This window comes from Erigeron canadensis, chromosome 4, assembly GCF_010389155.1.
Source record: "Erigeron canadensis isolate Cc75 chromosome 4, C_canadensis_v1, whole genome shotgun sequence".
In the NCBI taxonomy this organism is placed as follows: Eukaryota; Viridiplantae; Streptophyta; class Magnoliopsida; order Asterales; family Asteraceae; genus Erigeron; species Erigeron canadensis.
This window is the reverse complement of record NC_057764.1, coordinates 33259357-33402908: the sequence shown is the minus strand read 5'-3', so window position 1 is coordinate 33402908 and position 143552 is coordinate 33259357. Positions and strand designations below refer to the sequence as shown.

The following is a 143552-nucleotide window of genomic DNA, read 5'->3' as shown; positions in this document are numbered from 1 at the left end:
TCTTAATTTCTAAATATATATATATATATATATATACACTATATATATATATATATATATATACGAGAGTAAGTACCCGCACGTTGCGGCGGTGAGATGGTGGGGTGATAGCTAGGTCAGAGAGTGTGATAGTCAAATGCCTACAGCCTCCGCCCTCGAATTTAAAAATTCGTCGAAAGTATATCGAATGACATCTCTAATGAAAGAGCATGAAATTTTAAGAACACCCATACAATTTTTATAATTTATCGACGTATGATTTTTGAGATAAAAGATTTTGAATGAATTGGAGGAATAAATGATTTATGGAGGAGGGAGAAAAAAGATGATTGGTTGAGATTTGATGAGAGAGAAAGGTATTATGGTTATTTTAAATAAATATAAAATAGATGAGAGAGGTATTTTGGGGATGTACTTAAAATCAATATTGAAAATTTCAACTCAATGTTGAAAATCTGGAAGGAATATGCTTTATAATATAGTATAGATATATATATATATATATATTTATATTAAAAAAAATAAGAAGTTTAGCTTAAATTAACTTTTTTTCTGAACGACAACTTCTTATTATTAAGTTCTATAGTAAGGTAATAGAGCTAATGGTAACTAACTACATTATTAAGAAAGCCAAGACAATCAATTATTGATCCAAGGCCTAAATTACGTACATAAGAAGTTTTTTAACCTAAGGATGTTAGAAACATGTTCTACATAATCTTTGTACTATAAAGATGAACTTTATTGACCTTTTTCTCTTTATCCACATTAATAAAATATACTTATTATTTCCATTATACAACTATACAAGGGTCAGCGTGTGATAGATAACTTGCACCTAAAGATAATTGATGTGCCACTTGCTAGCTAGCTAGAAATTATGGACCAAATCTGTTAATTAGGTCGAATTTTTTATTTTGAAAATTTCTGTTCCACAAAAAGTTAATAAACAAGTATCTCTATATGAACCATTCCTCGAACATTATTGGACATTTTACAATAACAAATTCAGTAAGTCAACTTCACTCGATAATATTTACTATTTTAATATTCACGTTACGTATGATTTGTTGGGATAGTCGTTGTTGATACTTTTGCCCATGAATTGATCTTCTCTTCATTTTGACAATTATTATTCAATGTTTTGTATATATATTATGTTGTTTCTGACCTTTTCAATGAAACATGTCGTTTATTTGACAGACGATCGACTTCGATCTTTTGAAGTATATATTATGGGAAATGCTAAATATAATCGCTATTGCTTTTTAACGTACAGAAACATATTGTATATTTCTATATAACAAGTCCACCTCAGAATTCTATTGTAAGAGTATAAACATTTACATTAAGATCATATTTTAGGAAATAAATACTTGGAATGAAATGAAGTTTATATTCCCACAAATATAAGAAAACTTGCCAAGTTGGTTGAGTGCAAGTACTCCCAAAATCCAGAACTTAAACAGACGAATGATGTGAATATCATATCTTGAATAATAAGAGGTTAAGACCTGAATTAATCTTGCTGTTGAATCCTTTATCGATTGTTTGAACTATATTTAAATTTTCAATAAATCAGCCAAAAAACACAGCATCAATAATTAATATATCTATACTTTAATTTCTTTTCTATATCTATAATCTATAAACCCTTATAAAGAGAATAAGGTTTAAAGCTTTAAGCATTTTTTACAATATCCTTAAACTACCCCTAACCCTATAATAAGTAACATATGTTCACTTCACACCACTTCTTTGTCTCTCTTTCTTTCATACTATCACCTTTCAGTGTGACAGTGTCCATCATCACCGACACCCCGACCATCGCCTTCCGTATTCATCATCACCACACTTAACTATCGTTTTTTAAATGGTACCGCTGCAACGCGCGTGCACCCATCTAGTTACTCCGTAATACTTATTTCTCTTGATATACAATGAATTGAACCAAATCTATATTGTTTGCAGCTTAAGACAACAAATTCGTTTTATACATTCTGCAGCATATATTATATATTACTAATATACATATACTTATGTCAATTAATTATTTATTATAATATTTCAATCGGGATCCATGCATGCATGCAGTTTTTCAAAAACACGGTTTGCTGAACTTTATAATATATAATAGATTTAAGTATGAGAAATTATGAGTTGGCTACCACTTATTAACTAGAACTTTGAAAGTTTCCTTGATTTGCTTCCTTGTAGCTTCATATATTTTTGGTATTTTTATATTTTGACTTTTTTGCATGGTGGACTTTCATTCTTCACTCATCGGCTATAAATAGTACTATTCCACTATGTAATTTCTCTCATCAACTCATTCACCAAAATACACTACTACTTAACTTAATTCATACATCAGACTTTCAACCATCCAGCACTCTTTTTGGTTATTTAGAAATGGAGGCTTTTTCACTTAACAAAAAGCTTATTTTGTTTGTTGTCCTATTAGCCACCTTCACTACCTTGGCACTAAGCCAAGGCAATCGTGTTGCAGGCGGTCCCCAAGGCACTCGTGTTGGCTTCTACAGGTCCACTTGCCCAAGTGCCGAATCCGTTGTCCAGTCAGCGGTCCGGTCTGCAGTTCAAGCTAACCCTACCATTGCACCTGGTTTACTAAGGATGTTCTTCCATGACTGCTTTGTCAATGGTTGTGATGCATCTATACTAATTAACGGTGCATCAACCGAAAAGACTGCGCCACCCAATTCTCTCTTGAGAGGCTTTGAAGTTATTGATGCTGCAAAGACACAACTCGAAACCACCTGCCCTGGAGTCGTTTCTTGTGCTGATATTCTAGCCATTGCTGCCCGCGATTCCGTTGTCCTGGTACTTAAGCACTATAAAAAGTCCTTTTTGCATTACATGTGGGTTAACTGCATAACTAAATGTGGTATTTATCGCTATTTTGCAGACGGGTGGACGTAGTTGGCAGGTGCCCCTGGGACGTAGAGACGGATTGGTTTCACAAGCATCTGATACGGCAAACTTGCCCGCTTTCAATGACCCAATGACTGTCCAAATCCAAAAGTTTGCCGACAAAGGTCTTAACATCCAAGATCTTGTTACCCTTGTTGGTAAGCATGCAGAACAAAATTAATTAATTAAAGATAACTTACAATACAATAAGTATATACATTATACGTATAATTAACTATATATATGCATGCCCTCATGATAAAATTAAGCTTATATATATGTCATTTTTCGTTGAATAGGTGGACACACAATAGGAACAGCAGCTTGTGCTTTATTCAGCTACAGACTATACAACTTCAACAACACCAATGGACCCGACCCGGATATTAACCCAGCCTTCTTGCCACAGCTCCGAGCACTCTGCCCAAATGGTGGTGATGGGTCGAGGCGTGTGGCCCTTGATACAGACAGCGTGAACAGCTTTGGCAGTTCGTATTATGAGAACCTGAGGAACGGACGGGGAGTAATTGAATCGGATGCCAAGCTATGGAGCGACAGAAGGACCCAACGGTTTGTCCAAGGATTTTTGGGAGGAAACGGGCAAAGATTCAACGCTGAGTTCGGAAGGGCGATGATAAAGATGGGCGATGTTGGGGTCAAAGCAGGAACTCAAGGCGAAATTCGTAGAGTTTGTACTGCAACCAATTAATTAATCAACTGATGAAAGTTAATTGCACAATTAATTCATACTTCAATTGTCAATATATATATGTTACACGCTTGAATTAAATTGATTGATAAATATGTTAATCAGTTTTTTTAATATATACGCAATAAAATCATCAAAGGATTCCGAGAAAGATATGTCGATCGAGAAGTACGTGCTATATTTGCATATATATGGCTAATTCATCATATATTTCTGCATGCGCATGACATGCATGCATATGATAATTCGAACGTACAAATAACTAATTAAGCGTTGCACGATTTAATTAATTGCTAAATCATCATGACGACGATTTTCCTTGTGTATCTCCTTGGCTTAATTTGATGTTCGATCTTGTCTTACAAGAATAGATCGATCGAGTATTCAATTCAGTTAAATTATACAAGATCAAGATCATGATCAGTAGCAACCTCGCGTGCAGCTAATGATAATTATTGATGTACGGGCTAAATCCTTTAATTAGTCAATATATATATTTTGAACTTTCTAATCTTTGACTACGCAAATCAGAAAAGAAAATTCCAAAGAGCGCCTTCAGGATCAATTAATTTGGTCAACACGTACGTACATATAATGTCAGTTAAGCAAAAGCTAGCTTGACATCATTACCTGAGGTTGCTATGTCTTCTTGGATATGTACGTAACTTAATACTCGTAATAAATAAACTAGACGCATGTCAACGAGATGCGGTGGTATGACGGTTGTGGCGGGGTTGCTTTCTTCTGTCTACATCTACAATTTTGATCTCCTTTTCTCTGGATATAAATGAACTAAAAACTGTTTGCATGATGTTTATGAAAACGTTTTATTTGAATAAATTAAATCAATTTGATTTAAACATTATGTAATCTACCAATAAATTACTACTCATTAAAGTTCTTTTTATCGACACATGACAGTAATATTTAAGCAATACAACTAATTTTTACATATCTTTTTTAATAACTAAAACTATTATTTAATATTAATTTAATATATTTGCTACCTAACATGATTCTAATTTGTAACTATAAAATGGTATGCTTTCGTCCATTTTTTAGTTATCAAATTATATCTCTACGACTCTACCTATGGTTATATACTTATACTAGATTAAATCCGCACAACGTGCGAGATTAACTGATAACATAAGTAAAAAATAAAATAACAGATAGTTACATTATTATTTATAATATTAAAATATGTCTGATTACGACTGATTCAAATAATAAAATTATAGTTTATGAATATATGATATACGTCAAATATGTTTATTTTTTTTAACGACAAATATAATATGCTGCTAAATTACACAACTGTCAAGGATTGAACCTTGATCTATACTCTAAGAGGCAAGAGTCTCTACCACCCCAACTAATTAATGGTAATAACTACGTCAAATACGTAGTATAACTACATCAACAAACAAATTACAAACAAAACTATACAAACTTAGGTGTCACCAATAGAACATGGTGAGAGAAACATAAAAAAAAAAAATTTAATTTAATTGGTGCATCTCATATAACAAGTGAGTTATTATAAATTTGTTTGTAATTTATTTTTGAAAAAGAAATCTATTCATTAAGTTTTAAGAGATATATATTAAATAGAATTAAGATTGAAATTAAATTAGGTAACAATGTTTTGCTATACTTTGACGTGCATATATTTTTTTTATTACTTAAATGATTAATGATGATGATTAGGCTAAGGTATAATTTTTAAAGTATGTTTTAATGATGATTAGGCTAAAGTGTATTTTTTTAATGTATGCTTAAAATTAGGAATTTAATTTCACTATGACACCTAGAAAAAAATCTTACATGACATAACTTCATAATTGTCACATAAGCAAAAACATATCCTCTCTTAGTTATATAGAAATATATATGTTTGATATTAATTTCTAAAATGTAAAACAATTTTGATATATGATACTTTATGTATGATACAAATACTATAACATAGGAGTAAAACAAATAATACTAGGTATTGAGTAAAAATGATTTAGTTGGGAGTTTCTTCTCATACTAGGTATTGAGGGTGAGAAGGTTTTCTACCGTGGACCCGTCCGGCAAAACTGGCCCTGCATATGGGTAGGTAGGGCGACGACACGGAGCATCAATTTAACGGGGGCATACAATTTGTATTACATGTTACACTAGAGTAGGTTCGTTTAAAGACATTCAAAACCAAACAATGTCGTTTAACATGGCTGCAAACGGTAGGATATATAAATAGAAAAAGAAGAAAGAAGAAAATAGTTTTAGTTTTATGTTCCAACGGAAAACAAGGTGGGACGAATAAGTTAGCCACAGTTAATGGAAAATGAAGATAACCGGCCAAATAACTTTACAACCTTATTTAATTATTTTTGTTATGGGGCCCTAGTTTATATATGGCTTTTAAAATAGATAAAAGTAAGTTGGGGCTGTTACGCATCCAACTTAGGTGAAAAATATATCCCTCATATATTAATATTTTAAATAAATGTTTGACTCCCATAATTTTTGTGGTTTAAAGAAATGTATGTAAGGAGTTTTTTACCCAACTCAGATGCCTAAGAACCTCATATTCCTTTTCCTTTTTAAAATAATTCCCAGCTTATTCTGAGTCTACCGAATTGTCCTTGTAGTTTATTTGTGATTGACTTTATTGTAATATTGGGAATAGCACCTACGTACCTAATATGAACTTTTGATAAATTATTATGGTAACTTTTCTCATCGAGAGTATGTGGACACAGTCAATCCAAGACATTTTCTTCTTTTTTTTTCATTGTCATGTTAACTTTTCTCTCTCCTAAATCACCTATTCCCCACTCATTACCAACCCTACTTCTTCCTCATTTGCTTCTTCAACTTTTATTAATTTATATTTTATATATATCTTAAAATAAATAAAAATCTAAAACTAAATACCCAATTTTATCTAATTTTTATCCATATACTTTTATATATTAAAGTAAATGGTAAAAAGAAAAAAAAATATTTTGTATACTAAAATGAAAGTTGTAATTCTACAGGAAAAAGAAAACAAAAATTAAAAAAGTGGGCGGCTGGGCTTTTTCTTCTCCAATACATATCTATACATATGGGCGGTACTAAGGGGGGGCAAGGGGGTCCAATGCCCCCCTCCAAATTTAAATTTTGTCATGTATTTTTAAATTTTTCATAAAATTTTGAAAATTTTCTATAGGTTTTTAACAATTTGCCCCCTTTTAGATTTATTTTTCATAAATTTTCTAAGTTTGCCCCCTTTAGAATTTTTTCCTGGTACCGCCTATGTCTATACATACATATACATATACATATATATATATAAATAAACCTGCATATATAAATGTAACATCTCAAACTTTTCGTATTTGACTAATTGATTTTTCGTTAGTCAACGTTAGGTCGTTAAGTTTATGTGCCTTATATGTGATAATGTGATTTGATGTTATATGCTAAATGTGATATGACTAACGTGATGTTTAATGAAAGTAATTAAAGTGTCATGATGTAATTAAGTGCTTGTTAATGTGTTAAGTCTCTCGTTATGTGAGTTTAAGCTTAGAACGATAAGATTAGAAGTTAAAGGGTCCCAAGTGCAAAATTAGGAGTTGTTAGCCAGGGTTCCAGGTGTAATTAGGTATCCCTAATTGTCACCAAAAACTGATTGAACGTGTGTGAAAACCTCCAGCCGCTCCTAACTCCCTCCCAAAGCAAACCCATCATCAAAAGTCTTCGATTCTAGGTGTTTCGTCCAAGTTTTGCTTAGATCTTGAATCCTCTAAGTCATTTACAGGTATTGTAGGTATTTTCCTCTCTGAGATCTGATTATTTAAGTCTTGGATTGTATTCAACTCAGGCCATGGGGTGTAGGTTGGTTTATTTGATCAAACGTTTTACCGATTTTGTGTTATTCGGGTGATTCAATGATTGATTTATGTTGTAAAGGATTAAAGGATTGATTGATGGATTTAAGTTGCTAAAAGTGCTGTCAAAAGGGTTAATTTTATGTCTCCAGATCGAATTGATGATTGGTATTCGTATGAGATTCGATTAAAGGGTTAAAAGTTGGGTTTTTTGTCGAACTGGGTTTTGTGCGGTGCACAAAATCAATTTTTGAAAAATGGATTTCTGAAGGGTGCCCGATATGCGGCGCACAAGGATTTTGTGCGGTGCACAGATGATATGCTCAAATTTTCTGTGACGAAATTCGTTATTTTGTGTAGTGCACAGACTTTCTGTGCGGTGCACAAATGACTTTTTCTTGTTTTGTGCGGCGCACAGGATTCCTGTGCGGTGCACAAATGGGTCCAGTTAGTACTTAAGTTTTGTTTAGCTTATAGATCGATCTTATACTCATTCTAGGTTGTCGGGAGCACTTAGCAAGCACAATTAGACACTCTTAACTTGATGGTAAGCTGTATCAAGGTAAGATACACTATTTTGACACGCTGAGGGTTCAACAAAAGCATGGTTTTCTTATTATAACTTCCTTAACGGTATTTTGTTACTTATAAGCATTCGGGAGTACACGGGAGGTTATATGGGCTATACAAATGACCAATGAGGCCTGAAATGCTGTCCCAACGATATGTGATGTTGTCTTATGAAATGAAATGCAATGTCGTATGATGAATTGATTTATGACACTTGTTGATGAGTATTGAAATGTGCATGTTTGTATGGCTTGTTCATCTAGTTCACTAGACTTATTAAGTTGCCATGACACGTGCACGTTTAAGGGCCCAAACGTAAAAGATGTATATGTGATGATTGTTTAGGTTGTGTAAACACCTAAACTATATGTGATGTGAAATCGAGCTCGTAAATTTGATGTGAAAGTGTTAAGCTTAACCCGTACTTGCCTTAGCCCGGTTAAGTGCGTTGATGTGGTTGCTCGGGTGGCTCCTTGCAACGAGGTATAACGTGAAGAGTAATACGGGAGGTCTTACCAACCCCATTGTCATTGAACATACGGATTACTCCTGGAATTGGCTTGCCCATTCCTTAACGACATTGATGGACAGCCATAAGGTGTGTTCATCTAGTCGGGTGTGACTTCAGTTACACTTAAATGATGTTATGATGTGTTATGTGATGATGTTAAAGATGTTTAGGCACAATTAGGGAGACCTATTTTGTATGAAAGATGATGAATGAGATGATATGTGATGATATGTATTCTAATGTTGCAAAACGATCTTTATAACGTTTTAATTGGACAAATGCTTTCTAAACCTTGTGTATTCTTACTTAGCTGATTCGTTAGCTAACACTTGTTTCTTGAAATGTGTTGTCCCCTCAGGTTTAGCAAGCTAAAGGTCGTTGATGAAATAAAGAGAGGCATGGGTAGATAGCAAGTGATGAGGACATTAGTTTACCTATAGTTGCTACTCCATCTAGACTTTGATTTATGTTTTTGCAATTTTCAGATTTGGAATGTTTGATGATTGGTTGCTTTATGTTGGGCAATCAATGGGTTTCCATTAGACTTATTCAATGATGTGATGAGTAACACCTTTTGAAAGAATAAACCAAACTAAATTTTCTGGTTTGGACTTTTAAACATTTTTCTGCTTTCTTTAACGCCGTTAGGCGAAATTTTTTTGGAAATCCATATTTTTAAATGTTGGGTGTTACAATAAATATATATATATATATATATCACAAACCTATATATAATATTGCAAGAAAAAAAAGATACATGTGGCCCCGCTCTCTTTCCCTCTCTCCTCGTCCTCCCCTTCCATCCAACGAACACCCGTCATCGACAAAGCCCACATATAAGGCTGACAATTTTGACATGAAACCTGTTAATACGACAAGACACGATCTGTTCTTAACAGATTTCGTGTTTTAATAGGCCCAGACCTGTTAAGGTCTGAACCTGTTAGACCTGTTAAAGACCTATTAACATACACTATATCATATACTATTATTATTATTATTAATTACTAATAAATAAAATACAAATGCATAATACGGAGTATATACTAGTAAAAATGCATCTGACTTCTCGTTCCCTTGTCCCACCCTCTTTTTATTTCTCATTATTTTCTTTGACCAAAATCTTATCTTCCTTACACAACAACAATAACAACAAATCTTCCATCAAATCTCAAAATCCATGCATGCTAATTTATATCTATATATCTAAGATAAAATCAGAAGATATTCTTTGCGTAAATATCTCCACTAATGAAACCAGATTCTGGTGGATCCGCTAGTCGACGGAGATATCGCCACCTTATCAGCGTCGTGGTTTCGATTGGAAACAACAACGACAATCACCGTCTTCTACACCACCAGATCAATCTTCTTTCTTCTTTTTTTTTCTTTATAGATCTTGTACTTATTTCTTCTTCATGTTTATATTTCTAAGATCTAGGGTTTATTACTTTAAACTTATATAAATCTGGAAATGTTTTGAACAGATGCGTTTTAGCGTTTGTATATATGTGTTTGTATATGGATATATGTGTTTATGTTTACATTTCTAGATATAACAATTTAATATAGATATAGAGACGTTATATGAATATGAATATGAGTATACATCCCAAAGAAAGAAAAAAGTTTAACAGGTTCTTTAACATGTCTTTAACAGGTACATCTGTTGATTTTCGTGTCGTGTTCGTGTTTGATAAAAATGACACGATTAGTTAACAGGTCGTGTTCGTGTTTGACTTTAACAGGTTCGTGTCTTAACCAGTCGTGTCGGACCTGTTATGTCAGTCTTGCCCACGAACAAGTTGCTGCCATTGGTGTCCTTGTCGACACATTTGAGGAAGGGGCTGTGGACAAGCCGTTGGCTTAGGCCTTAGTCTTATTAATTTTTCTTTTGAACAGTAAATTACGTATTACATACACTAAAATAAGTTTTACTTATAAAATTACTCTAAAACCTATGCTAAGATTTGAACCTTATTAGCAAATATGGATTTAATTTTAAACTATAATCACAATAAAATATAGATATTTGTTTTGAAAGCATGACATTTAAGATAATAAAAAACAACTAAACTTTTTAGTTAAAAGTTGCAACTGATGAATTATGACAATATAACATGTTTTACCTTAAAAGACTAATGAAGACATCATTGCATGTATATGTGATTTATGTTGATCTTAATTATGATTTGAAGTGATTTGCTAAAGCTGTAAAAAAGTATTTATATAATTAGAAATCGACGGGAGAATGACCGGTCTTGTTTGATATGGTTCCAACTCTCTAAAAATAAACGTGCATTTTGTTCGTTTACAAAATTTAGTAAGGGCATTTTAAAATGTCAAGAATCGAGCATCAAAAATCTCAGGACCGGCCTTGCAACCCAGTAAAGACAACATAAGCAAAATTCCTTGTTGTGAGCAAATGATCCACACCTTAAAAAATAATAATAATAATAATGTCAGCATACAAGGACGAGCTATTATGCACTTTAGACAATTACATTTACAAAAGGATCAACCCATTTTTCTTAGTTACATTTCATTTTCATTGCTAGTTACCATGAAATTCTTTTATGACTTTGAAAGCCAATATTTTTTTATAATAATGATGGTCATAACAAACACATTAATCTACTTATTTTCTATCTTAATCTCAAATCTGAATAAAACCTTATTAGATTTAACTTTACCAAATGTCATATGGTTAGAAGGATTTATTACTTTTTTTACCCTTTATAACCGACTACTTCCTTTGCTTCATTTTATAATATGTAAATTAAGTAATACTTATTTCAGTTATTTCAAAATTAAAAACATCTTAAATTGAATTATCTTTGTTTGTTTGTATTCAAAACTCAATATATAGTAATTCAATATGTATATAATTAGTAATCGAAAATACATATACAATTGAACTGTATCGTACGGATATTTGAGACTAGTTTATATATAAATAAGGGAAAGCAATTAGCATATAACTTTTTGTTTTTTTCTCCACAATCAATTAATCATATTCTTTCATGTGATTAAATAGCAAAACAATTTAAACTTAATTTTTAAAAAAATTCTCGTTTAAAAGCAGGCAATTGTCTGTTGATTGACCAATTAAATATGATATATTCTACTGTATATAATATGAGTTATACGCCCGCACAATGCGGCGACGATGATGTTAGCGGCGCGGGGAGATGGTGGTGGTGGCGGCAATGACAACGGGTGGTGAGAGCGGCAATGATGGTGAATGTAAAAGTAAGTGATGTTAAAAGAGGTAGTGTAGTTATGTTAAAGATTGAGAAATTTATGTTATAAATTATTTCATTAAAAGAGTATTGTGGGTATATTAGGTGGAAAAACCTAAATTAATGAATAAAGCAAAAGAATATTTTAGATAGTTCAATTTTTTATTTGAGATTTTTGGAGGGTGTGTTTCTCTTTTATAAGGTACTAGTCACACGTTCACGCGATGCGACGGTATGGTGGCGGTGGCGGGTTATGGTGGCGGCGACGACAGTGGCTGTGGTGTGGTCATTAATATAGAAATAATTGATGTAAAAGAAGGTAGTGTAATTATCGTAAAGGTTGAGAGATGTAATTTTAAAGAATTTCATTAACAGTATTAGATATTCAAATTAGTGGATACAGGGAAAAGGTAGTTTGGGCAGATTAAATTTTGTTTTGAAAAATAAAAAGAATCAAATGTTTTATAAGATAGATATAGATATAGATTATTGATATATCGCTCATGTATTTAGATTCCCATCGACATTCATTCATTTATGCGGTTAAAAAAAAAGATTTCTATTTAGATTCCCATTGCATTCATTCATTTATGTCATTCATTTATGCAGTTTAAAAAAATTCTTCTATACAGATTCCCATCGACATTTATTCAATTATTCAAATATTCATTTATGCAACTTAAAAAAAAAATTCTCGAAGTTTATGACAATATATAGTTTTAACTTTTAAGTATGAGAAATATATATTGATCTGAGTTAGCTACCATTTACAATATCAATCAACCAAAATTTTGAAAATTTCATTTGCTTCGTCCATGTCGCTTCAATTTGTATTTTTATAATGTTGACTTTTTACATGATTGACTTTCATTTGAAACTACTCTCTTAACAAAAAGCTTGTTTTTGTTTGTTCTCTTGAAGCCGCCAACTACAACAAAAAATTCATTTATTCACACTTACTTTAAAAAAGTGTGAAATTTTTTTTTGATATATTCACACTTAAAAAAAGTTTAAAAAATATACGCATGTAAAAGTGAGAAAAAATTGAAAAGTTATAATTTTTTCAAACTTATGTGTTGAAAGAAAAAAATTCACACCTAAAAATGTGAGCAAATGTAAAACATATTCACACTTAAAAGTGTGAAAGTCAAATTATAATACCTAATTTTTTCACACCTTTCTTGTGTGAAGAAATTTGGTGTTACAAATTATCCTTATACCTTCAAGTGTAAATAATTGATATAGTTTACACACTTGGAAGTGTGAACTTTTTCTCCACATATATAAGTGTGAAAAAGTTATGATTTTTTAAATTTTTTCACACTTTCAAATATGAATACTTTTTAAACATTTTCAAGTGCGAATAAATGACATTTTTGATGTAGTGACCTCAACCCTCTAACTGGCCGGATTTACAAATGTACGTATTTGTTGACTACTGGCCATTACAAAGAGTTTTGGTATATAAAAGAAAACCACTCTTACAAAAAATGACATCGAGTGTTGTAGATAATTAATGTAAAAGTAGTTAATGTAAAGAATTAGTAAAGACATTTTAAAAGATAAAAGACTGTTAATGTAATTTAATAATTAAAAATATTTTGAATAATTCCCCATGTAACTTTTATAGAGAGTGTTGTTTTCTTTATTAGATAGTAAAAAATTAAATTAGGTGTATAGAGGGATTATGATTAAGAAATATGGACATTTTGGGAATAAAAAAAATGTTGATTATTCTAAAATAAAAAATGTCAATCTGCTTTATAAAGAGTTATAGATATGTAAATTAAGTAATACTTCATTTAGTTATTTCAAAATTAAGAAATATCTTAAATTGAAGTATCTTTGTTTGTTTGTATTCAAAACTCAATAGTAACTAGATCAATACCCGGTTATTGACCGGGTCAACACACTAACCCATATGACCTGAAGCCAACCCGCTAATCTACCAATTCATCAACTCATATGACTTGAAATCAATTAACCTATTCATTTAACCTGTGAACCCAATTTTTTTAGGTTGGCGGTTGGGTTGGGTTTGGGTTTACGGATTGACAGATTTAAATTGAGATTTCAAACTCGATATTGATATGAGGTCGGGTTCGTGTTGGATTTTATCAATTCGTTAACCGAACTCGTTAATCCCAATTAATTATTTTATAATTATACTTATACTTGTCTTAGTTACTATTTTATATAAAGTTATTTACTCGTGCATTAAAATTTTAAATTGACGATTGATAAAGTTAACCATCATCACTCTCATCCGTTTTCCCAAGTAAAAACTTATGAGCATCATTTTTAAATCTAAATTTACATTTTTTCGGTATTTATCATTTTACGCATTGCACGGATACTATTCTAGTTTTTGAATAAAATCTTATAAATAACCCATTAAACACTTATTTTAAATTTCTAATTTTGATTGGAAATGTTCTATTATGTTTTATTAATGCAATAAGTATTTATATATAAATATTATATTAGTCAGTTTAATATCTTCAAACCAAGTTATAATGTATTAAATAACAAAAATTACATATATTTTTCTTTACATTTTATTTTTATTTAAAATATTATTTAAAATGTCCGGGTTAAACCCGGGTTGATTAGCTAGTATATTATTATATTAATATTTATATTATTTTGTAGAAAAAGTCTCATAATGTACACTTTTTTGTTTTTCATCAATAATTTATATTTTTAACCCTAAATACTTTATTTATATTAATTTTTAACCATCAACTTGAGATTTTTTTTTAAATTTATAATCATTTAATTAGTTAAAAAAAATTCAACATATTAAATATTGTCTATAAAAAATTATTTCAAAACCTAATGACTTAGTAACAAATATTAAATTAGATTTTTATAAAAATTAAATATTCATATTTAGTTTAATATTTAATATAAACACAATTTGAACTCTAAATACATATCACAAACATAATAGCAGATAACGATATACAACATCCTTATCCTAAACACAATAGGAATCACTGAACATGAGACGATCACAGAACAAAGCACGATTTATGACAGAGGATTACTTGAATATTAAATCCAAATCAATATAAACCCATTCAAGATTTATTATATATCTTAATCAAAAAGGTACATCACTTTCTCCTTTTTTATATATTAGGTTTTAATTAGAATCAAATTTTCAATATGTTTTAATTGGATCTTATACAAACTCTTTTTTTTCTTTTGGATACTTGAATATTAAATCTAAATCAATATAAACCTATTCAAGATTTATTATATATCTTAATCAAAAAGGTACATCACTTTCTCCTTTTTTATATATTAGGTTTTAATTAGAATCAAATTTTCAATATGTTTTAATTGGATCCTATACAAACTTTTTTTTTTCTTTTGGATAACATAAATCTATCATGGAGATGCAATTTTTTTTGAACGCCAACTTGATGCACCTTTATTATCTATATTATATTTATTTATTTATAGCTAATAATTGGTTTTTTAATTATGGATTAATGCATTATTGTCATAATTAACCATCAAAGTTGACTTTTAGTTTTAATGGTAGAGATTAACTTATTGGTTTATTTTCAATGGTCTAGATTAAAACATTGTTTATTTTTTTCTCTTTGTAGTGTTAGCCATATATATATATAATTCAATATGTATATAAATAATTGAAAGTATATATAAAATAAAAACATACATCGTACGAGCATTAAGACTTGTTTATATATAAATAGGGGAAAACATTAAGCATATAATTTTTTTTGTTTTTCTTTTCACAATCAATTAATCATATTCTTTTATGTGATTAAATAACAAGTTTAAACTTTTTTTAAAATTTCCCGTTTGAAAACAGGCAATTATTATATGTTGATTGACCAATTAAATATGATATCTTCTACTATCTACTATATATAAAATAATATATGCATATATCGCTCATCTATTTTGATTCCCATCAACATTCATTCATTTATGAAGTAAAAGAAAATATCTTGAAGTTCATGACAATAGTTTAAGTATGAGAAATATTGATCGAGTTAGTTACCATTTATATCAACCAAAATTTTGAAAATTTCATTTGCTTCATCCATGTAGTTTCAATTTGTATTTTTATAATGTTGACTTTTTATATGGTTGACTTTCATTCTAAACTACTCCCTTAACAAAAAGCTTGTTTTTGTTTGTTATCTTGAAGCCACCTCACCCCTCTAAGGCCGGTGCCAACCCCGACTTTGTATCTCGTCTTTGCACCTCTTCCCCTCTTCCTGCATTGGCACGAGCTCGACATTGGCTCTTGCGAGTTTGCCTCTTCCCCATCGGCGGGTGAGGAAGAGGTAGTGGTGGTCCCGACCTTGATGTAAACTAAAAAAAACCTTTTTTGATTAAATTTTTGTTTTTCGAGGAAGATGTGAGGAAGAGGTTGGGTTGGTAATGAGTAGAAAGAGGTGATTTAAGGAGAGAAAAACTGATGTGACAGTGAGAAAAAGTCAGGAAAAGCTGCAGAGTTGACTGAGGCCTACAGGATTCGCAAATGTACGTATTTGTTGACGACTATTGGGTTTTACAAAGAGTTTTGGTATAAAAGAAAACCACTCCTCTTACAAAAAATGAGTATAAAATTTGAAATGTATTGGTTCTTTAATTAAGAGTATATATTTGGACCGCGTCTTATCTTATGAAAGCTACTCAAATGATGGATCTATTTGTTTTTGGAGCAGTTAAAGAATTGTGTTATAAAATGGGTTTTACTCTAGCAAATTGTCAATCTCTTATAGAGTCGTTCTGCTTAAAAATGACATATGCCAAATATTATACTAATTATTGTAAACGAGTCGATCATATGATCGCACAATGCGGCGGTGATGGTGGTGTTAATGGTTGCGACAGGTAGCGGCGGCGGTGGGGGCAATGGTGGCGGTGACGGGTGGTGGGGGCAACAATGGTGGTGAATGTAAAAGTAATTGATATTAAAAGAGATAATGTAGTTATTTTTAATAATTGAGGGATTTATGCTATAAATTATTTCATTAGGTATATTATATATATAGGGTTGGATATTGTAAAACAAATATTAAAGTAAAACAAATAAGACAAGATCTTGACCCTTAAATCATGATTAAATTGATGCACGAAGATTCACGTAACAATTGATGCACGATGATTTTCATGATGCACGATGATTTTCAATGAAGCAAGACCTATTGTTTTATTTGTTTTACTTTAATAGTTGTTTTATTTTTCCTAAAACCTATATATATATATAGGTTTTAGGAAAAATAAAACAACTATTAAAGTAAAACAAATAAAACAATAGATTTCCCTATACTAAAAATTACCGTGAATCATGAAAATCATCGTGTATCAATTGATTCGAGCATCAATTTAACCATGATTTAAAGGTTAAGATCTTTTCTTATTTGTTTTACGTTAATACTTGTTTTACAATACCCAATAATCTTTATAAATATATTAGATAGGATTGTTTAAATTAATAAATAAAAGATACGGATTATTTCAGATATATAAATTCATTTCCGGGGGTTTCTTTTATAAAGTATTGTAAACATGGAACCTATATATGAAAAAAAAAATAGAGGTTTCTTTCAATTCATTGATGATAGAGAATGATTGTCAATTTGTCATGATGTTGATTCTCCTGTTAGCCACCTTTAACAGCTCGGGATTAGACCATTGCAGTGCGTCCGTACGTAGCTTTTTAGTCCTAATTAACGTTGAATCTATATTCCAATCACCGGTTCGTCTGCTTTGAAGGTCACTCGATCTATGCACGATAGCAGCCGGTAATACATTTTAGGCCCGCACGTTTTGAATATACAGCCCCTGTGATATTTGTGTATATATATATATATATATCAGATCAGAATTGATTTATATTTATATAATATACACTTTACAATAATATTGCACAGAATAATTAATACTCGTAGTTGATCATGTCTTCCATTACATTAGCTGAATGTTCTGTCTTTTGACCTAGCCTCCTCTGATCTAACAAATGTCAACTTATAAACTCACCTTATTTTGCTTAATTTAACACCACTTGATACAACATGATCTCCTTCATGTTTTAATAGAATGTTATCATAACTAAATTAATTAAACCACTACTACTAGAATAATTCTTTTAACATTTTCATAAACTATATGGAATAAATAAATTTATGTCCATGGTCTGCATTCGGCATCATCCCATTTGTTTGTATAAGTAATTATTATGCTGATGTGTACATAATATACCTCTATATTTTCATTACCAAAGTGCTATAAATACCCTCAGCTCCCTACAATTATTTGAAACTTGTATAAAATTAAAATGGAGTTTTCTTCTCTAAACAAAATGTTTGCCTTGTTGGTTCTCCTTTTGGTGACACTTACCACCTTGGTATTAGGCCATGGCACGTCGGTTGGCTTTTACGGGAAAACTTGTCCTAACGTTGAATCCATAGTAAGGTCGACGGTTCAATCCGCTGTAAAGGTGAACCCCACAATGGCGCCAGGTATACTAAGGATGTTTTTCCATGACTGTTATATTCGAGGTTGTGATGCATCTTTACTAATTAACGGTTCATCAACCGAAAAGTCTGCACCACCCAACGCCTTCTTGAGAGGCTTTGAAGTTATTGATGCTGCAAAAACCAAGCTAGAAACCGCATGCCCTGGAGTGGTCTCTTGTGCCGATATTCTTGCGCTTGCTGCTCGTGACTCTGTTGTCCTGGTAAGAACTAGCTAACTTTTATTACATCTACCTAATTTGAATGTTAGACAAATAATTCTACGTTGTACATCGTTAATTAATTAATCATATTTTAAATTTCTTACAGACGGGTGGATGTAGTTGGAAGGTTCCGTTAGGGCGTAGAGATGGATTGGTTTCATTGGCAAATGATACTGCAGATTTGCCTGCATTCAATGACCCTATTGCGATCCAAATCAAAAAGTTCGCCGGTATAGGTCTAAGCACGAAAGATATGGTTACCCTTGTTGGTAAGTAGTGAAGCACATACATATAAAATTATAACTTGTACAGGCCCGGATATATGTATGTATATCTTAACCTTTTCACACTATATATATATATATACATATATATATGGTTCAGGTGAGAACTATTCACATATGAACATATCTATACTATAGAACATATCTATACTATATTATAAAGCAGATTCCTTCCAGATTTTCAATATTGAATTGAAATTTTCAATATTGATTTTAAGTACATCCCCAAAATACCCCTCTCATCTCTTCTATATTTATCTAAAATAACCATAATACCTTTTCTCTCTCCTCAAATCTCAACCAATCATCTTTTTTCTCTCTCCTCCATAAATCATTTATTCATCCGATTCATTCAAAATCTTTTATCTCAAAAATCATACGTCGATAAATTATAAAAATTGTATGAGTGTTCTTAAAATTTCATGCTCTTTCATTAGAGATGTCATTCGATATACTTTCGACGAATTTTTAAATCCGAGAGCGAAGGCCGTAGGCATTTGACTATCACACTCTCTGACCTAGCTATCACCCCCACCATCTCACCGCCGCAACGCGCGGGTACTTACTCTCGTATTATAAAGCAAATAGATTTTCAACTTTCAACTTTCAATTCAACATTTACTTTTCCAAAATGCCCCTTCTATCAATTATATATTACCAAACACCATTTCTTTCTCATCAAATCTCAACCAATCATCTTTTTTCTCTCTCATCCATAAATCATTTATCCCTCCAATTCGTTCAAAATCTTTTATCTCATAAACCGTACATCGATAAATTATAAATATTATATGGGTGTTTTTAAAATTTCTTGCTCTTTCATTAGAGATGTTATTCAACATAGTTTCGACGAATTTTTAAATTCGAGGGCGGAGCCTGTACGGCTAAGACATTTGGCTATCACACTCTATGACCTATCACCCCATCATCTCACCGCCGCAACGCACGGGTACTTCCTCTCGTGTAATATTAAGTACAACTTGATCTATTTATATATGAATGAATTTGTTCACATATAACATTTACGTATGAATATGATCAAGTTATAATTTAAAGGTTCTCATGGTTCTCACATGAACCTTTCTCCAAGCTAAAAAACATGAAGTAAGCAGTGTAACTAATTAATTAACTTGTTCATTTACAGGATCACACACAATCGGGACAGCTGCTTGTGCAGTATTTAGCTACAGGCTATACAATTTCAACAACACCAATAGACCCGACCCAGATATAAACAAAGCATTCCTACCTCAGCTACGAGCACTTTGCCCTAATGGTGGTAACCCTTTGAACCGTGTGGGTCTTGATACTGGCAGTGTTAATAGCTTTGGAAATTCCTTCTATAATAACCTGAGGTACGGGCGGGGAGTTATTGAATCTGATGCCAAGTTGTGGAGTGATCGTAGGACCAGGATATTTGTAAAAAGGTTTTTGGGAACTATGCCGCAAACTGGATCAAGATTTAACGAAGAGTTTGGAAGAGCCATGGTGAAGATGGGTAATAATAATGTGAAAACAGGGAAACAAGGTGAAATTCGTAAAGTTTGTTCCGCAATTAATCGATACTAATTAAAATTGTGATATATGCATGGTCATACGTTTGTTTTAAATTTCCGAAGGAATGTAAATTACCTTCCAAGTACATTTATTTCACATTTTCATGTTTGTTTTTGGAGTGAATTATATCAAGTTTGTTTGATCAAAAATTTGAATAATACTCGTCATATATTGTAATCCACTATAAGGAGGCCGGGTTACGCTGTTCTTTTATTACGAGTAATTGCATAGTGTGATTCATGTATCCATCCCTCATGCATTCATGCATGCATTAATAATATCGCATTGATTTTCATATGACTCGATCTCTATTAACCAGTACGTAGAGATGTTGTTTGTTGGATTAATCAATCGGGTAGTGTTCACGGGTCATGCGTTTGCGGGTCAGACAGGTCAAAGTTCTCGGGTTGACATGGAACTCCAGAATATTAATTAATTTAATTAGAGTCTTGGTAACTTGGAGTATTAATTACTCGTATAAACTATATATATAAAGTAACATGAAGTGATGACCATGCATACTGTTTGATGGAAATATAGAGATACTGTATGTTTATAAAAGAGCCAAAAATCTTACAATTAGAAAGAGTGATTTTTCTTATTTTATTTATTTAGTTATTTTTTAACAATCAATCGATATTCGATATATACATGTAACCTCGCGAAATCATGCACGTATCTTAAATTACACTGCCAGCTTTGAGGGTAGGCAAAGAGGGCTTGAGCCCAGGGCCCTAAAAAATGAGGAGCCCAGGACCATGAAACTAGTAGGCTTCAGATATTACGTTATGCTATTTTGCATAGCTGATGTAACAAAAACTTAATAAAAAATAATAACGTAGCAAAAGTTTCCTATTAATATCACTGCCAACAAAGTTTTTTCAAATCATTGACGAATAATTAATATCACTAATTACCAACATTTTTTTATACATTATGTCTTTGAGTTATATTATTCCACGTATTTTTTTTTTTTTAATATTGTAACGATTCAAAAATTATTTACTTTTGGTTATATTTTTCACAAAAAGTATTGTTATATTTTTCACAAAAAGTATTATGAAATCGTAAGGATTTGACAAGTTTATGATCGGGATTTTAAGAGTCCAATTTTTCTTCTTCTCTTAGGCCTCAAACATTTTTGGCATTTTCGGAAACGGCCCTGTTAGATTACAAGATGTAGATCACGAACTGTTAATGTTGATTCATGAAAAATACCTACAAGTAAATAGTCGAATTCACAAGACTAGTGAAAAATCCAAAGATGCATCTATTAATTGTGTTAATTCTATTTGCTTAGAAAGAGTGACAATGTAGAGGTTCGCTTTCTATCTAAGAGACTAAAAATAACTACAAATTAACCAACATAAAGTACTACAGTTATTGAATTGGTGCTTATTTGACCACGGGTTGTACTAAATGGCATGTGAGCTGTAAACTAATTTAACGCTTGGCTTAAACCTCATACAACGTTCATTCATTACTTGTGTTTGTTTGTTTAGTGGAGTGGTTAATCTTAAAATCATATCAAAAACTATTTAATTTTCAAAAGATAAATGATTTGAGATGTTTGAATATGAATCTAAATGTTTAATTATATGTTTGTTTATTTGTATACATTTTGTTGTGTTTGTTCATTAACAAAAAATAATAATGAAGATTAATATAACTTCAGGTTTACTTATTTATTTATAAACCATTCATTAAATCAAATAATTAAAATTGAGAAAATTGATGCGTACAACTAAATATCAATATAAATTCGAATTAACCAACTCATTTAAACGGGTTTACCGTTAGCTTGTCTTAGGATAGGTGTAGAAGTGTTTATTCTTGAAAGTCTTAAATTCAAGCTTTAATTAACAAGGTAGGATTTTTTTTAATTTTTTTTCTCTAAGAGTTTAAATGGAGATACGTTCATCAAATAGGCTCTTTTAACACGAACCTAATTAAAACAAGATAAAGATAATTTGTTGAAATTCACAAGTAATTCACGACTTTACAAATATGTATATGAATTCGAACTCTTTCTATTGATCTATTCATGCCATTTTCACTTGCAAAGTTCCAAGCTGAATACCCTGCCCAACTAATCAGTAATCACCATCTTCCCTTTAAACACAAAAACACATTCCTCTTACCATAATAAATCCTATCGCATCTCCAATGGCTTCCATACCTCTCTTCCAAATCAACTCTCTTTCCCCTCTCTCTAACCGGAGCCCCAAACCCGTATCCACCATCTCTTTCAATCCATTCTCACTTCAAACATCCCAATTAAATATTACTAACAAACATAATTCCATTATTACAAAATCTTCTTCTTCTTCTCCAAGTGATAGCTCAAATAATGAAACCCCAATTGAACTAAGTACACCATTTTCCATTTCTCATTAAAAAGTTTCAAACTTTATTTCAATCAATTTATTCTTTTTAATCAAATGTTTCTTTCAGGGTTTCCTGCCTTTCCAACTGTTATTGATATCAATCAAATTCGCAGTTTTTTGCCTCACAGGTTTGTAACTATCTAATTCTTAATCTGTTTTTTATTTTTTATTTTTTTTATTTAACGTTATTTATTAAAAAGTAATTATCTTTGTTGTACCATTGTGTAAATATTGGTCACTTGTATGTATGACATGACATAATGACATAATGTAGTTTGTGAATCTGTGATAGTGATGTGAGGATTCCCTTAACCTTAGTAATGCTTGAAAAATCGAAGCTTGCGTTTTTAGTGAGCCCGTATTGTGTCAAATCACCCTCGTAAGCTAAATATATCTTGGTCAAGAAGACTATGGCATCCTTTTTGGATTTTGAGTTAGACGATGGTTAAAAAACAAGTTTTAAAAGTACTTAAGCTGTCAAGTAATGGACGGAAATGAAAAGCACGTTGAATTGTGACTTTGTGAGCTGTGTTGGTAGGAAGTTTGAGTTTTTGCTTAATTTTTGACTTAGGGTTTTTCTGAGGTTTGTGGTTTCATATATCGTTTTGACGTTTTGTAGGTTTCCATTTCTTTTGGTGGATAGAGTGATTGAGCATAATCCAGGTGTTTCAGCAGTTGGGATCAAGAATGTGACTATTAACGATAACTTTTTTCCAGGCCATTTTCCGGAGAGGCCAATTATGCCCGGTGTACTCATGGTTGAGGTAAATACTTATGTCATCATCATTTTTTGTGTTTTGTAGTTATATTCATAATTTGAGTGATATTCTTTTGCAAATGCATTTCTTAGTGATTCTAGTTTGTGATCTATGAGAGTTTTGGTATCGTGTGTGTGTAACTAGTCATGTATTGAAATCTAAAGTTACTTTCTTTGCTCTCACCTACATTTGCTTCTCAAGATCGCTTGTTTAGATCATTTTATGTACCATTACTTAAATATCAGAATTTATCAAATACTTGAACAACTGATTTTCTAATTGATACAGCTGATCAAATTCTGATTACTCAACATAGGACAGTCCCCTGAAAGCCTAAAACGCTAAAAGTGATAACCACGGAAGTGAAGTTTAATTTAAAATAGCTCCAATCTGTAAGCAGTCTTTAATAGGCCCTGTGGTGAGTAGAGAAGATTTTGAAATTTAGCGTGTTCGAAATTTGTAATGCGCTTGTTAGGAAATTTTCCAAATTTTGTTGGGTATATTTATTTTGAGAATGCAGCAGCAGAACATGCCAAGGAAGCATCCAAATTGTCTTATTTGCATCTTCATGTCTATAATGAGATGACTTTCTTTGATTAATGCCTAGAATTTTACTTTCGAAGCCCTTGAAATGATTTGAAAGTTAAGTTGATTTTGTTTTCAAGAGATTATCTTCTTTCGAGTTCAGGCAATGGCACAAGTTGGTGGTTTGGTAATGCTGCAGCCGGAAGTGAGCGACTTAGGTAACAATTTTTTCTTTGCCGGAATTGACAAGGTGAGGTTCAGAAAGCCGGTGGTTGCTGGAGACACTTTAGTAATGAGAATGACACTAATCAAACTTCAAAAACGCTTTGGAATCGCAAAGATGGAGGGAAAAGCATACGTTGGAGGTGAGGTCGTTTGTGAAGGTGAATTTTTGATGGCTATGGGTAGCAGTGAGTAATATATTGGCAATCCATGGTTTACTAGCTTAAAGCTTGTATGTTTTTCTGTTCTTTTTTTCTACCTATATTAACTGAAGCACTCTAATTATAACCTTATTTGATTAGTTTAATGAGCCAATTCTTTTTGTGCCCTTGGTTTTTAGAGTATTTTTTTGGTTTTTAATGCTTTTTTTTCGTTGTTGTCAAGAGGTGGTAAGATGGGCAGATCGGGCCGGATGGGTAACAGATTGAAAATGCTGAAACAGATCAAATATAAGAGGTTGTATTGTATGCATTGAATACAGATTTGGTGACTTTCAACCTTTTGAATCCATTCACGATTCATGGCCGAAATTGGCCTTTTAATTTAGATCACAACCAAAACTCAACCATATATAACTAAACTAGAAAAATGGATGTCATTGATTTAACTTCATGCTTTCATGAGATTTCTCTAGATAAATTTACATATTAATTGAATACATGGAAGCTTAATAGCACAATCCATTTTTTTCCCTTACAAACCAAGAGCTCCCAATGGTGTTTTCCCTTGTCCTGCCTCAAAGTAGAAAATTAGCATAGCAACCATAGCAAGTCTTGCATGTTTAATCTCAGCCAACTTCAATCTGTCAAGCTTGTCGGTATCTGGGATGTAAACTCCATTCTGGATAGTACCCGCAAAGCTCAATGGGTCAAAGAACTTGCCACCCGGGTAACCTTGTTCGCCGGTGTAATTAGTGAAGTTTTCAGCAGTTTTGGACCATGGGGTGGCCCATTCGACTGATTGTGATTCTGGGTTGAAGAAGTCGACCCATCTCTTGCTCTCAACCCAACCCATGAGAAGGAGTTGGGTGCCCAAGAGTGTTCCAAAGGAGAAGGGGGCAATGGCACCAGGGTCAGCTCCAGCCTCAAACCATGGGATCCCACTCCATGCCTGGCCTACAAAGATACCAAGGACTGCAGCCATTGCCCACCGTCCGTGAATGAGCTCAGCTTCTCTGTACCATTTTAGGAATGCTGGGTCCTTGCCTAGGCCCAACGGGTCAAACCCAAAGTCACCTGGGAGCCTGTTTTCAGCCAGTCAGAAGTAGAATATCAGTGAAACATAATTTAAAAACCAGAATGTTCAAAATTTCAAAGGATAAAGACTTACGAGCCATCAAGCCACTCTGGGTCGAGCAAATTACCACCACCTTTAACCGCTGGGATCCAAGATTTCTTGGGAGCAACTGCAGCAGCAATAACGAGCCGCCTAGGGGCTGATACTGTGCCATTAATGGTAGCACCAGTTGGTGCAGACAAGGTGTGGCTCCTCTTGCCACCAGTCAAGAACGGTGATCCAAGCCCATTTAACACTGCAGTAGATGTAGCAGCTGCCATTTAATAAATATTTATATTATGCTGCTGTGCTTGTGTTTTTTGTTGATACTGAATATGGAAATAGAAGAGAATGGAAGGTAGATTATATGGGTGGGCATGAAATCAAAAGAGATATGTGAATGGAGCCAGCTAGGATAAATGAAATCTACAAGTCACTCTTGGATAGGATTCTAGCCAATGAGATGGTGATATCCATCTCCAAAACCATGATCTCAAGTTCAGGTGGTGCCCACTTCTTATAAGTCCTTTGTGGTCTCCAATTGTTGGCCTCAAGTTTTTAACATACTATTTTTCTTTTTAGTTGTAATTATTTTCTTTTGTAGTATATATGCATTCTCAATGTATGATACAATGATTCGGGTGTTACTTATTTACTTTTTAGAATGATTATTACATTTACCCTTTATAAGAATAACCGGTTAAAGACAATATTAAGACCCATAATTTGTGGAAGACGATATTGGGTGATACATGCTTACTTTTTTTCTTGATAATAAGCCTCAAATTGTATTAAACAAGACAACTACAAAGGATGCATATTATAGTAGAACCCAAAATGAAGAACTTAACTCAGACATAGTTCATACATTAAGCAGCCGGTAAATTGAGGAAACCCTTTTCAATAACTAGTAATCAGGAATGACCTTTCTAAAGGATTTGGTAGAAAAACACTATAACAGTAGTAGATTTATCACCTTCGGCATGACGGTCTACATAAGTCATCTACAAGACACCCACACTAGACATTCTTCCTTATACTAAATGACACAAAGCCAAATGGTGTCCCTATTACCATCCCACAAGTTGCTCTAATATGGTTAGGTCGATCATGACACCAATACATGATAGAGTTGTATTGGCAAAGACTCACGCGACCTTCATTCACACTTCGTCTTAATTTTATAGCCTAAAAAGGCAGGACAAGGCTTATTACATAGATGATAGGGTGTCATATTTGCCATTAAAGATGAATTATAGACTTACTCATTAACTACACTAGGTGTTTCTCAATCACCCCATGCAAAAATGACAAGAAAATTGATTAATGCAAAACAACAAAAGCAATTAAACTATTTGGTAAAATAGATTAATTAACATATACTAATGATACAACAAATTAAGTTAAACTCTATGTGTGACAAAATACCATTATATATTCAAGTTCAATATTTTTTTGAATGCGTGGATCATTTCTTCGCAATAGTGGATTTAGCTTACGTTATCTTAATCGGGTCCGCGTTAGAGAGCCTTCACCCTCAATACCTAGTAGGAGGAGAAACCTCCAACTAAACCGCTCGAAGGCACGACATTTAATTGGGATAAAACCTTACCCCTTTTGCAGGACTCAAACCTGCTTCACTCTCATTAAAGAACTTTATTTGTGAAATTCCTTCGAGTTTATTAATAATCGAAGACCTTCTGCTTAGATCCAAGCCTTATTAACTTAACAATCAGAGCCTTGTTTTTTTTTTTTTTTTCCCTTCAAATGCAAGCCTGTTTATTAACTTAACAAACAATGTCGATATATCAAAAGAATTTACAAAAGATAACAAAAATGAAATAAAATTAGGATATGAAGGTTGATTGGCTGTCGTTAAAGTGGGACCCAACTACTCTAACCGCGAAAAATAAATCCACAATCTTCCCAGACGCTTTTTCTGAAACCACTAGTGATCATCTTCTTCTTTAATTTGTTTGTATACAACACAATCATCAAAAACCAGACAGACATGAACACATTATTAAGTTAATTTTAATAGAGATATGTCTGGTTATAATAATCAATGCTGTTCATATTTATTAAACCAACAATCTTTTTCTCTTTTTACACAATTCAACACACCTCTTAAACCTTCTCTTACAACTACTTTCCGCCCAGTTTTTACATTTCATAACTGTTTCAGAAAGAGGCCGAGATGCCGGACATTGTATAATTCTCCGCCTCGTTCGTCGTCTGATGTAGTTCTCATTGCAACCACTGGTACATTGTCAATTTTAACTGTTGTTATCTTTATGCATTTTATTCACAAAATTCCCTTAAAAACAAAATATGGCCATATATTGCCACTTAAGGTTTAATTTCAGTTAAAGATGCCCTAGAGTTTGATCCAAGCCAACTTTTAGTGGCCCCTGCCCTTAAATTTAGACACTTCAAAAAATAGGTTGGTATATTAAAGAATTTGTTTGACAGACCAGGTTCCTTCTTGGGGCTGTTGGGGATTGGACTCATTATAATTACGAATGCATTCGTCTCCATGACTAACTATAGGCTACATGCTAGAGACTAATGTACTATAGTTTAAAAAGGCTTAAGGTGCGTTTAGTTACGGAATTTTTTTTCCAAGTTTTTCATTTCTAATTTTCTAGAAAATGGAGGTGTTTTCCATCTCTAGAAAACAATGAAATTTTTAGAAACGCGTTCAAAACTAGAAAATGTTATTTTCATTTTGCATATTAGAAAACATGTTCTAATATACTTTATTAAGTGGGGGTTGGGGTGGGGGCGAGGGGTGATGGAGGGCGGGGGGCCGGGGCGTAGGGAGAGAGTTAATATAGTTTGAGGTTTCTAACATTTAGAAAATGGAAAATGAGAAGCGGAAAACAATAAAAAAGTGTTTTCTAATTTTCTATGGAAAACAATGTTTTCTGTTTTCTTGGAAAACTTTTTTTGGAAAACTATGATTTGATCGCGTTTTCTATTTTCCATGTTTTCTTGGAAAACAAGGCGTGTTTTTTTCAACTAAACGCCCCCTTAAGTTCCTGTTTGGTTAAGCTTTAGTTTAATCTCCATTACTTTGAACTTGCAAGGTAGTTATTAGATGTTCTTTTTTTAGTGTTTGAATTGATTGACTAAACACAATGAAAGCATAGTATTTTGAATATTCTTTTAGCCAATATAGAACTAACAATCTTTGTTGAATGTTCACTTTAAGTTATAGAAATCGATTTGGTGTCTATTAACATGTTTTTACATGCTATTTAATGTTTATTGGCAGAACATCGTGACGGCAGTTTAGTGTTCCACTTTGGGGATGCTAGTGAAGTGGTGAAAAATGATGATGTTGTGGAAGAAGTTGAGAGCCTAAGTGAACAAGATGGTAAGTTTTTGAAGGTATTAGATGGAGATAACGAGATACAGACGGTTGAGGCAGATGATGGAATTAGGAATGCAGATATTGATAGTGATGTTGATGGAAAGGAGACTAATATCATTAATGATTTGAAGGAAGAAGAAGCTCTTTCATTACCACTCGATGAAATTGATTGTACTTCTCAGCTTGAAGGTGCTGAGAGTTCAAACTCAACTCTCTCTCTTCTTAATGATGGTCAAAACAAAGACACGAATGAAGAATCTGAAGAAACACTTTTAAAAAATAGTGATTCTGAAAATGAAGACCTATCAGTTTCTGTTAAGCTTGAAACTGAGGGGGATTCCGACAAGGTGAGAATTGAAAATAGTAACACAAGTGATCCAGAAGATTTAGTGGCTGCTACAATGCCTGCACCCATGCATAATCCAGATGTTGAATTGACAGTTGCTGAAAATGAAGATGTTGAAAAAGAATTGAAAGATAAGTTCATAAATGACAGCACCCTCATAAACGAAATGCTACCATCTTATACGTTAGATGTTGAATTAACAGTTGCTGAAGATGAAGATGTTGAAGAAGAATCAAAAGATAATTTCATAAATGACAGCACCCTTAAAAACGAAATGCTACCATCTGATACGTTAAATATTGAATTGACAGTTGCTGCAAGTGAGGATGTGGTAGAAGAGCTGAAAGACATGAACATAAATGAGGGCACTTTTAGAGATGAGATACGACCATCTGATACATTAGATGTTGAATTGACAGCTGCTACAAGTAAAGATGCCGAGGAAGAGTTCAAAATTTTAAACATAAATGGCGGCATTCTTATGGATGAGATGCTACCACCTGATACATCAGATGTTGAATTGACTGTTTCTGCTAGTGAAGATATTGAGGAAGAGTTGAAAGATACGAAAATCAATGAGGGAATTCTTATAGATGAGATGCCACCATCTGATACATTATCTGATATGTCAGATGTTGAATTGATGGTGTCTGCAAGTGAGGATGTTGAAGAAGGGTTGAAAGATCCGAACATAAATGAGAGCACTCTGATAGATGAGACTCCACCATCCACTACATTAGATGTTGATTTGATGGTTGCTGCAAGTGTGGAAGTTGAGGAAGAGTTGGAAAATAAGAACATAAGTGAGAGCACTCTGATGGACGAGATGCCACCTTCTGATACCTTAGATGTACAATCGACCGTTGCTGCAAGTGAGGATGCCGAGGAAGAGTTGAAAAATACGAACATTAATGAGGGCTTTATTGTAGACGAGATGACACCATCCGAGACGTCAGAAGTTGAATTGACGGTTGCCACACTTGAAGATATGGGGGAAGAGTTAAAAGATACAAACGCGTGTGAGAGCACTCTTTCAGACGAGATGCCACCATCTGATACATTAGATGTTGAGCTGACTGTTGCTACAAGTGTTGATGATGTGAATGAACTGAAAGATACAAACAAAAAGGACAACACTCTTATGGACAAGATACCACCTTCTGATACGTTAGATGTTGATTTGATGGTTGCTGCAACTGAAGATGTGGAGGAAGGGGTGAAAGGTACGAATACTCTTATAGACAAGTTGCTACCATCTGATACATTAGATGTTGAACTGACGGGCGATGCAAGTGTAGATGATGTGGAAGAATTTAAAAATACAAACATAAATGAGAGCAGTCTTACAGATGAGATACTACCATCTGATACGTCAGATGCTAAAGTGACGGTTGCTGCAAATGAGGATGTGAAGGAAGAGTTGATAGATGAGATGTCATCATCTGATCTGTTACTAATTGAACCAACTTTAATTGAGGTAAGACAGATCCAAATACATGTCAATGTTGAGGAAAAAACCATGGATATTTCAAGTGCTGAATCTGTGGATGTTCAGGATCAGACTATGGAAGATGAGCTGCAAGAGGTAAGCACTATAAACAAGGAGAACAGTATTTCTACTGTGCCTTTTTCTAATATAGAAGAGGCAGAACCTGTTTTAGAAGAGGCAGAACCTGTTTTAGATATTAAACTTAAGGAGACTAAGGCTCAAGACTCAGATGATATATCTTTAAAAGCCAATGAAGAAAGTGAAGATCCATCAGTTTCTGTGAAGCTTGAAATCATGCAAGGTTCACAAATTGAAGTCATGGATGTTTCACATCCATATGCGGATGATAAGTTTCACATTGTGGAAACCGGGAACACTAATGAGGGTGATATGGAAGATTTACTGCCTCCTATCATGCATATCCCAGATGCAAAACAAACGGATGCTGCAAATGAGGATACGGACATAGATGAGGCCATTCTCATAGACGGACTTCTACCATCCGATGAATTGGGAGCTGAACCAACTTCGAAGGAGGTAAGCCAGCTTGAGTCTTCCCAAGGCATGCTTGAGGCCACTATGGAAGTATCGACTACTAAAATCATGGATGTTGAGGATCAGGCTGTTGAAAATGAGTTGCCAGAATTGAGCAGTGATAACTGGGCTGAGAATGATATTGCAAATACGATGCCTGCAGAACCAACTCTAGCAGAGGAGGTAAGTGAGCCTAATTCAACCCCTGTTGAACTCAAGCCTACGATGCAACTTTCAGACATTGAAGTTCAGGATGCTATAGGTCAGAATACAGATGATGCTATGTCACTAGCCATCAATGCCTATGCAGGTGACAGTTACATCAACAATGCAGAGCAGTCATCCCATCAATTAGAATTTCAACCAGTTGAAGATGTGGAAGTAAATCACAGCATCTTGGAACAATCTCTTGAATATGATTCACTTGAAACCTCAATTCTGGTTAGACTTCAGTTCCTTTTTATTCGAAGAAAAGTGGCAAAAAGTGTTCATGTGGATATATAACAACTGAATGTTATGAAAGTGTTACATGCACTATTTCATACTCTTAGCTAACCATGATATCTTACAACGAATGCTTAAGTATATATGTCTAGTTGCATACAATGCATTTCTTAGATATATTATTGATAACATACTATAATAGAAGCCAGATGTATTTAATCAGATGAAACTAAAATTTTCAGAAATTAAGTTTACTTTTAAACATCTTTTAATTTACCCATGTGGCCATGTGTCTATCATACCATTCCAAGTTTTATGCCATTTCTCGCTGCTAAAACATTTACTAGACTGGAGTATTAGCTTGTAGTTTTTAGAACCAGCTGATTAGTTTCTTTCTTAAAAATCTTTAGCTCATGGAAGGTGCCACTGACCCACTATTGGAAGTAGAAAAAAATGAGGACAACATAAGTAGCATTGAACTTGTTGAAGCATCAGCAGATACTACCTTGCTGTTAGAGGCTGAAACTGGAGTAATAAGGTACATGTGGATCTTTCAGTTCTTACATACCAGTTCAAATTTAAGTTCTTTTATAGGGCAGACAGGGGAACACTAACAAGTTTCTGCTGAAACTTAAGATGTCTAGGTCCTTAAAGTACCTCCCCTATTTTATTACTCATCTTTTTCCCCATCAAAGTATCATTTATGTACCAAGTATTTCTGCTGGTAGAATGTTGGATCCAACTAAGTTTCTGATGTTTGCATGACTTATCAGGGAGGATATTTATATCACGGGTGATTTCCTGTCATCGGGTGCAGCTTTGTTGGAGGATCCATCGAAGGTAGTATTTCTTACCTAACAGTCTACAGTAGTTCAGCATAGATATCATTTATTTAGATGGGAGGAAGTAAAAGTTACTAGAACAGAATTTCATGTTTATACATAATGACTTTTTTATTTTTCTTTAGTTTTAATTTTTAAATATACTGGATACCTAATTTTTACTTCTGGCAATGAAAACTAACCATGTGGATTAGTAATTAGAATTAATAATTCCAGGCATTGACAGGTGGAGATGATGCCTTTTTTGTGGCTGGAGGTAAATGGCTAGGGGTGGCTAATGGAGTCAACCAGTGGTCATTTGAAGGTTGTTCTCTATGCCATATAAAAATATCATTTCTGAAAATCATTATATGTTGTCCTTTAAGATCACTATATGCATGCCCAGTTTTTCAAATTATATTCAGAAATATTTTAAAAATAGGTCACGACTGATCATGAGAAACATTTACATATGTTAACTGATACAGGCCATTTTTCTTTTTCTTTTATTTCTCTAGAGAGAGTTGTCGTGATGATGATTTCAGTTCTCTCATGAACCCCCTAACTAATTGAGATTTGGGGTTTATGGGTTGTACTAGTCGTTTCATTGTTTTCCGTGGAACATTAGTGCCCAAGTGCAAAACCATACCAGTTATTTTCTTTTCTCTCTTCTGAAATGCAGGTACTGATCCAGGAGTTTTTGCCGAAGAGCTCATGAGGACTTGTGAAGAGATTATCTTGGATAACAGCAGTATTCCAATGACTAACCCTGTTGAACTTCTATGTAAAGGTGTCAAAGAAACAAATATGTCAGGTTCCTCCAACGTTTTGATTGCAAACTTCGATGGTCAGGTTTGTAATTGTGATGATAAATGATTAACACTTCATGCAATCTGGAATGGTATTTTTCTGGTAGAGCAGATATTCTGACATGAAAGTCTAGAAAATCTTTAAAACTAATCTTGCAAGGGCTAGATAGTATTTCAAATATCTGGATGTCTTATATATAGTGTCAAAACTTTATTTGCTATACTTATAAATATGTGTGGTAGTATTATTCCTGTTACTTGTTTCTGTTCGTCATAAACAAAGTGTTGTAACATCTGACTCTACATACAAAGCAATAGAAGTGGATGCTTTTAGCAAAATTCTTAAAGAATCCTGACATTTCTAGTTTTCTACTGATGTTCAATTTTTGACAGGCTCTGCATGTGGCTAATATTGGAGACACGGGATTTTTGATTATAAGACATGGTACTATTTATAAGAAGTCTTCTCCATTGCTTCACGAGTTCCATTTTGCATTGCAAGTCGAAGACTGTGATGATCCCCTGCAACTGGTTGAGGTATGCCCATTAACACCAGCACTAAGTTATTTGGGATATAGCCTTTATTATGCGAGCTGTGTAATACTTGGATGCAAATATATCTCAGGAACACACAATTGAACTAGAAGAGGGTGACTTAGTTGTATCTGCTACAGATGGGCTCTTTGATAATCTATATGAGCGGGAAATAGCTACGATCGTCTCGAAGTCAATTCAAGCTGGGATGAAACCAGAGGTGAATCATTATGTCTTTTCTTACATGTTATACAAGTTAGATACATAATTATAATTATCAGCGGATTATAACTAGCTAGGTTATACGATGAGTTTGAACTCGTCTTGCGTAGAATTAACATTTTTGGGTAGATCTAGTGTTTGCTAAAACCACAAAAAATTCATTTCATTTATCCTGATTCTTTCCAAATTGTATCAAGTATTTAAAAAAGAATTAGTATTTGATCAACCAGCTTATGATAATTAGTGGATTGGGCAGAGACACCCTTTAGTAAAAAGGGTCATGAAGATATGACTGACTTATGATAATAGGTACTACCGTACTACTCCCTTTCTTCCAAAAAAATCCAGCATTAGTAGGCACTTATTTTGGTAGAATGAAATATATATTTTTTTAATACCTCTCTTTAAGACCAAGTTTAGAAAGCTTGTGGACCACAGTTAATTTTATTAACAGATAGGTAGGTTTCCAACAGAATATTTCTAGAAAAATGTGAAAGTGTACATTTTCGAAACCCATTATAGAAAGTGAATTAATCGTCAAAACTTCATGTTAAGCTTGAAGACATATTGACACCTGAAAACGATGTTGCTCAAAAATCATACAAGCTTTGTTCTTGTTCTACATACAGCACCATAGACTTCCTCATTAATGTACTTTGATTGGTACCGTACTCATTATGCGGTGCTCTTTGTAACTATGAAATCATGCTTTCTGTTCTTTACTGTCAGGAAATTGCTAACTTATTGGCCACAAGAGCGCAAGAGGTTGGGAGGTCTGTGTTGGTAAGAAGTCCATTCTCAGATGCTGCTCAGGCAGCTGGATACACAGGATATGCTGGAGGAAAGCCCGACAATGTAGCAGTTATTGTGTCTTTGGTTGAAAAAAGATCTATCCTTGGTACAGAGTAATCTTACCTGGCTGATCACAACAGAATCTCCGATCCACTTCATAAATACAGTTAAGATACAATCTCTGCTCGTTCACTCTCTTACCATTTCAGTAAATTCTGGTGGCAAAGTGGGTGGGTTGCAGGTCAGTCATGGGTCAACACATGTAACTTCTAGGTACATGTCATGATATGTTGACCCAGCGCGCTTTTTGTCCATAAATTTTTACCATATATAGATCATTAGTGTGCAAAGTATGATTATCAGACTTCATTCACCAATGATGAGTGCTTTCTTTTAGGCTTTTCTAAAAACATATAGGAGTTTTTAGGCATTAAGATTTTTTTTTTTTTTCAAAGGATAGGCATTAAGCTATGCTTTTAGCAAATCTTATCCATCTTCTTCGAAGCAAAACTGTTTATTCGCCCATATGACATGATTAGACATATCCCAAATCGATCCCTGTACAAATATACGGGTCGAAATTGCTGCCATCTCTAATTCTGATTGACATTTGTGAGATGATTAGGACTTTTTGGTCAAATGTGATAGTTATACTCCCCCTTGACTCTTTGAGTACGGTGGTAAAATGGGCGAGTTGGAGAAGGGTTCAAAACACATCTTATATATATACAACTATACAAGGCCAAAATGGTTCAGGTCCAGTTGGGTATACACTTCAGGTGTTGGATCCTTCTCACAAATTTCCTTCTAAGCAAAAGTTTTATCTGACATGTTTGACCCATTGTAGGTAAAAGATTACCTAAATTGTCCTTATTGTTCAGACTAGAGGGCCAAAGTTATATCTAGTTTGGATCCAATTCTACACATAATAATGATGTTTTCCTCAATATGTGTGCTTTCTTAGTCTAAGATCTATGATCAAATATTGCAGGTTAAAACACAAAAAGGGTCCACATTTGGTCCAAGGGAGAAGCCTGTGACGATAATTAGCAACACGCCAACACCCTTTCAAATTGAAATGTTTATGTTCTGCTAGTAAATTAGTGTTCAGCAGGAATTATATCATGCCAAAAGTTTGAACCCATGACGCCGTCATTATGTATATAATGTTGTACTGGTGGATCACATGATTTAAACATTGTTTATCATTTTATGAGGTACTTGTAATTGTATATACATAGTGGTTTTAAATAAATTAGCATTTCAAATACCATCAATGGATAAAGGTTAATGTCATATTGGTGTCGAATGAAGTAGATGTTTATGCCAATCTAAGTTATTTTCCAGCCTAGAAATGGATTTGGTATATAGAGGTGTTTCAGTTTTTTCTACGAGTTTGAACACTCTCGAGTCTTTAGATATCTATTAGTATCTTTAAATAGAGTTCACTGAAATGTAATGTAAGCAAGATTCGCTTTCAGTGCACATATAGTCCTATTTAGTATCCTTATGTTTGTTGGTTCCAAAGCCACCTTGTTCGTAACACACTTGAGACATTTTTTCCTTTCTCGAGTGTCAGTATCCACAAGTAACGTTGTGAGCATGGAACAAACGTCATAATTTGACATGTCTTTGCTTATCCTAACAGCACATTGCGATAAACTACGTTTGTACTTGCTATATGTGTGTGTGCGCGCGCGTGTGCGTGTGTGTGCTTATGGGTGTGTCATGTGTGTGCGTGTGTGGCTTCATCATTGAATAAATGCCATTAATTGCACTTTAAGTGTTCAAAAATCCTTATATTACATAAAGTATTGCCTTATTCATGAGCAACTTAACATTTTATAAACAAGATAAACGGGATAAATAATTTAGATGCTAGATACATTCAGATGTTCGTCGATGAAAACTGCCAACGAATAAATGTTGATGATCTTTTACTACTACACTTTTGGGCTGTCTTAAACTCATCAAACTTAGAGGAATCCTTTTCAGGTATATCAAATGGCCGGTAGAATGATCATTTGATCCCATGACAGAGTTGACAGACAGTTAACAGGTCTTTTTAGTAAGCATCGGTCCTATATTTTGTATCTTTATATGTGTTTTGGGTTTGGGCAGCATGCATGATCTGGTTCTAGCCTTTGGCATGCACTAGACTTTAATTTGCTGATCTCATCCCAACATTGCATGCTTCTTGACAGCCGTACTAGTATTTAATTTTTTTTTTTGGAAGAATAGTGTACTCATCTTAAATTTGATTTATAAATATATTTTTTTAAACGGCCAACAAATAAAGCCCGACAACATGGGGTAACCCAGTGGAGAAAGGAGACCCATACTATACGCCCACGAACTTAGACAACATTAGGTAGCCCATACTCACCATGTAGGTTTGAACCCCTGACCTCATAAGTAAAACCTGAATTACATAATACCCTATCCGTGGGTCACTGGTGATTAATACATATATGGATGACCAAATTGGCAATTGTTAGTATGTGAAATTAATGACCAATTAACTAAGAGATGCCAGTTCATTGCCATCATCCCATGATGCACAAATCGTAAAAACATAAATAAATGATACTATGACTTCTAGATATAGAGTGACGGCCTTCACAACAAAAAAACAAGACTGAGAGGCCGAAATAACTTCTAAAAGAAAATTGACTAAACGTTGACAGAATGTTTGGTACACAAATTTTAACGTTCCATCGATGTTAACCATGGAGTCAACACGCTTTCGTTTTCAACTTATTAATCTTTTGTATATATCCTTTGATCGAGCTTCTCGCCTTGTTTCTACTCCCTTATTGTCCTATTATTTTAGGGTAACGGAGGAACCCTAGCCCCGGTACCACAATTGGATACCCATCGACCATTGACCCGCCCCGTATGAGCCATATGATATCGATAAAATACATGAATATTCTAAATGGGTTAATGATCCACTACTTTTTTTAAGTCATACACCACTAATTATGTTTTAGGATGTTATACAATACAATAATGTAAACACGTTTGATGGTGTACAGTTAAAAAGATGATATATGGTTGAAATAGTCAATCTGCTTCCTTTTCCATCTATAAATACTATTTCTTTATGTCCAAACGTGTGCATAGCGGCAAAGTGTCAAGTATATATATATAATCCCTCCATTCTTAAATACATAAAACAATAAATAACTTCATGCAAAAAGCACAAATAACCATAATCCCATGGCAAGTATTTCCTTGTGTTTTGGCTCTAGTCCATGCGTAAAGCCCTTAATATTTGCATATAGATCATCATATGCATCCTATGATACGCGTTCACATTCAGGGTCAGAATCAGTGTCAGTCTCGAAGGGCAACAACTTCTATGAAATACTTTCTTTAAGTTCAAACAAAGTAGGGACTCAAGAAATCAAAAGAGCTTATAGATCACTAGCTCTCAAGTACCATCCTGATGTTTCTCATGATCAAGACACAACCAAAATGTTCATTTTGTTGCAAACGGCATACAAGACACTTGTGGATCCAGTGTCGCGTGAAGAGTACGATTGTGCACTCGGGTATGGTGAACCCGGTCACCTTTGTGCTACTAGTTCTTCATTTGGTGATCATGTTGAAGAAAGAAGGAGGTGGGAGGGTCAAATTATTGAGCTAAGAAGGAGATCAAACTTTCGTTCTGAGCATAGAGAGGGATCATGGGGAAGTAGAGTAAGGTATGCTAATGGACAAAGTGGAGAACCTAATTGAAATGATTATATTTGTTCTTTGCATAATGAAACCTAATTGGTGTGTCTAAAGATATGCCTAATCGTAGGATGATGACATGTGGAAAAATCAGGAGACAAGATTACGAAAAAGAATTAGCAGAATCCACATGTTAAATTTTTAAGATTTTAGGTTGATTTTTAGACATATGAATTAGGTTGATTAATCATTTTCATTGTTTTTTAGATCAATTGTACGTTATATTGTTTTATTTTTAAATCATTATATTGATAAGGCTTGAACTTACACACTTATACAAGTAACAATTATGTTGTTGTTCACTTGTTTGTGTGTAATTTAAGTTCTAAACTTTTGATATGATCTTATTCTGATCTTACGAACGGTTCTGACATATGATTGTGGCATTGAGTTATGACTTATGAATATTATTCGTTATACTTTTTTAAATGATTTTATTAGGAGTTAACAAACATATGTCTTAGCTAGTCGAATTAAAGACATTAGTCAAGTAATTCCACAAAATATTTAAGAAAATAATAATGAAGCTAAAAGTAGACCAAATGTTTACAAATGAACAAATTTAAAGCTTCGGCCCATCGAAATTAACTTCTACGTATTTGTTACTGTCTCCCCTTTCCTCTGTAAACCTCTTGCTCTACTCTCACAAACCACATTTATAATTAATAAATACATTGCTCATGAATGCATATTTTCAGCGCTAAGTGAGTGATCCTGTTCGAAATATAATCATTTATTGGAAATTATGATTTTTAATAGAAATAGAAAGATTGGGCCTTTTAGTATATTCCTAATGGTTGATGCTGATACAAGCCTAACAAAAACACAATCCCCGGGCCCGATAACCACCTATTTGAAGTTGGAACTGGTGAGAAACAAAGAAAAGTAATTCATCGGTCGAATCAATATCAACATTACGGAACAAACATGACATAATCATCCTACGATAAACATCACACGCCACTTATGTAATTATGTTATCCGCATCAAAGTATCACCTTTGCGGTTTCACACACCTCTAATCTTTTTCTTATTTCTAAAATAATATTTTAATCAAGAATTGGCATTCAGGAAACACCGGACCATACAATGGACCAGCCCAGAACAACACTCTGGCCCGCTAGAGCTTGTGAAAAGAAACCTGCCAACTTGTTACTATAAAGAGTTGAATTCAAAACATGAGGAAAAAAAATATATATATACATTTTGCAGTTAAATTTTATTATATCTAATCTAATGTCCTTTAAGATAAACGCTTTGAAATTTATGTTTTCCATAAAACTCTTTTTAGCATGTCGTTACAAAAGTAGGTTCTTTAAACTAATTTCTTTTTTACAAAAGTAGGTTCTTTAAACTAACTTCTTTTTACAGAAAACAATATAGATAACCCCCGAGTTAGTCACTCAGTCATGATCTTATCGGATATAATAAAAAATAACAATAAAATAAATTATGGGTGGCCTAAAAAAGAAGAATATGGACTGGGGGTCCGGTCGAGGGTTATGATGAAAACAACTTAACAAAACTAGAATTATATTTTCGCAACATAGTAGGTAAAGAAAGGTTTATCGATGGCGTTTGATATTTTTATGATTATTGTTGCCAGTTAAGAACTAGAATGAATTACTATGAAAGGCTACATTACTAGAAAAAAAATTATTTTAATTTTAATTCACTATAAAATAGCTGATCGTACTCGATCGAGACGACTTGACTAGAGCGGATCACAACTCAAGCAGAACTAGAGTTTACTCACCTATGTGCCCAATACCTTATGACTCTATATCCCCCATAGACGGAACCACATACAATACAGGTGTAGCTCAAACTACGAGTCCGTTAAACCTAAGTAGTGTGATTTTTTTTAAAGATGATGTATATTTTATTAGTATTACGGGTCAAACAAATATGAGATCTGATCAATGTAATAAACTCTAACTTTCAAAGTATTATCCTAACAATACAACTCATAAATACGTATTTGTGAAACTAAATGGGAAATGGAAACTATCAAAGTGTCAAAAACTTATAAAATGATTAAATCTATCTTAAAAAAATCCAAAAATCGCTAAAAATTATAACAATCTGATCATTATTATTATTATACGCGGATACAATGCTACTAATAATTTTTTTTTTTGCTATCAGTCAATTTCAATTTCGCTACTGCTACCCCATGGCTTCATTGAGAGCACAAAAGAAAACATATCAGCGTAACAAATGTAAAAATTACAAATCATAAATGTTGTACAAACTCGACGTATTGTTAGTTTTTTTTTTTTTACAATTGAGATTTGAGTGATTTATGATATAGATTATATTCAAATTGACTAGTAGCAAAAAGAAATTTAAGTGTGGGTGAAAACTCCTACACCTAGTGAACGGGGCCTACTTGCAGCATGAAAAAGCTTAGCAAAGATTAAAAAGTTGCTTTCATGCCAAGTTAGCCCAAACAATTCAAAACCTGATGATTATGGACTTTACTTGGCTAAACAAACCAACTCAAGTACATGCATGTACACCCATCAAACATCCAAAGCTAATCAAAATCACCTTCAATTTATATGCATATGCTACCTCTCTTCTCTTCTAAACAATGTTTTAAATACCGGTAAACACCAGCCGGTATTACCGGTATCGGAGACCACGTCGGTATTTTAAGTCCGGTATTTTTTCGGTATTTTCACTATTCAATACCGGCCGGTATTTCCGGTATTTTCTGGTATTACCATACCGGTATTTCCGGTATTTTCAAAAAATAAATTTTGGTTTTTTAAAAAATTTATTTTTATGATACTTTAATGTTATTTTTTGTTACTTGTGAACTTTAAAACCTATATTTTGTTATGAAATACATATTTGGTATTATTTTTGAGTAAATTATAATTGCATTTTGACTATTTTTGTTAAATTGTAATAAGTTTTGTAAGATTTTTACACAAAAATATATAATAAATTAAAAATAGTCGTACCGGCCGGTATTTCCGGTATTACCGATAATACCGGAAAATTTTTCCACGCCGGTATAACTAAAATACCGGTTTTTAAAACATTGCTTCTAAACATAACTCCCAATACTCCATAGACTGCAATTCTCCTAAATATGTTCGATATATGATTTTTATTTCTCGTATTATACTTCGCCAAAGGGTCGCGATATTCAGTTATAAGTAATCATTAAAATATGGGTTTTAATTTCACAGCAGACAAACTATAACATAGGTTTGTTTATAGATACTTGTTTTTTTTTTTTTAAGGAAAAAAAAAAAGGAAACCTTACTATCTTCCGTGTGAGCCTTTTTTTTTTACGTTTAGCCACTTGCAATTGATCAATATAGATCCTAATGTCGAAAAACTCAACATTGATCCATATATAGCTAACATCGATCAACGGTTCGATGTGAGTGTTAATAATCGTAAAATTTGGGAGTAAGGAAGTAAATAAATATGTGATTATGTGAAAGATCATGCTTTTAAGTGGGGTATATGTATATATTATTGTTATTTGAAACCATGAATAACATTTTGAGGGGCCTTTAATTATTTTGTTTGCATACTTTTGTTGTTGAATCTATACATTTTCTCTGGTTTAACGCAGGCCAATAGTAAAAACTAAAAATGTGATAGATATTGACAACCCAACAAATTTAAAAAGAGCATCACGTTAATGATAGTTTATTGATTGGTGGGTGATGTATCAAACATACGAACGATAGAAAGACCTAGCTAACCAACCATCACATCTTAAATAATTTTGTTAACGGCATGCATACATAATTGCCATTGGTTTTGGATTCTTATAAGACTTTCAATAATGGTAATTTACACATAGATAATGATAAATATGTCTAATAATGTGCCTAAAAGTATGTATAATACATTTAAATTTTGACACATGAATTTCACATATTCTCTTTCATGATCTTTACCATTGGATTTGCCATTTGTCAATCCCTCCTCATTAAGCATACTTTTAGGCCTATATTTTAGACACATTAATCATTTTCCTTTACACATTGAGGTTGGATTCTGGTTGGGTTTCATTTTTCTTTTCCTTCATTTTTTTAATGCAATTTAGACTTGGATCAAAAACGGTGGTTAAAACACTGTCGATTATACCGTGGTTATCTTTGGGTGAGATCTATAATTTTTTTGTACAACAGAAATTTTTTTAAAGAATTGGTTATAAAAACAACAATCTAAACAATATAAAATACATTTAAAAAACGTTAATTCATTTTTTTCAAACTAACATCACGGTAAGCCGTGGGTGTAAAAACTACATATGGGATAAATGAGTTCTAACCAAAAAACAAATGTTAAAAAAAAAAACAAAACATTACTTTCTTGTTTTTATTTCGGTACCATAAAAAGTAGTAAAGTAAAATTTTAAAATATGTAGGCATGTGTTATTGAACAAATATGTAGACATGTTCACTTCCACTATTTCGACACAAACTAAATTGTAATCACACTTACCAATCATCACGTACACTAGAATAGCTCATTATTAAAACACTCAAGAAAATGTATAAAATAAGTTAATCTATAGGCAAAAGAGGCCAAACATATGATTATATCGACAACATAATCTCATTTTTTTTTACTAAAGTCATCTTTGGTTTTACTGGGGTCATGAGTTTGACTTTTTAAAGTGACATGTCCTGGGAGTTTTTTCTTTAAATCGTCTGTAATGGCTTACGATCTATACATCTCATAGTCTAGAGTACATACAAGACTTCACCATTATACGGTGAGTGTCCCCTGATATCGAATACCGGCTGGCTGTTCAAAAATAAAAATTAAAAAAATCACATTTTTCTCAATAACCGGTTGATTAATTAACTTTCATATATATTCTCCGAGACTCTAACAAATTATTGTAAGTTATGATATTAAATGTATAATTTCATTTTTTTTAGGTCAAAGAAGATAATATTGACATGATTATATAAGCCATAAACATATTATCAAACCTTGACAACTAAGGATATAAACGGATTGGATAAGATTTGGACAGATTCATATATTGCATGGTCTACGTGCTACGTACGTGATTAGTGAAAATTAGTATATGATAATATGAACAATATAGTTTATGAATATTTTAGACATTAGGAAAGGGAGTAATGGACATTTATACATTCTTAACTATGGATTACACATTAACTTTTTGGACATTCATTTTTCTCAAATATGGTTATGCATGTATTCATCATTTGCTTATCTTAAAAACTTTATTGCTTTAAAAATAAATAAATAAATAAAGTCTAATCGAACCAATTAAAGTAGACGACCTAAAGTCCTAAAAGAGACAAGCTTGTGTTGGAGGTATTGGATTATCGAAGGTCTAAAGTTTCACGTACATTGGCTAATGTTAAAAGAAATTATACGGAGTAACTTTGTATAGTCACACTAGTCGATTTTTGAAAAAGCTTTACTGAAAATGGGTAGAAATCTCATTTATAATTGTATTTCTAATTGTATACCCTACCTATGTCTTTGTAATGATAGTCTAGTAGTAAAAAACATACAATGTAAAATCATATACAATTCTTGTTTCGAGCCCTTTTAACCATTTATTTGATTTAGTTTGTCTCATGTCAGCGGTAGAGACCGATAATAGATTAATTATCCATTAATGGACACAAAAATACCACACACAATTTCGGCATATATAGGATCTTTGCCTTTTGAGACAAATGTACGTTAAAGGTTTTATTGTCATGTCTTGCAAGGTTGAAGATTTTTTTTTTTTTGATAGAAGCTGGAAGCAGAAATCTTTCTACAACGTCGTAGTAGGAGTATATAAGACTGTCTATATCTTAACATCCGTCATACACTGTCAAGATAGATTAAGATTTAAAACCCGTAAAAGACGACATTCGATGTTTATTTACATATCAACTTACAATTTCGACATAGGTTACTTTAAAATATGGGTTTTGTCCTTCACTGATTACCTCAGTGATTGGACACCAGGACTTTTATCCAAGAGGTCACAGGTTCGATACTCTCGGCCTGTGATTACCCGCCAGGATTTTGTCCTGGTTTTCGTGGAGCTTTTACCGGGTGGTGCGGGCAGGGGGGATCGGGTAGGTCCACGGCCGGATACCCGTGATCCGGCCCTTGCTGTTCTAAATATATATATATATATATATATATATACATATAGGGTAACACTCCGGTAAGAATACTTTTAAAATAAGAACAGTGAGAACACTTAAAAACATCATTTTGATGCATTAAAACTAACATGGTGCATAATTAATTATCATTATCTAAGTGTTTAACAACACATCGATCCGTCAAAATCGAAAAAAACACGTTTTTTGTGTTGGATGTATAATTTTAATAAATATGCATCCAAGATGGATGCACAAAACAAAAAACATGATTTTCTCGATTTTGAAAGGCCAATATGTTGTTAAACACTTAAATAATGATAATTAGTTATACACTATGTTAGTTTTATGAACTTTTAATGCATCAAAATGTAGTTTTTAAGTGTTCTCACCGGTTCTTATTTTAAGACTGTTCTTATTTGATTGTCCCAATATATATATATATATATGATAGAGATCAAATGAGAAGGTACCTTAAGGAGAGAAGGGAGAGAAGGTTCGTTTTTTATTTTTATTTTTAACTTGTTTTCTTGACTTTTATTCTTTTTTTCACATTTTTCATTCTCTCTTTAATTAACTTATTCCATATAAAAATTTTAAAAAAGTTTAAAAATTTTTTTTTTTTTTTCAAAGGGCATAACCCGTAAGCTATAGGGGAAGCCTTTCGGCTTATGGCGGAGCCATAATAGCTAAGGGCGAAGCCCGTTAGGTAGATCACCCCATCACCGATCACCCCTATGACCTATCACCCTCTATGACCTATCATTCCTACCAGCTACCCCTTATTAATATCCTTAAGGGCGAAACCCGTACCGTACTCTTACATGTATAACTCACTAACTCGGGTTAGAAATTTTTTATTTTTATTTATTTTTTTAAAAATTTTTTATGGATTGAATTAATTAAAAAAATAATAAGAAAAATGAAAAAAAGAATAAAAGTCAAAAAAACAAGCTAAAAAAAATAAAAAACGAACATTCTCTCTCTTCTCTCTGGATCTCTACCTTATATATATATATATATAGGATATGTTTTTTTTTCTTTAATATCTTTTTATCAGTGGACAAAAGAAACTTTAGTGCAGAGCCAGAATAATTAGGAAAGATAAGATGACAAGGACGAACCAATATAATCTAATCCATGCATCTAATTTACATGAGATCTCCATCATTAAACAAATTCCTTATCTCCCACGTAGTTGTTTCCATCGCTTTGTATCTTTGCATGATCATGACTCTTTTTAATTACCTTTTAATTCTATTTTATATTAGTCTTTAAACATCTGTTTAATTTTTATTTCTTCTATTGATGAGATTCCAATTTTTGCTTTTGTCGTTAATCTGTTTCTAATTACCAAACCGAAAGCACACAAACAAAACCAAATAAAATTGGTTCCATGCTCTCCATGAAGAATGACTTCAGTTATAGAGAGATTGATCCTCTAGCATGTCCACCAAAAATGGTTCGAGCTTTATAATAACACAAGTTATGTTTTGCATTCCAATTATTTTGATCGTTAGTAATTTTTAGCAAAAAGTTTTTATTTTACTATTTAACGTATATCCATTTATTTCATGGAGATTTGTATACGGTTTAATCGCGCGCATTCATATATAATCTATTAATAATAATTGTATCCTTTTAATTCAAGTGTTGAAAACTTAGATAGTATATTATTCAAACAATTAATAGGTAAATTCAATATCTACTAACACGCCCGACACACCATTATAAATGTCATGACAATGCATCATCACATTGCCCATAATGCCACTAGAATCTTTTTCACTATACAATCATAATTCAATACTCATGTTAAAGTTCTTAAGATATGCTTTAAAATGTATTTTCATGACTTTCACGAATGAACTTGACATGGGAGAATTGGTGAAGTTTTTGCATCAAGTAGATATACAGATCTCTTTTTTGTATACCACCTACCTCATGTAAATTAAAATTCTTATTTGGCGTAACCAAAGATAACATGTAGGCTATATATTTAAATTAACAAATCAAAGTTCTGGCTCATGAGTCAATGGTGATACTCTAATATTGGACTCGATTAACAATTTGAAAAATCTAGTTGATGCAAGAATAATGTGCACAACACAAAGTTTAGTTCAATTTGAGGCTAATTTAATCGATTTAATTTAGGTATTAAGCATTTTCCTAAAAGATGTATCACTATTTACATGTACTAAAAAAATCTTGAAACAAATCTTTTATAACATGATTCTTTGAGGCTAAGAAAGTCAAATTGCATTGATGGCTTGTACTTTACATGAGCTAATCACTTGTACATTGTTGTAGGTAAAAGGAGTACTTCGTATAGAACAATTACTACTTTAATTTTGTTTTGTATATGAATATGAATAATTATCAATAGAAAACAATTGGTTTTAAAATCGAGTTAAGATAAAAAGCAGTGCAAGTGAGTTAAACATAATGACGGAAATCTAATTTTAACTGATTAAAGATGAATTATCACCTCATTAGGTAGTTTATTATTTGAGATGATCTTAGAAATTAAATAATTACAAAAGTATGAAAGAGTTAAACGGTATATATATTCATCTTTAGAATAACTTAAAAACAAAAAGCACCATATTGTTATAGATTTGATTATCTGAAAGGATGTTTTCTTTAGAAAGACATACCTTAGAATAATATGATGAAAGAATGTTATTTGTATGTATCATAAGAAAACTGAAAATGAGAAAATTGAAGCAAGTGGGTGACAAAATTTTTAACTGTGTCACAATCCCCGTGTTTGATAATTTATCCATCACTGGCACAACAAAGCCGATAAAATCAGCCGCCCAATATTTTTTCACTCACGGGTCACATTTACAAATATGTACTATCATTTCCCCTTTTTGTAAATTCTATCCCCCTTACTTTTTCTTTTTATATGTTTTGACCGAAAATATCAATTTTGCAATCTCGACAATTTTGATATTGCAATCATCTCAGAAACAAACACCAAGTGGAGATCCTTTTTAGCCTTTTAAGTGTCATTAAGAAAATCAAGATTCTTAAACTGCTTTAGTAATCTATTCAAGATTTTGTAATTTAAAATATGATAATGTGTGTGCTCTTTTCCTTTTTCTTGATTGAATGTTTGCATAAAGATAATGAAAACAACTAAGTCGACGTAAAAGTAATAATTGTATGAATTACGAATATGAATACATTCATCGTAAAAGGCACACACACAAACGCACATAAACACATATTTCTTTGAACAGTTGGCGCCTTGGCGGAAGTTTTTCTAAAAGTAATCCTTATTTTCAAATAGGACATGACTGTCTACATTTCATATTTCTTATGTATTGTCAGTGACAAGATTGGATTCGTTGTTGTTTGTGCTATTAGTCTATCACTAATAAGGTGTGTATAAACGTGCATGTTTCATCCTTTGAATGATATATCTTACGCTTATGTCCTTTACTATAATGCGAGCATCCAAACTCTGAGATTATATCGAGCATCCAAACTCTGAGATTATATCGATTATATTAAAATAGTCTTATGAGTAATTGTACATTCTTGTTCTTTATAAGATAATTGACCTACTATCACTACATAAAGGATGATGACGTGTGCACTTTTCTTGTACTAATGCTCTTGTATTTCACTACAATTATTTCAATAGATGTTCCTATATCCCACGTTTAGTGTGTATTTTTTTGTGATCATGTAAATATATACAGCTATACACTTAGAACCATATGTGATTGAACAACTATGATTAAAAAGTGATTTGTATATGAAAGAAAAATAAACTCTTTTTTTTACTCTAGGTTTTCTAACATGTCACTAACTAAGCTATGATATAATGGGTTGGTAAGTGCAAACAGTGAGTCATAATGGAAAATAATAAAATGTTTTAACCTTGATGAGTGATTTTGATCAACAACCACCATCAAGATGAGTGGTTAGTCGTATCGTGTTTTCAAAATAGCTCATAGGTTCAACATTTCCTTGAATAAATGTCATAAAAGTGGTGATCAAAGAGATAATTAAAAACAGTCATGAGAATATCCCGATTAGACTACATATATCTAAATAATCCTCAAGTAATCAGGATAGAGAATACCGATTACGTCTATTCTTTTATGTGATTCCGATCAATTAATACATTAGATGATGATTGAACAAAATGTATCTTAACAAATGCATTACAGTATACAAGATTTAATGATTTTTAACTTACATTATTGATGCAATGCAAGGAAACACATTATGTTAGACACTTTCTTGTTTCAAACCATTTATAGTTAACAACTTTGACATGTTTCTAAAAACAAATATCGAGTTTAAAAAAGACTACAACTCATGGTTTCACTACAAAAGTCATCAAAATAGACCAAGACTTGAACAATGTAAATTATTGCACAACAGAAGGACCGTTTTTGTAACTCTCTCCAAGAAGATTTTTCACGGGCTTGTGTCTCTTTCTTGAAAAATGCCCTCCAACTTGATTCTCTCCATCTCTTACACACACTAAAAATACACACACACACATTTCATACAAATTGTCTTTATATATATCCAATAAACCATCACGGGTTACTACAAAACAACATGTGTTTCAAACCTCAATCCCTATAAAACTAACCCAAAACCCAACCCATATTTCCCTCGAACCAAAATATGGCCCTTAAAAACAGAGCATCCTCTGTTAAAAACAGAGCATCCCCTGTTTTTGCCATTCTTGCAATATTCATGCTATGTATAACCAATACTTCAGCCCAAAACAACCCGGTTTTCGCATGCGACACCGATAAAAACCCGGGCTTAAAAAACTTTACTTTTTGTGATCCATCTTTAGATGTCAAGACCAGAGTTGATGATTTGGTTAAAAGACTCACATTGCAAGAAAAGATTGTCAACTTGGTTGATAATGCTGGTAGTATAGACCGGTTAGGAATACCGAAATACGAGTGGTGGTCCGAGGCTTTACATGGTGTTTCATACGTTGGGCCGGGGACCCATTTTTCGGGTTTGGTCCCTGGAGCCACTAGCTTCCCTCAAGTCATTCTCACTGCCGCCTCTTTTAATGAAACTTTGTTTAAAACTATTGGAAAGGTATGTACATTGTTATTATGTTAATTACTTTTTTCATTCATTTGTCTTTTAACAATTGGCATCGACCAATGAATAATAATAAGTGGAGCACATTGCACCAAATTGGAATGTACATTATGTTCATTTCTATTTTTCATAGGTAGTTTCTTATACTCTGGCCCAAATAAACTCACTCAGTATAACGTATTACTGACAACTTTATATATGTGCATTTATCAAAAGTCACTAAAATAAGATATCCGCAATTTTATTTAGATTTGTTTTAAAAAAACAAGATTAGTGCCTAAATGGCTACATGCAATAAAATATAGTCATTTTAGATACTATGATCACGTACAAAATCACATGTAATAAAATGTAACCAACAAGATACATGTAACAAAATGTAGTCACTTTGATCACAAAATCAATTGTAAGGAACAAGATTTGTGTTCTTTATTCTTATAGATTTCAAGAATGTGAAGTGGGTATACCAGAATGATTACTTAAAATCCAAAACTTATATTATATAATTAGAAAGAAAAGATGGGGTTGCATTGTAATCATAAAATTTGAAATGCTTTTGATGGAGGATTTTTGTCCAATAACATGCAAATTAACAATAAACTAGTAATAATTATTGTAAATTTCATAGCAAGGGACCATTGTCTTGTAGCTACTTTTATATTAAGTGTAAGCCGGTGGAGTGGACCTAGTCAGCCACCATTTCTTTTTCTTTTCTTAAATTTGGATTTATTTTTATTTTTCTTTATTTTAAATTAATTTAATAATATGGATAATGGATTCTTTTTTATTTTATATGATAAAATCCCTTCTCTCATTTTCATATATAGTTCACTGAGAAGAGGAATAGAGGATAAGGTTCCAGCCTACTAGAGGGAGATTTTTGAAAATACATTAGAAATACTTATTATAACCATTTAAGTAGCATGGGGCAATAAAAAAAAGGGATCTAAGAAGATTACTTGGTAAATATTTTCTTTTAAAATTAAAATTCGTATCAAAAATCTTCATTAAAGATAGATATATAAACATATAACTAATTATATTTATAAAATATAAAGTTTAAAGTTTAACATAATTTTAAATATTTTTTTATGTTAAATAATATTTGATGAAAGTTATATAAATTAATTGTGTTCTATAAGTGTTTTCATTGGTATAGATTTTATCAAGTTTTATATAAATATAAATATATAATGTTATTTTGAGTCCATATAACTTACACATGTTGTGTAAATTGTGGTGGCGGTGGTTGACGTCGCCGGAAAATCATGGTAGTGGTCGACAATAATGGTGGTGGTGGTAGAGGTGGTTGGATTTGAGGAGATAGAATAAAATTAATGGACTCAAAATAAGCTGAGCTCAAAATAACTTATATATATATATAAGGTTTAAAGTTTGAAAATAAAGATTTTTAATATTCAAAATAAAACACTTTTAGTGAGAGGTAAGTCCACATATTATTTCAGTTTATTTGGTATAAATTATCCAACTTTAAGAAATAACTTACGATTTATTACCATCATACTCCTGATTTATACGAGTATTTAACACAGTTAGATTTTTAAAAGTCTATATAAAGCTTAAGAATTTGGTCTCGGTCATCTAGGTATTTATTTGATGTGATCGATTATAAACGTCTAACATTATTTAAGCTTTTAAATGCACTGATGCACATTATATTTAGGACTACGAAAATAACTTTTTGAAACGGATATATACAATTTTTCTAAGGACAAAATAAATTAAATTAACCGAACAACCGCAAAATGACACCTCAACTAATTAGTGATCAAATACTTCTGTTTATAAATGGATTTTAACTCATGACACATGGATATTTAACTTGAAACATATAAAATAACTTGTGGTAATTATCTCTAGACACATGGGTTAAAAAGGCTTCTACGTACATTCAAATATTTCAAAGAAATATAACTATTTTCTCCACCATAATCCCATTTGATTATGGATAAATTAAAAACAAATTGCTGTGATTTGTTTCATTTAGGTATTGTACGTGGTTACTTTATGCCAAATAAAAAGAATAAAAAAAATTCAAATAAAATATTCAAGGTTTGTTGCTTAACATAAACAAATATATTACTGTTGAAAATAAATTTATTTTGTTATTATGTGAATTTAAGGTAGTGTTTTGATAATGTCTTAATTAAAAAATGATTGACTTAATCTTGATTGACTTAAGTCACATATGTTTGTTATTGACTTAATAAGTAAAAAAATAACTATATTGATTGAATGCATATAAACATTATGTTTTCATTTAGTTACTTTTTTGATTCAGTCACTTAATGACTAAATAAATAAACAAGCCCTAAGTGATGTTCAAATGTCACCTAGCTAGAAATTCATTCATAACATATATAAAAAATGGTACATGTAGCCAATGTAGGCAAATAGCACTATTTGATAACCTAACATGTTCAAAAAAAACTAAAATGTAAGCATGTCATACACATATATCATGATGCCATGACTTCAAATGTTTTTTACTTCCAGATAATTGGGTAGTTGCTATTTCCATAGTAGGAATGTTAATCAAGGCTTTCAGATTGTGCAATAAAAGATATACACAATTTGGGTTTGGGAATTCTAGAAGTGTTGTCACACTTTTTATAATAAGAAAAAAAGCAAACATTATATAAGTTTCTAATTTTTGCAACAATGAGAAAGGGACTAACTTACATTCAGTTCATTTATGGTTCATTGATTTAGTTACATTATATTGACAAAGAAGGTACAACCAACACTTGTAGCAACTTTAAGTTTGATCTAAAATTAGTTATTCTTTAATGTGTATAGGTGGTTTCAACTGAAGCTAGAGCAATGTACAATGTTGGTTTGGCAGGGCTAACATATTGGTCACCTAATATAAATATTTTCCGTGATCCAAGGTGGGGTAGAGGTCAAGAAACCCCGGGTGAAGACCCGACCCTAACAAGTAAATATGGAGCGGCTTATGTTCAAGGTTTACAGGAGAGCGATGATGGTGATAAAGATCGGCTCAAAGTTGGTGCTTGTTGTAAACATTACACGGCTTATGATGTCGATAATTGGAAAGGCATTGACCGTTACCATTTCAATGCCGTGGTACATATATACATACTTAAAAGTATCATAGTATTTAAATGGGTGGTTTGATTCGGGTTATGCTTAGTCAGTTCATTTACTTGTAAAGTCAACAAAGTGAACTAAAAGAGATATGGGTCAGGTGTATTAAATGGGTTAAAGGTCATCTTCTAAATAATTTGATTGAAATTATACTTTCATACATAAAATCTCCTAATAATTCTATTCAAAGAAATTTAATGTCATTGACTTTGGCAATTATAGTTTTGGGCAAAAAGTTTTGAGGTTAACTGGAAATGTATTAGAGTATGTGTTGAATTGACTCATTACCCAACCCTATTTGGCGACCTCTAGAGCAAACTATAATGCATTTATACAATATTGATAAATTATTAAAAGGTTTTTGCTGTTTGTAAAGGTTACAAAACAAGATATGGATGATACATATCAACCACCATTTAAGAGCTGTGTTATAGATGGCAACGTTGCAAGTGTGATGTGTTCTTACAATCAAGTGAATGGCAAACCTACATGCGGTGATCCTGATCTCCTGACTGGTGTTATACGTGGCGAATGGAAATTAAACGGGTAAAAACCAACAACAATATGACTCAGATTTGTTAGTCACTAAAATAAAGATGACACCTTTTTATATTGGACAATAGGGCCCAGCCTGCAAAAGCTGGTCCGTTTAGGCCCAGGCATAAAATGGGATGAGCTCTTAAGTTTTTATACAATGCCAAAATGCCCAGTCCTAAAAGCCTGTTTGCTTTGGCCCATACTTATAATTGTTGTTGATTTATTTCTATGTCAAGTAAGAGTAATATAGTTAAACTTTCTGATTTAAGCAAGACTACTTGTCTATGCAGATACATAAGTTCGGACTGTGATTCACTAGATGTGATGTTCAACTCCCAGCATTGGGAAAAAACTCCTGAACAGATTGCGGCAGATGCACTAATAGCAGGTAATGTGAATCAATGAACTGTGTTTTTACATTATGTAAAAATTGGTGTACTAAGTGAAGGTAAAATGTGCAGGGTTGGATCTCAACTGTGGGGATTTCTTAGGCAAACACACGGAAGCTGCAGTTAAAGCTGGGCTAGTGAAAGAATTGGAGGTTGATAGAGCTGTTGCTAACAACTTTGCAACACTAATGAGACTTGGGTTCTTTGATGGTGACCCAAGCAAGCATATTTATGGGAAACTAGGCCCAAAAGACGTATGCACATCAGCTAACCAGGAGCTTGCCCGTGAAGCAGCCAGACAAGGAATTGTGCTGCTCAAGAACAGTCCTGGATCCTTGCCACTTTCTCCTACAGCCATCAAGTCACTAGCCGTAATCGGGCCAAATGCCAATGTAACTAAAACCATGATCGGAAACTATGAAGGTAGCTTCAGTACTTATGTGTTTGTATGTCATTTTACAAAGATGGAAAAAATGGAGGGTCGGGCTATGGGTCAACACAAGTAAACTTTAAGTTCAAGACAATATGGATCTGCTCATAACCACTTTTCTTGATATCTCTAAATAATCTTCGCTATAAATATGATGAATGAAAACCTGTAGTATTACAAAGGTTGTAAGTAAGTAAGAATAACAAATACACTTTGGACTACTTTCAGCCCGTTTGACCCGTTTCCTTTCTCGACATTTTTTTTTTGATCTGTTTGTGATCCACAAGAACCTAAATAAACAACTAACTAGTACATGGCTCAACGACATGACCTTTAGCACTTTTTTTTTTGTCTAAAAGTTTAATGGAAATGCAGGTACTCCTTGCAAATATACAACTCTACTTCAAGGACTAACAGCATCAGTGGCAACAGTATACCAGGCTGGGTGTACAAATGTAGGGTGTGGTACTGCCCAAGTAGATGAAGCGAAAAAAGTTGCAGCTGCAGCCGATGCTGTGGTTCTCGTTATGGGTTCTGATCAATCCATAGAGGCCGAGAGTCGAGACCGAATTGACATTACTCTGCCTGGTCAACAAAATCTTCTGATTACCGAGGTTGCAAGTGCAGCTAAAGGCCCAGTGATTCTTGTTATAATGTCTGGAGGGGGAATGGATATACAGTTTGCTAAAGATGACCCAAAAATCACCAGCATTTTATGGGTTGGGTTCCCTGGTGAGGCTGGAGGTGCTGCACTGGCAGATATCGTTTTTGGACAGTACAATCCAAGTAAGTTCTTTTTTACATTGTAAAATATTTTTAATACATTGTACAAGTACCAAATACTGTTGGGTTTACCTTCTATTTTTATCCCAAGATCCCACTAAAAGTTAGTTAAGGGCTAAGTGTTGGAACCACGTTAGTATGACCGTCACTGATCATGTATCATTCCTGATATGATAATTGACGATAACTGAAATCCCTATGTCTAAGTAAATATATGATGGGCGTATTTACTCTTAGAGACGTAGTATAGGGTTTCCCATTAGGTGATTGTAACTAAGAGGACTAATGATACACACATTAAACACCAGAAGGGTTGAATGTGTAAATACTAAAGGGTTGAATGTGTAATTACTCTCATTATAAATAGAGGGTAATTAACCCTAAGGTAAGGTTAATCCCAACACATAATAAACCCTAAAATTCGTGTGAGTATTCCTCTCTAATTCGTGCATCATGTTCCAGCCGAATTTATCATCCCATTATTACTCAATCACCATGTTATGGGAAACCGAAATCAATAGCAATTATGCTTTAATGTTCTTACAGGTTCCACAGGATGATTGGGGATGTTTTATCACTCGAATCGAATCATGTTTATTCCAACACTAAGTGGAACTACAGGTGGGATGTTGGGCGGGTTGGATAACTGGTCAAAACAAATTAGGGGCAAAATGGTCTGGCTTAGGTTAAACACCAACTTCTTTTATTAAATATGATTAATTGGCTCTACTCTTTAACTTCAAAACTAATATTTTTTAAAAAACAATTAAAGTTATTGTAAGCTTGAAATGCATTTTAGGTGGCTTATAACTTCTTCAACCCATTTGACCCAATTAAGTAGGTTCAGAGTTTAACCATTTGACCCATTAGTATATTTTCTTCAGAGCTGACATTTATGTGACACGTTCAGGTGGAAGACTACCCATGTCATGGTACCCACAATCATACACAGAAAAAGTAAACATGACCAACATGAACATGCGACCCGACCCAGCCACAGGCTACCCAGGCAGAACCTACCGCTTCTACAAAGGAGAAACAGTTTACACATTTGGTGATGGAATAAGTTTTTCAGAGTTCACTCACCACCTAGTAACAGCACCTAAGCTTGTATCCGTCCCACTAGAGGAAGGACACGTTTGTAAATCATCAGCGTGCAAGTCAATTGACACGGTTGAACAAACTTGCAAGAACTTAGCATTCAACATTCATTTAAGGGTGACAAATAGTGGGAAAATGGGCGGAAGCCACACTGTGTTCTTTTTTTCATCACCTCCATCGGTCCATGGTGCGCCGCAAAAGCATTTGTTGGGGTTCCAAAAGGTGAACTTAGCACCAAGACAACAAGGTGTGGTTAAGTTTCATGTGGATGTTTGCAAGGATTTGAGTTTGGTTGATGAAGTTGGTACTAGAAAAGTTGCATTGGGCCAACATATTCTTCATGTTGGAAACTTGAAACACTCCTTAAACTTGAGGATTTGATGTGGGTGTTTTTTTTTTCTTTTTATAATTTTCCCACAAAGAAAATAGTTCATTTTTATTGGTGGGTTGGATTGTTGGATGTCATGATTTATTAAGAAATTAAAGTCATCGCAAGATGCAATTCTTATTTTATGATAGACTTGGTAATTATTAATAAGCTATTTTTTTTTTTTCTTTAGAAACAAATATATGTGGAAATGAATAAGTAATGCATGAAAAGAAAAGTCTTGCACCTTGTTGTTGAAAAATAGGATGAGACATAATTCAGAAAATAAAGTTCGAGTCCATCCTTTTTTGCTACAAACATTTACAAAATAATATTTGTATTTAAATTAGGGGAAAAAATTAAAAATAGTAGACCAACGGATCATAAGCCCCGTTCAGTTAGTCACAAATGGACCATGTGAATGACTGTAATATTTCGGCCAAACCAACTTCAAGCTATTTTGGGCTCCACACGTGTCTCAGCCCGTTTAACAAATAGCTATGAAGCTAACCTGTTTCCAGGTCCGCATCTCTGCGCAAATAGGCCCGGGGACTTTCCTGAGCCCAAACCCATAGGATTCATAGCCCAATCACATCGTCCGTTGGTCTTAGATACTCCATGTTCTGTAAATCAAACTTATAAATATCAAAAATCATTTTTCTTTTATCGATGTGGGACGAATTAGGGAGTAAAATTGTAACATGTATAATTACTGTAAAACGAGCCCGCGTTCTCGTTTTACTTTTTTAATTTTCGCACCTACAAAAACAAACACACACCATGGTTGGTGGTGGTACCGGTACGGCGACTGTCGTTAGACTTCCGGCCATCCTCTTCCTCATAACCGTCGCTATTTCCGTCTCCGTCGTTGCTTCCGCCGACTTACCTTCTTTAAGTAACTTCCTTTTCCTTCTCATCTTTGTTCAAACTTTTTGCAATATTGTTATTATATATATATATATATATATATATATAATATTACGTTTCTCTGCTACTCAAATTAACGACTGCTGTAAAGAAAATGTCTAGATTTTTAATTTATTTTACTTTTGTGCAGCTTGTTACAGTAACTTTTTACTGATACAGTTTATGTATTTTATCTCTCTCTGTTTGATGCTATGGATCAAAATTAGGTTTGCAATTATTAGGGGAAACATAAATTATTATAGTTTCAGATAATAAAAAACAACTATATTGAATTAAAAATCAAGTTTGTAACTTTGTATAATGCTATACTTGCATATTTGGAAAGGGGGTGAAATTTAACATAAAATTTTAAAGCCGCAAGACACCAACTTACTTTTTAGTTTCGGCCTCTTATAGTAACGCGCTTTCTTTATTGTTATACGCTTCTGAACTAAGGAAATACTAAGGAATATCTAGTCGCCAAAAACGGTTTAGTTACTCACTTATTATTACAATTTACAAATACAACTTCAGCCATCTAAATGTAAGCTCAGTGGCCCAAATGACTTGATTAAACAGTTTTTAATAGGTGAACGGTTTCCCTAATGACTTTATCAAATTACTTTGATAAGATTAACTAGCTACTTAATACTAAGTTATAAGTGTGGTAGGCAAAAATAATAACATTGTTACTATCCGGTGAATAAACTCCTAGAATATAAATGACGGTCGATGACGGCTATCAATATTATACTTCATTTTTTTTTAATTGTTTAAATAAAGAAGCTGATAAAGCTTTAGACCAATAGTAATACGATATGTGATGTTTGTTTATCCTTCAAAAATGGAAGTTGTCTGAAGAGATTCGAAGTTATGAATATATCTCAATGGAATTCTTTCAGTAATTGACCATTTTATTTTCTTGCATCTGCAGAGGTTGCAGAGTTTGCTTCAATTAAGTTATCTCCGAGTTTTGTATTAGAAAAGTCTCCAGGTTCAAGACCTGGATCTCAAGTAGTTTGTGAGCGAGTGGAAATTAATGGCTTGTCGAGATTTAGAAATCTCACAAGTTATTTCTCTTCAGTGAAAGTTAAGATTCTAAATGTAACTTCTACTGGTCGTCCTTCAAACATTACGCTTTGTTTTCATAGGTTAGTTTTCAAGTGTAATCCTCTTTGACCCCTTTGTCCATAAGGATACGTCTCTTGCAGATTCCAGAAATGTACTAATAGCTATGTGTATGTTCGATCTACAGGAATGCATCACTTGGGTTGGGGATGTGCCCTGTGGGTCAGTGGGAGAAACTTACTAAAGGGTCATGGGTTAGATCCATGTCCCCGTTTGACCATAAGCTTTTGGATGTACGAATAACGGGCTCTCCACTAGGAACTGTTGAGGTTGCATTGAACGAAGGTCAATAATGTTATGATTCATTGAAATTAAATTAAACGCTCTTCATGTTTGTATACTGAAAATGAACACAATTCTTGCAGAATTTTATATGTATCGGGTTATCTTGTTGGTGCTGGGAATGACACTGATGACATTTGCATCCTCATTGAGCAATTCTTTAATAGTATACTATGGTGGTGCAATGACATTAGGGATTATGCTTGTCGTGTTGGTGATCCTCTTTCAGGTTAAGCTCATAACTTTGTTGTTTAAGTTCAACTATTATTTAATATTTATAGGCCCTGTTCTATTTAAAAAGTCTACAAGTATAGGTCTATGTTCACCGTAATTGTTACTAATGATGCAGGGTATGAGGATCCTACCAAGTGGTCGAAAGAGTTCACTGGCATTATTTCTATATGGATCCATAGTAAGGATCCCATATTATCTATTTTTAAGTTAGGTATTCAAATAATAATTCCTGTATGTAACCTAACTTTGTGTAAAAATGTTGCCTTTTTAGGTTGGAGTTGGATCCTTTTTGTTTAGCTATATCCCTACATTGTTGCGTTCACTGCTTGTGGAAATGGGAATCAGCGAAGATGTTTACAGTCCTGTATGTAAGTTTTGCTTTGGTTTTTATGACTTTTATCAAATAAGGAGCTGGTTTATATTTGCATTTGAACGGATTTTTCCACATCTTCACAACTTTTGCGGATTTTGATTTTAGCTTAACAAACGCATGATAACCTTTACTCTATATTTTGATAGAAACTATAAAATTTGTTTAAGTAGGTGTTTACTGGTGTACAACCATGTATTGCAGGTGGCAGTATTCCTACTAGCTTTTGTTGTTCTGTGTGGGGCGTGGTTAGGCTTCTGGGCTGTTCGTAAACTTGTTCTGACGGAAGATGGATCAATCGATACTGGGGTAGCTCAATTTGTGTGTTGGTCTTTCCGAATTGTGGCGTCGTGTATGATTCTCCAGGTTGAATTTTTGTATTTATACATCATTTATCTTTTACAACCATATTAATCTCATTTTTTTTATCCATGTTTTTATATTAAGTTTCGCAACATAATATGACCAATAGGGAAATTAAGATGGTCCATGTCCCCACTCCTCCACCCTGTTCTGCTTTTCATCCACTTGTCTGAAATTAACAGTTTGTGATTGGATGAGAATGAAGTAAATTGAAATGCTTGTGATTGTCTGTTTGATGTATATTCAATTTGCTGAGATATGATAGTGTCTACCTTATCTTTCTAGCATTGAGTAATGATATATCTAGTGGTGGCAAAATTGGTAGATTGGATATATAATCAAAATGAGTAACTTATGGTCATTAGTTAAAATGGGTGGGTAGTGATGATGTGCCCAAAGGCCCGAAGGCCCAAACACTATTTGTCCGAAGTTTTATTTTATCTGTATATTGTTTAGAAGTTTATGGATATTATATTCTTCTATTAATAGAATCTATTTTTTAGTTAATGAAATGAGTAGGAGGTTTTATATAATGCACTTTCAGGAAGTAAATCCCTTTTGATGAGCTAATTTACCCATTAGAGATAAACATTACCACCTCGACCCATCGTTCACAATTTAATAGGTTTATCTGGTGATATCTGACATATCCCTTTTTGTTGCAGAGTTCGGTGGATCCTTTATTGGCAGTTTTGGCATTGGTCTGTGGAATTCTCTCTTCATCTGTGGTAAAGGGTTTTGTTAGTTATGTACACAGGTAAGTTTACTTGTGAATGAATCTTTGTTATCTACAGCTAATATAGTTCCAAGCGTCAGCTAAGTTTTACTTTAAGATCATTATTGCTGTAGGCAAAAAATAAATAAATAAATAAAGAAAAAGAAAAGAAAAGATACAAGGCAGTTTTATGCTTTTCTACTAATGGTGTCGATAATATTTTTGCAAGTAGTACCATGTGTTAAACAATCAATACATGTAAGCAGTGTGGCTCCAAATTCAAACGGGTTGGTTAAAGGTGAACTAGGGTTAGTGTGCTTGCTTTGTTTGAATTGTAACACTTTTTTGCTCAAAATGGTCATTTTCATTTATGCAGGATGTTATTTAGAACAAAAAGGAGCAAGTGTATTAAATCCTACCTGCCAGATTCTTCACCTGTTGAAGATTCTTATGAAGTTGAGTACAAAGCTCACAAGTTATCAGACTCAAACACGTTCTACTCTAGCTTTCACAAAACACCTGCAAGAAAACGCTACACTAAGGATGAATGGGACGAGTTCACAAAAGAGTCCACCAAGAAAGCATTAGAAGGTCTCGTTTACACTCCAGATTTCAACAGATGGGCTGTTGCTCATGCTGATAGAATCACTTTACTTCCCAAGAAAGACGCTAATTCAGGGAGAAAGAGCTGGTTCCGGTGGTCTTGATTAATTTAGGCTGTAATGGCAACACTAACCATTTTATTGTAAAAAAAGAACCATCAACGTTACATTCTAGTATGATCTGATTGTTTTGGGGATGGCTGATTGTAGTAACTTCTAACCAGTGTCTGTTCTGGTCTGACTGGATAAAGGTCTGTATTTCGAGCATGGAAGACTCTCACTCTAGTGGCATCTTGGTATTGTTATTGATGCCATTTAAGTTTCTTTTATGCGATTAAAATGGTTCGACCTTGTATGTTTTCTTTGTCCTTGCAGCAATCAGCCAATCATATGTTGACTGAGTGGTATCATACAATTGTGTGTGTGGAAAAGTGGCAAACGAAACTTTTCGTTCCAAAATGATAGCGACCTTTTTCTGTGATTGCGCTGGTAGGATAATAAGTTCACATATTTGGTGGTTCTGTTTTTAACTCAAGTTATTTTGAAGCAGAGAAATAAACACTTTTTCATCAACGTATATCCAAGAAGAAACCATTATCTTATATTTCACAAACCAGAATGCTTAAAACACAAATCAATAACATAAAGCGATGGATTTTGGAGCTAAATCATTGATTTGCAAACGAAATCTAGTTTCACTTTCAAAACCTGTAGCTTGGTTCTCCTCAAACCACTTCGTTATAACCTAAAATGGTTTTCTCCATTGCTTTCAAGTCTTGTAGGACATTGGTGTTTTCTTCCTTATTTAAATTTTTTTTTTTATATATAAATATTGTACTCTTTGACTTTAATTCGATGTGAACATCCAATCTCTTCAATTTTTATGGTACTCAAATTTGTAATTCTTGGCATCTTTTATCATCTTAATCTCGTCCTTAGACATATTTGGTGTACATATTTGGTGATGATGATGAAACCATGATACATGCGATTAATAGTTTATACTTGAAAAATAAACGGTTATTTTCAATATTTCTGATGTTTAAATTTTGAGGTTTTGTCTGATACCAATGGTTATGAGTTATAAGACGAGGAATTAGCCAAAATGGGAAGGAGAATTAAGACGTGGACCTAAAAAAAACCCATCTATAGTCCATCGTAAGTATGGTATTCATGTTCGGTACTCCGGTACCAAACTGTTTGAGCCGACATCAAATCTGTCCCATTGTCCCAAATCAGGAACTTAAATTGAAACCGAATCCTTATCAATTTGGTATCAATGCCGATATCAATTTAGTACTGATTTGATTTGTTTTTTTTTGAAATTTTTCTCAAGGCTACATCTTGTCGCCTATTCTAGTTTTAGTTAATAAACAAATTAACATTTCAAAATCATGTTAGAGAAACAAAATAAGATATGATGATTAAAAAATAATTTACTTTTTATCTACAGAACAAACCAATTAATTATGTTGGAGAGGCCCCTAGAAGGAGGCAAGAGCTTGTTGTGACGTAGTCGAGTAGTCGCATATCGTAAATCAGCGAATAGGGAGAGCCAAGTGGGCGGTTTGAAAACGAAAAAAAACATTAAAATCATATCCACGTCAGTTATTTGTCTACTCCACTTATTATTTTCCTTTTACGTCAACTCTTGTCACCATACCCACCAGGCCACCATGTCACCATCTTTCTAAAAGACAAGTTTGCCCTTCGGCTAAAATTACGTTAATACTTACTCGTAATACCACGAGCGTCGAAAATGGTCACTGCAAAAACAATGTCGTTATCGTTAAAAAGCAAGCAAAACATCTTGTTCGATTCATTGAGGACGACCTCGACAGTAGCCATAAATTGAAACCAAATTAAATCGAAGACAACATATTAATTATATTGAAATACAGAAACAAGCCAACTTGGATGCAAGAATTGAAATGTAAACATTGGTTTACCAGTTTTAATTGAAATGTAAGACATGTATATTTATTATGTTATTTTCGTCCGACCAGTATAGAATTAAACTCTTTAAACTTTTTGACTTTTACCTCTTTGTTGTCAGGGTCATTATGAAAGCAGTTTTCCTACCTTTGGTTAGAGATAAGACTATTTACAATTCATCAGGAATTAGGTCTTGTTGTTGTTCTTATTTGCAAAAGTAAGTAAAAATCTAGATCGACAGAAGTTGAAGTTTAAAAACTTCCTAAATGAATATTTAAACTTTTAGATACAAATACAAGCAATGTTTTCTCTAAAACTTTTGAAAAGCTTTTCTATTACGTACGGTCCTATACCAAATTTACTATATATGCTAGTCTAAAGTCGAAATAATTAACATTACAAATAGTAGACTAATTATTAAAAAAATGATTAAATAAGAAGTAGAAAATGCGAAAATAATTGTACTTGACCTTTTGTTTTGATCTTTAAATAAATTGTCCTCCGCAACGATTGTACACTTTTTTCCTTATTTTTGTGAAACATTGATTTATTTAATTACTAAATACGCATTATACAAAGAGTCAAACAATAATCAAATATATAGTACAAAAATGCAAAGTCAAATATAAATGTCCTTCCCAAATAATATATGCCAGTGAGACTATGTAAAGTTATGACTATACCATTACAAGGTTACACAAAAAGAATTTAATTACTGTAATTTAAATAAGTTTTAATATAAACAAGTAGAATAAAGTTTTGACCTTTTGATTGTGAGCAGACTAAATAAATTTGATGTATGAAGGTTAATTGAAGTATTGAACACAAATATATAAAGGGAAAAGTGAATATAAGGTTGTTAAGCACTTAAGTTTAGGTGTGGTATCCCTCACATATAATTATTTTAATATTTTTTGATTAATAAATAAATGTTTAGGCCCCATAAATTTTATGGATTAAGAAAACAATATTTAAGTGTAAGTTTAGGTATCTAACATCCTTATATTACCATCGTCATATATAAAAACCTGATATACGGAAATTTACAAAGCACATACATATAAACAAAGATACGATTTATTAATCATGCTAGCTTCCATGATTCATTTATATCGAACATTATATACAACAATTTTCAATTAATAGAGAGTACTTATAAATGTTTATATCTCAAATAAGATATTAGAGAGCAAACCTTTTAAAACGGTATTAAGATTCGAATACGGGATGAGCAAACCAATTTTAAAAGGTGCTGCCGTGTTAATAGAGTTTTTGCCATAAAGAAAAATGAAATTGGTATATAATTAAACAATCATATTTCGACTCGATCATAAAGACTGTTTCAAAAAAACCACATAAGAAAAATAAAATAGAATAATATTGTTAATCTTGTGGTTTTGTTTTCCTTTGGATGCCTATATAAGACTCCACTAGTTCATGCATTGTCCCTCCTACTATGCTATCAACCGATGTTTCTTTAGTGGATTCTATCTGAGGTATTCATTCTTCACCTACTTTTGGTTCTTAAATGTTTTTCGTATTTCTCTTCTAATGATAACAGCAATGTATTTAAGAAATTACTTGGTTTTACATGCATGTTTTAATTGCATGTTACAGATTAATGATCTCATATGTTTTTTGTGTATACGTATTTTATTTTATTTTTTCCATTTAAGAAAGATGTAATTCATGTTTCTATGTCTTTTTACGTGTGTTTTTTTATGCATATCTTCCTTTAATTGATGCTTTATAAGTTGTATGTGACAATTGATTTTTTAGGGGTAGTTGTTTTGATGTCTTATTGAATGTAACCATGACCCTTAATGCTAGGATTAGCAAAATCCAACTATATATATAGCCACCCCTTGGATTTTGATCATTGGGTACCATTAGATTAATTTAATCTCATATGTTCTTATTTTGCATGTTTTGACCAATAAACCTTAAGGTATATCTTTCACTTAAGATTGTATTCTTGATCATTTTTGTAGCTTTAATACTTCTAAGCTATATTTAGTAAATCAAAAAGAAGTTCACAAATGTATCATAACCACTTGATTCATTGCACCCCTTTTTCCATGATAAAACTCATGTCTAAAATTTAAATCTTATTCATAGAAAAAAAATATAAGTTATTTGGTCCTTATGGTCTGCTTTCATTCAATCGCAGGAGAATGAAGCTTCAAAGGATAATCAGTCCTTTTTACGCTATACTGATGTTATGTTCTTGATAGGAAAGAGTGGACTTTATTGTAGGCATTTTACGCGAATGGACAGATCAGATACATCCGGATTTGTGAGTGGTGGAGTTAACTTGGTGAAAAGTTTTCATGCTCTCTTCATTTTGATCTATAGATACCTTTAGACATAATCAGTTTACTATATTTTAGTACTTAGTACTTACCCAACCAACTTCACAAAAATGTTATACAATAAACCAAAAATCGATCTCAATAATAACCTTGCAGCCTTTAGTTGTGATGGATTTAGTGACAATGATCATAGTGATGATACCACTTTACGTTTGGAATGTTTCGGTAATTATGCTGGAAGCAAAGCAATATCTAGAAAACAGAACAGTAAAACTTCACCCAATGGTTCTGGGTTGGTCCTCGGGTTAGGGCCTACACCAAGTAATTATTCAAGTGAAGTCGAATCACTTTTAAAACTTGGTCTTTCTAGTTATTCTAGTAGTAGTTTGAAAAGTGATATTAATTTGTATTTTAACCATCAAAGTGTATCTATTGAAGTTAATAATAGATTTGGGATTTCTGTTCTTGATGAGGGATCTACCTCGGCAAAAAAGTCAGGTGGCTATATGCCATCCCTTCTGTTTGCTCCAAGAATTAGTACTACTACACTGCAAAAACGGAAAGTTTCTGAGCCCGAACCATCAGTGGCCTCGGATTATAGTACAGGATCAACATCAGATAACAAAACAAGCAGCAAGAAATGTAAGTTTTCAGGGTGTGGGAAAGGGGCAAGAGGAGCAACAGGTCTTTGTATTAGCCATGGTGGTGGTCAAAGATGTCAGAAACCAGGATGTAACAATGGAGGAGACAGCCAAACGAGCTATTGCAAGTCTCACGGTGGAGGGAGAAGATGTGATCATTTTGGGTGTGTGAAAAGTGCAGAAGGTCAGACCGTATTTTGCATTGCACATGGCGGTGGGACACGGTGTAGCCATTCACAAGGATGCAGTAAATCAGCTAGAGGTAAGTCGGGTTTATGCATAAAACATGGTGGTGGAAAGAGGTGTTTGATGGACAGCTGCACCAGAAGTGCTGAAGGAAAAAAAGGTTTGTGCATATCTCATGGTGGAGGTAGGAGATGTCGGTTTCATGGATGTAAAAATGGAGCTCAAGGAAGTACTATGTTCTGTAAATCCCATGGTGGCGGTAAACGTTGTGTGTTTAGTGGTTGTACTAAAGGCGCAGAAGGTACTACTCCTCTTTGTAAAGCACATGGTGGCGGAAAAAGGTGTCTATATGAAGGAGGAGGGATTTGCCCAAAAAGTGTACATGGAGGAACTAATTTTTGTGTGGCTCATGGCGGTGGAAAAAGATGTGGAGTGCCGGGCTGTACTAAAAGTGCCCGTGGCAGGACTAATTGTTGTGTGAAACATGGTGGAGGGAAGCGGTGCAAACACGAGAAATGTACTAAAAGCGCCCAAGGTAGCACGGATTTCTGTAAGGCACACGGAGGTGGGAGGCGTTGTATTTGGGGCGGAGATGGTAAATGTGAGAAACTTGCTAGGGGAAAAGGCGGTTTCTGCACAGCCCATGATAGCATCGGCAAAAAAACTGAAGTAAGAAACAACAGTTTTCATGGTATCGCGCCTCACCTTTTCCATGGGCTCGTTTCTTGTTCGCTAGACAATGAATCGTTGTCGGGTGTCAGTATGGTCTCCAACACTACTACCAACTGGTTAGACAATGACAACCCATATAAAAAACGACAACTTATTCCGCCACAGGTACTAGTTCCTTCATCAATGAAATCATCATCGTCTTCATCATTCAGCAAAAGATCGAGCTCAAAGAGCAACGAGCTTGTGGTTCCAGAGGGACGGGTCCATGGCGGAGGTCTACTTTCATTACTCGGCGGAAACTTACAGAATGCTGTTATTGATGGGATGATCTAATGACCAAAGTTTTCTATTTTCCATTGTAGCAAAGAGCAAATAATCAAAGATGTTATTTAGTCATATTTGTTTATAATGTTTTGTCCCACATTACAAGAAGAGGAAACTAGTTTCTGGTTTATAGCAATTTTATTTTGTCTATTTGTTTATAAATTATCACAGTGTAGTCATAATATGCCAAAAATAGACTACAAAAGATATACTACTTGACACCTGAAAACATTTTCAAACAAGACAGCAAGCTAATAAGGACTAGAGGAGAAAAACTATTTTCTGCATCCCACATTGATAAAAGAAGAAACTATTTTGTGTTTTATAAACTTGATTTACAGAACATGGAGTGCCTAAGACCAACGGACGATGTGATTGGGCTATGAATCCTATGGATTTGGGCTCAGGAAAGTCCCCGGGCCTATTTGCGCAGAGATGCGGACCTGGAAACGGGTTAGCTTCAAAGCTATTTGTTAAGCGGGCTGAGACACGTGTGGAGCCTAACATAGCTTGAAGTTGGTTTGGCCGAAATATTACAGTCATTCGCATGGTTCACTTGTGAACTAACTGAACGGGGCTTACGATCCTGTTGGTCTATTCTTTTTTTCCTTTGATACAATTATTAATTGTAACATCTTTTTTAAGTAAAAGATGGATGAAAACTATAATAATTTCTGTATGATGTTTCATCATATTTTTTCAATAACAAAAAAAAGTTGTAAAACGTGTTCTTTTCATGTATTATTTGTTCCTTGTTAAGATAACTATATAGCTTAAGTAGCGTAAATCTACATGTTCATGCATATCTAAACATGTAATTCTGGTCTTGCGCATATATTTGAATTTGCCAACCTGGTTGTTTATTTAAAAAGTTTAGTGTAATTATTACATTTTTATTAAACAGTATGTTTTGTCTCATACACAATTCTTTTTTCTTTTTTGGAAATGCATATTTCAAATTACACTCAGCTTACCGTGTAATGGTGAGTTTCACTTGGAATAAACTACATTGAACAGGGCATGCGCTACAGCAAAATCACATATTTAAAGAAAACCCCACAGGCATATCATTCCTAAAGGTCGAATATATGATTTGTGATAATCCTTAAGAATAGATGTACTGATTTTACTTGCTTCACGCACGATTATCTTATATCAAAAAGAATACAAATTTCACCCCTGTCACTTTTTTTTTCGTAATTAGTTAATGCCAAGTGTCTTGTAGCCTTTGCAAAAACTTGTCGACGAAAACAAACTAAAATATGAAAAGGACGACAATTGATTTTCCTAGTGTCGATCAACCATCTAACTTTTGCTCAAACACATCACACATGTCCATGTGTGTGCCCACCAATTGTGACCATTATTGATCAATTATTTATGGAAATTTCTCAAACACCATCTTTCACTGACGTGACATTTTGTTCTATATATTCATGATAATAAAATCAAAATGGATTCACTAGAAGGAAACAAAATACTATACAAACCACTACAAGTTATAAAAGTATCCATTCTAAATTCTTTCCGGAAAAATAATTTATGAAATCCTATGAATATGCTATATATTTATTCATTATCTTTTATAAATTTATCTTTTGATTATATTTTAACTGATAAAATAATTCTTAAAAAAACATGTTAAAAATAAATAAATGATATGTATATCATTATTTATTAAACCATATATCATCAAAAATGTTGTAAAAAGTTATACTATACAATAATGTGATGTCACAACCCACAAGGTACCCGTTACCAATGAAGCCTAGACTCACATGTAAAGTTTAAATATGCGGGTTCGATCCTTTGAGATGCCCAGATTATGTGAGGATTATGATGAAGCATTGGCGGATCTACCTCATTGTTAATGGGTTTATATGACCCTCCTTGCTGAAAAATAATCCTAGAGAGGTTATGTAAATTTAACTTGGACACTCTTTACAAAATGTAAAATAACCTCCATGGAAGAAAAAAAAAAACAATAAAAGAAAGCCTGATAATTGTTTTTATTGGTAAAATTTAAATTTAAGTTTCTGCCTGTAAAAAATATTTGTTTGTCATCTTATATCTTCATTTTATTAAAGCCCTTTAAACTTTAACATGATACATAATCTTTATTTTTTAACTCTTTTTAAACTTGAACCTGATACATATTACTTTTGACTTGTATAACTTATATCCTTATAGTTGTATTACTTATTAAGTTCTATCTTGGTTATAGATATATTCATTCTGTTGAGACAAAATGATTACCTTTATTTCAAGCCTTTTAATCGTATTTATGTTTATCAGTTGACAAAACTTGCAGATTTATATAACGGTTTTATTTTTTTTTGTTTTTAAACAACGAGTTAGTAATTAAGTTCTCGTTCGAGACACTACAATGACATATTATAATACTAATAATATATTTGTGTTTTTAACTCAACTGTCCAAATCAACCCCGAGTCAAGGTTTCCAAGGACCCTCCTAAATAGAAATCCTAAATCCGCCACTGGGATAGAAGTATTGTACCGATATCATATGACTCATACAGAGTAAATCAATAGGTATCCAATTGTGATATCAGGACTAGGTTTCCACCATTATCCTCATCACCCACTTAAAAAAAACCACTATTATCATTCCTCTAAAATATCACATGTTTCATATTGTGGTCCAACAGAAATTTGAAAGGGGCAAGAACTTTGTAACGTAACCGTGGAGCCACATATGATCATGGAAAAAGCCAAAGTGGTGATGGTAAGATAAAATACTATGGTTTTGGACTTTTTGGATAACTCCAAATAATATAATAAATATATAACATTTGACACGTCCCTAATTTTATCTACTCGGGGAGTCGGGGATATTATATTTTTTGCTTCTTCCTTTTTGATAAAAAAGAAATAGATATATGGATCAAATGATTAAGTGATAAAGTAAGTCAGACTACTTCTAATTTTATTCTTTTTGTTACTAGAAATGCATGTTTGATATATAACATATATATAGTCATAGGGAGAGGCAAGATTCGAACCTACGTAGAAAAACTTCGAACAGATTTACAGTATGTCGCTTTTGATTACTCGGCCACTCTCCCCTTCCCAGGACGAGGTACCCCCTACGTAGCTTTGGCGAAGCTGCGAGTTCATGAAGATACTTGAGCATAGACGCTTATGATATCAGAGAGAGAGTGATATATCTACAACAGATTTTGACCATTTACAATAAATGTACATATTATACTACGCAGATTGTATTGTTGTAAATGTCCAAATAATATTGTAAATTTATCACTCCCCTATCACAAATTCATTACGAGAGTCCGACATCAGTCATGCAACAGCAGCTACAAAGCAAAAATAATACCAAAAGTTTCCTTTCATTATTTGTATTTCATATTGAAAGGTTTTCCATATAGCATAAAGAAACTTGGTTTAATTATCACAACTTCAAACACTACTGATACAAAAGTTTAATCATAATGCGAGACACAGCAAAGCCTTGTGTCTGGCTCCAAAGTCTAACACAATATGACAATAATCATCATAAAGATACAGTACAACAACTAACACCATTGCCAAACAGCAAACTAATAACTTCGTGTCAAGTGCTTTTAAGTCACTTGTGCAGCACACACAGGCAGTTAGAGTTACCGATCTCGGATGCAACACAAGGTGCCTGAAGCTTCCCGTTTTCATACCAAACAGCACGTTTTTCAATGAGTTCGTTCACAAAATCATCCAGTTTGTCGATGTTTATATTGGGCATGACGACAACATGTGCAATGTTCCCTTGGCATGCAAGCTGCCATTTGCGTGTGAATTCCTCATCTTGTGGGCGCTCAAAAACAACTGTACTGCTTAGTTCATTAAGCATGGCCCCAATCCCGGCACTTGTTAGACGACCCTTTAGGTAGTGAGCGTTTCTGAGGCATTTTTGGACCTCTTTTTGAAACCCACGGTACCCTTTTCGATTTAAGGTGTACCAAAGGAATAATGGGGCATGTCCATTACGACTTCCCATGATTGTTGCATCTCTAGAGGCAAGGTATTCAACGTTTCTTGAAAGCGCGTTAATATGCTCCAATCTTGTTATTTGAACACCACAAGGCATTGGACAGCCGACAAATTTATGACCCGAAACACTGACACTTCCAATGGGTTTCTTGAAAGAAACTTTTGGTGCCTGATCATATGAAGAAATGAACAACTTCTGTTAGTCTAATTGCAAGTCCCCCATAAATGATCATGAAGATACGTAGAATGACAAACTGGAACATCCTTATATAGTTTAGAGGTGGCAACGGTATGAGATGTAGGATTTTCAGGCATTATTGAACTGCTGCACAAAGTTCATGAGCCACTATATAATGCAGGGGAAACAATACAAAGCTGCAAACTAAGAAGGAACAACTTACAAGTTTAACAAAAGGCATCATTAGACCAAACAAAGCCCCGTCACAATGGATATAGAATCGGTCATGTGTGAATCCTGATTCTTCAAGGGTTTTTATAACCAAATCAAGATCATCAACAGCTCCTTTCACAGTTGTTCCTGAAAATATGTATGTCATTATGAATAACATCACAAAAGTATGTATAAATTTTTTGAATATACATATATAACATTAAAAAGAACCTATATTCACGTTGATGATTGCTGGTTTATCTTTGTGAAGACTGAGTTTAGCTTTAAAATCTTCACAATCAATCTCCCCAGACATGAGAGTGTTGACCTTTTCACAGTCCATTCGGTACATTCTTGCTGCTTTAAATATGGAATAATGTGATTCACAAGAAGCATACAAAATCCCATCAGGAAAGACTTCTCTCCTGTAGATTTATATATTTTTTATTAGTGTATGAAAATAAGAAACCTGAGAAATGGGTTAAAGGTGTATAAGAACAAACCCGACTAATATGCCATGAAGATTTCCCTCTGTTCCACAATTTGTAATGTAACCCCAGTATTCGTTCTTTTCTAACTCCCACAAACGGGCAAACCAATCCAAAACACCAACCTCAAACTGCCTGGAATGTACACCATAATTGCTCTCGATAAATGGGTCACCAAGGTTGTTTATGGAGAAATGTTGTAATTGAGATAACGCACCATAGTCGAAGTCCAGATTATAAGGATAGCCTAGTAGGATTAAAAAAAACAATTGTTAGGTGCGAAAACCAACAGAAGTTAACATAAAAAAGTTGTCATATGTTATGTTCCATTAACTAACATAGCCAAAAGCTAAAGATATACACATAGAACATTGGTTTTGCTTTGTTCTTATCATAGTTTAAGACAAGATAAAAGCCGACATGTAGAGGCAAAACTCGAATATGATGAAGGAAGTATATAAATGTGCTTTCTATAGGTTATGACTTTAAATAATATAATCAAAGTTACAGAAAATGTTATAAAAATGCTAAGGAAAACAGTGCTCAGTTACGCCTATGGAGCTTGAAGTTGTAACAATTAAATCTGACAAATTCAAAATACTTGTTAAACCCCATAAACGATTGATTATCGTGACTAAGGATGATCACTTTCCAAACACACAAGATATGAAATTAACTTGCATAGCAAAATGGTCAAATATAAACAATATCATAAACTTTAGACACACAAAATAAGGAAGCAGAAAATTTGGTTACCTAAATGATGTTTGGTCCTTTCGAGCAAGGACTTTCGATATCTAGCCAGCACACTAGCCATATAAGCTTCTCGTTCACCGGTAACCTCATCGTCAGCATCTGGTTCGGTTACCTCAAGACAAGTAGTATGCACATTCCTTCCCAAAACAATCTCCCTAGGTTGTTCCTTCGCATTAGCCGATTTCCCACCATCCACAATAGGCGGTAAAGGATCATTAATCACAGTTGTTGGATCAAAATCCTCAGGCAAAGATTCAACAGTTTCAAGGTTAAGACCATGTAACATCATGTCAATACTTCCAGCCATTTGCTACTCTAAACAAACATATTAAACTAATTAGAAAAAAAAGCATTAAAAAGTGATCAAATGTTATCAAGATTGGATTTTTTTTTTATACATGGCATTCATTATAGTCTACTCTAAACAAAACAAATAAAACCAATTAAAGAAAAGCATTAAAAAGTTATTAAATGTTATCAAGATTGGATTTTTTTAATCCATGGCATTCATTATAGTTTGCTACTCTAAACAAACAGATTAAACCAATTAAAGAAACGCAATAAAAAGTGATCAAATGTTAAAAAGTTTGGATTTTTATACCATGGCATTGATTATAGTAATCTAATCAAGACAACCCAGAAACAAAATCATATTTTTTTGGATGGAAATGATATTGAGAATGAAAATTTTTACCAAAAATGAGATGTAGAATAAAAATTGTACCTTTTTTCAATTATTTCTAAGGCGGCTAGAGTGTTTGATAGGAAATGGGATGAGCTGCTTGGTGAATGTGGTTACGGGGATAACCAAAGAGGTGTGATTTCGATCTGTGATTTCTGTTTTTAAAGACAAATTTGAGGGACAACAAGAGTCAAATGTCTTAGTTATGTTGATAGTCCTTTTGCTTTCGAAGTTGTTAATTTTAGTCTCATAATTAACGATGGAAGCATGATTAGGAAATGGTAAGATCAATACATATATTTTTTAATATCATTAAACATATTTTTTCCTTTAATAGTTGAGTAATATGATTAAATTAAGTGATTAAATTTTATTCATTCAAAAGTTAGAGGTCATTTTATGTTATTTAGATAAAACCTGAAAGTAGTATTTCTATCTAAGTAGATGTAAGATTATCTATATCTCAACCTCTCATATAAATCGTCGGGATATTGAATCCAAAACCCATAAAAGACAGCATTGGGTGTTACAAATTTAAACATTTTTGTAGTTGTTTGTACTATATAATGATAATCATATGCAAAACATTAGTGATTTATCAGTAAACATGTCCAATTTTATTTTTATACAAAAGGACATCATATATATATATATATGCATTTATCTGTATAAAGTATTGAAGGCTGTTTTATAAAATACGTTTCAACTGAAGGAGAGATTTTTTTCTATTTTTATTTTAATCAAACAAAAAAAAAACCTAATGATGTATAGACTTAAAATCGAGATGCTTAAACATATTTATTTTTATTGACAAAAGTCGAATTTTTACCTTTAACAATATCAAAACCTTTTTAAGCATATTTATGGAACTAACAAATTAACCACATCTATTACTTTAAAAATTCAAAATATAACTTTTTATTCTTACTAGCATATGATTATTTTACATTTCAACTTGTTTAATTTTTAGTATATTGAATATCTTTACTATATTATACGAGTTATAATTATTTTCCATCGAGTAATCTATTGTAAGGATGGACATATTGACTTGGAAATAGAAGCCCGACTGAGACTCATATGGTCCGATCCTTACGTCCAGATAATTTTCTACTATTTCGGGTTTCGAGTCAGATAATTGGTTTAGAATGATGACGAGTAACAAGTTTGAAGCAAATTTGAGTATATATTGAAATACGCATGGCATTATTGAATGGGTAAAGAGATAGAAAAACAAAATAAATTATGGGGATTTGTTAGTGACAACGCTTAGTGTTGTCAGTAAAAATTAATTGGGTGCATTAAAATTTGTACCTTGCTGTTAAAAAAATCAGGGGGCAGTTTTTAATATATAATGTACAAGTTTTTAAACATGTAATAAGTTGTTAATGACAGTAAGGGCTGTCATTATCATTTTCCTAAATTATGAACAAGTATGAATAGAGAAAGATGCAAAAATTAGTATATGAGTTTACTTTTTTGTAATAGTTCAAATCTACTATATTAGTATAATCTAATATATCATATATGAGTGGTATACCAAATCATATATGAGTAACATAATGATATTATTTCGCTTTAAAAAAAATGCTTATATATTTTATTCTGGTTCATTTATTTTAAAATTTGTTTTGATGGTACACTATACGTATCACTAACACTTTTTTCACTACATACACATCTAACGCTTTCTTATGAGGTTTTTTTTTAATTTTATTTCATCCTATACCTAAATTAAAATTTACAAATACTGATACATGTGTATACATACGGACGGGACAGTAGGGGTGTTCGTGGTTTGGTCTTTACCAGGTTAAACCGTAAATTGAACCGTTTAAAAAACTGAAAAAAACCAAACCGTTTTGAATTAAGTTTTGGGTTTGGTTTGTAGCCAAAACCGAATTATATATTTGTTTTTGGTTTGGTTATGGGTTTATGATAATGAATTTGGTTAAACCGAAAAAACCGAATAACTTATATTCCTTTTATGTATTATCAAAAATATTTATACATATATACTTTTTTGTATGGATAGTTATTATTGTATTTTTTACTTTTGTTTTCTATTTGTTTATTATATTGATTTCTTCTAAAATTAGAATAATTCAATTGATAAACAATGTAAGACTTGATAAAAAAAATTTAATAAGGATAACAAATAAGAGTTTAGTTGTTTCAGTTATGTTACTTATTTATTCATATTGTACTTGAAGTCTAAATTTACTATTTCGGTGCAAATTGAAATTATTTTGGTTGAAACACAACCTAGACAAACAAAAATTGTGAATTTGTGTTTTTCATATTTGGTTTTTTCGGTTTTAAACTGAAACTGAAGCAAATTCTAATTTGGTTTTTGGTTTGGTTTTTTCATTTTGAATTAGGTTTTGGTTCGGTAAAACAAAAATAAAAAAAACGAAAAATCCGAACCAAATAGACCGAATAACCGAAAACCGAACCGATGAACACCCCTACGGGACATCATATATCAAATAAAGAATGAGTCTACATTATAATCAGCTCTAACTTAAAGAAAAACGAGCATGGTACCCACGCAATGCGATGACGGTGGTGTAGAAGACGGTATAGTGGTGGCGGTGATGGTACTGTTGGTGGTGGTGGCGGTGTCAAGTGGTGTAGGTTGATGTAATTGTGATAATGAAAAGTTTTAGAAGACAAGGGTATCAAGTGTTAAGTATTAAAATAAGGGTTTATGGTGTAAATTAATTCATTAAGGGCAAAATTGCTATAAAACTCTTTCTATAGTGGGTTTTTATTAAGGGGCAATTTAGTAATTTCGTATGTGACATATGAGTAACTATTTTTATTTTGAGAGAGGTGTATAATCTTTATATAGGAGTATGGATAAAGCTTCATTTACATTGTATTCTCGAGTTCTTATTAAAAGAAAAGAAAGGAGAAGATTGGATAGGGGAAGAAAGGATAGAAATTTACATAAAAAAAATGCATTCTCGAATTGAAATAAAAAAAAAAGAAAGTTAATAGTTAAATGTATTCTTGAGTTAAAAGGGAAGGAAAAGAAAGGATAAAAAGATACAATTTTACATTTATAACCTTGTAGTAGTTAAAACATTTATATAAGTTTGAAGGGTATAATAATAATTTGACCACTTTTCCTTCCAAATCTTGTCAAAAGTGTCAAGAAAGTTTTGGGATTAAATTATCTTATTTTTTCCTTTCTTTCCTTTCCCTTTCTTTTAAAACAAAAACTTAAGAATACAAAAAACTAAAAATTTCTTACTTTTTCTTTTTTTATCTCTTCAAAATAAATCTTGAGAATGCACTCAAGGTTAGTGAACACCCAACGAGTTGAGTCGGACTGGATTTTAACGTGTACTCAACTAGTCATCCCTAAATCATGTTGTTCGTTGTAAGTTGAAGTCGAAAACCCAAAATAATCAAACGATTCCAACTAAAATCCAAACCACCATCAACATTAACATCCTCTCTTGAGAGTTTCACAAACCAAAAGCATCTCTCCAACAATGGAAACCAAATCCAAACCAAAACCAAAACCAAAACCAAATCAAACCAAAATCCAACCTCAACGCAAACGCTTACTTTCAAACCCAAACCCAAATCAAAACAAACCAATCGTCACTATCCCATCATCTTCCTCTGATGATGCAACACTGTCATCATCATCTTCCGATGAGCGCGTGAAGAAGACGCGAGACTTGCCCAACTTGTCTGACTGCCATGGCTGCGGTGTACGGATCAACTATACAAACCCTAGAGAAAGGCTGCAGCCCCTGGTTAGTAATTGGCGCGTGGTTTTGCTGTGTAAGAAATGCTTTAAATTTGTTGATATGGGCAAGCTCTGTAAGTATTGTTTTGAATTTGTTGATGATGTTAATGATTGTTTTAAGTGTTTTGATTGTGGAAATTGTGTTCATAGAGATTGTGTTGAAAAGTATGGTCCCGGGTCGGGTTATGGGTCTGGTCCGGTTAATGGGTCCGGGCTGGGTAAAGGGGTTACGATTTGTGTGGATTGTTGGATACCTGATGGGATTTTGAAGCGGTTTCGGGTTACAAAGAGGAAATGCAGGGAAAAGGAGAAGGAGAGTTCGCCGGAGTCTTTAAAGGATGTGGAGATAAACGGGTTTGATACGTTAGGGGAAGAAGTGGAAAGAAAGGTTGCCGCTGCAGTGATGGCGGGTGAGAATGCGTTGAGGAAGGCAGTGGTTGCGAAGAATGCGGTTGCGTTGGCGAAAGGGGTTTTGAATGTTGTTAAAAGTAGGAAGCTTGGAAAAAGGAAGAGTGAGGCTAAGGTTGTGGATGATATGGAGTTGGCGTTTATGTTGCATAGAGCGATTAATAGCTCTCCTAGGACATCTAGGTATGCTTGTTTGAAAAGTGCGCTTAGAGAGGATGATGAACCGTTGGTGTGTTACTCGAGAAAGCGTGCGAGGAAGAAGCGTTTGATGAATGAAGAGAGTTTGGATTTGCCGTTGATTTGTTATTATAGAAGACGTGGAACGTGTGCCTTGAGGAAAGCGGCTTCTTTGGACGTGCCGTTAATGTGTTATTCTAGAAGGATTGATAAACGGGTTTCTGCATCGTCTGCTGGATTGAAGGATTCTAATTGTGCTTCCAATTCAGAGAACAGTTTAAATGGCACCGACTGCCAAGCAAATGAGGGGGGAAGAGTCGATACGAAGCCTCATCGATATGTCTTGAAATACTACAGAATTGGAAAAGGCACACCAAGACCTTCAGTTTTTTCTAAGGATTCTGATTGTGGTTCTTGTATGAATTTTGCTAATTTGATTTCTGATGACATGTATGATACGAGGGATTTTGGAACGGGTAAAGAATGCCAGGAAGTTTGTGGAAAGTGTGAAGATAACCGTTTTTTGTTAAAATACAAGAGATCTAAACCTGATTTCCGCTGTGAAGCTGAAGGGTTTTCTCCACCATTACCTTCAGACCATCCCGAGGACTCCACAACTTTATCTGATCCTTGGCTTCAGGGCCTTCAGCTGTCTTCAGAAGGAGAGCTCTGAACTTTCAGGTATTGTTTCAGTAGTTAGTTGACGATGATGACCTGGAGGTACTCGTATCTGTTCAAATGATTTTTACTTCCCTTGTAAAGTTTCAATCTCTATGTACCTTATATGAGGCTTCTCTATAAATGTAGTTCTTCATGGTTAAAGATGGATATTCTGATTATGTTGTTCTCTCATGCTTGATTTGATGTGTGCTTCATGTTATTCTTTTCTATAATTCTGCTTATTAGTTTGCTTTTGAATAGTAAGTTTAAACAAGGAAAAAACTTGGTATAGGGCTCTTTTTATGCGCTTTATGTAGCTGTGTGACACTGTGCCTCGTTCTTTTTAGCTGTGTGACAAAACTTGGTATAGGGCTCTTTTTATCCTGTAGTATTTTTTGGAATTTAGTTGACTAAATCCCGTTAACAATTTTTTTTTGTCTGTCTATGGAAATGTGTCTTCACTATTTTTACCATAATTCCTAGAGAATTGTGCACGCATGTTGTAGACTTTGCTGAAGTACCCACCAGAAGCTCAGCAAAGTCATTTTGGTGACTCTATTTGTCTAGTGTCTACTGTGAGACAAGTCATTGTGATGCTGTCACTATCTGGTTATATAAAGGATTCATTTATGCTTGCTAGGATTGAGGTCCTAAGATGTATAGCAGGGTACTGTGTCGACTTTGGGAGCATGAGCCAGAAGTTTTGCTTCAGAGGCTTATTAGGTTGGATATGGTTATAAAAGGGTCTGTTGTATAATAGAACTGTAATTGTAATTCTCTCGAGATTTTATTTGAAGGTCCGTTTCTGGCTTTTTGTTAGTGATCGATGATGAATTTTTCTATCCATTCATCGTTTTGGTTTACTGAAATCTAGTCTGTCACAGTATTACTCCAAGTTCCTACTCTTTTGAAACCACAGAAACAGTGCTGCCCTATCAAGTGATTTGACTTGCTTAACGTGAGCCTCTAAGTTCCCTTTTTTTTACTTGGTGTATGCTTCTCCGATGAAAATTTGAAATGTTAAGCAGGTACGTCCGTATGAATTTGTTGAGTATTACCTAAGTGGCACAACTGCCAATAATAACCAAATACAAAGTTGGGGACCAAAGTTAAAGGTTTCTGTAAGTAGTAATGATCACAATGTTCAAATTTATATATTTTGCATAAAAGAATGTTGCAATAAGTACAGGATATTTTAAAATGAAAATGTTGTTGATTTCATTAGACTGGAGTATAGTTTTTTTTAATATAAACTATAAAGCTAGCAAAGGGAAACTAAAAATAGGTTATGACATGTTGTTACATATGCTTACTCCACTGTTCACTGCTTCACATTTAAGGAGATGTGATGTGTATAGTGATAGCCCAGGTTTTTTCCTAGAATGCATAACAGGTTAACAGGACATTGATATATATATATATATATATATATATAATATGTACATGACTTTCGATGCAATGCATAAGATGATATTCATTGATTTGTAACTATAATCAATGCATTAGTCATCCATCTATACAAGAACATGAAGTTTAGATTGCGAGATTGATCTTTTTGAAGAAGACGGAAAGGGATGTTAGAGTTGCTACTATTTGTCAATAAAAAGCTTACAAGATTTAGAATTACATCAACCCTGAAGTTACATAAATATAGGAGACTAATGGGGTATAATAAATTCATAGACCATGCTAATGATCATAAATAGATGATAAGCCCCTGAACAAAATTTAGTGTCAGCTCATGCATATATAATGAAATTATGAATTTACTTGATTTCAATAGGAATATGACTGCTGTTTTTAATTAATTCTGTTAATATGATATGTTTTTTCATTGTATAAACTTTACTTTCCTCTCATATATATGTTAGTTCTCCACTCCTTGTAGATTGTACACCCCCAGTTTATGTTTTGGGTCTTTTGTTTCGATTTTTGTATTCTGCAGTCCTTGATTTTCTTAAACTAATCTATCCATGCTCTCTACGGAGCGCGCTCTTTTGATTTATGTTGTACAACCAAAAGTTTATGCAGTATTCAATAGAAATGTTATCCTATATTGGCATCATTTTCCTAGGAGTGTTTATTTTCAATTTATAAATTATCTTGTGCTGAGGATGTTTTCAAATGCAGTTCCGAATTTCGTATACACAAGAATTTATTACATAGTAGACAATAATCAAGAAAACATATGTACGTGCATTTCTATGCTTCTAATCATGTTTGCCAATACAATTTAATGTATCTCCTGGAATGCTTTATATGAAATAGTTATCTAGGTGTGACACTATTGTTGACTTTTGACACTGTCTTTAGCTTGAAAACAAATGTACATGTATTTTTATGCTTTTAATCATGGTTGCCAACACAATTTAATCTATCTCGTGGAATGCTTATTATGAAATTGTTATCTAGGTGTGACACTATCGTTCACTTTTGACAGTATCTTTAGCTTTTCAGACCATCTTTTGGTGACCATTATAGATAACTATATATTATATAATACTTGGGTAGACCTACTCATGCATGCTATATATATATATATACATATATCCTATGGAAGGCGCTCTATCTTTGACTAGCAAGTATCAATAATTGTTGTGCTAATTCACATAACAATCTTGGCAATATAGAATTCTATTTGCTGCTTTCATAATAATGGCTGTAAAAACCGATGTATGCATTCCGGTTTCTGCGGATAGATCGGGACATGAACATAGCCAGATTTTTGTAGAAAACGACTTTGACTACTTGCAAAGGGGACGATGGCTGCTGCTGTTCCGGGAGCCACTCATGGACTAGTTCTGTTGCATCTCTGATGATGGGTGTTGGGGCTGTTAAACAAGATGTGAGAGCCATGATTCTTAGTGGATTTGGTGGTTTAGTTGCCTGTGCTTGCAGTATGGCAATTGGTGAATTTGTTTCCGTCTACTTTCAACGAGATGTGGAGGTGGCTCAGATGAAAAGAGAGAAGAGAAGTACAGGGAACAATGAGAAAAGTGAGAAGGAAGCACTACCAAATCATGCCCTTACTTTCATGCTGCTGCAGTATCGGCTCTTGCTTTTATGTTAGGGGCAATCATGCCCTTACTTTCTGCTGCTTTTATAGTGGACCATTAGATTAGGCTCGGAGTGGTGGTAGCCACTGTGAGCTTAGGGCTTGTGTGTTTTGGCCTTTTGGGTGGATTGGAGCTGTTTTAGCGAGAAGTCCTGTGGTGAAGGCTTGTTTGAGGATTGTGGTTGGGGGTTGGGTTGCTATGGCCATTACTTTTGCATTGACCAAGTGGATAGGCTCTATTGAGTTGTAGTATTTCAGTTATGTGTCTTGCATTTTACTATGACATGATTGTTGTTCTGATTTCAACTGTATATCCCTTTTTCTCCGATTGATGTTCATTGATAAGTTTTGTATCATGCTCTAATGATCTGAATCTCATGTATCTTTCTTTATCTGTTAGTAAGTAACTCCCAATGCCGTCTTCCACGGGTTTTGGGTCCCAATACCGTCTTCGACAGTGTATGGGGGAGGTTGATATGTAGACAACCTTACCCCTACCAAAGGTAGAGAGGCTACTTCCAGGTTCTACCATAGGTAGAAAAGGACCTCCAGCCTTGCTGGGCATGAGGATCGAACCCATGACCTCTGTTTCTTTATCTGTTAGTGTATTCTCTTATTGCTATGGTACTGTGTTCAACAGGATGAATTTGCGATTTGCTAGAGAATGTATACTTCATTGTTTGGCTAATGAATAACCAGTGTTTACTTGTTATAGGATTGGATGACTACATACCTTGCCAGTATTTTCATCGACATCTCGAGTTACTTATCCTTGTTTTAGATATGTAGTTTTGTGTTTCCACTATGAAATACTCCCTTCATCCCAAACTAAGTGTCCACAACAAAGTCAATATATAAGAGAACAATTATTTTCAGACAAACTAATCATAAAAGTAGACATTCATTTTAGGACGGAGGGAGTAGCATGATGCTCAAGTTCTTCATCTAATAAACACTTGTTACTTGTTACTTGTTTGGGAGGCTGTTACTTGTTAGAACGAGGAAGATGGTGATATGGTTCATGGTTGTGTATTATTTCGGCAACCAACATTTTTATCATAATCAGATTAGGCAATCAGTATATCCATGATTATAGAATAAAACTATAAAAGGCAATAGTATTAAATTTATAGATAACTCTATATATTGGGATTATGAGATCTAGTTTAGTTTGTTCGATTCGATATGGATTCTAGGTTTTAGTTAACCATCATTTAGAGATGTGTTTTTGTTAGGTATAAAACTGCACACACACACAATAACCAGAAAATAACAAGAAAGAAAGACACGAGAGATTTAACGTGGTATCTCACACTAAACTGTGTGAACTAATCCACGGGGGGCAAAGAGGCTTTCTGATTATTAATCCACACAATACATGTACAAAAGACAAAAAGTATATATAGGCTAAGATTGGGGTTGCTAAACTTGCTCCCCGAGTTTCCTAACAAACGAGCCTAATTTAATTAATAAAGGCCTGCTGTAATTTAGCTCAAACAGAAAGAAGGCCTGCTGCCTTTAGAGCTGTTGGAACTTTCACAATCAATTAAGGCCGACCGCCTTAATTATGACTTTTATTAGCCTTTTAATGGGCTGGACCGTAGACAACAATAACCAACAATCTCCCACTTGGTGTCTTCGGACCTCGAACTGCACCATCTTCAATCTCTTCTGTACATCTGTATTAAGAACCAAATCCTGTTCTTCAATGTGCCCTATTTGCCCCCGGGCCTCCTTATCAGTTCACGTGAAGGCCTGCTGAAACTATTGAGTTTGAGCTCATCAATCACAACTATCTCTGCCCCTGACTCGTTCTCTGCCTCTACCGGCTCCCACTAAAACGAACTACCAGATCCTGAGAAATCCTGAGAACAAACACTCTCCTTTATAAGCAAGAAATTATCTGGAGAGACTTTATTAGTCGAAATCCTGGTTTTGACAACCCATTGTCGTCTGGAAGCTGTAACTGAAGCTTTGACTATCTTACGACCAATGCTCCCACTGTCACGATGTCCCTTGACTGGTCTAACCTTTCGAACTCGTTCATCCTGAATCTTCACATTGGCTCTAGGTTTCTCTCTTGCAAAGCAAACCCTCTTCTGCCCACAAGATTCCGTGAACCGGACTTCCTTCTTCTTCAGAACTGATCTATTCTGATCTTCTGATGTCAAACTAACAAAGTATAACGAACCTCTCTTGTGTCCACGAGCTATCACGAGATTACCTTTAACAACTTTGCACTGCCCATTCTTGAACTTAACCTCGTGCCCCGAGTCATCCAACTACCCAACTAAAATTAAACTATTCTTCAAGCTTGGAATAACCCTTGCGTTTCTCAAAGTCCAAGTAGTACCGACTGAAGTTACCAAATCAACATCTCCTATGCCCGTAACTTCAAGTATATCATCATTTGCCAGCTTAACCTTTCCGAAGTCCCCTATTTTAAGATTCTTCAACGTCTCACTGTCGTGGGTAACATGAAACGAAGCACCAGAATCCATTACCCAGGAATCCACACTACTTTCTACACTACAGATTAAAGCATCTGCTTCATCATCTGAAACAAAAGTAGTATTCATCTCTTTCTTTTCATTCGGACATTGATTCCTAAAATGACCGACCTCCTTACAGGTCACATCATTACGAGCCTTAGACTGACTCCTTTTTCTGTTTCCGCTTCTACTACCCCTGTTATTACTCCTTCCTCTACCTACATTCAACAAGTCACTCGATGACTCGACAGAATTTCGTCTGACGGCTTCGCCTAGAATTAAATCTCGAATGCCTTCAAAAGTGAGCTTTTTGGATCCCGCTGAACTTGTAACGGCTATAACAGTTCCGGACCAATTGTCAGGTAACGAAGATAACAGTAGCAAAGCCTAGACCTCATCAACGAATTTTATCTGCATTGACGGAAGTCTAGACAAAATCGAGTTCATATTATTGATGTGCACTGTTACTGAACTTCCTTCCTTCATCCTTGTATTCTCCAAATCTCGAATCAAGAAAACTTTATTTGCTGCCGAAGGCTTCTCGTACATATTAGACAACGCATCCATGATTTCCTTCACTGTATTCTCTTTCAGAATATTGAAAGCAACATCCTTAGATAATGTCAGCCGAATAATTGCCTTGGCTTTCTTATCCAAAGTATCCCATTCGTCTTGTTTTATACTCTCCGGTCTTTCACCCGACAACACCACATCCAATTCCTTCTGAACTAGCAAATCCTCTACTTGCATCTTTCACCAACTAAAATCTTTCCCGTTGAACTTTTCAATAGTAAACTTTCCATCTTCTGCCATTACAATGACTCGATGAACAAACTGTTTACAAAGAAAAACAGATCAACCTGGGCAGAAAAACAGCACCAACAGTGTTTTTTCAGCAGCAGAATGGCAGCAGAACAGCGGCAGCCCCCGAAACAGCTGTTTCACAGCTGCAGTAAAGCTAATTCAGTGGTGTTTAAAGACGACAGAACCCTAGCAGTTGGCTGGAGTTCAAACAGAAGCTGCAGCAGATGGTTTTGGCCGGAACCCTAATCTGGGTGACGGCTGGGTAGGTGACGGCTATGTGATCTGTGTGAAACCTGCTCTGATACCACTTGTTAGGTATAAAACTGCACACACACACAATAACCAGAAAATAACAAGAAAGAAGGACACGAGAGACTTAACGTGGTATCTCACACTAAACTGTGTGAACTAATCCACGAGGGGCAAAGAGGCTTTCTGATTATTAATCCACACAATACATGTACAAGAGACAAAAAGTATATATAGGCTAAGATTAGGGTTGCTAAACTTGCTCCCCAAGTTTCCTAACAAACGGGCCTAATTTAATTAATAAAGGCCTGCTGTAATTTAGCTCAAACAAAAAGAAGGCCTGCTGCCTTTAGAGCTGCTGGAACTTTCACAATCAATCAAGGCCGACTGCCTTAATTCTGACTTTCATTAGCCTTTTAATGGGCTGGGCCGTAGACAACAATAACCAACAGTTTTCTTTCGAAACTAGACCGTATAGCTATTAGCGTTGGCTCATCTCTTGTGTTGTTTATGGTACTCGTTACCATCATTTATTGCTATATTGTTTAACTTGAAGTCTTTAACCTTCTATATAGTTAGTGTATATTTTCAATCTGGATCTTAGCAGACACTGAAGACAATGCACAGTTTTCTGCTTTCACCTATGCTGTTTTTTATAGCATACTACTCTTTGCTCTACAGTTTAAGGAAACCACTTACTTTAGTTTTGGCCACTCTCAAGTTATTATAGCTCAAACTAAGTTTTGAGTGTTCTTCTCTGCATGCGGTGATTTCAACATTTTGCATAACGAGTTCCTCTCAAGATGCAGGTTTCCTTCAAAAGTTTTGCCGTCAAGCTCGAGGTTCTATTTCTTTATTTACTCTTTTCTTTCAATGTCTGTATTTTTAATTAGAATATGGAAATTGATATAAATTAAATACCAGGTTAGGTAATATCACTGTTATTGTGTTGCCCGAAACTATTTGTTCAGAAAATGGTTTACTATATCAGAAGTGGAGCCCTTTCTTTCAGTTGATCTTTATTTAATGGGTGGTGTGGATTCCACACTCTTCCAATTTTTTAATGCATCTTTTCACCGCTTGTGGATTACACACTCCATCTTAGTTTTCTAGTGTTTCAAGTTTTTTATTTACTTATTTAGCGGATTGTGGCAGTTGTGTGGATCCCCACTTTTCCACCACTTGTTGATGGCACACTCTATTCAGTTTTATAGTGTTTCAATTTTATATTGAACAGATTGTGGCAGTTGTGTGGATTCCGTATCTTTGATTAATCCAACTTTAGCTTTGGACTGCAGTTTTTTTCCTTTTCATTATACCAAATATAAGCTCTCAAAGTGTTGCCAATGGATGCTCTGTCTTTAAGGCCGTGTCTTAGATGTGTGTGTAATTGGGGCACTTTTATGCTATATATGCTCACTATTTTCTCTTTAGTCACTATTTTCTCTTTAGTCACTATTTTCTCTTTAAGGGCGTGTCGTAGTAGTTTATCCTGGGGATCTAAATACTGCTTCAGATAACCGTTATGAAAATTGATTATTAAAGTTCTAGGCACATTAATAGTTCTACCATCATGAAGACAGGACAGAAAGTGTAGAAAGGCAAAACCAGTAACTGCATGTGGTGCATAACTGCACACGTCTTTTAGATTCACATACTAAAACATGAACTACGAAAATTTTCATGATTTGCTTTAAGGGCTATCTGTGGGAGTCATGAGACATATCCTGCCAGTAGTTCAAATATTTTTGTGCTCTCCAGGAGCTACTACATGGTCACTAGTGAGGATTATTTACGAGTTGACATAGGAGTTATATTTAGCGCCATCTCTTATAGAAAACGAGAACATATCAAACAAGAATTCTATATTTTTTAGGGTCATCAGTATGCATCTGATTTACTTTTGTGTGGATTTCATACTCCTTGTATATATATATTTAAAATCATCTTTCCACTATGTGTGAAGTCTTTATTTTTTAATTATTATTTATGAACTAAATGGTGGCAGTAGTGTGCATTCCACAAGCCTTATGTTTTTTAATGATCAATCTTCCAACTTCTGTAGGTTATCTCATACACCTTTCCCTAGTGTTCTATGTATTATTTGTTTTCTAGATTTATGAGGCTGATAATGTAGAAATATATGTGTTTTAGTAGTTAGTAGTTACCATCATTTCTTCTGCTGTTACAATGCCTCTGAGGCTCTGAGCTTTGGTATTTAGCACTCAAAATCTGGAAAATTTATTTAGGAATGTTCAGTTCACACTGTACTATGAACAGACCATTCATGGAAATGGTCACAGAAATTTGAATTCTTTTTCTGTGTTGGACTCTGAAGATCTAGACTGTTATTTCAGTTGGCTCTAGGGAATAAACATGGCTCTTTTGAAAAGTTCTCTAACTTCTTTGATGCATGTTAGTATTTTTGTATTTTGAAATAGACCAACAAGCCTTTAGGATCCAAGGTGTATATAAGGCTCTCCATCAACCAAGTGATTTGGGTTCAAGATCCAGACTGGGGAAGGGTGAAGGTTAAGTGACATTGTTACACTAGTATCAAGAAATGGAATCATAGATAAAGAATTAAGGAACAGAAATTGGAAGTGAAGCAGATGAAAGAAGTTAGTATCATCTTCCATACTTAGCATTTGCATATGCTCCGAGTGCTAAAATGTACAGCCAAGTCATAATGAATTCTTAATCTATATTAAGCTATGATATTTGGTATACAATATAATACATCGTAGACTGGTACACAATAATATAGCTTAGACAATAGTCAAGTTATGCATTCATAAGATTGTCATAATGGCTGCTGTTATAGTTATATCTATTACTTGCTATGCTTTATTTAAAATATTACTAGCAGGGTCTTGTGGATTACACACTATCTTTAACTTTTTGCACCATCTGCAGATTAATCATCATAGACAAACATATACTATATTCTATTTATGTAGACTCACGTTTACATACTATATATACCCATTAAGAGGGACTCTAACTTCCACAAGTTAGTTCATTTATCATTCTTCGTGATATAATACCCTTTTGTTCTTCTATCTCCATGTCTGTACAAAATGATGTATGCATTCCTGTTTCTGAGGACAAATCCGAATGGGAAGTTGGCCAAGTCACCCAAGTGTCTTTAGAGGAAAGTTTCGACTACTCGCAAAGGGGACAGTGGCTCCGTGCTGCTGTTCTGGGAGCCACTGATGGTCTAGTTTCTGTTGCATCTTTGATGATGGGTGTTGGAGCCGTCAAACACGATGTGAGAGCCATGATTCTTACTGGCTTTGCTGGTTTAGTTGCTGGCGCTTGCAGTATGGCTATAGGTGAATTTGTTTCAGTCTACTCCCAACGAGACGTTGAGGTGGCCCAGTTAAAGAGGCAGAATATCGTTACTGGAGATGATAATAGAAGTGAGAAGGAAGCACTGCCGAATCCTGTTCAGGCAGCTGTAGCATCAGCAGTTGCATTTATGTTAGGTGCCATTATACCCTTACTCGCTGCTGCTTTTGTAATGGACCATAAGGTTAGGCTGGGTGTGGTGGTAGCCACAGTGAGCTTGGCACTTGTGGTTTTTGGGTGGGTTGGAGCTGTTTTAGGTAGGAGTCCGGTAATGAAGTCTTGTTTTAGGATTCTTGTTGGAGGGTGGATGGCTATGGCCATTACATTTGGACTGACTAAGTGGATAGGCTCTACTGGACTATAGCTTTACAGTAGTTTGTATTTTACCTGGTTGCTATAACATGATTTCTGTATTCATGAATATGTGAAGTGATATAATAGAAGTCTTTTTTTTTTTATAATAACACTGGCTATTGTACTGCTGCTCACTTGCTTGAGGTAACTGTTTGGTAAACGGTAAGTATACTGCTTGTAATAATCATTATGTAAATTTGATTTACCTGGACATAAAGTTTATAGCACTATGGGTAGATATAAGACCATGAAGGCAGAACGAATAGCTAAACCAATAAGTGGAACGGAAGTAATCGAATGCTCATACATCCTTTCCTTGCATTAGTTCCCGCTTTTCCACATTCACTTGAGGGAGAGAGCAAGTATAAATTATTGCTTTAGGCTTTTGAGCCTTTATCCTAGGACAGAAGCCTTTACTTAAACTTGAGCGGCTGTAGTTTTGCCACATCCCCTTACTAAGATAGTAATTCCTCTGAAATTTAAAAAATAACATTTTTATAAATAAAGAGGAAAGGTATGTAAACATCATAAGGCTCTGTGATAAAAACCAATACAATTTAATTTTTTAAAAGGGGAAAGAATAATCATATCTTACTACCGTTAATGGATTTAATGGCCCTTTAAAATCACATTGCAACTTGCATATATAGGGCTAATTTGTTTCAGTTTCCTCCCACGAGATATAAAGGTGGCTCAGATGAACAGAGGTAAATGAATTTATGGAGATGATGATAGAAGTGAGATGCAAACACTGCCAAATCCCAGCTTTTAAATTTATGGTAGAGGCCATTATGCCCTTACCTACTGTTACTGCTGCTTTTATAATTGACCACAACTTAGGCTGGGTGTGGGGGTAGCCACAGTGAGCTTGGCGTTTGTGCTTTATTGGTGGATTGGAGCTATTTTTGGAAGGTGTCTGGTGGTAAAGCCTTGTTTAAAGATTCCAGTTGGAGGGCGGATGACTATGACTATTAATTTCTTATTGACCAAGTGGGTGTTGGGTTTATGGAGACTTGATAATGCAGCCCAGTTTAGAAGGTTGTTAAGGTAATAGGCCTTAAACAGAAGCAGCCCTTAATTTACTAGGCCCGGTTTGTTAGGTAACTTGGGGATCTAGTTATGTATTATTTATAGTTGTCATGTAGTTGTAATTCCAGAGTGAGAGAGTTGAGGTAGAAAGCTTTGATAAAATATTTTAGTTGCAACTCGTGGATTAGTTCGTACAGTTTAGTGTGAGATACTACGTTAAATCTCTCGTGTCCTTCCTTCTATTGTGTGTGTGTGCAGTTTTATTCCTAACAGTGGGTAGGCTATACTGGACTGTAATTTCACATTTCAGTACAACATGATTTCTGTATTTTTCAATAGTAGATGTGACAAAATAAAGAACCCCCCTGTTTCTGTAATACCTACCAATGCTTATTGTGTTTCCTAAGACAAATGATTGATGTATTAGAGAAGGAGCCGTCTTCTTTTGAAATTCATCTTTATGAGGGCGGGGGTCTTTTGGTTACCACACTCCCTTTTATTTAATTTATCATTCCAACGTTTATGGACTGCACACTCTAGTGTCAGTTTCTTATTTGTTTATTTTTAATATTTTCAAGATATTGTTTTAATTATATATTTAACGGGGTTGTGGCAGTCGTGTGGATTCCACAATCTTTAATTTTCAATTGACATTGTTTAATCCAACTTAAGCTGTACACTTTCTTCTTTTCATTATAATAAACTTAAGTAATCAAAATGTTTCCACCATCATGACCCTGACAAACAGGGACCATGATTTTTGACTCGATAGTCTTTGTTTTTTTTTTCATGCGGTGCACTGATTTAATTTTAATTCTGCAGATAGATTTGACTTTGAGTATCAAGCTGCGAAAATCTCAGCCCTCAGGTTCCTTGCCAAATTTTCTTCTTTTCAGACTTTAGCTTCAACTTGAAACTGTGTTATGTTGCAAATAGCTATCAATTATAGTTACTTCCGTGGTCTATACCTAATATGAGCTATAAATTAAACTAGTATTGTCATGTGGTTCCCACATCTCTATAGTAGTAATTGTTAAACTTTCCAACTTTAGTGTGGAATGGCCACTCATTCCAGTTTATTATGCTAGATATAGACTTTCCAAATATCACTTATTCATTTTCCCTTTATATGAGTGCCATCCTACACAGCCATCCATCTATTGACTTATGGTGTCCTTGTCTAGTTTGGATTTGTTAAAGTTGGTGAACTATTTGTCTAAGAGGCACCATGTTTTCCAATAAAGGTTCAATTTATAATTTTCAATTGTTTTAGATTTCTGCGTGTATTTTTGCATAAACGTCTGGAAAACCTGTTTGGATCAGTACATATAGAGCTGTTTGATTTTAATGACGAATGATAGGATATTATGAACTATAAGCTTGGCATTTTGTTTTCCAGTTGTTCAACGAGCATACCTTGATAATTTATTCATCAACATGGTCGTTATAGAGGAAACATGCTGCAGTAGCATAATCTATTTGTAGGATATCAGAAGGCTATTCTCTAATTATCTGATTTTCTTTTCTGTAGTTACTCTGACTGCATCATCCATCCAAATACTTAACTCATTTTCTGATATCTGTAAATGAGAAATTGAGCGGGTTGGGCAAGAGGTCAGATTTGATATAAATCCAAATATTCTATGATTGGGCAAAATGGTTACGCTGGTTGTACTGTAGTCACAAATATTACAGCGATCCATTCTTTTTAATCTGATTGTGTGTTTCCTATGTAGTTGTTTTTTTATATTCTACATGTTTGAGCCCTTATCAGTGAAAGAAACTCAAAATGGCGAGATTGTACAACGGCTCCTAGCTTGATTGCTTCCATATTGAGGTCCTATTAAGAAAAAAAGGATATGTGACATTGAGCTGAGTTTAACAACATTTTCACTTCAACAAGCTTTTCCATGAACCCGCATTTATGTCAACAAAAGGTTAGATGTCAATGGATGAAGAAAAAAAATATATGTAGTTTAACAATCCCACACACCTTTACCCAATTTACCCCCTCACACACATAAACGTTAAAAGGGAAGAAGGAAACTCGGTGTGCTTAATGTGTCACTCTGGCGCATTTGGATATGCAGATAAAGTAACTATACATATAATTGTATTTCACACTCAACCTTACATCTCTTAACTACTACTTTTAGCACTTTTTTTCTTCATATGATGTTGTGTCTTCTTCTGTTACATTAATGGATGCACGTAATGACATTACCATTCCAATTCCCGGAACAAATATGATAGATTCAGGGTCCATTGTCAATAGTGGAAGATTATGACGGCTCACATTTCAGGAATATGTCATAAATTCATTTCTAATTTAGAGTTAGGTATAGGAAAGAAGAATTAGTACTTCATATAGCTGATTGATTCAGTGATCATAGTGTGGATTTTATGGTTCTTTGACGATAATAAATATTTCAGTTACTATAGCTACAGGATATTATAAGAGGTGGTCCCCTTTATGTAACCTGTAATTAGAAACGGTACCATTACTTATGGCAAAGGTGGGATACATATTATGCATGGAGTCTGTTTTTTTATCAGGTTATGCAGGATAGTTTGCTATTGTGAGTCCTTTCATATATTCGTATCTTTCACTACTTGGGAGTGCACAATGCTTTTTTCTTTTTTCTTGAAGGGCTTTTTGATGTTTCCCTCTTTTAAATATCTAGTGAATGGTGGCAGTCGTGTGGATTCCACAAGCTTTAAATTTTTTTTAAAATTTGTCCAACTTCTGTAGGTAGTGTTGACACTATTTTTATCAAATTTGTGGAATGATTTATTTAAATATCATTATGAGTGGCCTGAGGCTTGCACACTATCTTTAACTTTATGCACCATCTTCACATTGATCACTATATCATACACACACATGCATGCTATATATATATCATATAGCGGGACTCTATCTTTCACAAGTAACTCATCTCTCATATTTTTAGTTCATAATATATTTTTAATTTGTGATATCCTATTTCAATTCCTACTGTGATTATCATGGCTGCACAAAATGATGTATCCGTTGCTGTTTATGGTGACAAATCTGAACAAAACCACACCCAAGTATCTATAGAGGAAGAGTTTGACTACACACAAAGGGGACAGTGGCTGCGCGCTGCTATTCTGGGAGCCACTGATGGTTTAGTTTCCGTTTCATCTCTGATGATGGGTGTTGGAGCTGTAAAACAAGATGTTAGAGCCATGATTCTTACAGGCTTTGCTGGTTTAGTTGCTGGTGCATGCAGCATGGCAATTGGTGAATTTGTTTCGGTCCACTCCCAAAGAGATGTTGAGGTGGCTCAGATAAAGAGAGATAACAGAATTGCGGGAGCCATTGATGACGGTGAGAAGGAAGTACTGCCAAATCCTATTCAGGCGGCTCTAGCATCAGCAGTTGCATTTATGTTGGGTGCCATTGTGCCTTTACTTGCTGCTTCTTTTATAATGGACCACAACATTAGGCTGGGTGTTGTGGTAGCCACAGTGAGCTTGGCACTTGTGGTTTTTGGTTGGGCTGGAGCTGTTTTAGGCGGGAGTCCAGTGGTGAAGTCCTGTTTTAGGATTGTAGTCGGAGGGTGGATGGCGATGGCTATTACTTTTGGACTGACCAAGTGGATAGGCTCTACTGGAGTGTAGACTTTAGAGTTACATCAGATTGTACTTTCAGTTTTTACTGTAACATGTTATTGTTGTGGAAATTTGAGATTTTCTTTTATCCTCTGATTGATCTTCACTGATCCAAGGGCTTCTCCGAGGTAGTGAGGAATGGCTATCTAGTCTTTCATAGTTTCATTCGAATCCCACGTATCTTTTGACCTCCATTTGTAGCACGGGAGTTTACCTAGTGTATGAGTGGAGGTATATGTGAACAACTTAGAAACTGTATCTTGTTATTCGTATTTAGATTTCATCATAAGCATTCACTATCAACTGGCAGGGAACATATATACATTTTATCATGCACTACTAATGCAGTTTTTTAGTGCGACTGCATAATAGCCGGCACACCTTCCTTTTTGATTTAATAAGCATTTAGTATATGGTTTATTAGTTATGCATGTAGTTAGTAAGATGGGAAAGATTGTTATGCCATTGTGCAGCTATGCCTATCAGTCTAGTAACTCATACATCCTCCGCTTTTGCATATGTCGCTACTTTTGTAGAAGAAGTGTTGGTCTGTTGTTATCGGACCTTACACAGTTACACCAAAACAGGATAAACTCTGGTGTATGCCTTCCTTTTTGATAATTTTGTTAACTCGCATAGATTCCTCAGGGTTCAAAACAGCTATTTCATAAGCTGGTTTGCTGTCAATTTTCTTTCTTTACTTGTTCGTTGTGATTTTGGTATCTATGAAAACAAAAGGTGGTATCATAATCAGATACATACTCTTTAATGCAACATGTTCCTGAAAGGAACTGTTGGAAGTTAGTCCAATCTATCTTTATGCTGTGGATGGTGTAGACTTCCCATTGCTGTAAGTTTTTAATCCATCTTTCTACCACTTTTCGACTGTACACTCCATCTCAGAATTAGTGCATCACGTCTTTATCGAGCAGGTTGAGGCTGTCGTGTGGATTCCACATTCTATAGTTATTGTGTGACATCGGTTAATCCAACTTTCGCTTGAAACTGCAAACTGTTTCGTTTTAGTTATAATATGCGAGGCCTTTAACCTTTTCTATCTGTGAATTATCTGCAGATATATTTGGACAGCATGTAACTAAAATAAAAGGTGGCTAACAAAACTTGTTCTCTAAGAAAAGGTTTGAATTTCAACTTGAAATCTTTTAACTCATTGCAGATATCTAAAAAAATTTGTTCCGTCTATCTCTCTTTATGGTTTCATATGAATACAATAGTGTACAAAAAGTTATTCTGATACATAATGAAAAAGGTAGGCTAATTTTGCAGGTTTAGAGAATCACTACTCTTATACTTTCAGAACCTTGTCAGCTTGTCCCTATGCCTCTATATTAAACATGAACCCAGCAGCTTTTAACTTGTTCGCTACAGATATAACAAATTGGATAATTTCTTTTACTGACTATAAGCAGAAACAAGAATTATGGTCATAATATGAGTACTCTGGACGCAAAATTCCATTATTCTGCTTAGAAGTGATGAAAAGCTTTGTCTTATATTAATGACTAGGATTATAGTTTTATTCTACTTTGTTTTGACTGATGTGTCCTTGATTTATGTAGATATATGTGATGATTTTCTTGGAAGTACAAGACTTGTGAGCAGTGTCTTGAATATCGTATGTTGTGCAGACGACTAATATAATGAACGATCAAGGATGTAATACCTTTTTATTGAACATGGACCATTGATTATGGAGACAACGAGCTTCATGCATATAATATAAGGAGCCTATTCTTTTTATTAGGTAACGCAGATTGTTTGCTTTAGTGTGAATTCCACTCTCCATTTTACATCTTTCACTAATTGAGAGTGCACAATGCTTTTTTGTTACTTCTTGAAGGTATTTTGAGATTTTCATCAATTTAATATGGAGTGAAAGGTGGCAGTCGTGTGGATTCCACAAGCCTTGAAAATTTTAAACTATCTGTCCAACTTATATAACGTGGTGGTGACAATAATTTAATCTATTTCATGGATTGGTTTATTAAATATCATTATAAGGGGCTTGTGGCTTGCACACTATAACTTTATGCACCATCATCACATTGGTCATAATACACCCTCACACATGCATACTGGACTGTAGACTGTAGTATTACATCAAAAATAACATATGACTGTAGTAAATATTCGTCTAAAGTAATCAAGAAATGGTTCTCTCTTTTGTTTCTTGTATTCTCATATATCCTTTTTACTTTCATCTGTAGCAAGGGAACTTATGTAGTCTTCTAAGTTAAGGTGGTTATGAACAGCTTATAATTTAACTTTATCTTGCTATTGATATATAGATTTTGGCATGATCGAGCACAGGCCTTTAAACAAAACCGTCTGCTAGTGAAAAGCTATTTGTCGACTGGCCAGGTCTTACTTGATATAGCTGATAAAAGGGACGTGCTTCGAAAGGAAGAACCTGTTAGATTATACTTGTCATTCATATTGTAATTTTAGTTAACTCAAGAGTCCTTGTTTTAGATATGTAGTCTTCTAGTTCGTCTGAGATGGCATGCATGCTTTCCTTCTTGGTCAATCAGCATCTAAAGTACAATTGCATTGTATGTTAATCCAATTTTGGATAAAAAAAATGTCATACAACCCTGGATAAAAACTTCGTAAACTACACTGTCCAGCTTGGAAGCAGTGGGCTTTGATTAATTCTTGTAATTCTAGTTACTTGCATTAGTTTACTGTTTGTAGCATCTGCTTACTTACTGACCCTGCTAGTTATTTTTCTCTTTTTTATCTCCAGATTTGTACACTGAATCCCCCTCTCCAGATTCAGGCTTTCCTGCAAAGATGTTAGTGTCAGTTTCTCTCTTATTGTTAGTCTTTCTTTCTGTAACCATGAAGATAGAAAGGGGTACGGTAATATTTTTTTTTAGAACAGCATTAAGGGGGTACGGTAATATTACCTTTAATGTAATGTTCCACGCATATTTGTGTTACCTGACAGGAACTGTTCGGAAAGCAGTTCAATATATTAAAGAGATGTCTCCTTCTCCAATTCGTCTTTATTCAGTGGGTGGTGTGAGCTTCATCTGCTTTCATTTATTAATAGATCTTTCCACTTACAACTTGTGGACTGCACACTCCATTTCTTTTGTATCGTTTCACTTTTATTATAAAACAGATCGAGGCAGTCGTGTGGATAACACAAACCTAGCTCATTATCTTTTTCCATGACGTTTAGTCCAACTTTAGCTTTGGACTGCACTCTTTTCTTTTGTTACAACATGCATAAGTCCTTTACCTTTTCTTTTTGTTATTTTAATGTGTGAATTATTTGCAGATAAATTTGGGCAGTACCTGACCAAATACCAAGTGCCCAGCAAAGCTAGTTCGTATAGAGCAGGTTTATCTGAACTTGGAACTGTCAACTCTTGCGTATATCTATAAACGAAGTAGTTGCTTTCTCTATTCTTTAGAATAAATACCCTTACTGTACCAGTATTCTAAAAGGGGATAGAAAGCCTTGTCTTGAATTATTGAGTAGGACTAACATTCTTTCTTTTCACTGATCGGATCTTGTGATGGTTCTATGAAATAACAATACATGCAATCGATGCCTTGTAATCCGACACTTCTCGTTTCAACTTTCAAGAACTTTTTTCAGTCACTTATGATTCTGTTATAAGCATATTCCAAGACTATATTATAGATGCTTCTTGAGTGACATTACCTTTTGCCAGGCATCTGAATAGTACTGCTCCACATAATCATTGTGAAGATTTTATTCACCTTTAGGTAAAATGCAGAATAATAATTGGCAAAATGTGTAAGTGAAACTAAAAGTAGTCTGCCTGCCACTCAACATAATGCTGATATATCATATATGTGTAGGTGAACTTGGTATCAACTTTCATTCCTATTTAGGGCGGTAATTTTTTCGACCAAATTGAAATACCTTTAATAGAAAAGTAGGAAAAAGAGTGCACAATTACTTGATTGTCCTAGTCTGCGTCATAGGTCTGTTAAGAACACGGCACCTTAAAAAAGCAATACAAATTAAAAGTTGAAGTAGGAAACAGGAGAGGGAATTGTCACTTTCTATTGTTAGTGGATTTCATGGTCATTTGATAAAATAATAACTTTTGCAACTTATTTATCTGTTGCATAAACCTTTTAATGTCATATTTTTTTAAAAAAGAGGTAAATGGTCTCCGGTCTCCCATGGTCAATATAAGAGTGAAAAAGAGAAAACCCATTATTGGTCTCCCACTGATCGGTCCCACGGCCAACATGAGAGAAAGTAAATAGCGTAATACTATGTGAAAAGGGACATTCTGTGGGTGTGGGGGGGTGTGTGTGTGTGTGTGTGGGGGGGGGGGGGGGGGGGGGGTTCGAATCTCCCACCTCCATTTCTATGCTGCATGTCTCATACCACTAGGATTAAGTCTTACCTGAAGTCCAATGATATATCCTACAAATACCAGTTCCAAATATGTATGCTTCCCATAAGCAAATAATTGGTCACAATTGAGGATTACTGATCATAAGATATGATACTCTTTTAGTTATCTTGGAGATAGCTTTTTCTTTTCTTGAGTGCAGATTCTACTCTCCTTCCTAAATTTTACTCATCTTTCCACTAAATTGGAGCGCACACTCCCTTTTTTTGTTTCTTTATGAAGGGCTTTTGACGGTTTTCACATTTAGTTGGTAAGCTCGTGTGGATTCCACAAGCCTTGAATTGTTATTGTAATCAATCAATTTTTCCAACTTCAGTTAGTAGTATTGAGAAATCTATTTCTTGGAACACTTTATTTGGATATCATAATCATGGCTTTGCGGGTAGGACTCTATCTTTACTTTATTCACAACTTACACATCTATCATTATTCACATATACTACTTGTATATATATATATCCTACAAGGAAGAGGGGACTCTATCTTCCACAACCAATTGGCCGGTATTATTGGTCATTGTCTTCATTCAGTTCATCTCATCATATATACTACAAAGTACAGTATTTTCTGTCCTGCTTTTACCATCATGACTGCAAGAAATGACGTGTGCATTGGGGTAAATGATCGAGTGGCTACAGCTGAAGAGTTTGACTACTCTCAAAGAGGACAGTGGCTGCGTGCTGCTGTTCTCGGAGCCACTGATGGTTTAATTTCTGTTGCATCTTTAATGATGGGTGTTGGAGCTGTTAAACAAGATGTTAGAGCCATGATTCTTACGGGTTTTGCTGGTTTAGTAGCTGGGGCATGCAGCATGGCGATTGGTGAATTTGTTTCAGTCTATTCCCAACGAGATGTAGAGGCGGCCCAGATGAAAAGAGAAAACAGACTTAGCGAAAGTACTGGGGAAAGTGGGAAAGAGGCACTGCCGAATCCCATTCAAGCTGCTGCAGCATCTGCCTTCGCATTTATGTTAGGGGCCATCATGCCGTTGCTTGCTGCTGCGTTCATAGTAGACCACAAGGTCAGATTGGGTGTGGTAGTAGCCACAGTGACCTTGGCGCTTGTGTTTTTTGGGTGGATCGGAGCTTTTTTAGGAAGGAGTCCTGCTGTGAAGTCATGTTTCAGGATCGTCATTGGAGGATGGATGGCTATGGCCATTACTTTTGGATTGACCAGGTGGATAGGCTCTACTGGACTATAGAGTCACACTAGATTTTACTTTACCCATTTACTATAGCATGACTATCCTTGTTCCCTCTGAGTGCTTCATACTGCTGATCTAAGGTCTCGTCTCAAGTTAAAGAAAGAAATATCTCATGCCTCCTATCATCCCATATGTAAACTTTTTCCTTTTGTTTGTAACAAAGGTGTTTAATTGGTGTTCTGAGTAGAAGTATATATGTATAACTTGTAAACTGTATCTTGTATATTAATACAACAAAATATAATTACTGTCAAAGATTAAAGAAAAAGGCTTTGAAAGTCAAACTAGGACACTTAAAATGGGATGGAGAGAATATTATATATATATGCATGAACACGCTATCCGTTTTATGTAATGTGACTATCTATTGTCTTGCCAGAAAGTACTGTATGTAATACCCTCGATGTATTATTGTAGAAAGATTTCAGAGATTGCGAGCAATTCCAGTAGGACTACTACTCTAGCCGTTGTACCCTTCGAGACAAATGACGTATAAACGGTAAATTTGTCTTAAGGGAAGTGTGTCGGCCAAACATTATATTCATGCTGGTGGATGTGTTTCTAACATGAGGAGTAACCCTGTCGGGGTTTTAAGAAATGAGTTGAACAAAAGGAGGGGATTCCCTCAAGTTATGCTAACATAATGTCAAGATTTAAAGATCATCTTTAAATCTTGGCCCTAGATTTTTATTCAAGGGTTAAGATATTCCCAACTTGACTCAAGTTGAGGAAATAACTTGAGGAGATCACCTCCCACAAACAAAAGCTTAATTTTTGTTTATTCAAAATGGTTCACAAGAAATTGAAAGTAGTCTACTATCGGAAGAACTGGCATACCTTGTTTTACATAGGCAAGAGACTTTTAGAAGCTTGCTTGTATGAGACATCTCCCACCCTTAGTCGCCCCATAGTCCCCTCTTAGTCGTCGCCCCCTACATCACCACCTTAGGTGACCTGTAGTTTTTGACTTTGGGGTTTTGATTATAGTCGCCCTTCTTTTTAGAATATACTTTATAGTGTTTGATTTATAACTTTGTCTGTAATTTGCTTTATTTTTAATAGATGAGGCGTGTATATGAAACTATAATTATTAGCTATGTATAAATGCTCCTTTAATTAATCCACTCACAATGTAACCTTTTGACACACTCTTAATCCTAAACATTTTACTTCCCCATTTTCTCTCAAAAACACACATTACACACACTTAAGCTATATCATGGATTTCTATGTTTTACACTTTGCTCTATTTATCCTACACTCTTTTTTATTTCCTCAACCAATTACATAGTGCCACTTGGCGGAAGATGTCCACACTTACCAGAGTTGACTTGCTCCAAGTTTTTTAAAGGGCTTCTTGCATGATGAGTTGACGTTATGTGGCGCAAGTCTCCTCACTTTTGAGTAGCCTCATACCCCATATATAGTCTTAGAGCCCTAATTAATTAAGCTTTTATAAAACAGGCTTCTTTTTCTTAGAAATAAGTTTCTTTTAAAACTATAACTTTAGAGTTGATATTAAGAAAATAAGTCATAGCCCTTAAATGCTCTTAGAAGCTCATAAATGTCGTTTAAATAAAAGTTTTTATAAGAAGAGTTGAAATAAATTGCTGCAACTAGTTCTAGTCCAAGCTTTCTCACATCCGCTACCCCAATTGGCCAATTCCAACCTTTTTTTTTTTTCCCAAATATACCCTTAATTATAGGTAGAGATTGTAGATTACAAATATATCAAGAACTAGTGTTATACCCGGCCATTGGCCGGGGATAACAATCAGACATATACTTTAATGCGGATCATAATTTTAATATGTCAACCGTTACCATCAGACAAAGAAAACTTATCGTTAAACAATACAACATAAATCATAAAACACAAAACTTTGGTGACGAAATAATAATTGAAATTTTTCTTGGAAGATAAAAATAAGAACATAAAAACTTTGACGGTGAAAAAAAAAACTAAAACTGTAGTACCATGAATCATCGAAAATAAAACTTTAATTGTGAAAATACAAAAGTCTTAAAAAAGAAGTTACCGATTAAGTGTGAAAGATTAAAACATTACTACTCTAAAAGTAATGATATAAATCAAAATGAAAAATAAAAACACAAAGAAGGGAAATGACACCAATAAAACACAAAGAAGGCAAGTGACATTTACACAACGCACTAATTAAGAAAAAAAAACTAAACAGACAGGCTAACTGCTTAGTCAGCAGCCAGCCAAGCTCTATTCACGCAAAAAGTTTTTACACAACGCACTAATTAAGAAATAAAAAAAGAAACTAAATAGACAGGTTGGCTGCTTCACTATTCATGCGAAAAGTTTTTATATAGGTTATAATATGTAGTTCTAACATTATAGGCAATAGCATTAGTACATACACGTAAAATTAACCTTGCTTGAAACAGTTGTGTTGCACGAAGTACTAGTTGTAATCGGTGATAATTCTGCATCTTGATTGCATAATTCCTGATTTCATTGACAGTGATCACTTCATATCATAAAATTTGGCTATATTCCTCTAATATACTAAAAACGTACAACTTTAGTCTGCAGTGCACACGTACTCCTTGAATTTTAATAAACTTGGCGTTGGATACCCCAAATCCATCCCATCATTTCTTTATGGAAATGCTATCCTACACAGGCCTCCACCTTCCTAGTGATTTTTATGTGCCCTTATCTACTATGCCATGGTATAGTGAAACATGGTGAATTACTTGCCTAATAAGCCCACCATATATGTTCTCTCTGATAACGTACGGTTCCATTAAGATAATAATCTCGAATCATTTAATTTTTTGCTTTTGATATGTGATTTTGCCTGAACATCGATCGTTCTAAAACAGTTGAAAATACAAGTATTTAACTAGAAGAACCTTGTCATTTGTTAAGCTAGTTATTGACTTACTTGGCATAAGGCAGACCATCGTTCGGTGTGTGTTCTCAGGAATCCGTTGCGTGTTTGCCAAACTTATTCACAAAAAAGTTAGGAAGCAGTTGATAAAGAAAGAAAAACATATAGGCCAGGTCTTTGAAAAACAAAATAAGGTGTGTGCTTAATCACAATGATGAGTCACTTTGCACATTTGGTGTGACCAAAAAAAGCTGATAATTTAAAGCACCTCTATATATACCTTTTAGCTGATTATGTGCTTTCACAAGAAAGCCAGCCATCTTCAATTCAATTCAATTCCTTCTGAACCAAACTCCTTTTCAACATTCTTTTTTCAAAGTTTGATCAAATGGCTGCACAGAATGATGTCCCTATTCCAATTCCTGAAAACAAAGCTGTAGTCGTTGAACAAGAAGATTTAGACTACTCGAAAAGAGGACAGTGGCTTCGTGCAGCTGTCTTAGGAGCCAATGATGGTTTGGTTTCCGTTGCCTCTTTAATGATGGGCGTTGGAGCTGTGAAACACGACGTCAAAGCCATGATTCTTACGGGTTTTGCTGGTTTAGTTGCAGGTGCATGCAGCATGGCAATAGGTGAATTTGTATCGGTGTCTTCTCAGCTTGACGTAGAGGTATCTCAAATGAAAAGAACCCGAGAAAGTGAGGAGGAGGATGATCAAGAACAGCTGCCAAACCCCATGCAGGCGGCTGCAGCCTCAGCGGTTGCATTTATATTTGGAGCTATGGTGCCTTTACTTGCTGCGTCTTTCATCGTGGACCATAAGGTCAGGTTGGGTGTGGTAGTGGCTGCAGTAACCGTTGCGCTTTTGAGTTTCGGTTGGATTGGAGCGTTTTTAGGGAAGACTCCTGTGGTTAAGTCTTGTTTTAGAGTTCTGGTTGGAGGGTGGATGGCTATGGCTATTACTTTCGGGTTGACCAAGTTGATGGGCTCTAGCGGTCTCTAATTACTTGGCTTATTTTAAGATGGGATAATTAGTTATCGTTGTTTTTTTTTTCTCATCTTATATATTTTGCTAAAAAGTTATATTACCCCGATACGTATGATGCCATTTTGATAACTAAGAGTTAAAGTTTTCATCAGATTAAGCACTTAATTATTGCTCAATCTAGTTAAATTTTCTTTCACGCTTTACACGTACGAGTGATCATAACCTTAATGGTGAAAGACTAGCTCTCCGTTTTGCGTGATTTATATTTTATGTTTTGAAAATTGTGAATTACTTGCGAATATAAAATAGACTAACTTACGTTATCTTAACCGGGTCCGCTGAAACTACAGTGCAAAACTCACCAAGACCCACTATATGTCAGACATTATATCCGGAGTACATGTGACCACCCCAAATATGCTTATGGTAGGACTGGAACCTGAGATTTTTTGTGAAAAAACAAACTTTTTTGCTATTAGACTATTTGGTGATGGCTGCGCTTGACTTGAAGAGCTATGTGTTTTCTCTTGTGCGAGTATATTTCACAACAAGTAAAGTGAAAAAGAAAACATCACAAAACAAAATTTTGAAATTTTTTTGCCGAGCGTATTGAAAACTCAAATTGTGTAAGTACTGTATTATCTTTGAATTAACCCGGTTGCCACGTACATGATACCTAACTATTTTCATATTTTCCTTTACAAAAAGGTATGTATAGAATCGGAGTAAGATACCAATTGATCATATAAGGTGTACTGTTACCATATGATTTTGTCAAAAGTAAGTGGGGAAATTGTATTTTGGATCCATGTGTTAATAATCCAATGGTAAGGAACTTAAATTTGAGGAGACCCCAAGTTTAAGTCTTAATTATTAGAGTACAAGGTTTCCATATGATATGTTGACGTGCTTTTGGATGAATTATTAATTAGAAGGTTTTCTTTCTACTGGGTATTGGGTGAGGGAACTCTTTAACGTGAACCCTGTTAAGACAATATGGTCTAAACTCTCCGTTTTGATACTCGATTATAAAACAATATATATCCTAAAACATTTTTAGATCTTTCTCCATCAAATGAAAAAACACAATTTAGATAATGTGTTTAACCCATCGTCGACCGATGGTCATTATAATCCCTCTAACTGTATATACTAACTGAAGTTTTTGAATTTTATTTTTATATTTGTGAGAATTTAAATCTTTTTGATACACCATGATCACCAATTATCCCGCGTTACGTAGGTATGGTGTTATTCAATACGTTAAAGAACTTTTTCATAATGAAACTATGGTGTACTAATTATCTCTTGTTCATTAACTCAACCGTCCATTACTTAAAAAAGCCATTTCGTCTCCTTTGACGTACGTACGCGTTTTATAATTAAATACAAAATAACTAAATAAGTACTGAAAAACTACTTAATATATACGAGGGGTGATAAATGAGGAAGAGGTATGTGTATATATATCTTCCAATTAGTTATTGTTATTGTGCAAGTCTCATTTTACTACTTTTAACCAATAGAACATATATAGAAAACTACCATTACTATTGTAACAAAATTCACATATATAGTACGTATCTATAAACATATAGTAACGCAATGAGTTTCTTCAATTGTCCAAAAAGAGCAAAAAGCACAAAATATAAAGATTATGTTAGCACATACATTAAAAAAAAGTTATACAACTTTGTAAGTTTAAAGTTGTATATTTCCAACTAACAAAATGAATACAAGTCATATATGTACATGAATATTTTGATCAACAACCTTTTTATATGCATGGGCCATTTATTCTTTTTCTCCCTCTCTCTTATATCTTACACTCATTACCAGAACTCACACACATTAAGGTGAAATATCACACACAAAGTGTAGGAATAATGAATAACATGCTTATAACAATGTTAGCCATGATTATATCATGTTATAAAATAGTTGGAATTTCGGAAGCTCGTCTAAGAGTAGGGTTCTATAGCCAAACATGCCCAAATGCCGAATCTATTGTTGGTGGTTTCGTAAGGGATGCAGCTCGGTTTAACCCACAGATTCCTGCTTTCTTGCTTAGACTTCATTTCCATGATTGCTTTGTGCAGGTTCTTTTCATTTTATTGATCACATTTCATACAAAAGTACTTTTGGGGGCTGATTTTGTTTTTGTGATGCTCATTTGATATTTATTTTATTCAGGGTTGTGATGGGTCAATTTTGATAGATAATGGGCCGACTTCAGAGAAACAAGCATTTGGGCATCAAGGGGTTAAGGGGTTTGATGTGATAGAAAATGCAAAAGCGCAATTGGAGTTTGTATGTCCTGGTGTTGTGTCTTGTGCTGATATAGTTGCCATTGCAGCTAGAGATGCTGTTGCTTTTGTATGTCGTTATATTGTTTCGATATCTTTTCTTATTTTTATTTTCTTTCATGTATGTATATCGAATAGTGCATATTTTAGCGACTGTTTGGGGTTTTTTTAAATATTTTTTTGTGGATAATGTGTATTTTTTTGATGGAACAGAGTTTGGGTCCGGTTTATGAAGTTGAAACTGGTAGAAGAGATGGATTTGTTTCAAACATTTCATTGGCTAACAAGATGCCTGATTTTAGAGACTCAATTCAGCTTTTGAAACAGAAGTTCTTTGACAAAGGTCTTAATGATAAAGACCTTGTGGTTCTAAGTGGTACTTTCTTTGTCTTTGGCTTTCTATGTATATTTGTGTGTACTATGTATATGTATGTAAAGTATGTCTCTATATCTATCCCATGCAAAATTAGTGGTCATATATAGTTGGTAGACATTTTGAGAGGTATGAGTATGGAGGAGTTAGGCAGTTGGCTACTTGCATTTACCAGAAACAAATTGGAGTAGAATTATAACAGTCATTTTTATCATGCATTTTGAACATCATCTTTAGAGAAATGCTACACTTAGCATTAATTTGTGGCCTTTTATCCAATGTTCTTAAGTGATAGTTTAGCTTCTTATGATGTTTAAGTTGCTTTGTTTGTTTTAGGTGCACATACTATCGGTACTACTGCGTGTTTTTTCCTTATGGACCGGCTCTACAACTTTGTACCTGGTGGGGGTCCAGACCCGAGTATAGATCCTGATTTTTTAACACAACTGGCTGAAAATTGCCCTCCTAATGGAGATGTAAATTTCAGAGTACCGATTGATAATGATAGTAGCGATACTTTTGATGATCGGATACTAGAAAACATTAGGAACGGCTTTGCAGTGCTACAGTCGGATGCAAAGCTCATGGATGATCCATTCACTCAACAAATTCTTGACTCCTATTTTGGGTTCTCAAACCAATCAGTTCAACCATCTTTCGAAGCAGATTTCGTCAAGTCTATGGTGAAAATGGGTCGCATTGGAGTTAAGACAAGTTCCAAAAGAGGAGAAATCAGACGTGTGTGTAACACGTTTAATTGACTGATAAATAATACGAGTAGTAAATTTATATTCTACGAATTAAGCTTGTGTACTCTTTGATGTTATTGTTGATAAACTCAGTGTAATTATGATATAGTCATTTAAATTAATTGTATGTAATGAAATTTGTATCAATAGTTTGCTTTAATACCAATTTTTTGCTGACCATTACATACAACTTCTAACAAACAAAGTGTATTGTTATGACAAATTAACTTGTAAGTTAATGGGTTGGGCCTTATCAAGACTTCATCACTATACGTGCCATCGGATATTGTAAGCTGTGTTAAGAATTCAGACTTGGTGGTGGGGCTGTAGAGCGATGTAGCTCGGGGAAGCAGAGGGTCCCTTCAAGGTCAGATAGAGGAGGCTGCGTGAACAGATTGGCGGAAGAATAAGGTTAATTCAGAGAGGGAGGCTACGGTTGCGTCTCTCCAAGCTGAACAGAAGGGAAATAGTGGTTGATGTTTTGACTAGTGTTTGGATCTATCTTGCTTTAGCTTTTTTGAATTCCATTTCATGATTTCATCAAAATACTAAAGAGTACATATAAACTTAGACTATTTAGGAACAAAGGAGTCAACCAATATATAATATTCGGCATACGAACATAATATTATTCGGTTACAAACAAAGGACCTTTCGAGTCAACCAGCCCATTCATGGGCTCTGAAAGGTCCTTTATTTATGAGATAACAGCATGTTGCAAATTTAAACGTACGACCAAACTTAGAAATTGAGCGACAACAAAATTAAAATAAATGGAGAATCTGCAATCCAATAAATACTTTTGAAACTTCAGGAGCGAATAAAAGTGACACCACAGCCCAAAATGACCTCAAGCATAGGCCACAATTATCTGCAATTGTATATGCATTATATCAATGTTAGCAACTGTACATGCTGAATTCTAATAATTGACACCACAAAATCAGAGCTTTAAGAGTCCAGAAACATAATACCTTTTTCTTGTTGACATGGCTTTGTATAAAGATATCAGTTCGTATACCGAATTGGTTTCATGCACTTTGAGTTCACCAAAGAGAATGAAAATACCAAATTGGTTTCAAGTTAGCTGCTTCTTTTGGTTCTAAATTTTAGACCAGAAAATTAACAAGAATGCAGGACTGCTACTATTCATTACCCCTCAAAAAAGGTAATGCATGTGTTCGAAAGAATCATTACTTTTTATACTGAAGATATGTTACAAACATTAACCAAAAAATGTAATTTTTTAGATACTTTTAATTATTACGAGTAATAGTTTTAGCGGCAGATAAAAAGGATCAAGCATAAACTTAATGCCCAGCCCCCTCCATAAGATTATCACCTTTGACCAGTTGCCAAACTTCCCCTTTTCTATGTTTAGCTTCTATAATGCAAATCAGAATAAAGCTTGGTGGATTGTGAGAGTACGATAAGCTAAAGATAAATAATAAGGAGTGGTCCTAAAATAACTTGCACCATAAGATACGTACCACAAGTTGCAGAAAATTACTCAATCGCGACTGCAGTACATCTTAATAAAACGTGATGGACCAGATTCATCAAAATTCGTTTTATGAATCCACAACTACGAAAAACAAGAAAACATCAATTACAAAAGACGGTTATCAACTTATGAGTGGGTTAATTTCAAGTTAAGTTTTATTTATACTGTGTCAACACGCAATATCCAGATCAATTTATCTCTAAACGGTCAAACGTATATTCTTAAGCATGAAGCTCCTAATTCATTTATTCATAGAAGTGAGGTTGTTATTGGAATAGTACATCTTACGTAATTTATTAATTCATTCATACTTTAAAGCATCTTGGGTTAACCAAACCTGACCGTGGACCCGTTACCAAATCACCCGTTTCACCAAGTTTTATAGTATCAGTAAGCTAACCTCTGGATTCAAATAGCAAACTTTCTGTAATTCATTAACTTTTCATACTCAAAAGCATCTCGGGTCAACAAAATCTGACGCGTAACCAAATTACGTGTTTCATCACGGTTTATAGTTACCTTTGCGCAGGAATCAGTGGAAGCTTGCAGAGCTCCTCCCTTCCAGACACTGTGACCTAGATCCCCGGAGGTCTGAAACACTCTCACCTTTGTTTCCTTTGAAATAATCGCAGAAAGTTCTTTGGTAAAACGCTTCTCAAAATTACGTAAGTTACACGTTCCACCACTGAGGACTATGTTGTAGTAGAGTTTCTCTTTGACAGAATCGGGACAAAGAGAAAACATGACTGCATTACGTGTGGCCTTATGTATTGGAGCAAAAGCGTGTACTCTGCCTACGCCTGGTTGAAACAAAACCTCAGAGCACATGATCAGCTCCTTTCCTAGTTTAAAAGTTTTTCCATCCGGCAAGGTGTATGTCTTTGGTTCAACCTTGGACAGCTCACCATCGTAATCCAGAGCCACATAAGCATGTTTCTCTTTTATCTTTTGGAGATACGTTTTTCCAGGCGGTGTACAAAAGAACTCACTTTCATTATGAACCAGGCTGTATAACACATCATTATGAACCAGGCTGTATAACACATCATTGACACCAAGTGTAAACTATAAACATCTATATGGGACTTCAACTACAACGATATTAATAATTGGATAACCGACTATTTATAATCTTATAAAACAAAAAATTAAGTACTCTGATTATTAATTTTTTTGGACGAAAAGCATTTTTGTTCAATTCAATGCCCATACCGTTCCATAAGATTACCACCTTTGACTAGTAGCCAAATATGCCCATACACCGCCCCTTTTCTATGTTTTTAATGACTCAAATCAAAATAAAGCTGGTGCATTGTTAGACTAAGATGAGCTAAAGATAGAGAATAAGATACATACCACAAATGCAGAAAAAAACTCAATCGCGACAGCACTTAATTTTCGTATAAAATTGATCGACCATATTCATCAAATTTTGTTTTAGGAATCCACAACTAAGGAAAACAAGAAAATATCAATTACAAAAGAGGGTTATCATCTTATGAGTGGGTTAATTTCAATATCAAAGGTATATTCTTAAGCATGAAGCTCCTAATTAATTAGTTCATAGAAGTGAGGTTGTTACTGAAATAGTACATCTTTCATAATTTATTACGAGTAGTAATTCATAAGCATCTTGGGTAAACAAAAGCTGACCCGTAACCAAATTACGTGTTTCATCACCTTTTATATCAGTAAGCTTACCTTTGCGGAGGAATCAGCGGAAGCTTGTAGAGCTCCTCCCTTCCAGACACTAAGAGCTAGATCCCCGGAGGTCTTAATCACTCTCAGCTTTGTGTCCTTTGAGATAATTGCTGAAAGTTCTTTCACAAAACGCTTTTCAAAATTGCGTAAGTTACACGTTCCTCCACTGAGGACTATGTTGGAGTAGAGTTTCTCTTTGGCAGAATCAGGACACGAATTGACCACATCACATGTGGTATTATGTATTCCAGGGACAGATGGTGTTCCGTTTAGGGCTGGTTGAAACAAAATCTCAGAGCACATGATCAGCTCCTTTCCTAGTTTGAAAGTTTTTCCATCCGGCAAGGTGTATGTCTTTGGTTCAACCTTGGACAGCTCAGCATTGTAATCCAGAGCCACATAAGCATGTTTCTCTTTTATCTTTTGGAGATACGTTGTTTCACGCGGTGGACTAAAGAGCTTCCATTTGTGAACAAGTAGGCTGTCTAACATATCACTGAGTTCGAGTCCAGCAATAGGCATTTGGATTGTAGCACCAGGGACATAATGACCGTCTTGAATGGGGACAACAGTGGAGATACCAGACCAATTTCCACTGAGATCCCTGTTGTCAAACCGTGATTCAATAATGACAACACTGCTTGGCTTGAGATGTACAATGACGGAACTTTGAATTTCTCAAACATCATTTCAGCAATTTTGGATCTATCGAGATATGTAACAGCTGGTTGTTCACTGAGTAGAACAGGTAGGGTTTCTGCATGATCATGAAGCCCAGGGAAGATTGCATGACGCCAAATTGTTTCAATCGCGCCTAGGTTAACAATCATACCTTGTCTAATTGGAAACCATTTGACTGAAGATAAACTTGATACTTTTTCGTTATTGATGACATATGTGCCAGACAAACTTCGTTCATAAACGACCAACTTTCCATATTCAGTGCCCACGAGAATGCGTGGGGTTAGACAGACCAGCCTGTTAAGCAGCAGTAAGACAAGCCCCTTTTTTTTTCTTTTCAACGATTTGCTATATATAGTTCAGCAGATATATAAGGCACCTTTATCCACGCAGACCCGTGATCAACAACTATCTTCGGGCTAGAAACAGTTGGTTGTTCAATTTCTGGAAAATATACACATATATTTGTTCTATTAAAAATAAATATACATACACAAAAACTTTTCATTTTCTTCTTTGCGTTTTGAAAACACTTTATGCAACTACGATAATAAAGATAACGAAACATAAAAAACAAATTGTCCAAGCAGGGAATTGCCTCCACCAAACAACACAGAAATTACCAGAATGATTTTATGACATGAATTAAGGATTTGAGAGACCAAATCGAAGAGGGACCAACTAACCAGGCGAAGTTGAACTCCTCTTTCTCTTTTCCCCTGAACGGCGTACGTGAACCTGCACAAAGATTTGGTAACATAGTGCTTACGCGATCTAAATATTTGACAAACCGTTCTTGCATTATATGAAACGAAAATAAAGAAAATTAAAATATTGGCTTAGTGAACATGACTCTCGTTTGTTTCTTTATGTCTGTCAACAATTCGTGAACTTTCGACAGTTTGTTCATAAGCGTTTATATAATGCTTATTACAATGAAAAGATAATATGCGGGGTCGTCTGAATCCATGTATAATATTGAAGGACAAAAGAGGATTATTAACTGATAGGCTTTCAAAGTTTTGGCATACTTATGTTAAATGTTCAACATTAAATATCATGCAACTATTTTGCACAAATTTTTAACGAATTGGCAAAACTTGTATTTCATGCAACTTTTTTCGGTCATAAAAAATAAGAAGAAGGAATTAATGATGGACAAAATTCCATACAAATTTCTATAGGATTTTTGGTTACCTGTACCTGTCATGACTAAGAACTGGGACAATTGGAAATGGAAGTAAAATCCTTGCTTTTTGCTTACATAATCTCTTTTATTTTATGACCCGCCCAAAGGATTTCGGGGTTTTTTTTATTGATCTCTTTTAATGCATGCAATTTCTTAATTCTTTTACTCCAGAACCTTAACTATTATTGATTTATTGTAAACAAGAATTAAAATGGACAAACTGTTATTAGTGGATAAACATGACCAGCAACTTAATTGCGGACGAGTCATATCGCCTGAGGCTGAAATAACTCTATATTAATCACTTTTATAATCAGCCCAAACTCCAAAGGATTTGGGTTTTTTTTTTAACAGCGAGTTAGTAATTAGGAGTTAGCATTCCAAGGCACCACAATGACATCCAATTGGGCAGTATGCGATGCTCAAACCACGCATGTCTGGGATGAAACCCAAGGTCTCGAAAACCCCCCTTAATAATGCACTCCTACAAATGTAGGAAGTGAGATTCGAATCCTAGTGAATTTCGCAAAGTCAAAAACCTTACCAATAAGTCACCAACACATTGGCAAAGGATTTCGGGTTTTCAAATTATGAAAATGATAATGAAATCTTTAAGGCTCATTTAAAGACTTCATTTATCGTAAATAAAAAATTATACTCTTTCATGTTAAAAGCACACCCTAATCGAATTTTATGCTACGTGTACAATTATTTAATACATATTAAAAAAAACCCTTAAAACTTCGTTTAACAAAATATTTAAAACTATGCTCTACTCCGGATAAAGATATGTCCTACTTCTATATGCACTTATGCACATACATTACAATACCCTCACCCACCATACATCAACAATACTGTCCATTTTATTGATCTCTATTATGACTAGTCCAAAGAATTTCGAGTAAACAACCCGACAAATACTCACTAAGGGGCTATTTGCTTGATAGGATTTCATATCCTTAAACCCATGAGATGGTTTGGTTTTTTTCTTTTTGTTCTGATAGGATGAAAATATATGTTAAAATCAACTCAATCATATATCCGATGGATTCATATAATTTACATTCCAATGATGCAGAAGAGCTTTATGTTTAGCTATTAAAGTGCCGTGAAAGACATGTGACATACATATTTACCAACACGATTGATAGTCCAGTTGTAGTAATGAAATAAATGCATCAAAAGATAAATAATGAGACCATAAAATCTGACATAAATTGGATTAAAGTTATACATAATTACAATTCACCTTCTTATTGTGTAAGATGATGTAAAACGAGTACGGCGGTATTTTTTTTTCTATTTTTCATTCATCTATCCTATCGTATGATATTAAGAGGATTAGTAAAATGGTTATTTAGAAGGAAACCCATAAATTCTCAATCCGGAAACCCAAGCCCGACCAGGAACCGACAAACCTGAAGCCCTAACGGGCCGGGTCACGGGTCATGTTTTTAGTGCATTCCCGGGTCACGGTTTATATAGGTCCGGCCGGCCGAGTGAAGCCAAAAACAAATAATTGTTAAAGAAGTTTGAGCCCCGCCCAAACCCAACCCGAACCAAACCTTCACGGTTCCGTTTTTCATGCTCTTGCGGGTCACTGGTCATCCAAGTTTGGGCCGGGTCAGGCCGGGTTTCGACCCGTGCACATCCTTAGTAACATGTAAAAAAAATTATATATTCTTCATTATAAAATTTACATAATGCTGAATGTTTAAAATGAAAGTAAGTGCAATTGGTCTAATGTAAGTTATTGACCGCTGCCATTAGAAAAAGAAAGTGATATTCGTACCACTGTTTTTAATTGATGTACCACAATGTACAAGTTTTATAGCTGACTGTATAAGCCAGTATTGCACAAGTGTGGTACATCAATCAAAACAAATGGTACGAATATCACTTCCCTTATAAAAAACCTATAAATAAAATATTAACCGTGTTTAATGATATCAAATTGAAATGATAGTCGATGGACGAAAGCAACTACAAGTTATGATCATGGAACTAAGCTACCGAATTACGAACTCCTGCTATCCAAACATGATAAAAGCATAGCCACTTATATTAATCACCTCAAATGGGACTATTTTACATATATAGAGTTTGGGTATTATAAAACAAGTATTAAAGTAAAATAAATTATACAAGATCTTGACTCTTAGACCATGGTTAAGTTGATGCACGAAAATTCACAAAGAAATTGATGCACGATGATTTTTATGATGCACGGTGATCTTCAGTGAAGAAAAATTTATTGTTTTATTTGTTTTACTTTAATATTTGTTTTATTTTACCTAAAACCATAGTTGTCGACTCGTAACTTTTCACTCGACTTGAAAACCTGATTTTTGACTCGTGACTCGACTCGTAAGAATCCGGACATTTGTATATACTACATAAAATTGTACAATTTATATATATGTGATGTGTTTATAAATAAAATATAAGTTGATTATCACATATTCGATACTTTTAAGTCATAAACTTACAGTTTATCTCCAAATTCGTACTAAAAGAATTAAAAATACATATATAACACAAAATAATTTAACCATAAATATGATATATGATATTTAACTATAATATCAAACTACAAAAAGAGTCACACAACGAGTCGCCTCATTTTCGGTCTAAATCGACTCAACTCATAAGAGTCTAACAACTATCCCTAAAACTTACATATCTATATCTATCTTTTTATAGGGAAAAATTCATAAAAAAAGTAACTTATTTACATGAAATTCCTATTAAAGGTAACCTATTTTGTTTTCGTTTACTTAAAGGATCCTATTTTCAAAAAGTTCCTAATAAAGGATATCTCGTTAGTTTTTAAAAGACGGAACTCGTTAAGTACCATGTCATCGATGTCACGTCATCAATTTTGCTGACGTGGCACTTGACTTTTTGACTTTGACATGGCACTTGACTTGACTTTGACCGGTCAAAGTCAAATGCCACGTCACCTACGAGACTGATGACGTGGCACTTATCGAGTTCCGTCTGTCAAAAACTAACGAGATACGCTTTATTATGAATTTTTTGAAAATAGGATTCTTTTTATAGACCAAAACAAAATAGGTTACCTTTAATATGAAATTCATGTAAATAAGTTACATTTTTATGGATTTAACCCTATATTATAAAGCAAATAGCTTTGTTTAACATTTAAAGTTTCAACATTTTATCAAAACCAAATTTATATTAACAATCTACATTATTCGTCATCGCCGCCACTGTCACAAATCTCTGCCGCCATGACTGCTCTCCACCTCTCGTCACCACCGTCGCCACCTCCACCACCGTTGCAACGCGCGGGTACCGTTCTCGTATATTATAAATCAGATAGCCTTTGCTTAACATTTTAAGTTTCAACATTTCATCAAAACCAAATTAAATTAATAACCTACACTACTCGCCGCCACCGCCACCGCCACCAATCTTCGCCGCCGCCCGTCACCACCGCTGCCGTTATTACATCACACCGTCGCCGCAGCATGCGGGTAACGTGCTAGTTAATTACAAAAGGAATTATACCTACAACGTCAATGTCTAACTGATGTCACTGTCCTTGTCATGCGGATTACTTGATTTGCTTTTGATTTATCGATATATTCATGGTGTACGGGGAAAAAAATATTTAAAAAATGGTGTAAAGCGATGGTAAAAATAATTATTACATCGATTTGTATAAAAAAAGGTTGGAAAATGTGTGAAAATTGTGAGAAAAAGGCTTCTCATCGATAAGGTTTTTATGAAAAAAGAATTGTAACGTAAAATTCGTCACAATTTGGTTAAAAATACCTTAAATGTACCCTTGTTTATAACTTTACGAGTATATAAATCAAAAAAGTATCTATATGGCTCAATTATTTTCAAAATCCAAAATTGTGTTGAGATTTAGACATTTACCCTATTGTAAAATCATTTACAATTACAATGTTTGTTGGTTCCTCGTTATGGTATTATGGCTAATGATTAATCAACTTAAATCATTAGCTTAAAAATTAACCTAATCATAAGATGATGATATATGGAAGGATGTTTGGTAGAAGTTAATCAAAGAGAATGAAAATGTAATAGATAATGAATATAGTGGGAAAGAAAATTAGTATTTAGAAAGAGAATAGATTCTATCGCTTGGTACAAAAAGAGAATTAATATATGAAGAATACAAAAATTTAAATAATAATTAAATTTAATACATATAACATCATTATATATATATATATATATATATATATATATATATCCATTCTTATCTATTCTCTACAATTTATAGAGAATGGAGGGAATGGAATCGATTATCACTTCTCGATTCTCTTTTTCATTTTTCATTGCAACCAAACATGAGAAGTTTTTCTCATTCTCTTTTTACTCTTTCCATTCTATTGTACCAAACACCCCTTAAGGGAAAACATCAAGGAAGAAAGTAAGTGAAATCACATGACAATATTTTAAGGATTTTTTGCCCAATTTTTAAGTCAATATATCATTTCCCGTTTTTTTTCCTAGAACATTCGTGTCACGGGACAGCTAGTCGTTACATCCAATTGGGCAGGAAGTCACTAACGACCGATCCACGAGTCAGGGAACCACAGGGGAGGGAAAACCACACCAAGTTAGCCGCTACAAAAGGCACGACGCTAAATTGGGGAAAAACCTTTGATTGCTCGAATTCGAACTCTGGTCTCCAGGGCCCAAACCTTCATTGCAACATAGGGATGCCACTGCGCTATTAAGGCAGTTGCTCATTTCCCGTTTACATGAGTGTATAATCAGCATTAATGTTTAGTAAATATAACTGTCACACCCCGACTAAGGCGGAAATCTAGGGATGCGGCGCATAGTACACATGTCATGGATATTACATAGGAAGACTAAATGAAACCACAAATTTAAAAGGTCTTAGCATAGATTAACACCAACATTCAACATAAATTCAATCACAAATAAAACATAATCCAACTTTCACGCACAGGATCAAAGGTTAGGCATAATATCATTCTAACATAAAAGAAAAACATAGGATAACATAGCAACAACAAGGAAATCCTAGAGTCCAAACACTACTAGAAAACTGGCCTTTACCAACGGAATTACCGACGGATAGCCCGTCGCCACATTGTTTAGCACATATGAGTCAAATAACGACAGATTTACCGACAGATTTGCGACAGAATAACGACGGGGAAAATCCGTAGGTAATCTGTCGGATAAGTACAAACGTTACCGACCGATTAACGACGGACATTTTAAATACTACCTAATACTTTTTATTTTTAAAAAGGATTATTTAGTTACCGACGGAAATACTAGATAAATTTTATTTTATTTAATAATACTAAAATAATGAAATAATAAATAACTACCGTTGACTTAGTCCGTCGGAAATGCGTCGCTAATAATTCAAAATTTAATATTTCAAGTAATTTGATCATCTAATCCGGCGGTTTTTCATTGTTTCGTGTTTTTTTTATCTACTTTTAATATTAAAACCATATTAATCCTTGGCAATTGTGGTCATCGTGTTATCATATAGATAATACTTTGCATTACTTACTTTCGTGTTTGTGTTTTTTATTCATTTGTTTAAAAATAATATAATTTACCCTTTTAAAAAAAAAATTTAATAATTTTTTCTCACTAAAATAAACTACATAAAATATAAATTCATGTTATTCTAAATATCCAAATAATTTTAAAAAAAAATACTTTTTAATAATTAAAACTCAATTTGCTTACAGTTAATATTCATTAAACTATAGTTATAAATTATTCAAGATATTCATCATTGGCTATCGTAACCATTTTAATATACTTTCTATGTTATTTTGCATCAATTATTATATATAATGATTATATATAGTATATAACATACAACTACCACTTTTCATGTTTGCTTATATTCCTTTGCTTACCGGCCGGAGTAGCATTTGAATTATAAGACATAAACAAGACCAAACTAATAACATATAATAATCCGTCGGTAATCCGTCGCTATTAACGACGGATTGCCTATGGATTTTAAAAATCCGTATGTAATCCGTCGGTGATAGCGACGGATTAGCGACGGTCAATTCTTTATTTTAGCCTTTTAGCTTTAAAACCTATTTTTCTAGGTTTTAAACTTCATACATATTCAAAAAAATATATATATAAAATGTAACTATATCTTGTTTATACTCACGAAAGTTGTGTTTTTATCATCGTCACACGTTCTATAGTTATCCTTAAGTTGACAATGATGTCCATCCTTGGCCATCGTAACCATTTTAGCATACTTTCTATGGTACTTTGCATCAATGATTATATATAGTATATAACATACAACTACCACTTTCATGTTTGCTTATATTCGTTCGCTTACCTGCCGAAGTAGCATTTGACTTATAAGACATAAACAAGACCAAACTAAAACTTTATTAATACTATAAAAGATAAACATTTTTTATGTGTGTGTGTCTTCTAAATTGAGAAATACAAGTTTTAAAAATTTGAAACTAAAAAAGTATAACAATCCGTCGGTAATCCGTCGCTATTACCGATGGATTACATACGGATTTTGAAAGTCCGTAGGTAATCCGTCGGTGATAGCGATGGATTAGCGACGGTCAATTCTTTATTTTAGCCTTTTAGCTTTAAAACCTATTTTTCTAGGTTTTAAACTTCATACATAATCAAAAATATATATATAAAATGTAACTATAGCTTGTTTATACTCACGAAAGTTGTGATTTTATCATCGTCACACGTTATATAGTTATCCTTAAGTTAAAAATGATGTTCATCCTTGGCCATCATAACCATTTTAGCATACTTTCTATGGTACTTTGCATCAATGATTATATATAGTATATAACATACAACTACCACTTTTCATGTTTGCTTATATTCGTTCGCTTACCGGCCAAAGTAGCATTTAAATTATAAGACATAAACAAGACCAAACTAAAACTTTATTAATACTATAAAAGATAAACATTTTTTATGTGTGTGTGTCTTTTAAATTGAGAAACACAAGTTTTAAAAATTTGAAACTAAAAAAATATAATCATCTGTCATCGACGGATTACCTAAGGATTTTGAAAGTTCGTAGGTAATCCGTCGGCGATAGCAACGGATTAGCGACGGTCAATATTTTATTTTAGCTTTTTAGCTTTAAAACCTATTTTTCTAGGTTTTAAATTTCATACTTAATCAAAAAAAAATATATAAAATGTAACCATAACTTGTTTATACTCAAGAAAGTTATGTTTTTATCATCGTCACACGTTCTATAGTTATCCTTAAGTTAAAAATGATGTTCATCCTTGGCCATCATACAAAGAATATAATAAAAACAGAATGGCAATATTATTTTAACGACACTTGACACGTTCCTTACACGAAATGTGTCTTTTATCGTAGTTTTATATTAACATATTATGAAGATTGTAAGTGCTACTTTTCAAAAATAACAACTTTGGTTTTTGAGTGAAAATTTGACTAAAAGTTTTTCTAAGTAAAGAGAACATTTGAGTTATAAATTTTTATAATTTTTTTATAATTTTTATATGAAAAAAGTTAATTAAAGAGAGAATGAAAAAAAAAAGAAAATAGTTTAAAAAAAAAAGTTAAAAAAATAGAAAACGAACATTCTCACCCTTTTCTCCTTAAGGTACCTTCTCATTTGATCTCTAATATATATATAATATATATATATACACACTAGGTCTTTTACCCGTACAATGTGCAACTATTTAAAAATATAATTAAATTCGGTATTGGTAAAGCTTACAATGTAGACGTCAATCATGATCAATTATTTGTCTTTTTTTTTCTTTTTTCTTTTTTTTTTTTTGATTTAGTAGTATAATACTAATGTGTTGGTTATCTTGTTTTTCTTTAATTTAGTAGTATAATGCTAAAATTGTTTATTTGTTAATATATGAATAAAAATTATATATCTAAAGTATGTTTGGCAAAAATAGTTGTAGCTTGTATTTGTAATTTTTATTTTAGCTTTAAGTTGTAACTTTTAAGCATAGTGTTCCAAACTTCTTGATACACATTTTATTATGTCTAGTTCTTTTTTAAAATAATAATAGAATTATATACATCTTCTATGGTAAGACTATCTTGGACTATCTTATCTTATAATTATATAGGTTTATGTTTTACTTATTAAGTGTTTGACCAAGTTTGTTACTATATTGTATTTTAGATAATATTGTAAATGAAGTGAAAAACTTGAATTTAGTTTCAATTTTTCGTTTCCCACCTGAACCCCCCAAATCCTTCATATCCCAAACCAACCTTATCCTCATCTACATTTAAGATTTCTCTACTCTTATTCTCATTTTCTACCACCACTTTTTTTTCACCACTCTTTCTTATCATCTATTATTGTATAATAAAACCCATCAACCAAATAACTTAAAAAACACTAAATAAAACCTTCATAGATCGTATTTCACCTTTTTATTAATATTCAAAATCTGTAATCAACAAACCCACCACATGAAAAAATCTCAAAATCGATCGAGCACGCCGAGGTTTAAGCTTTTGTTTGGTTATCTATAACGTTTATGTTTGTTTTGTGTAGATCTATAAACCTATCTTTGTATGTTTTGTGTAGATTAATTTAAAAACCCATCTTTGTTTGTTATGTGTAGATCTAATAATTATCATAAAAAGGCCGAAGATGCGAGTTTATTCTTGGTCGATCCACACTAAAAGAAGTAAACAATAGATTCTTGTTTATGTATATTCTCACTAACTTTTCCTTCCATATAAATTTGAAAATTTTATTGTTTTTTTCCTTTTTCAGATTGTTGGAATAAGAAGATTTCATCTTTGTAGCTGAAATATAAAACAATTGTATGCAGCGCAGGTATGTTTTTCTAAGATAGAAACTAGTTATTAATTTCATGTTCCATTTTTATCAGTATTATATTATTATGTGTTTTATAACTTGTGTTTTTTTTTTATTTTGTTTCATGTTTTTGTTACAGATATAAAAGAATAAATTTTGAGGTATTGATGGAAAGAAAAGAGATAAAAAGCTATTGGTTTGTAATTTTGTATGTATAAAATAGATAGAGATTTATATTTTGATTTCGATTCGATTGTATCTTTTGTTGTGATGTAATTAAGTTCTATTGTGATAGTTCATATTGGTAGATAATATTAACAGAAATTAATTATGGAAATGAATGAATATCTATTTGATCTTAATTTAGTTTAACTATTTAATTTATTTTATTTTTTTTATTTATGAGTAAATGTTTGCCGACGGATTTTCCGTTGCTAGTTCAGTCAAACTAAACATTAATTTCACTTGGGAAAATGATTGGAGCGTCAGATTACCGACAGATTATTCTGTAGGTAAAACTTTAGGTCCGTCGCTAAATCTGTCGGATAAAATTACCGACACAGATTTTACCTACGGATTTTTTCCGTCGGTAATCCGTGGGTAATAGACATTACCGACGGATTACCGACGGATTTGGCCGTCGCTAAAGCCCAGTTTTCTAGTAGTGAAAGTATGCTATAAAGGGTCCATGCTACTCTCTTCAGCCACCTCTAACCTGTGCACCTGAAATGATACTTAAAAGCGTCAACACAATGGTTGGTGAGTTCGTAGTATTGTAGTCTAGGTTGTCAGGTTAACTTGATGCATTTAATGTATACGCAATGTTGTCATAATCACAAGGTTGCCATAATCACAATGTTGCCATGGACTTATCAAGGTTGACAGCATTTACGGTACCAAGCTAAGGTTGACTATGAAGGGACTTACGGTTCAACAACCAGCCGTGCTTTGTATCCTTTCAGCCCCGAGAAAAAATGTAAAAAGGGGACTATGAAGCTCACCTGAATGCTAGCAACAAGGTTATGCTACGCAAGATATCAGTAAGCAAGTAACCGGCACACAACAATCTGTTTCAAGTTATCACAATTAAGTATGTGTTCATTATAGGTAAACGTGCTCATAACGTGCCACCAAGTGTTGACTATGTTGTCCAAAAGCATACTAGTTTGACTTTGACCCAATTTTACAAATTTGACCAAAGTTGACCAAGTTACGAGTTTGACTAAGTTGACCAAATCGTCAAAAGTTGATCAAGGTTGACCAAATCGACCAAAGTTGACTAAACCGACCAAAGTTGACCAAATCGAGGTAGTAATCGAAGTTCGAGGTCTCAATTGAAATTCGAGGTCTTAAATTGAATTTGGGGTCTTATTTTGGATTTGGGGTCTTATTTTCACTAAAAGACAAAATTGAAATTGAGAGACCAAAATAAGAGGCTAAAATTAAGAGGCTAGTAAATCTGAGGTAGTATTTCACTAAAAAACAAAAATTGGATTTGTGAGGCTAGATTTGAGAGGCTAGAAATGCGAGGCTAAATCAGAAATGCAAGGTCGTAATTGGAAATGCGAGGTCGTAAATTGACGGAGTCGCAAACTGGGTTGTTCTTCCCCAAAATTCATTCTAGAAAACCCTAATCGTTTATTTCGATATGAAATGTGTTTTTAACATCAGATTGTACTTTTAGACTACTTAATATGATGGGAAAACAATCCTAAAGTCGGAAACTCGAAAAACGGAATTAAACCCGAAAACCCATTTGAACAAAGTTTATAAAAAGTGTATTAAAATTCTTATATCTTAAGATTTTGTTAACAAAATCACACGAAACTTTGACAAAAGATGTAGTATATGATTCTAAATATTTTGGACGTAAAAAGTTCAATACTTGGTGGGTGTAGCGTGTGTATTAAAAGAAAACCCGAAAAATACAAAAAGAATTGCATAAAAAGGGGTTTTGATTCTTACATCAAATCTGACCAAAATAGATGTTTGTGATGATGCTTAAAGGTAGAAAAATTGTTTTTGACACTAAATTTAAACAAAAGTAAGGTTGAATTTCATTAAAACTTGTTGTTTATGGGGTAGTAGTGGTGAGATAGTAAAGGAATATGGGGTACTAAAAAGGGGGTAGTAAGGGTGTGTGTGTTTTGCTTGGAGGCTAAGTTGGTGGAAAATGAGAAATTGTGAAGAAAAATGAGTATTTATATGTAGGGTAAAAGAGAATATTCCATACAAGGCCTTAATACTAGGTCGAACCAAATACGATGCGAGGCTAACTCCAAATACGAGGCTGACTCCAAATACGATGCCAAATTAGAATTACGATGCCGACTTAAAATACGAGGCTGAAACCGATTTACGAGGTCGTATTTCTAGAAAGGTTTATTTTGACTCGAAACTTAAATGGTAAACTCATGGATGTTACAATAACGATGAAAATAATCTAATTATGTTTTATTATAGTAGTCTAGACATGATTAGCAACCATAGACGGTATGCATTTTACTCAATACACGATTAGATCAATATACAACTTATTATATACTTTTATCAAAATTAAAAATAGCTCACCAAGTTTGGCCAATTAGTTGGCAATTTTAACAAAATTATACGATTAGTAAGTTAACTACTACTTAAAGTTCTATGGTTTGTTAATTACCTATAGAACACGTTCAACTAAAATAGATTTTTATTTCATTTTGATTTTTATGATTATATATATAGGGATTGGGTATTGTAAAACAAATATGACAAAATCTTGACTCTTGGATCATTGTTAAATTGATGCACAAAGATTCACGAAGCATTGATGCACGATGATTATTTCATGATTATTGTTTTATTTGTTTTACTTAAATACTTGTTTTATTTTACTTAAAACCTATATATAATCATATGATCAACTGTCACTACCACCATATGGTCACATGGACCCATAAAGAATTCTACAAGTCATAGGTTTAGATCTTGTCAGAGGCAAATAGAAAAACTATATCTTTTGTGATCCTTGTGTAAGAAAGATGAGTCACCAGACATAAATTAATTTATCCGGTGTATACTCTAAATGTCAAGACGATATATGAGACCAATGAGTTCATTACCATTGACCCTCTAATAACCCTAAGCTATAAGAAAGATGAGTCATCAGACATAAATTAACTTAATCCGGTGTATACTCTAAATGTCAAGACGATATATGAGACGAGTGAGTTCATTACCATTGACCTTCTAATAACCCTAAGCTATTTCAAAATCCTTCTAACAAGATTATTAATTTATTTAAAAACAGTAAACCAAAAGTTTGATATTCAACCGTGTTTTAACAAAAGATAGTTTGGTCAAACTACAAGGATATAACTCGTAACGAAACTGGTGGCATCATGGATATAAATCATTATAAATTTGTCAATTCGACTATTCCAATAAAAATTTTAAAAAAATGTATAAGCTATAAAAATAAACCAATTGTAGAGGCGAATCATGAATAAAAACAAAGAATTTTATGACTGATGAATCAGGAAATTAACTCTTCCATTTATATCATTGACGTAATTTTGTTAATTGAAAATCTTCCAATTGTGATTTCAATGCTCCATTAAAACACTTACAAAGTCCAAAACAATTTCCTTTTATGTTAGCCATCTTCTATATTTTTTTGTTAGCCATATTTTAAAATGAAAAATCTGGTAATTAAAACTTTAGAGTTATTTATTATATATTTTCTTAATAAAAAGTTTATTTTTATTTCTAAACTAATTCACATGATCCCAAATAGATTCATACCAAGGATTGATTTATGGAACTTTTTTCTTAAAAAAGACCTTTATAAAATGAGTTAACCCCGCAATAACGCTTTAGATTCATATACTTTTCATTTTTAAAATGATAGACATACGATAAGCATTTGAGCGTTTGTATTCTTTTTGAACGATACTGAGTGTACATATACATTGTTATTGTTATTTTGTTTTTTTTCTAATCATTACCAGCAAAATATGAATAAGATAAACGTTGAAAAAGGGAGTGTACATGGGAATTTGAAATACCATTAAATAAGAGCAATTCGCTTCGATCACACACAATCGTATTTTTCAATTCCCTTCAATTCTATCATTAAAAATTTATAGATTTTGTGACTATAATAAACTCATGTATCCTTCCCCTCTCTCCCTCCTTTGTGCCCTTCTTCTTACTCTTCCTCTTGCCATTGTTTTCACTATCACCACCGATCTCACCACAGTTTATCCACCGCATTTTACCGGCCATTCACAAAACCACATTTCATCGCTACCCATTAAAACCAAGTTACGAAAACTAGTAAAGAAGCCACTACATTTTAATTCCCCACCATATCGGCCTCCTCAACCGCTACCAGCTAAAAGTACTGACGATCATGAAGAGGACGATGAGAATGAACTTTTTCAGCTGGCGGGTGGATCCAGTACAGAAATGCTACCCGCCAGTGCACAGAAAAAGATAGCATTCATGTTCCTGACAACGGGACCACTACCAATGGCCCCGTTGTGGGAACGTTACTTTAACCGAACCAAAAGAAAGAATCTATACAACATATACATACACGCCGATCCTAATCTCCAATACGACCTTATTTTCCAAGGCGTGTTCACCAATCGCACTATTCCATCAAAACCCACGCGCCGCCATACTCCAACACTCATTGCCGCCCACCGTCGTCTACTCGCACATGCGTTACTTCACGACCCGTTAAATTACATGTTTGCCCTTATATCGCCATCATGTATACCCATCCATTCTTTCGACTTCACATACAAAACACTAATGAAGTCTAACAAAAGCTTCATCGAAATTCTTGAAAATGAACCCGGCGCGTGGGGAAGATGGGCGGCGCGTGGAGACTCAGTTATGCTACCACAAGTGCCATATGAGAAGTTCAGAATCGGGTCTCAGTTTTCGGTTTTGACACGTCAGCATGCCAAGGTGGCAGTGAATGACACGTGGATATGGTCTAAATTCAAGCTGCCATGTTTGAAGGAAAATATATACAGGTGTTACCCTGAAGAGAATTATTTGCCTACGCTGATGTCCATGGTAGATAAGATGGGATGCGTGGCAGCAACGTTGACTTACGTTGACTGGAAAGGACGTCATGATGGTCACCCCATAACGTTTCGTGCAACAGATGTACGGCCAGATTTGATCAAGATGATCCGTAATCAACGGCCAAGATATGGTGATGAAGAGAAACGAAATGACCCGTTTTTGTTTGCGAGGAAATTCGGGTCGGATACGGTAGGGGCGTTGTTGGATATATTTGATGACATTATTTTAAAAGATTAGGAAAAGATGAGGGGGGTGTTTAGTATATAAGGTATAATAAAAGGGGCAAAAGGCGGGACCAAACCCGTGCTTTTGTGTTATGTTTGTGTTTTGATATAGTTTTTTTTTTTTTTTCATTTTAAAGGAGTTATTTATACTCCTTATTAAATATTATACACCCTCTCAAAATGGAAAGTGTTACCAAAATGTCACATGCGAAATTATCAAAGTGTCCTTAATAAACACCCCATTATGGAAGAGTTTTTATACATTACTAAATTTGCCCTTAATGAATTAATTTATATCATAAACCCTTATCTTGCTAATTTACATTCTAAGTCTTTATCTTATAAAATAGTTCTATTATCTTAACATCAACTTACACCACTCGACACCAATTGTCGATGTCATCACCACACGTCACCAACCCCACTATACCGTCATCGCCGTTACCGCCGCCGCATTGTGTGGGTACTATGCTCGTATGAGTTTAAATAAATAACTAGTAATCATATATTATGTTGTAAAGACTATAAACGGATATGAAGGTGATATAAAAATGAATATTCTGGTGAGGTTCAAATGATTTTGTATGTTACGCCTTTGTCATTTAACTAACGGGCTCGCTTTTCTACTATTTGGGATGTATAACTTGTACCCGTTGTACTTGTACGTATTTGGGAGACTAATTTTTACTCTCATACGGATAACACAATACAATCAATAAAAATGATCGATAATTTTTACACTAATTAAGAACATAAATGTACAATGCAGATAACGAGCTAGATGCTAGTTACGCTCAAATAATGCATTACGAGACATTATCATGAAAATTTTAATCTTTTTTCTATAGAACGGCTTAATATGAAATCTTTTAGTTTAATTTGTTGTCTTAAGAGGGATCTAAAATATAGTTTTGAATACTTTTAAAGAATAAAGTTATATGAAACAATATAAAACTTTAAAGTACATTATGGGTTGACAAAAGTTGCAAGCTTGTTACTTTTCGTTTGTCCGCCCACTCTAAATTATGCAATATGCACCAATATTCAAGAAGAAAAAAAGGATGCCGGGTTTAAAAAGTATATATAGCACAAAAAGAACCGTCCTTAAAAGTTATATAACTAATTACTTTGTACGGTGATTACAAAATCCCATTAGTTGTGGAAGATATCGATCTAAGATATACGTAGTAGCTTCTAAGGCAAAACAAATATTTTGGAGGGAGACAACAATATCATAAATAGACATACTAAGAATATTGTGGAATTTCTTGAGAATATTGTGTTATTAGTGGATGTTAAGGAAAAACTTCGATGCTATTATCTCTTTTTGGTATGAATGAATTTTAAATCATTAAATTTTTTAAATCTTAAAATGTCAAAAACAAATCACAAACAAACTATAAACACGTGTGATGTCACGTCTAGAAGGGTAAAAAGTTTTGAAAACTGATAATCTTTTAAAATTTAACTTGAAAATCCTTCTAAAAGTATAAGATAATGATATGTGGCCATTTTATATCTTTCTTAATCTTATTCTTTGATTTCACCATTTGTCATATTTTTATAGGTAGAAAGATTTTTTAGATTATTTAGTTAAAAGAATTAATTATTTTTTAAAATATTGAACTCCTTTAGCTTTCAATACCTTGCAACATGCTAATGTCACCCTTTGTTATCAAGTCACTTTTGCTCCGAGCAGAGACGGAGCTATATGGTAGTCAAGGATGACCATAACAACTACACAATATTTAAAAAAATTATATTTTTTTTATAGAATTTTATATATAAATGCAGTTATCAAAGTTAAACACATGAAAAATGAACTTTTAACTTCAATTTTGTTTACATTGCTGCCTCCAATTGTGTCATACACTCATACGTATCAAAGTTAATATACTCATAAAATATCATAAAAATGACTTTTTATTTCATTCAACTTTGGATTCCTCACGATCCCGTTGGTCGTTGACCCAAGTTAAACCCCATTAGATATGGCCAAATAAATAAGCCCATATCAATACATTGATAGATGGATAAGCCCATATCAGCACATTTATAGAATAAGCCCAACACATTTATGTTCGTAGATGCATGGCACCGCCTTAAAAGATGGTACCATGGATTGGGCTTTAAGCTGGCCAGCATGGCTAATTATGTTAATTAGCCTATTATTTACAGATTCTAGTGGCACAACTATTATAACTAATCTAAAAAGTTTCTTTTTTCTCACTGCTAAACTTATTTGTAATCCAAAATTTTTAAGAATGTCAATGTTTATATTTGATTCGATTAATAAAGGACGTAATCATCCAAGACAAAAGCTGGTACCAAGGATGGGACATAAGTAAAAACGACGGTGTCAATTTGTCTGGTTTTAGATTAACGAGTTGAAAATATCCAATCTGAACCCAAATTTCTTAATCCATCACCTGAATCCAACCCAACAACTTGGGGAAAAAAACAGGTTAATGAGTTGGTGGTTTGTTTCAGGTTGAATGGTCAAATGAGTTGGTTAAAGGTGGATTTGCTAGTTCGAAAATTGATTTCAATGCAAACACATCATATAGATTGTGTGTTGGCAGATTGATGTCAGGTCATATGGCTAAAACACGCCTTTTAATGACATTTTCATTTTAAGATTTTTACTTTACTTATGGCATAAAAAAAAATTCGTTGTTCATTCTTAAAATAGTTTTTATAACAACCAACTGACAAAATTGCCTAGATACATCGTACGAAATGACCCATTAACGAAAGGTCACCGCTAAACTGGCCACACGAAGTCCTTAAACGCCTAAGTTTTACCCTTTTTTTTCTCGTAGACACGGTGTCAAATTATTGGTAAAACCCGCTGATATGTCGTATTTTATACCTATTTTCCATGGATAATATAGTTAAGTTAGCATGTTTATTGAGTCGTTTTTGTATACTTGTGGTGCGTTTATGGTATTTGTTAGTGTTTCAGGTTACTGACAGGTATTTAAGCGTAAATATGGAAGAAACGACATTGCTAAGGTGAAATAAATGCTAACGAATGATTTCCGAAACATTTAGATGAAGCTTTCAGATAGTCAACGAAAGTCAAATCTGAAAAAAAGAAGCATTGCACCGCAACATGTAGTTGAGCCGCAACAGAAAGACAGAGGGGTTTCGTTGAGCCGCAACTAGGCTGGTTGTCCCGCAATGCCTTCAAGTCAAAGTCAATGAAAGTCTTCAGTCAACGCAAGTCAACATGCTGTTACGCCGCAACTACCTAGTTGAGCCGCAACAGGGTCCGATTCTGCACAAATTTTGGAAAGTATAAATAGCTTGATTAATCATTCCAAAACCCTAACTTTTACTTCCAGACGACTTTTGGAGCACTTTTTGAGGTTTTTCTTGTATTCAACCATATTTAAGGATTTCAAGCACGATTGGATCAATTCCGTTATTCGTTTTCAATTTCTTGTATTCAATCAACGATGAATTCTCTTTATTTGATTTGTTATTCGTATTTTAATATGAGTGGCTAATCGTCTTTTCATCCATCTTGATGGAGTGAGACAATATGTAAGGATTGCACAATATTTTATAATTCAAGTTGATTTAATTTAACGTTGTGTCGTGATCTTGGCTTATTAATTCTTTGTTATTTAACTATTCATTACGGATAATTTTTGCACGATCTTAGTGGCAACTCGGGTTGGGTAGAAGTTGTTTTGATTGCTTGGTTAGAAGCGATTGGTTCTATGACGGGTACGGTAGAAGGTAATTAATAATTAATAAGAATTAATGGGTTAATGGTTTGGTACAATCAATATACACAATTGTTATCTAAAATAACCAAAACCATTGTTGAATTAGAGAAGTTATAAAAAGGCGTCTCGGGGTACCGGTCTTAATAATGGAACTAGTTTAAACAAGAGAGTCAAATGAAGTTGTTAACTTGACGGCTGCGGGGTTGGCGATCAATTTGAGTCTCGGTTATTTAATCAACTAAATTGAATTTGAACTTCATCAAATGTGCAATCTTAACATGTTGTCGAGCAAAATTAAGATGGATGACCTTTAAATTATTGTTTCATACAACAAACTCTTCTTTCGATTAATGACTCTTTTCACTAACTGCTTGCAACGTGGCAACTCGGCCACAAAACCCCCATTTTTCTTGAATCACTTAATTGTTACAATTGCTTAAAAAAAGTCCTTGTGAACGATCTCGGCTTACCAGTTTTTACTATACTGCATGCGATCAGGTACACTGCCTGTGAGTGTATAGTGGTCAGTATTTTGGTAAATTGTGTTTTTAAATTTTATTACTAGATTTCACACATCACCCGCTTGTCATAGAGATTATAACAATGTTTTTTAAAAGACAAAATTTCCTATCAATTGCCAATTTACCATCCGTACGTATTATTATTGACGAATGAATGGATTGGATTGAAGTATTGAACTAGCTTCTCCTTATTAGGAAACGAGTATGGTACTCGCGCAATGCGGTAGTGGTGGGGAAGACAATCTGGTGTTGGCGTTGATAAGGTTTTACTTTGCTAGAGACGAAAATGGTTGAAGGGCATAGTTGGTATATCACGTTCTTTATTAAGGGCATTTTTGTCTTATCAAGTTCTTAATTAAGGGCATAGTTGGTATATCACGAAAATGGAAGATTATTTAAGGGCATTTTTGTCTTATCAAGTTCTTAATTAAGTTAAGGGAGGAATCCAGTTTGCTTTATAAGGTATTATAGATATTTTGCACGTTGATTTAATATACACAATCATATATATATTGAATACATTATAAGATTTCTTTTAAATGTGTGGCTACAACTGCCTCAGCAATACATCATCACATTGAAGTATATATGAATCCTAAAAAATACACAGAGAAAATGATAAAATGTGAGGAATTAGGGTCCCAAAGAGGTATGTTGATATTGGGGCATAAGTGGTAGCTCCACTTTGACACAGGTAGTCTCTAATAAGGGGAAGCATTTGAATTCAAAGCAACAACATGCCATGCACTTTACAAGCCAAACAAGTGGTGTTGACTTAGATTGGGCTTTTCCTTTGACCTTTTTCTTGATGTAGATGCACCATGGAATGTTAATATTATTATTAGCTTCATTCAAAAGTTACATGCTTGCCCCAACAATCATTCACTTTTCTTAGTTCCTCCTCTTCACCAATATTCTTATTTATATTTGATTACTACTTGTTATACAAATGGTTACAAAGTGGTTAAAGCTACTTTACATTTCTTGAAACTTGAATCCTTCTTTTCTTTCTTTGTTGAATTGAATGATTCACTACCACCTACATGTACTATTTATTATATTCTTGTCACTACCTATAATTTGTTCATGAAGATAAGTTCCTGATGATAGAAATTGATAGACCGATTGTAAATCGACAACCAGTTCGTGGGTGTATGCCAGCCACAACAGGCATATCCGCGAGGCCCAAAAGCGTTGTTTCACTTACGTTTGGTCTAAATTAAGTTAGACCAAGATCAGTCTGTCATGTAAAGTTTCGTTTTTTAAGCTAGATCGATCCTAATTTAAATATATATATATATATATATATATATATATATATCCCACTTAATTAAAAACATGAGAATTCTCTCGTGGCATTCCAAATCGCGAGACACATTTAAACCTAAGTAAGCTATTTAAAAAGTAAGCATTGGACGAACATGTAATATATAGATGTACGTACCCCTTACTAATTGATAGTCAACACATCTACAATAGTGTTGATCATATATATATGCATAGGTATATGTAGCTACATGATGTCATCATAAAGAGGAAAATTAAGAAGAAACTTTACAAACAAGCTGGGATTGGGCCATAAGATTGAGGCATGTTTTATGCAATGATACTATATGCCTAGTTGATGTGGCAATTGTAAGCAAAAGTCTAAATCAAACGCCATAAACTCATATAAAAGAGAGGGTTCTTATGGGGATAACTTTAGACACAATTTAAATTGTTCAGAGTACTCATTCCCCCTCTCTCTCTCTCTCTTATATATATAATTCTAATGCATGTTCTATTGTTTGTATATGCAAGTAATTTTTATTGCACATGTAGTAGAGTGTAGTTTTGAGATGATTATGACACTTAGTGCTTACGACCTAACTAAGCAATCAAACTATATTACTTACCCGGCCACATGTAATTTGGTGAAGCTTTCTTTCACTTTTCCATCACTTAGGATTGCTTATTTTTGCTTTTCGTATACTTGAGACAAAACATAACAAAGTTCTAAATATAATATATATGTCATATGTGTACGCCTTAATTGAAAAAATATACTCGTATTTTTTTTTCATTATAATCTAGTAATCTTTATGTTAATTTCCAGAAAATTATAAACGTGACATAATTTGACGTTTACTACCAGATCTTAATTAATATACTAGACTTGATGGATAAAAGATTATTAGTTAACCAATAATAATTCTGCTAGAAATGAAGTTGAGTATAGACAATGTCGTTGAGCCTATATCAGCCGTTCAAAAAATAATCTATGATCAACCGAGAATTTCAAAGTTTAGGTACTTTTTGTCTTGTTTTTTTAACAGTAATATATTTTTTATATATTGAAACTAATTTCCCTTTCTGCTATATATAGGTTTTGATCGATCGATCATGTAAGTAAGTTAAGTTATAAACGATATATACATTAGTATTTATGTCGATTATAAGTAATTCAAGAAACAAAATGATCACGATGACGTACGTACCCAAACTTAGCTCCCCTGGAAAAGTAGGAAAAGAAAACGGTCGTTTAACAATGTGGGGTTTATACTCTAATTATGTAGTAGTGATGTAGTGTCACAATTCTAATTAGGCTTATATGCCCATGCAAATCTTCTTAACCACATAATCAAGGTCCTATCAGTTTTAATTGGTACTACTTTTCTTTTAATGAATCAACGCATGGTACTATTAAAAAAAATAACACATATATAATGTGAGCGAATATGACATTTTACTTGCTAATTAATCATGATTGATTGTACGTTGATTTTATATATGTCAATTTGCGACAAAGATTTTGATACCACAACATACCAATTCCATAAGAAAACAAAGTTCGTGCTATTAATTTGTAACCAAAAAGGAATGCATCATTGGTCATCTGATTATTACATCTCATCTTTGTGATTAGACTTAATTTATTCGCATTAAACGATCTAGGTAAAAACACTCGACGTGTTGCGGCATAGGTGTTCGTTGCTTTCATCATATGTGACTCATGCTACCCTAAGCAACAAATTACCATATGGAAAATTAATGAACAGTGGACCTTCGAGGATTAAACTTGAAACAACAAAAAAGTCATCATCATATCATGCATTGAGATTGATAAAGGAAGGAAAAGTTATAGCACAATAATTGGCCTTTTATAGGAAGCATATATATCCAACAACAAAGGTATATATGGCCATGCATGCATATATGATCGATTCTTGACCAAACAAATTAAACGTCGTTTATGACACTCCCTTTTAAGATACATTGATATGAATGAGTAGATACGTACGACTGCACGTTATTTGTGTACGTAATTAAGATTCATGGTATAAGAACGATATTAATGTGATACATATATAGTCGATCATGCATTGTTTTTTTTAGTTGGTGTCAACAAGAAGTTAGCAAAAATATTTGTAAAGAAAGCATTGTGGACCCTTGTACCAATACTCAGTTAGAAGAGAGTTAATTAAAAGGGGATAAAAGAGGTTATGATCCATTTTTAGCACACCAATATTGGGCCAACACTTTTTTCAAACGTAATTCGAGTAATTCTTTTAATTTATTCCATATAACTCTAAATTCATTTATATATATTATTGAATCATAAACATGAGTCTCTATTAGATGTGCTCACCCCACATTGGATTAAAGAATTACGAAGTTAAATATATAGATAATACTCATAATTTAACGACAAACATTCTGACTATTAATAGGTAATTAACATTGTTATTCTTGGTGGTTGTGAGTAAATTTTACGTGTACCCGGCCCATTGTGTTGAGCACATCATTGTCTCCTCGGTACATTCATTCATCAATAAGATTGATCGGGGTGTTGTGCACAAGGATCGAGACAACCGCTCGTGTATTTACAATCTTGCATAACAATTTTTGCCTCCCAATGTTGCCAGAAGATGCAAGGGGCCACCAAATGATATGTTGATATACTCGCTGACCATATATACTAGCAAATTAAATAACCATATATGATCGATTGATTGCATAGTTTCATTCCTTTAATTAAACAGCCTCAATTAATGAAGCTTTTTTTCCTGTAACTCTATATGAAACTTCCAAGTTGCTTTTATCTTGTACGTACTGATTCAGTGACATGTTTACTCATTCCACTTCAACGATACAAAAAAAATAAATTACATTTTGTATCCCAACAAGTACAACCTCAATAACTTAGAGCTCAACTGACTTAGCTCGGCTAGATTAGGTAATTATGTAACGATATCTGATATTCACATTTAAAAATATGAAATGAAACAACTCCAATAAGTCTAGTAATTAAGCTTTTTGGGCAACGTATTATTACGGTCTCAATTCAATAGTTTATTTGAGTAGCTCGAGCTCCAGATCGACTCTTCTTAATCGAGTTCAAGTATATATTTTACTAATCAATTAGCTCGACTCAGTTAGACATCAATGTACTAAAACTCTCTAAAATGTGGTAAACTGAAAATAAAACTCTTTATTATAACCATAATTTTAACATAAAGTCTTCGATTTAACTTTCTTTCAATTCGTAAGATACTTAATATTTTAGCAAGACACAATAAATCGATCTAAACTACTTTAAATTAATTGAATCAATTAGATAGTCCTAGCTAGCTAGTCCAAATCAATCTGTCTTCATTAATTGTATGCTTAATCGATATCTTAATAAACTAAGACGTTTAATCATGATATATGGCTAGCTTTTTAGGTTTATTAATTGAAAGCCAAATAAAACTACATGCATTCTCTTCAATCATGATTCTTCTTTTGTATGTTATTATGTACAATCAAGTAAAAGGAATGTACAAGCAACGGTGGCCACAAAAAGCCATCAATTTCATGGCTTTGGGGAATTAATTCCTTGCATGGGAGTATCTCATTCTTTACATTTCCAATATTTCTAAACTCCATGTATTTTAAGTCTTAAACGCTATTCGTCCGATTCTTTAGATTTTCATGTTAAAATTACAAAATATTACTCATATTATTTACTTCTACATATATAACTTCATCGAAAATTAGTTTAATTTTGATATTAATCGAATTCACACTACCACAAGTCATTTCTTGATTGTACACAAGAGGTTTTTTTGGGGGGATTAATACATACAATATGAGAAAAATAATGGACATTAACTAATTAAGCAAAACTACATATTAAGTAGTCCTCTAACTCCTTGTGGTCCCTTGATTAATATTCTGTTTAATTTCCCTTTTTCTTATCTTCCTTAATTTGGAAAACTGATATCGTCAAAATCATCCAACGATAAGAAAACTTCATCCAAACATGAAAGCTCTGTCCCGTCATCATCGTCCTCACTATCACAATGCTCGAACACTCGACATATTACCCACTTGCTAAAATCCTAAAAGATATAAATTATTTAGTTAAAAAACCAAAACAAAAACAACAACAATACTTAATCGCATGCACAATACGAGGAGTTAAAACATAATAATATAGAAGAAACTAGCTAGGAAAAGGAACACGTAAATGCTAACTATCCACTTACTTAAATATATCTCCAAAATGTTCTTATAAATGTCCTTAAAATGCTATTCAAAGCCACAATATATACTAATGTTACGAAAACAAGTGTTCTTATATAGTAACTATTATACCTTGTTACTTTTAATAACTGTTTTTTGGTGATGTACTATAAAGATTTAAATTCCCCTTTACCCAAAGAAAACTATTATATCTTGTAATATTTTTTTGCTGGTGGTTGAATCCTTTTCAACTAGTTAAGCGTAATTAAATAACTTTAATTTTGTTAAAAATGATAAAAGTAATGGTGATGGCTTACTAATTTAGAGTGGCTTCTTCTTTTGGGTCTACCACTACTTGTGCTACTAGATGAACTAGCATCATGATCAGAAAATCTATATTCCTGCATTATCCAATTAGTTTTAACACCTTCATCAGGAGAATCACCAATATGAAACACATAATATTTCTTCACTCCAACTCGTTTGCTACTTCTTGAACTTATGATTTGTTCATCACATCCCCATGATTTCCAATACCCGTTTGTTGTTATTCGATTTTGTGTCCTCCTACTGTAATAATACCACTTTTTCCCTTCCACCAAAGCTTTACCTACAAGCAAGCAAAGCATATATATTAAACCATGCACATCGATCTTAATATATTAATATATATGCTTTTTAAGTTTAGTATATATAAACATTATTATACGTGGTCAAAAAAATATTGTTTATCTATATGGATGGAAATTTTTTTTGAAAAAAATTACTCGTATAATGAGAATTTGACGTACCATCTAAGTCCCAAGGATCATAAGGGTAGAGATCAAGGTCGGGAATGATGTCAGGGTGATAAGGTAAGAGGGACGCTTTACGTTGAAGGAAATGGACGACGAGTTCTTCATCCGTGGGACAGAAACGAAAGCCAGGAGGAAGATTGACATTGTTGTTGTCACCCATATATATGTTAAGTTATAAATTGAACAAGCTAGCTAGCTAGAATAAGTAAAATTAAGAAGTAGCTAGCTAGTTGATGGGAACTTTAATCAAGAAATCAACAAAAGTAGGATTAAGGAGTTGAAGTTTGTATATGTTGTGGGGTTGGGAAATTGAGTAATGGAAGGTTTTGGATGTGGGCATTATATATATAGTGTGTGTAAGAAATAAATATTAGATTGACGTGACATAGAAGTATTGTGATCACACCACCAAGAGAGAGAGGTTTTTTAGTATTTGTTTTGATTTTGAAGGTTGCTGCTTACTTTAGAGACTCCCTAGCTACTTGCAGTGATAAAACGGAATGGTTGGATACTTAACAAGTCACGGAAATCTGTTATTATTAAGTACTTATAATAAACTACACGTATATGATTGCTAGTACTTAATCAACTATATAAGGCTATTTTTCATGCAAAAAATTAGTTAACCAATCTTTTCTTTTAATGGCTGAAAGTTTTATTATCATTTTGGCAACGCCAAAGTTACAAAAAGTCACAATAGAAATACGAGTGTTTTTAGAGTGTTTGTAATGGTTTATACCACCTGGTTACATCATATCATCACAACATCAACACCACACAATACCATCCGGTAACCACATCACATTAGTAACAATAATAGTCTACCACACCAATATTCATATTAAAATATAAATCATATAATGAGTCCACACCTCAACACCCCAAGTTCGTATAGTAACCGTCGGCCACACCACCATCCCGGCGTTGTTGGCCTTCTACGCCGGTACCATTACGAATGCTCTTAAAGCGACTAGACACCTAAAAGTACGACACCGATACAATAGAATTAAAATTGTTTTAGTTTACCTTTTCTTATGTATCATATATATAATCAAATATATTCGAATTTATAAAAATCGCATTATACAAATGTTTTTGTACTTACCCTCTCGTATACGTCTTGCATAATGTGTTGTATGTTACTACTAGTACTTTTTTATTAGTGATAATTGATCTCATCCTATATAGGATAATTAGATCTTAGAAATTAGAATATGTAGAATCTATAATGTGGGTAATCATAAGAAGCATTTGAACTAAAGATTTACATCATATCATTCTCTTTAGAATAATTGTTCTACATTGATATATACTTGTATATCGAATACTAGCACCTTATATTAAAAATGAAAATGCATCATCATCATCATATATACCTCATGCTTATATCATCCGAGTCTTGTGGATTTGTGATTCAGATGGCCATATGATAGGGTAGGTGGGGGGATATCCATATAGTCTTGTGCATCCTATAACCTTGCCAACTTATTCTGTGACCCACATCTTAGGAGTGCCCATAAAACCAATTATTATTACGATCAAACAATCTACAAGTTAAAGGCTTTCTTTTCTTTGGTTGGCTATGTAGTTCCTTAATTATCAAATTTTCTACAAGCATCATGATCATATATATCTATATATAACCATATATTAGTATGTGTATACATTGAGTAATGTATAGTATAGTATGTGCGTATATGCTTGGTAATAACCTGATCAACAAGCTTAACTGTGTTAGAGGTAAGGTAAAAAGTACCTATATATCAAACAATTTCAGTCAGAATTTAGGTCTTCTCAAACTTATAATATTTTTGAATGAATAAAAAATAGTTAAAAAATAATAATGCATGCAATTTATAAAAGTAATTATAAAAATAAAAAAGTGAACGATGTTTGTTGTGTATCCATAACGGTTAAAAAATAATAAAATAGAGAAAATTAATGTGGGGTTGAGGTAACGTTTAATTTTGGTTCGTTCGGTGTCCCTGAACCAAACTTGATGCACTAAGTTAGATTTTGTGAAAAGAAAAAATTGAGTTTACTTGTCTTAACTTATGATAGACCCGTGATGTTTGAAGCATTTTAATCTGTTTAACATCAACAATTTAGGCTATGTTTGACATAAACTTTTTAAAAGTTTTTCAAGAGCTTTAACTTTTTAGTTTAAACTAAAAGTTCCTAAAGTGTTAAAAACTGTTTGGATACAACTAGTTTTAGCTTTTTTATTTAAAAGAAAAAGTTCTAAAATGTTTCAGGAGTCTTAGCTTTTCGATAAAGCTATAAATCTAAGATCTTTTGAAATTGCAACTACAACTACCATTTCAAACACTTTTAAAACTGCAAATCTAAGCTTGCAACTCAAACTAAAAGCTAGGTACAGCTTACAGCTACAACTAAAAGCTACAGCACCAACTAAAAGCTACAACTACAAACTACAACTACCAGCTACAAATACTTTTACCAAACATACCGTTAAAGGATTTAACTTGTGAAGATTTAAACTCTTTAGCCGGTATTAAACTCATGTAGACATAGAATAATTAGAAAAGAGAATAAATTCTCAAGTTTCGACCCGTTACGATATTGTCCAGATCTTGGTACCGAAAAGTGAATACTCAATACCAAGTAGTACCAAGACTGGTATCCATTTTCGTTGGTTCTTAACGAAAGCGGTACCATATTCCAACATGAGACCGGAATTGATGTCATGTTTTATTTATTTTCAAAACCACTTTTATACCGGAATCGGTACAGAAGACCATACCGCCCACGCATAACATATAGTCACTTACTTCGGTTACATGTAGAGACCTACATGAGCCAAGCGATATCGTTTCTTTCAAGCAGATATATAGATTACTCTTGTTTTTGTTATGCTAAAACATATATTGGATTAACAAGTTATTTCTGATCTTTGAATTAGGTGGGTATACCATGCCACCACAATAATGCTTATATAATTACTCAAATACCCTTTTAGCATGATTCATTCCTCCCCAGTGAAATAATAATGTCGAAAAATATAGCAACCACCTATGGAGTAGAACTATAACTGGAAAATGACAAAGAAGTTGGGAACATAGTAAGGACATCATAGAATAAAATATTGTCCTATGTAGTCTTTTTAAAGGAAAACAACAAGTGTGGACAGCAAAAGAATACCAATGCCAGAAGCCTAATCTTTCTCTTCTCTATAGTCACGGGCACCTCAAATCCTATCATATCTCATATCAAGTATTCCTCCATTAGATCATTCATAACCGTTCACCCTTTCACCTATACTTTTTACTGTCACATCAACATCATCTTCTTATTTCTTTCACCTTCTATTTTTCCCCTTAACCATTTACTTATGATTTGGTCCCCACTATTATTTAATTAAAAACACAATACCCTACAATCTTTCACTCTATATCCAATCAAAATAAAAAAAAAAAACAAGAAAAAATATATATAAAGAAAAAAGGACCCCGCATTTTATCTTTTTACCTAGGTGATCACAATCACCTTCTTCCCTTTACCTACAATCATCACCTACACCCCTTAACCATTTACCTTTTTCACCTTTACTTTTCACCTACTTCTATCACCTACCTTTACAAATGGTTTTATCTTCTTTTTGGAATCCATCATCTATTTTCTCATCTTTATTTGAAAGGAATTGCTCACTACAAACATCATACATATCCGTTCAAGTACAAATAAAACAAGTTTTAAAGTAAAAATAATAAACAGCTTACAATGTTCATCGTACTGTGCTCTTCAAAGAGGAAGTCTTCTCAAAATCTTTTTTTTTCTTAATTGAAAATCGTTATGCATCATGAAAATATTCATGCATCAGTATATACTTGTCATTTATGATGAATCTGTGTTTGTCACTTTTATCATGAACCAATAATCGAAATCTTAGCCTATTTATTTTACTTAAAAATATGCTAGCTTGATTTTGAGGTCCATAGAATTTCAAAATGGAACACATTGATTTTGTTTCTTAGGCTTAGTCGGTGAATTAACGGTAAATGTTAAGCATAACATAACTTTTCTAAGATCAAACTAATTTCGTTCCGTTTTTTTTGTGTAACATGTTGATAAAAACCTTTTAAATGGCCGAATTTGACATCAATGGGACTATGGGAGGGATTGAGATTCTTTAAAGTTAATATCAATTTTATAGGTAAAGTTGATGGATGTGGATCATTGGATTAAAATCAATGGTTAAGATTAAAAAATCATTTTTGAATCTTAACATTTGATTTTAATCCAATGATGGAGATGATCCTAACTTTACCTATAAAGTTACTATAAATTTAGGGAATCTCAATCCCTGTGGGAGGCCTAAAATACCTCGAATAATTAAACTGAAGCACGGATATTCCCCCACTCTAAAAAGGGAAGTGATAAATCTACAACAAGTTTTTGTCATCTACAACAATACATACTTTATACAGTTGTACACTGTGCAATATAAGATGTACATTAATTTGTTGTATATGGCAAAAAAATTAATGTAGATTTATCATTACCCCTATAAAAAAGGTTCCATTATTTAATTTTTATTTCTTTCAAACCGCCCGATCGTATTAATTCGACACAATAGTTGACAGTGTGTGAAAAACTAGCTGAATATTCGAAAGATGTACTAATATTAACGCTTAATGTATGGTTCAAGTTCTGGGAGGCAGTTATACGTATCTATTGCGCAAATTTATACACCGTATACAACTTTTTTTTTCTTTATGAAAGTTTATTCTTAAATTGTAAAACATATATACTTGTGTGTGAAACAAAGGCGCTAGGAAAACTAAACTTTTTCGTTGGATTTTGTATGGATGTCGACGGAACATATATAAATCATTAATTGAAAGAGAGATTAATTTGTTCCATTAACTATGGAGGTCATTCCCAGCCTTTAGCTTGTCACGATGCCCCCACCGTTAGTTTGTACGTACTCCTCCTTTTCACCATGGATATATTGTAATTTTCAAATTTCATTTAATAATTTTTAGGATTTAATGTTTATATTGATTAAATTTAAGAGATATGCTATAGAAACCCTCATTTACTAAGTAAACTCTATACCATTAAAATTTGGGTAATTTTAAACTTTTAAAGTTTAATAATGACATTCTTAATATTTTAAAATTTAATTGAATAAATATGATATTTACACACTCTAAACATATATGAAATTTGTCATTCTTTTTAAAACAACCAAATTTCAAATCAAAATTAATTACCTTAGTAGGAGGTTTTTTTGACATAATGCTAACCGGTAGTAAAAGGGATAGATATTAGCAGATTTACATTTTAGAATCGAGGTTTTGCTCTAATATATTGTCGTGAATCTTGACGGATTATTAGGGAGATTTTTCTTCCTATTAGGTATTGGGTGAGGGGCTATTTAACATGGATCCGGTTAAGAAAACATAATTTAAACCCTCTGTTGTGATATTCGATCTGCACCTTAAAAATTTTTTACCATACATATCTTTTGTTTTACTAATTTCTTCTTTCTCTCAATAATTCGTTAAGATATATTAATTCTCTACTAAGATCAAATAAAACAAAAATACATATTTAACTAGAACCAGCAAACAAAATATTTTAAAATCGATAGTTACCTTGATAAGAAGTGTTACGACATATATAATTTTTTTTTTAAAGGTGAATTTCGTTGGAAACTTCGTGTTGTGATTCGACAGCGAGGGGTCTAGCATACGTTGTCTTAATCGGGTCCGCGCTAGAGAGCTCACTCGAAGTCAAAATGCCTATTGCAAATACCTGATGGGGGAAAACCCCCTACTAATCCGCCCGAATACACAACGATATGATCATTAATAGGGGTAAACTCTGTCCCCTCATACTTGAACCTGAGTATACCTAAGTCAAACCCTCATAAAGGGACTTAATTCCCATGTTCTCTCCAAGACTTGAACATAAGACCTGTTATAAGGAGGGATGCTTTTTCAACCATTGAGCTAAAGCTCAAAGACATGACATATATATGATTCTAACTTACAGTTTTATATTACATATTGCACCATCAATTAAGTTTTGATGACCTTAAAATTTTTGCTTTGCGAAAAGTAAAGAAGGAACCTTATGGAGGTTTATTAGTTATGTCAAACTAATAAAAATAAAATAATAATAAGGTAGCTTATGTTGCACAAATATAAACAAAAGCACGAGATGTACGTATATATGTGGATTCACGTGAAGAGTGCAGTAATGCACGTTTGCCATTGTTTGGGCTTTTTTAATTGCTTTTAGCCTAACTATTTGGTAGCTCTCAATTTGAAAACACGTCTTAATCCTCTCAACAACAAACCAACATTATTTTGTAGTAGTTATCTAACCACCTAAGAAAACATAAATATATATGTAAAAGTACAATAAAGGAAAACTAACATGACATTTATTTGGGTCTCTCTTTCACCTATTCAGAAAAAGTAGTGCTTTTGATTGTGATATTATGGTATGGACTATGGATATATATATATAAAAGAGGGTTACATATATATATAAGAGGGTTGCAACCCACCACTCAATTCCTTTTTCACTATTCACTTCTAACTAATCACTTTATGTCACCTCAACTCCACCACTCACTCATCACTCATTCAAATTTTGTTGGCATCCAACCACTCACTTCACCACTCATTTTACAATTTTCATTTTATTTAAACATTAAATTTTTATTAAATTAAAAACATTACATAATAAATAAAAATAAAATATACATAATATTTAAAAAACATTACGAAAACATTACATGACAAATAAAAACATAACTAACATAATATATTTAAAATACATAAATACTAACACTCGGAATATTCCAAGTCCACAGTACTATCACCGTCGTTACGATGAATGTAACTGTATGGTTCAGGTGACCCGACAACGTTGCCAGGTGGAGGAGATACGTACTCCTCCCCCGGGTCAGAGTAAGGTACATCCTCACCATCTTCTGACGAAGAGGCGTTGGTAAGCTGACAAAAAACTTGATTCAGCCAATCCATCTTCTGACGAAGATACGTGAGAAACTCACTTTCGTTGCGATTAAGAACCCGATTGGGAGCTGTCAATCGGTCGATCTGGGCTTGGTAAGCCGCCTTGTTTTCAGACACGCTCTGAATGACGTTGTTTACTGCAATACTGTGTCTGGAGTCGTAATTCAGGTGGACTTGGATCGCCATTTTAACATCACGAAGATTCATTGGACTATTAGCCATGAAGAAAGTAGATTGTGG

The 143552-nt window shown here is 33.6% G+C and overlaps 17 protein-coding genes, 2 long non-coding RNA genes and 1 pseudogene across 21 annotated transcripts; 17 read left to right on the top strand and 3 right to left on the bottom strand.

The window, feature by feature from the left end:
- The first annotated feature begins 2339 nt into the window (after positions 1–2339).
- LOC122597737 (peroxidase N1-like) lies at positions 2340–3721 on the top strand. Its single transcript, XM_043770305.1, has 3 exons — positions 2340–2841; positions 2927–3089; positions 3231–3721. Exons 1-3 carry the CDS (start codon positions 2413–2415, stop codon positions 3638–3640), a joined length of 1002 nt encoding a protein of 333 aa, XP_043626240.1. The 5' UTR covers positions 2340–2412; the 3' UTR covers positions 3641–3721.
- A 14436-nt stretch (positions 3722–18157) lies between these two features.
- Positions 18158–20412, top strand: LOC122597443 (peroxidase N1-like). Its single transcript, XM_043770036.1, has 3 exons — positions 18158–18559; positions 18666–18828; positions 19988–20412. Exons 1-3 carry the CDS (start codon positions 18158–18160, stop codon positions 20410–20412), a joined length of 990 nt encoding a protein of 329 aa, XP_043625971.1.
- Positions 20413–22462: 2050 nt separating this feature from the next.
- Positions 22463–24620, top strand: LOC122595023 (3-hydroxyacyl-[acyl-carrier-protein] dehydratase FabZ-like). The gene is made up of 4 exons (XM_043767303.1): positions 22463–22771; positions 22855–22915; positions 23407–23551; positions 24234–24620. Exons 1-4 carry the CDS (start codon positions 22567–22569, stop codon positions 24486–24488), a joined length of 666 nt encoding a protein of 221 aa, XP_043623238.1. The 5' UTR covers positions 22463–22566; the 3' UTR covers positions 24489–24620.
- A 248-nt stretch (positions 24621–24868) lies between these two features.
- On the bottom strand, positions 24869–25904 carry LOC122595022 (chlorophyll a-b binding protein CP24 10B, chloroplastic-like). The gene is made up of 2 exons (XM_043767302.1): positions 25622–25904; positions 24869–25535 (listed from the first exon to the last, which is right to left on the bottom strand). Exons 1-2 carry the CDS (start codon positions 25846–25848, stop codon positions 24986–24988), a joined length of 777 nt encoding a protein of 258 aa, XP_043623237.1. The 5' UTR covers positions 25849–25904; the 3' UTR covers positions 24869–24985.
- A 1620-nt stretch (positions 25905–27524) lies between these two features.
- LOC122595015 (probable protein phosphatase 2C 62) lies at positions 27525–36230 on the top strand. Of its 2 annotated transcripts, XM_043767293.1 has the most exons (10): positions 27548–27829; positions 28845–31753; positions 32167–32294; positions 32530–32596; positions 32815–32902; positions 33260–33429; positions 33780–33923; positions 34012–34140; positions 34872–35100; positions 35926–36230. In XM_043767293.1, the coding sequence occupies exons 1-9, from the start codon at positions 27613–27615 to the stop codon at positions 35049–35051; spliced, it is 4032 nt and encodes a 1343-aa protein (XP_043623228.1). In that variant the 5' UTR covers positions 27548–27612; the 3' UTR covers positions 35052–35100; positions 35926–36230. The 2 variants fall into 2 exon arrangements, with proteins under 2 accessions (XP_043623229.1, XP_043623228.1); XM_043767294.1 differs by lacking the exons at positions 33780–33923; positions 34012–34140; positions 34872–35100; positions 35926–36230 and having other exon boundaries at positions 27525–27829; positions 32825–32902; positions 33260–33352.
- Positions 36231–38156: 1926 nt separating this feature from the next.
- Positions 38157–38678, top strand: LOC122597442 (chaperone protein dnaJ 20, chloroplastic-like). The gene has a single exon (XM_043770035.1). It carries the CDS (start codon positions 38157–38159, stop codon positions 38676–38678), a length of 522 nt encoding a protein of 173 aa, XP_043625970.1.
- A 10662-nt stretch (positions 38679–49340) lies between these two features.
- LOC122595016 (beta-xylosidase/alpha-L-arabinofuranosidase 2-like) lies at positions 49341–56779 on the top strand. Its single transcript, XM_043767295.1, has 7 exons — positions 49341–49891; positions 52718–53005; positions 53403–53572; positions 53854–53951; positions 54025–54375; positions 54758–55168; positions 56076–56779. Exons 1-7 carry the CDS (start codon positions 49457–49459, stop codon positions 56645–56647), a joined length of 2325 nt encoding a protein of 774 aa, XP_043623230.1. The 5' UTR covers positions 49341–49456; the 3' UTR covers positions 56648–56779.
- A 600-nt stretch (positions 56780–57379) lies between these two features.
- On the top strand, positions 57380–61588 carry LOC122595019. Its single transcript, XM_043767299.1, has 9 exons — positions 57380–57528; positions 58474–58690; positions 58795–58952; positions 59033–59178; positions 59299–59361; positions 59455–59547; positions 59758–59919; positions 60582–60673; positions 61008–61588. Exons 1-9 carry the CDS (start codon positions 57414–57416, stop codon positions 61336–61338), a joined length of 1377 nt encoding a protein of 458 aa, XP_043623234.1. The 5' UTR covers positions 57380–57413; the 3' UTR covers positions 61339–61588.
- Positions 61589–65343: 3755 nt separating this feature from the next.
- On the top strand, positions 65344–67451 carry LOC122595017. The gene has a single exon (XM_043767296.1). The coding sequence runs from the start codon at positions 65591–65593 to the stop codon at positions 67310–67312; it is 1722 nt and encodes a 573-aa protein (XP_043623231.1). The 5' UTR covers positions 65344–65590; the 3' UTR covers positions 67313–67451.
- A 3255-nt stretch (positions 67452–70706) lies between these two features.
- LOC122595018 (serine decarboxylase) lies at positions 70707–73768 on the bottom strand. Of its 2 annotated transcripts, none has more exons than XM_043767297.1 (6): positions 73667–73768; positions 72943–73257; positions 72202–72433; positions 71930–72123; positions 71709–71845; positions 70707–71476 (listed from the first exon to the last, which is right to left on the bottom strand). In XM_043767297.1, the coding sequence occupies exons 2-6, from the start codon at positions 73247–73249 to the stop codon at positions 70910–70912; spliced, it is 1437 nt and encodes a 478-aa protein (XP_043623232.1). In that variant the 5' UTR covers positions 73250–73257; positions 73667–73768; the 3' UTR covers positions 70707–70909. The 2 variants fall into 2 exon arrangements, with proteins under 2 accessions (XP_043623232.1, XP_043623233.1); XM_043767298.1 differs by having other exon boundaries at positions 72943–73252; positions 73667–73756.
- Positions 73769–81290: 7522 nt separating this feature from the next.
- On the top strand, positions 81291–81940 carry LOC122595025 (annotated as a pseudogene).
- Positions 81941–88280: 6340 nt separating this feature from the next.
- LOC122595024 (vacuolar iron transporter homolog 4-like) lies at positions 88281–88978 on the top strand. The gene has a single exon (XM_043767304.1). The coding sequence runs from the start codon at positions 88303–88305 to the stop codon at positions 88948–88950; it is 648 nt and encodes a 215-aa protein (XP_043623239.1). The 5' UTR covers positions 88281–88302; the 3' UTR covers positions 88951–88978.
- A 3914-nt stretch (positions 88979–92892) lies between these two features.
- LOC122595026 (vacuolar iron transporter homolog 4-like) lies at positions 92893–93701 on the top strand. Its single transcript, XM_043767305.1, has one exon. The coding sequence runs from the start codon at positions 92979–92981 to the stop codon at positions 93615–93617; it is 639 nt and encodes a 212-aa protein (XP_043623240.1). The 5' UTR covers positions 92893–92978; the 3' UTR covers positions 93618–93701.
- A 744-nt stretch (positions 93702–94445) lies between these two features.
- On the top strand, positions 94446–96243 carry LOC122595028. The gene is made up of 3 exons (XR_006323180.1): positions 94446–94747; positions 95189–95373; positions 95918–96243. It is a non-coding gene; the product is annotated as an uncharacterized LOC122595028 (long non-coding RNA).
- Positions 96244–98023: 1780 nt separating this feature from the next.
- On the top strand, positions 98024–99494 carry LOC122595021 (vacuolar iron transporter homolog 4-like). The gene has a single exon (XM_043767301.1). The coding sequence runs from the start codon at positions 98406–98408 to the stop codon at positions 99234–99236; it is 831 nt and encodes a 276-aa protein (XP_043623236.1). The 5' UTR covers positions 98024–98405; the 3' UTR covers positions 99237–99494.
- A 2919-nt stretch (positions 99495–102413) lies between these two features.
- Positions 102414–103256, top strand: LOC122595027 (vacuolar iron transporter homolog 4-like). Its single transcript, XM_043767306.1, has one exon. It carries the CDS (start codon positions 102492–102494, stop codon positions 103104–103106), a length of 615 nt encoding a protein of 204 aa, XP_043623241.1. The 5' UTR covers positions 102414–102491; the 3' UTR covers positions 103107–103256.
- Positions 103257–104962: 1706 nt separating this feature from the next.
- On the top strand, positions 104963–106677 carry LOC122595020 (peroxidase 43-like). The gene is made up of 4 exons (XM_043767300.1): positions 104963–105190; positions 105285–105467; positions 105611–105773; positions 106107–106677. Exons 1-4 carry the CDS (start codon positions 104978–104980, stop codon positions 106529–106531), a joined length of 984 nt encoding a protein of 327 aa, XP_043623235.1. The 5' UTR covers positions 104963–104977; the 3' UTR covers positions 106532–106677.
- A 13240-nt stretch (positions 106678–119917) lies between these two features.
- LOC122598369 lies at positions 119918–120813 on the top strand. The gene is made up of 4 exons (XR_006323603.1): positions 119918–120131; positions 120252–120317; positions 120407–120469; positions 120591–120813. It is a non-coding gene; the product is annotated as an uncharacterized LOC122598369 (long non-coding RNA).
- A 3743-nt stretch (positions 120814–124556) lies between these two features.
- Positions 124557–125805, top strand: LOC122598637 (glycosyltransferase BC10-like). Its single transcript, XM_043771223.1, has one exon. The coding sequence runs from the start codon at positions 124601–124603 to the stop codon at positions 125768–125770; it is 1170 nt and encodes a 389-aa protein (XP_043627158.1). The 5' UTR covers positions 124557–124600; the 3' UTR covers positions 125771–125805.
- A 9214-nt stretch (positions 125806–135019) lies between these two features.
- On the bottom strand, positions 135020–136618 carry LOC122598263 (NAC domain-containing protein 104). The gene is made up of 3 exons (XM_043770862.1): positions 136294–136618; positions 135820–136112; positions 135020–135378 (listed from the first exon to the last, which is right to left on the bottom strand). The coding sequence occupies exons 1-3, from the start codon at positions 136457–136459 to the stop codon at positions 135241–135243; spliced, it is 597 nt and encodes a 198-aa protein (XP_043626797.1). The 5' UTR covers positions 136460–136618; the 3' UTR covers positions 135020–135240.
- Positions 136619–143552: the final 6934 nt, after the last annotated feature.

What these genes read in the sequence shown, in the direction of transcription:
- LOC122598637 (XM_043771223.1), top strand. Translation starts at nt 124,601, where the DNA reads ATGTATCCTTCCCCTCTCTCCCTCCTTTGTGCCCTTCTTCTTACTCTT.
- LOC122595017 (XM_043767296.1), top strand. Translation starts at nt 65,591, where the DNA reads ATGTTATACAATAAACCAAAAATCGATCTCAATAATAACCTTGCAGCC.
- LOC122595015 (XM_043767293.1), top strand. Translation starts at nt 27,613, where the DNA reads ATGTCTGGTTATAATAATCAATGCTGTTCATATTTATTAAACCAACAA. An exon ending in GCTGAAACTGGAGTAATAAG is followed by an intron (nt 32,295 to 32,529) that starts GTACATGTGGAT and finishes ATGACTTATCAG; the next exon opens with GGAGGATATTTATATCACGG. An exon ending in CAACCAGTGGTCATTTGAAG is followed by an intron (nt 32,903 to 33,259) that starts GTTGTTCTCTAT and finishes TCTGAAATGCAG; the next exon opens with GTACTGATCCAGGAGTTTTT.
- LOC122595022 (XM_043767302.1), bottom strand. Translation starts at nt 25,848, where the DNA reads ATGGCAGCTGCTACATCTACTGCAGTGTTAAATGGGCTTGGATCACCG. An exon ending in CCAGAGTGGCTTGATGGCTC is followed by an intron (nt 25,536 to 25,621) that starts GTAAGTCTTTAT and finishes GGCTGAAAACAG; the next exon opens with GCTCCCAGGTGACTTTGGGT.
- LOC122597443 (XM_043770036.1), top strand. Translation starts at nt 18,158, where the DNA reads ATGGAGTTTTCTTCTCTAAACAAAATGTTTGCCTTGTTGGTTCTCCTT. An exon ending in CTCGTGACTCTGTTGTCCTG is followed by an intron (nt 18,560 to 18,665) that starts GTAAGAACTAGC and finishes AATTTCTTACAG; the next exon opens with ACGGGTGGATGTAGTTGGAA. An exon ending in AGATATGGTTACCCTTGTTG is followed by an intron (nt 18,829 to 19,987) that starts GTAAGTAGTGAA and finishes GTTCATTTACAG; the next exon opens with GATCACACACAATCGGGACA.
- LOC122595026 (XM_043767305.1), top strand. Translation starts at nt 92,979, where the DNA reads ATGGCTGCACAAAATGATGTATCCGTTGCTGTTTATGGTGACAAATCT.
- LOC122595027 (XM_043767306.1), top strand. Translation starts at nt 102,492, where the DNA reads ATGGCTGCACAGAATGATGTCCCTATTCCAATTCCTGAAAACAAAGCT.
- LOC122598263 (XM_043770862.1), bottom strand. Translation starts at nt 136,459, where the DNA reads ATGGGTGACAACAACAATGTCAATCTTCCTCCTGGCTTTCGTTTCTGT. An exon ending in TGATCCTTGGGACTTAGATG is followed by an intron (nt 136,113 to 136,293) that starts GTACGTCAAATT and finishes GCTTGCTTGTAG; the next exon opens with GTAAAGCTTTGGTGGAAGGG. An exon ending in GAAGAAGCCACTCTAAATTA is followed by an intron (nt 135,379 to 135,819) that starts GTAAGCCATCAC and finishes TATATCTTTTAG; the next exon opens with GATTTTAGCAAGTGGGTAAT.
- LOC122595018 (XM_043767297.1), bottom strand. Translation starts at nt 73,249, where the DNA reads ATGGCTGGAAGTATTGACATGATGTTACATGGTCTTAACCTTGAAACT. An exon ending in AAGGACCAAACATCATTTAG is followed by an intron (nt 72,434 to 72,942) that starts GTAACCAAATTT and finishes TAATCCTACTAG; the next exon opens with GCTATCCTTATAATCTGGAC. An exon ending in TGATGCCTTTTGTTAAACTT is followed by an intron (nt 71,477 to 71,708) that starts GTAAGTTGTTCC and finishes TCATATGATCAG; the next exon opens with GCACCAAAAGTTTCTTTCAA.
- LOC122595016 (XM_043767295.1), top strand. Translation starts at nt 49,457, where the DNA reads ATGGCCCTTAAAAACAGAGCATCCTCTGTTAAAAACAGAGCATCCCCT. An exon ending in GGCAGATGCACTAATAGCAG is followed by an intron (nt 53,952 to 54,024) that starts GTAATGTGAATC and finishes TAAAATGTGCAG; the next exon opens with GGTTGGATCTCAACTGTGGG. An exon ending in CATGATCGGAAACTATGAAG is followed by an intron (nt 54,376 to 54,757) that starts GTAGCTTCAGTA and finishes ATGGAAATGCAG; the next exon opens with GTACTCCTTGCAAATATACA.
- LOC122595024 (XM_043767304.1), top strand. Translation starts at nt 88,303, where the DNA reads ATGTCTGTACAAAATGATGTATGCATTCCTGTTTCTGAGGACAAATCC.
- LOC122597737 (XM_043770305.1), top strand. Translation starts at nt 2,413, where the DNA reads ATGGAGGCTTTTTCACTTAACAAAAAGCTTATTTTGTTTGTTGTCCTA. An exon ending in CCCGCGATTCCGTTGTCCTG is followed by an intron (nt 2,842 to 2,926) that starts GTACTTAAGCAC and finishes GCTATTTTGCAG; the next exon opens with ACGGGTGGACGTAGTTGGCA. An exon ending in AGATCTTGTTACCCTTGTTG is followed by an intron (nt 3,090 to 3,230) that starts GTAAGCATGCAG and finishes TTCGTTGAATAG; the next exon opens with GTGGACACACAATAGGAACA.
- LOC122595020 (XM_043767300.1), top strand. Translation starts at nt 104,978, where the DNA reads ATGAATAACATGCTTATAACAATGTTAGCCATGATTATATCATGTTAT. An exon ending in TCCATGATTGCTTTGTGCAG is followed by an intron (nt 105,191 to 105,284) that starts GTTCTTTTCATT and finishes TATTTTATTCAG; the next exon opens with GGTTGTGATGGGTCAATTTT. An exon ending in AGACCTTGTGGTTCTAAGTG is followed by an intron (nt 105,774 to 106,106) that starts GTACTTTCTTTG and finishes TGTTTGTTTTAG; the next exon opens with GTGCACATACTATCGGTACT.
- LOC122595021 (XM_043767301.1), top strand. Translation starts at nt 98,406, where the DNA reads ATGGCTTTGCGGGTAGGACTCTATCTTTACTTTATTCACAACTTACAC.
- LOC122597442 (XM_043770035.1), top strand. Translation starts at nt 38,157, where the DNA reads ATGGCAAGTATTTCCTTGTGTTTTGGCTCTAGTCCATGCGTAAAGCCC.
- LOC122595019 (XM_043767299.1), top strand. Translation starts at nt 57,414, where the DNA reads ATGGTTGGTGGTGGTACCGGTACGGCGACTGTCGTTAGACTTCCGGCC. An exon ending in GCGAAGATGTTTACAGTCCT is followed by an intron (nt 59,548 to 59,757) that starts GTATGTAAGTTT and finishes CATGTATTGCAG; the next exon opens with GTGGCAGTATTCCTACTAGC. An exon ending in TTTGTTAGTTATGTACACAG is followed by an intron (nt 60,674 to 61,007) that starts GTAAGTTTACTT and finishes TCATTTATGCAG; the next exon opens with GATGTTATTTAGAACAAAAA.
- LOC122595023 (XM_043767303.1), top strand. Translation starts at nt 22,567, where the DNA reads ATGGCTTCCATACCTCTCTTCCAAATCAACTCTCTTTCCCCTCTCTCT. An exon ending in CGCAGTTTTTTGCCTCACAG is followed by an intron (nt 22,916 to 23,406) that starts GTTTGTAACTAT and finishes GACGTTTTGTAG; the next exon opens with GTTTCCATTTCTTTTGGTGG. An exon ending in CCGGTGTACTCATGGTTGAG is followed by an intron (nt 23,552 to 24,233) that starts GTAAATACTTAT and finishes TTTCGAGTTCAG; the next exon opens with GCAATGGCACAAGTTGGTGG.